Source organism: Scomber scombrus, chromosome 14, assembly GCF_963691925.1.
Source record: "Scomber scombrus chromosome 14, fScoSco1.1, whole genome shotgun sequence".
NCBI classification, from domain to species: domain Eukaryota; kingdom Metazoa; phylum Chordata; class Actinopteri; order Scombriformes; family Scombridae; genus Scomber; species Scomber scombrus.
In genome coordinates, this window is record NC_084983.1 from 14,431,676 (window position 1) to 14,575,362 (window position 143,687).

General features: G+C 40.0%; 10 protein-coding genes across 15 annotated transcripts in view; 5 read left to right on the forward strand and 5 right to left on the reverse strand.

The window, feature by feature from the left end:
- Positions 1–13,194: 13,194 nt before the first annotated feature.
- On the reverse strand, positions 13,195–17,476 carry sod1 (superoxide dismutase 1, soluble). Its single transcript, XM_062433887.1, has 5 exons — positions 17,317–17,476; positions 15,795–15,891; positions 15,567–15,636; positions 13,824–13,941; positions 13,195–13,679 (listed from the first exon to the last, which is right to left on the reverse strand). Exons 1-5 carry the CDS (start codon positions 17,386–17,388, stop codon positions 13,572–13,574), a joined length of 465 nt encoding a protein of 154 aa, XP_062289871.1. The 5' UTR covers positions 17,389–17,476; the 3' UTR covers positions 13,195–13,571.
- Positions 17,477–20,465: 2,989 nt separating this feature from the next.
- scaf4a (SR-related CTD-associated factor 4a) lies at positions 20,466–29,494 on the reverse strand. Its single transcript, XM_062433885.1, has 19 exons — positions 29,340–29,494; positions 28,058–28,141; positions 27,855–27,899; positions 27,602–27,763; positions 27,327–27,453; positions 27,078–27,214; positions 26,781–26,948; positions 26,495–26,580; positions 26,299–26,383; positions 25,867–26,043; positions 25,584–25,657; positions 25,233–25,423; positions 24,933–25,033; positions 24,628–24,741; positions 24,372–24,528; positions 24,091–24,218; positions 23,595–23,748; positions 23,101–23,256; positions 20,466–22,182 (listed from the first exon to the last, which is right to left on the reverse strand). Exons 1-19 carry the CDS (start codon positions 29,367–29,369, stop codon positions 21,056–21,058), a joined length of 3,303 nt encoding a protein of 1,100 aa, XP_062289869.1. The 5' UTR covers positions 29,370–29,494; the 3' UTR covers positions 20,466–21,055.
- A 3,876-nt stretch (positions 29,495–33,370) lies between these two features.
- Positions 33,371–42,549, forward strand: hunk (hormonally up-regulated Neu-associated kinase). Its single transcript, XM_062433751.1, has 9 exons — positions 33,371–33,787; positions 36,582–36,874; positions 37,759–37,814; positions 38,182–38,314; positions 38,406–38,533; positions 39,483–39,609; positions 39,719–39,887; positions 40,129–40,291; positions 41,801–42,549. The coding sequence occupies exons 1-9, from the start codon at positions 33,548–33,550 to the stop codon at positions 42,547–42,549; spliced, it is 2,058 nt and encodes a 685-aa protein (XP_062289735.1). The 5' UTR covers positions 33,371–33,547.
- Positions 42,550–49,246: 6,697 nt separating this feature from the next.
- mis18a (MIS18 kinetochore protein A) lies at positions 49,247–55,135 on the reverse strand. The gene is made up of 5 exons (XM_062433707.1): positions 54,892–55,135; positions 54,585–54,651; positions 53,637–53,759; positions 52,601–52,703; positions 49,247–49,988 (listed from the first exon to the last, which is right to left on the reverse strand). Exons 1-5 carry the CDS (start codon positions 55,133–55,135, stop codon positions 49,908–49,910), a joined length of 618 nt encoding a protein of 205 aa, XP_062289691.1. The 3' UTR covers positions 49,247–49,907.
- Positions 55,136–56,460: 1,325 nt separating this feature from the next.
- On the forward strand, positions 56,461–60,169 carry haus1 (HAUS augmin-like complex, subunit 1). The gene is made up of 9 exons (XM_062433683.1): positions 56,461–56,576; positions 56,663–56,837; positions 57,376–57,511; positions 57,603–57,737; positions 57,909–58,032; positions 58,668–58,733; positions 58,860–58,931; positions 59,386–59,437; positions 60,162–60,169. The coding sequence occupies exons 1-9, from the start codon at positions 56,556–56,558 to the stop codon at positions 60,167–60,169; spliced, it is 789 nt and encodes a 262-aa protein (XP_062289667.1). The 5' UTR covers positions 56,461–56,555.
- Positions 60,170–62,519: 2,350 nt separating this feature from the next.
- Positions 62,520–67,385, forward strand: eva1c (eva-1 homolog C (C. elegans)). The gene is made up of 8 exons (XM_062433028.1): positions 62,520–62,625; positions 63,284–63,477; positions 63,751–63,874; positions 64,023–64,175; positions 65,248–65,391; positions 66,023–66,100; positions 66,192–66,296; positions 66,376–67,385. The coding sequence occupies exons 1-8, from the start codon at positions 62,520–62,522 to the stop codon at positions 66,753–66,755; spliced, it is 1,284 nt and encodes a 427-aa protein (XP_062289012.1). The 3' UTR covers positions 66,756–67,385.
- Positions 67,386–67,912: 527 nt separating this feature from the next.
- On the reverse strand, positions 67,913–70,826 carry cfap298 (cilia and flagella associated protein 298). Of its 4 annotated transcripts, none has more exons than XM_062433032.1 (8): positions 70,736–70,826; positions 70,303–70,486; positions 69,863–70,030; positions 69,278–69,345; positions 69,030–69,188; positions 68,748–68,867; positions 68,551–68,646; positions 67,913–68,467 (listed from the first exon to the last, which is right to left on the reverse strand). In XM_062433032.1, the coding sequence occupies exons 2-8, from the start codon at positions 70,439–70,441 to the stop codon at positions 68,357–68,359; spliced, it is 861 nt and encodes a 286-aa protein (XP_062289016.1). In that variant the 5' UTR covers positions 70,442–70,486; positions 70,736–70,826; the 3' UTR covers positions 67,913–68,356. The 4 variants fall into 4 exon arrangements, with proteins under 4 accessions (XP_062289016.1, XP_062289015.1, XP_062289014.1 ...); XM_062433031.1 differs by having other exon boundaries at positions 68,009–68,467; positions 68,748–68,879; positions 70,303–70,465; positions 70,736–70,794; XM_062433030.1 differs by having other exon boundaries at positions 68,014–68,467; positions 68,748–68,879; positions 70,303–70,476; positions 70,736–70,783.
- A 1,114-nt stretch (positions 70,827–71,940) lies between these two features.
- synj1 (synaptojanin 1) lies at positions 71,941–97,661 on the reverse strand. 2 transcript variants are annotated; one of them, XM_062433163.1, is made up of 31 exons: positions 97,406–97,661; positions 96,300–96,457; positions 95,921–96,007; positions 95,253–95,520; positions 94,802–95,027; positions 94,076–94,159; positions 91,533–91,594; positions 89,495–89,591; positions 88,600–88,775; positions 88,432–88,513; positions 88,146–88,298; positions 86,437–86,602; positions 85,457–85,648; positions 84,900–84,984; positions 84,407–84,547; positions 83,990–84,182; positions 83,754–83,912; positions 83,514–83,670; positions 83,188–83,314; positions 82,766–82,978; positions 82,614–82,692; positions 82,324–82,489; positions 82,004–82,186; positions 81,070–81,198; positions 80,839–80,877; positions 79,477–79,539; positions 78,631–78,669; positions 77,682–77,728; positions 77,395–77,572; positions 76,997–77,295; positions 71,941–75,803 (listed from the first exon to the last, which is right to left on the reverse strand). In XM_062433163.1, the coding sequence occupies exons 2-31, from the start codon at positions 96,421–96,423 to the stop codon at positions 74,775–74,777; spliced, it is 5,043 nt and encodes a 1,680-aa protein (XP_062289147.1). In that variant the 5' UTR covers positions 96,424–96,457; positions 97,406–97,661; the 3' UTR covers positions 71,941–74,774. The 2 variants fall into 2 exon arrangements, with proteins under 2 accessions (XP_062289147.1, XP_062289146.1); XM_062433162.1 differs by lacking the exons at positions 78,631–78,669; positions 79,477–79,539; positions 80,839–80,877.
- Positions 97,662–97,744: 83 nt separating this feature from the next.
- Positions 97,745–104,654, forward strand: si:dkey-5g14.1 (lysosomal proton-coupled steroid conjugate and bile acid symporter SLC46A3). Of its 2 annotated transcripts, none has more exons than XM_062433166.1 (6): positions 97,745–97,859; positions 98,399–98,626; positions 99,382–100,260; positions 101,000–101,083; positions 101,304–101,460; positions 102,859–104,654. In XM_062433166.1, the coding sequence occupies exons 2-6, from the start codon at positions 98,431–98,433 to the stop codon at positions 102,959–102,961; spliced, it is 1,419 nt and encodes a 472-aa protein (XP_062289150.1). In that variant the 5' UTR covers positions 97,745–97,859; positions 98,399–98,430; the 3' UTR covers positions 102,962–104,654. The 2 variants fall into 2 exon arrangements, with proteins under 2 accessions (XP_062289150.1, XP_062289152.1); XM_062433168.1 differs by lacking the exon at positions 97,745–97,859 and adding an exon at positions 97,871–98,100 and having other exon boundaries at positions 98,410–98,626.
- Positions 104,655–132,340: 27,686 nt separating this feature from the next.
- LOC133994001 (protocadherin-16-like) overlaps positions 132,341–143,687 on the forward strand; it is an 82,943-nt gene continuing 71,596 nt past the window's right edge. The window contains exon 1 of the mRNA XM_062433161.1: positions 132,341–132,501. The gene's annotated coding sequence lies outside the window, so the exon portion shown is untranslated. The remainder of the gene's footprint in view (positions 132,502–143,687) is intronic.

Consider the following 143,687-nt stretch of genomic DNA (forward strand, 5'->3'; position numbering starts at 1 on the left):
GCACAAACATGAAGGTTTTTCTGGGAAAGCAATTTTCATTTGAATGATTTGGCACTATCTTGGAGCCCGGTATCCAGTTATTGTAATACATCCACAAGTGTTAAACACCAAGACTGGGCTGCAAAGAAAAGGGAGTCACTTAGGAAACTCTGTTTAACATTGTTTTCCCCCAGGGCAATGGTCGCTTATCACCAGATAAGACAAAGAGCCTCATTGACAAGTTTCCTTATTTTTTCTCTTTAATTTAATCATAAAAGCAAAATTAGAAAACCCTCCATCCGATTCAAGATAACATCTGCACATGTTTCAAGAATTATGTCCTGGACGTTTTTTACTATTTTATATACTGGAGTTTCATAATTAATTCAAGACAAACATACAGAGACACACACAGAGCTTTAATTACACTGTCTTATTGTGAATGTTAGAAGCAGTATGTAGATCCCCCAGCTCTTAAGTCAATGAATGGACTCTATTAAAATCAGCTACACTTATCCCTAACACCTGATTGACTAGCTACTACAATCCATACTAATAAGGCACTCAGCAACACACACCTATGCAAATACATTAGCATCAATGTTCAGCAAATAATGATGAAACAAGGAAGGTGCAGGCTGTCCCTCACACACAAACACTACAGATAGAAATCCCTGGAGACAGTGCACTACTACACCAAACTCATGTTTTTTTAGGTTATGCTGAGATAAACAGAAAGATGAATAAACCAAGAAGCAGCGTCGCAGTCAGCACTATTCCAGGATCAGCTGTGTTCAAGATAAAATGGTGTCCAATGTGGGTTGAGATCAAGATGAAAATAGGGAATAAATCATGAACATGTATGATTAAGGTGTCAGAAATGATATATAGGAGATTAAACCCTTAAACAATCAACTAGCTGAGGTTTTAACTAATTACTGCAGTAAAATACATTGTATCCAAATGCTAATCCCTTAATTACAAGTTGGGAAGAAAAATACATGTTCAAAATTGTTTAGGCCGGATAAACTCAAGTGAACACCCAATAATGGCTGAGACCGAGCCAGAAAAGTCAGTCAAGGCTCACAGCCCAGCTGAGAGGAATAACAGTCTGAGAAGGAGTATATGTTGAAAAATATCATTATTCGGCAGTGTTTGGCAGATATAACCAGAAAATCAGTGTATCAGATGTAAAGACTTATCTGTGCTCCATACATGATGGTAGCCTTCAGATCAGCATTGTATCATACTCACCAGTCATAATCCCCCTCAGTGTAAACAGGGAGCGGCATTAATTAGGGTGCTGCATTCAAAGATGATAATCTGAGATACATGCACATGGAAGAGGTGGGAACAGTGTTTATGTCTCTTTCGTTTTCATGCTCGATTAGCATTTTCATGTCTTCCTCCTAATCTGTTTTACCTTCTGACTCATTTTGTAAATAAATTAATAAAGGATGGCAGCAAAAGAGTATGTGTGAGTGTTTGTCAGTAGAGGACAGAGAAGGATGTTAGAGATAGGTCTGAAGACGAGGAGGAGTGAGAGACAGATACGACTGTAGCAGTGCTCAGACGGCTGCACACACACAAAATAACCCCCTGACCTTGTCACAAACTCATGAGCGCAAAATGCACAGCCCATTTCATTACTTACACAGCCCAGAAACCCACCCTCTCTAGAGACACACACCATTCTGCTCTTTCATTATTAAAGCAAGCCCCAGACACATACAGTCAAACTCTTACTGTACAAAGGCTGCAGCCATCGCACATCAAAAGATTTCACTGCTCCTCAGAGACTATCAGACAAGGATGTAAATGGATTCTGGCATGGCATACCTGAAAAAACAGTTGTTCTTACGCTCTAATATCACACGTAACATCGACAGGCAAACACATTTGTTCATGCGTATAAAGTCAAACACAAACAAACCAGCTCTTGTCTTTGCAGCAAAAATGTAAATTAGGTTAAACAGATAAAAATCATTCCCATTTAAATAAATGCACTTTTGTATAATATTCCTTAAGATTCAAGTTAAACCAACAACTCATTATTTTTTTCCTAATAAAGTTTCCTTTGTTTTAATGCCAAAAGAAGGGCCAATGTTATTTGTATTTTCTAATTTCCTACATTTCAGCTCAATTAATGTCTGTAAATATTTGTTTGGAGTCATGAGGCATGCATCACTGTATTCCTGTGAGTCAAATTCAATTAAAAACAACAACAAAACACACCTTGATTAAATGTAATGCTTTAAATCATTTGTATTATATTGATTTAAATGCTCTATTACCCCGGTACTTCCATCACTTCATACCCACACACATATTTTCTCACACATACTGCTCATTTAAGAAATCTTTCTATGCAAGTTGTTTCCAGGTCAAGCAGCAGAGACAGAATTAGACCTTTTTCTTGTCCGCTTGTCTCATTACATCATTCACTGTCTTTAACACACAGCCATCTCAAACTCACATCATCTACCCCCATTCAGTAGCTCTCGTGGTTCCACATTCAGTATTAAATGATAAGAATGACTGAGATTAAACAAATAAGTCTAACTGATTCATCTTATGTGTGAAGCTACTTTAAAAACTCTCTTGCATTATGTTACATTTCACACAATGTGGGATAATAATGAAATAAATCAATCTTATTTCACACTACAACACCTACTTTGACAAGCAATGGATGAATAAATTCTAGTGCAATAATTTGTTTTCTTTCTTAAGCCTTTAAAAAAAATCAGTTTAAATTATTCAAACTGCTACAAAATAAAAAGCAGGCAATTTCTTCCCCTAAGAATATATAACATGCAGCATCTTGGTATAGAACTCATCAGACGGTGCTCTAACATCACAGCTTTTAACACCACTGCTGCTGCTTCTACTGTTTCAGTTGCGCCAGCAAAAAAGGAAGGGAGGGAGTATAAAACGAGAGATGAGGTTAAGAGGTTGGAGTGTGGGAAAAGGAGGGGAGGAGAGGGAAGAAGGGATTAAAGCATCAGAAGGTATGTGTTCCTCTGAAAGATGACGGGCTGATGGCTGCTCCCAAAGGACTGAATGGAGGAGTAATCCCACCAAGTAGAAGAGTTTAACAGTTACCACCCACTGAGATAGAGATACAGAGACAGATGCAGTTACACACAAAACATTTTCTACCTCAGAGACTTAAGCGGATATATGGCATTGTGACAACAAGTAAATAAAATACAAACAAAAGATACACACACATTCAGACACACGCACAAAAATCCTGGTAATTACAGTAACTAGAACTGCCATGGCGTCATGTTAGCATCCTTGAGCAATATACTAAGTCTCAATTGCTCCTGCTGGTTATGATAGGTGGCTAGGACTAGATCTGCAACAATAAGTCAATTTATTGACTAGTTGATCAGCAGAAAATTAATCTGCAACTGTTTTGATAAACGATTAATTTTTGAGTCGTTTTCGAAAGAAAAAAATGCTAAAAATTCTCTCTTTGCAGTTTTTGAAATAAGAATATTTCAAGTTTCTTTACATTTATTTTTGTTGTAAGCACTTTGAGCTGCATTTATTGTATGGAAGGTGCTATACAAATAAAGTTATTATTATTATTATTATTAGTAGTAGTAGTAGTAGTAGTAGTAGTAGTAGTAGTAGTAGTATTTAAACCTCTGTGACAGTAAAGTGAACAATCTTTGGGATGTGACATGTTAGTTGAGACAAAACAAGATATGTTAGGTTGCATCATGGGCTTTGGGAAACAATGATGGAGATCTTGCAGTATATTCTGACATTTTATAGGCCAAACACCTAATTGATTAATTATGTGTATCACCAAATCAGTATCCTACCAAAGGAGAAATGGCAAGAACGTTTACAGAATACTATGATGTGACAGTGAAGTTGACCTTTGACCTTTTGGATCATCATTGAAAATGTCATCACTTCATCCTATTAGACATAGTATATTTAATTATTGAGTTACAGCCCAAAACATGTTTTGTGAAGTTACAGTGACCTTAACCTTTGACCACCAAATTGCAGTTCAGGCTTGAGTCCAAGTGGTAATTTGTGCCAAATTTGAAGAAATTCCCTCTATGTGTTTCTGAGATACCCCGTTCAAAAGAGTGGGACAGACGGACGGCGGACAACCAGAAAACATAATGCCTCTGGCTACTGCTGTCGCCTGCATGGAGGCATAAAAATTCCCAAATGCGTGCAAACATACATGGCATGGTCAAATCCTTCAGACTGCAGAAGTGGGAGATATTGTGCAGTGGGGTTTCCGGGTGAGGACACCTGACGCCTGCACCCTCCAAATCCGAGGATTTCCGTGTAGATCAGCAAAACCTATGACCGTTCTGCCCTACTATGAAAAGACAGGAAAGAGTTTTTGCTGTCCTCTCATGACAGTGGCAGATTTGGACTGGTGTGACCCCACTCACACATCAGTGCTTTGGTAGGTTTATGCTGTGCTAGCTGGCAACGTCAAACGATTAGAAGCACAAACAGCCAGAAAGAGGCAGACAAACAGGGAGCAGAGAGGGAGAGGATTTGGTGGAGTTGAGTGATGCTTCCAAAATAGCAGAGTGGTCTTAGTTCAGTCACACAAAGCCTAAGGACCACCCATGCTTCATATGGTTTCATTTGAAATTACAGTTTTACTTCTCAGAAATGAAAAGTATCCAGATCTCAAATATGTTGTTATATTTGTGTCAATTCATAAGATTACAAATCTTGAAATAAAACTACTACTATACAATTCTTGTATGCATCTTCTAAGTCATTGGTTGCTTTGTTGATACTATCATAAATATTTAGCTTCAGTTTGTGCTGCCATCATTATTATTTTGTGAGTTAAACGGCCAGTATTGTTTTCATTTGTTAAATTGACTTTTCTATGATGGCTTTGGCATTTAAAGTCAATATGACATTCAATTAGTGGATTAGCAAATTGATTTTCAGTTAGGGGATTTAATTGGAGAAAGCTGGTCATATGTCTCAATTATATACCATCATAAATGAGGATCTTCATGCTTCGATTCTGTACAGGTATACATAGCCCTGGGTCATGTGAGAATAATGGATGCTGACATTTAGGAAGGTGAGCTGAAGCAGAAGAAAGGTGTTCCCCTTTTCATTAAATACAAGGTGTTTGTTCCTCTTTAGATAATGAGTCTAAACGTGGTCAGTCTCCAAAATGAATGACAGACTTCCCTCACGATGACCTCTGCCCTTATTGTTAGGTTCGACCGATTAATAAAGCAAAGATTTGTACCACAACAGAGGCATGAAACCGGCTTCGTGGTCACAGTTAATGAACAGCTATTGATCCTGGTAAAGGGCATCAATATGTAGGAGCAGGTTCAAAGCTGAATACAAACCATGTGAAAGCATCAGTAAACTTAATACTCTCCATAGACTGAAGTTTAACCTTTACCCTAATGTTAGCCTCATTTAATCTTGACCCAGGATTTGCTGAATCTTTAAAGAAGCGAGGACTGGGAAAATCACTACGAAGACATTTGGTTGTAATAAATAGACATGCACATGCTCAATTCATTATCACTCTCACTCTAACCTTCTTTCTGTAATCGCAGGTGTTGTTGTCTCACCTCCTCCGGCAACACCAGTCTAATTAAAACAGGTTAATTGCTGGCCAGGTCTAACAAGACTGCGGGCACCACACGTAATTAATACAATCACTTTAAAGAACGAGTAAAATATATATATATATATATATATATATATATATATTTATATATACATATATAGTAAATCAAAAAGCAGGTTTGGGACGGAACATACAGCATCCATTATGGGTTCTGTTGTCTTAAATATAGTCATGCAATTATAATATGATGGTTTATGCTTGCAAAATGTGATATTACAAGAATATATTTAATTCAACCGCTTCTTCTGTTGTAATCCAAAATGAGCACAACATTTGGCTGGTGCAAGCCAGTTGCCATTAGTTGTCTGTGGATCAGTGTAGTACACAGTAGAGGATAAGTTCACTTTGGTAGTATTTGGTACCATCAGGTTACCTTTCTGGTTCAGAAATAGGAAAGGACATCTGACAATGTGTAGATTACAAGAATATCAATCTGGATTAGTTGATTAATTGATTACTGGACTGACAGAAAATGTATAGCTAAAGTACATTTTCAAACAAAAAATTGCAAACATTTGCTGAATCCAGTTTTCATTTGTGAAGACTTGCTTGATCTCTGTTTTCTATGATAATAAATTGCTTGGACGGTGTCAACATATGTTCTGGGACATTGTGAGGCTTTTTACTTATTTTCTGAGATTAACCGATACTGAAAATAACCATTAGTTGCAGCCTGAGTCTTCTTACTCATAGACCCACTGAACACACTTTACTTTCCAAATTCTTTTCACAAGTGGATGAATAATTAAGCAAAATGTGGGGTGAAGTGTATAATTTCAGGCTGGGAAATTCAAAAGAATGCAAAATATGCGCATATTAGCAGAGTAAAGTTCTCCTTCATCCCGAAGAGAGAGGAGATCAGAGCCCAGACTCTTTCCATTATCTGTAATGGACGGAAAGGAGAATGAAAGAAGAGACGAAGAAAAGAAAAAAAAAATTCATAAAGTAGACTGGATTGAGAGCGAGGACACTGTGAGAGAAGTAATAACATTCCTTCTAGTCTGGCCATGGACAATGTAGAAGTTATATCCTCTGGAAGTAAACTCCAGCGTCAGTGACCCTCTTTCCCTTTCTTCTCTCTGTTCTACCCACCCCCCACCCCCCTCCTAAGTCTTCCCTCTCTTCCTGACAAGAGAGGAGTGTATAGTGATCTTCAGCCTGCTGAGAACCGCAGAACACTTCACAGCTAACCATCACATCTTGCACACACTTACAAGAATCTTAAATGGAAAACTCACAAACATACACACACATGCACCCAAGTGCACCCAATCAGCTGTCAAGACAGAAAATAATCACAATAGGATGAAATCTGCGTGGCATGCCTGTACAGAAAGGTCACCTTGCAGTTAAAACATACGCGCAAACAAATTTGCTGTAGCTCGAGTCGATATCACTTCAGGAAAAGGTAAAGACTGACCTATTTCTGCATGGTTCAATAATGAGAGCCCTGAACAGAGTGTACAGTATCTCTGGTGAGTGTGACACTCCCGTTCCTACACGCTCGCGGCCCTCCCTATACGATTTAATCTGACAACGTGTGGCAAACTGGTTTCCTCTCTTTATCTTGTTTACTACTCCCTTCTTCTATAACTCCCTGTTAAATATTTGCTTTGAAAATATTTGAGTGGGGAATTAATTTACAAGGCAGAATCTAAAGTCTGTCTGCAGGGAAAAATGTACATGAACCGGCTCTAGGGAAAAGAAGAGGTGGGGGAGAAGAAAAAACACAGGGGGGTGATAAGGCATTTATGATCTGATAATTTCTGTAAGCACTTTGCATGTTGTAAACTGTACTATTTGTGATGAAAAACAATGTATGTGTATTGTTTCTCACATAATTACTTTCTTATAGATGTCATACAAAATACCATATTTTTTGTTTATAGTATATATAGTTAGTATGTTTATATGATTTGTTTAGGGTTGCAAGTAGCTATTATTTTCATTATGAATTAATTCGTGGATTTTTTTCCAATTAAAGTTAAGTACATAAATAGTACATTTTGAAATGAAAGATTGATTTTTTTCACATGGGTTATGCTGTCACTTGATTGTGATCAACACATGTGCTATTTCTGTTATCGACCGTAGAGGAATTAGACACAGAAGCATCCCTGGAATGTCACACAAGGTCAGCGTATGGCAAGACAGTCAGTAGCCAAACATCAAATCATCTCTTTCTCCCTGCCATCCTTCATGCAGCAATCTACTAAACAGTGTTATGAATCATAAAGCCATTACACAAAAAAGAATAATAAGCACCTTCATGGGTAAACGTGACAGTTATGGTTCTGCAGGTTTAGTGGGTCACAGGGTTCAAAGGTCAGCCCCCTGGACTGCTGTTTGACCATGGATGAGATAAGGTTTGTAATGTGTTAAATTGTCCTTTGAGTCCCTCTGGAGTCATTTCTACACGTACTACATGTAGTTTAACCTCACCCTACATTCTGTTGAGCCTTGTCTGTTGAGCTTAGAGACTACTGAAGCATTGTCATACAAATAACACAGAATTCAAACACTTAAACCCTTCTCCTTTCCCAACTTTTGGCACAAGCTACATCCATCAGGAGATGGAGAGCGTAACATGATATGTAATCTGCAGTGTAAGAGAAGGCAGAGAAGAAATGAGAAATTAGCTGTCAAATTTAAGTGCAAAGGGGTCTTCAGGGGCTCCACTCTCATGATCATATGACACAGAGCTCAGGGGTCAGAGGTTGGGTCACAGGGGCCTTGTAATTAGTCTGTCTACCAACCAACCATGTCTCATAGGACGGGCACCATTTATGGCATCTCACCCCTGACCTATGGCTCCTAGTCTCTAAAATAACCCTACAATGTCAGTGGTACACAGTGTACCGGAAGGTGGACTTTCACCCAAGAGAATAGAGGGGAGGAAGCACCAATGGCTCAATAGGATCATTCAGGCTAGAGTGCAGAATAGGCTTCTGTGTTCATTTCAAATCATGTGTTTGTGTGAATGCAGATGCTTAACAGTCTGCTGTCTCTCACGAGAGTAACAACTGCACCCTAAATCACACAAAGCTGTGCAATCTTGCTTGACTGAAGCCACTCGCTCAATGGTTGCAATTTAATTCTAAACTTGAACTGACTCCCTATTTGCTTCAATTACTTATGTTAGGAAGCCACGCAGCTTTTCATTTTCCCAGTAATTGATATCGAGGAAAGTGAAAAAATATTCCAGCGCAGAGACCTATATAGATTGAAGACGAGTGGGAATGCAGTGTGTATATAGTGTTCAGCTTTTAAACAAGTTAAAGCTTGTCCATGGTGTTCAGGTGGGGTTCTGGGCTGTACATCTGCAGCTGCAGCCTTGGGGTGAACGATATTAAGCCACCTTCAGAAATGTGATCACGCTGGTTCCTGTCAGAAGTGCAAAGCAAGATATACATATACAAAAAGAAAAAAGTCAACCCTGTGAATGCGAATAATACAGACAAAGTACACCTACGCACATAAGCATATAATTGTAGACAAATATGCACACACATACCAGTAAAGTGCCCTTTCTGCTAGTTATGCAACTTGGTTGAAAAGAAAAACCTCGACCTCTGAGTCATCTTTCTGTGAACACCGGATGGACAGCCTTACCACCTCTGAATGTGACTGTGTACATGTGGGTGTTGGATATAATTTAATAGCAGGATTTTTTCCCCCCATTTCTTTCTAATATGATGAGCAAACATCCACTCATTGTCAGCAACAAAAGGACTGAACCCTGTAAGACTGGTTCACCAGTACTTTTGGGAGGAACATGCACAGCTACTGTGCCAGCAGTAGCCTCACCCTGAGGTGATGGCTATTATTGGAAGACAATACACCTTAGGCCTTTCACCCGAAACTCTGTGCCAGTGAGCAAGTTATGGTCCACACCTTACATAAATGTAGCTTGCCTGTTTTGTGTTGGTTCAATCAAGGTTTTGCCTGAATTTGAAGGTCTTTGCTATGAAGGTGAAGGCTGATGCTCATATTTAATTAAATATGTTTTGTCATCAAATAAATTATTCTCTTTAGATAAGAGGCACAAACTTCAAGTTCACACCTCGACTAATGAATCCGATAATTATCAACATCTCAGCTTGACAGCTTTTACGTGTAGCATGGACCAAATATGCATAAAAATTAAAAAAAAATTTAAAAATGGCACCATATATCTATCCAAGGTAGAAAATGGGGCGGGCTAATTATTTATAAAAAGTCAATATTATATTGACATAGGACCAACAACAAAGCTGGAAATTTTTCTTTCTCATTGTTTTTTATTCTTTTCCATTCAGTGCTTTCATACTATACTTCATACTTTGCTGGACTCTCCTGCTGTCACGGCCTCTCTCCCTCACTGTCAGCAGCATTGGTAGTCTCTATTATTCATCACTTCCACTCCCAGGCTATTTATACCAGCTTTTACAGTCAGTCTGTCTTTCTGCTCCACTGGCTGCATCTGTCTACACTAATACAGCTATTTCAACTCCTCTATGCAGTTTTGATATGCTTGCAAGTTCTTGGCCTGAAACAGCGACACTACAGGTACCCAAGTGTGGTGTGAACGCATACACATATGCATACCAACACATTCTGCTACCAGAAAAGGAGAAATTGCTCTATTGTAGGAGGCTTTACTTTTCTCTGTAAGAGACTGAGGTAAAAGGTTAAAGCCAATTTTTTGTCATAAGTAATGACACAGAAGAAAACTGTAATTACACCTGTAGCTGTTAATTCTAAAATCCTACCAAAGCTTGAGGTTCCCTTATTTTTATTTAGCACTGCCAATGTCAAAGCTGAAATTTACAATCTACTATATTAAGTACAAAGCAGATGACGAGAAACATCCCCTCATATTCCAACGCATTTCTATATGCCTGACTTTTATGATTATTCCACTGCACATCTCCAGAGCTAAACGTTTCACGACACACTCTCAGCAGCTTGCCTCTGGTTTTCTCCGAGAGGTATTAATTAAATTTAATGCCCTCCAATCTCTCACTTCACTGGGAGAAGAGCAAACAGTGCCAAGTCACTTCACATGGAATCGTCCCCAATTCCCATGAAAAGCAAAGAAAGAGTTTAAAGCGTGCAATCTCAGCCGCCATGCGCATCTGTAAACAGGAATGTGTCTGAGTGTGTCCATGTGTGTTACTGTGTGTGTGTGTGTGTGTGTGTGTGTGTGTGTGTGTGTGTGTGTGTGTGTGTGTGTGTGTGTGTTGCCTGGTGCAGGGCACAGCTGTTCAGATTAATATAATGGGGGAAGAGCAGACACCAAGAATCCAATTTCAATGCAAAGTTTCCAATCTCTAACTGTTATTTATATTTTAGTAGTTTGGCTGTCATGGCCAGGCGGCCTGCCTGGGATGTTCATGACATGCATGTAATGTTTTTATGTATGTGCAACTGCAATTAATAATTTAAAGGAAATAATTATATCAATAATTAACTTGTGGACACTCTGTTCCAGCCACTGGTATTCACACTCCACAAGAGAGCATTTTAAAATTTTGATGAGAAGGACAAACTGTGATCCAATCTATCAGTGATGAACTAGTGTTTGTTACAGTTTGAGTTATGGAGAGTGACAATGCCCTCTAGAGGAAGTTGCAGTTTAGTACAGCACACAGATGGGACAAAACTCATCAGAGGATCAAAGGTCTTCATGGTAGGACCTCAAAAATGTTCTGCATCAGTTGCATTTTTACAAATCACCTCTTCAAACTTGCTTGTATTAAATGCTTAGTATCCAACCAGGCACGGTGGTTTCTGAGATATAAGTGAAAATGAGTCTCTTTTAAAAACATACATTTTTTCTTATCTGTAGCCTCCTATCTGGTGGACTGAAGCATCAGGACTGTAACACCATCGCTGACCCACTGTGAATAAGAAAATATGGCATAGTGATAAGAGTGTTAACATTTCTGATGTAAACTAACTACACTAAGCAAAAGCATCATAAAAACTCTAAGATGTCAGCCCATATTGTTTGGTTTGGCATTAACTGTACTACACCTGTCTATTTCATTCTTATGTGCGTCGCTGTCTCTGCCAACATGAGTGCAATATTCCTTTACAGCGTTGGTCAGGTTAACAATGTAGTCAAGGTTGAACAATGTAGACATTTATCTTTGTAAAAGTAATCCTATTACAGTACTAATTACCAGTGGTTTACTTTTTTCTGCTAAAACCCATCTTTTGTAGCTCTACGTGTGGAATTTGAAGGATTAATTAATGAGTTACACAAGCAGATGACAAGCAAGCACTCACCAAACTCCCAATAAATCAGGTAACAGCTATTTTACAAAAAACATTTAAAAAAGAAAATCAAATTGTCGTTTTTTGTTACAATAGTCGTTCCTGAAATGAAAATCAAATGACCAAAAGATACACGGATCAAGAACACAATACTATCTGGTGACTTACCTGAGGATAGTGCGCCATTGTAGTCCACTCATCATCGGTGTCAAAACGAAATCCGGTCTCGGTGCAGTGCCAGTCATTGACCGCGGTTTCTTAAACCATGGCTAGATTAAGCGTGGTGCTTCATTCTGTCACTTCATTTTTTCATGACTTCGACATTTAATTTGCTAAGATCTTCATTTTATTTACTGTTTTTGTTTGGTTCTTTTTATTCCCCAAATGAAATGACTCGTTCTGAAGGAGACCGTCAGATGCAGCAGGACATTTCCTCATGTATTGTCTACGACCTACATTTTCATTAACACTATGCAAATTAACTTTCCTAAAATAATCTAATCTACCTTTTATGATGGCATTAATCACATGACCAATTATGTTTTGATACATAAAGAGTAATCAAATAATGTCTGATATTCTTTTTCCACAAAAAAAGGTTAGTTATCTTGTCCTAAAAATGTCACACATTTCTTCCTAATTAGAGATTCTATAATCTATGAATATGTAAATATATTTAATTTCATAAATTTAACATTTTGGACACAAGATGTCTCCTACTTCACTGTAAAATCCATTCTGTTTGTGCACTGGAGGCTTCAACTTTCCACTTGTGTAAGTTGATGATAGGACAGGAACTGGCTTCCAAACCACTGGTGCTGTCACAAATCCTGCTGGTAGACCAATCACTACATATTGGAATTTCAATGAGCAGAGAAACTTTCCACTTTCAGCAGATAATGTGGAAAACAGAATTTGTGTCAAACTCTGAACATACATCGTTCAGCACAGTGAAGCTCAGACATCCAGCTGTATACACAACTCGAAAAACACATTTGAGTGGAAAGGGGCTTTAAGTACACTGCTCACTACAGGCTTCAAAAGTAGGGGTCAAGTTGGGCCGTGTCCAGTGTGTCAAAAGAGGGAGTCCTAAAATTATTAATGGTGCAGGAGAGGAAAAACTAAATTCGGCAACACAGAAATGTAATTTACATGTCTAATTTTTTAACCTCTCTGGACTTCAGTGATTTAAATGAAACCATCAAGGGGAAATATCTTTGTGACATACGGGTAAGTGATAAAACATTGCAATGCAAATGCCAGACATGATAACTTCAAAACCTGGAAACCAAAAGCTTCAAGTCAATGTTTATTCTAGGTCTTTGAATGTGTCACAACATCCTACACATGTACACTGCAAACTGACAAAATAATTACGCAGCATCCTGATTAACTATAATTTATTGATACTTTGTAAATTGTATACATCAGCTTATTACTTGTGCGTTGCCAATTCTTTGGGACCAAAACTGATCAACAGACATAAAAACCATACATACAATTGTTGTGAGGAACAGACAAGGTAAAGCACAGCTCACCTACTCTCCTGACTAGTTAGTAAATAAAAAGCCACAGAGTATTGAAAAGAACAAACGGTCATGTCAAGTAGCTATGTTGGTCTTCTAAGTGCTCAGGGGGGAAAGTTGCTTCCAGTGCTCTTGCAGTTTGTTTACTGGGTAATGCCAATTACTCCACAGGCCAGACGTCCACCTGCATTGCCAGTCTTTAGACTTTCATCATTGCCTCCTTTTCCCAGATCATCAGCCTTCTCATGGATCTAAAAACACAGGACGGAGGAACAGTCAAATTAGTTCGTTTTAGGTCCTTCCACACGTAAGCCATATTGAAAAGCAAGATGAAAAAAAAGTTAACCTCAAGGCTAAAATCTGGTTTACAACAATGGCGATATATCTTTCCTTACCACCATGGTTCTGCCAATGATGGAGAATTGACCAGCGAGGGTGATGACCTTGTCTGTGATGTCAATTTTCGCAACATTATCTCCTCCTGCAGTCACGTTTCCCAGGTCTCCAACATGCCTGTTTAAATAGGAAGGTTACTTGCATTAACAGGATGAACACTTGACAATCAACTTGTAACTTTGTCATGTAATAATTTGTTACTCAAAAAGCAAGACTGATATTTCAATAAATAAATGATCTACTGTCATTGACACAAATCTGTTCTGGTCAGACCGGCAAAATATGTTATGTACAGGTGTTATTCATCTCGTAAGTGTATAAGAGGTTAAACAGAATATATCTATTCATTCATATTCATAAATATTAGTAAGGAATTTACTGCTCAATATTGAGTAAACTATTAAGTGTCTGTTGTACAGGGAGAAAATTAAAAGATTAAGGACACAGCCCTGTTTCATTGGCACTTCCACATGATCACAGCGATCATTAATGTCATTAGTTTACCTGTGCTTTCCTGCTGTGACAAAAGGTCTATTTGAGTTAATTATCTTCTGTGGCAAGACTTGTTTAACACATACTACAAATTGATAGCCTATGGTTGATATTATTTGTGTATCAATTTATCTTCAGGAAATTTAGTTTCAGTTTCCAGTGAAAATTACAATTTTCATTAAGGGTCACGGTTACCCTTAAAAAGGAAACCATTATTCAGACTGGAGCCTATTTTCCCCTTCTTTTTGTATTCAGGTGACTAATGGAGACTCCAGTCAGAGTCTGAGTGCTGCAATGTAATCCGTCGGGCCAACAGCATCCTTTCATTGTGCGTCCACAAAAAGTGTTTTTTTTTTGCCACCGATAAGCTGAGATTGTTATTTTAAAGTGTCTCGCAACATTATGTAAAGGACCATACAGAGAAATAAAGCATTTTAAAATACTGTTAAAACTTAAAATGAGGAGGAAGACATGCATCTACCACCTCAGGTTTTTCTTTTCTTTACCAACTGCTTTCTCTGAAATGGTGTACTCTGGTGCTGTCTTTGATCCATCACATTACTGAAATGATGGGTGAAGTGAGTGTGACATGGAGGTCTGGTGGCTTAATGGTAAACATGTATATCGCATAAATGTAATGTCACTAGTTTGATTTCAGCCGGGATCATTTATTGCATGTCAAACCCCTTCATCTCTCTCCACATTTCCTATCCGTCTCTCTGCTGTTGGCATGTAATGAAAGAGGAAATTAAAGTGCGATATTAAAGCCATTTTTAACAGAATAGTGAACCCATAAATCTGCACTCAGAGAAAGTTAATCATTGTTCAGACTCATCAAATTATCTGTCAATTCAAAACATTTCAGAAATAACCTCAAACAGATGGTAAACAAAACTATGCAAACCTTGAGGTATTATCAAACCACAGGAAATATGACCAATCTATTCAAAGGCTTCCCCAAACACTGCATTGCAAAATGTTCTTTTGTCCCATCCTGTTATACAAACACTTATATCAATAAAGGTCTCTCCATTTACTTCTGTCAAAGAGTCATGATTTAAATATTTTTAAGTACCCTCAATTCTCATGTCAAGGATGTTCAAATATGTTGCTGAATTTACCCGTCTGTGGATTCAGATGATTGATAACGTTTGCAACAACTACTATAATAAAATTACAAGGCACACATCTGCATCACACTGTAATGCCTCATGGCACTACAGGTGAGCTTTCCTTTAGACTGGACTCACCTATCTGCATCATTAGGACCGGCGTGAGTCTTGTTGTGAGGATTGAAGTGAGGGCCGGCACTGATGCACCCTAAGAAAGAGAATTAAAAAAAAAAAAACTTTATTATGACACATATTCACAGGCTGGTATAGATTAGCCAAAACCTGGCAATGTGGTGACGCTGGTTTCCAATGTCCTATGACTGCATTAACAGAAACCTGCCTAATTAACTATGGTCAAATGCTCACCGTTTGTGTTGTCTCCAAAAGCATGGACATGGAAACCATGCTCACCAGGAGTAAGGCCTTTGATTTCTCCTGTCAACTTCACAGGGGTGGATTCACTCTAGGATAACAGGATAGCATTTTAAACAGGAGAATATAAAAGACACAAAAGAGCTGTCAAAGCAAGATGGACTTGAAGCCAAAGAACACAAAACAAGGATTACTTCATGTCCATTACCCAGGCCATCACTATTATTCTTAATAAAATGTAAAGGAAAACTGAACATCTTGCATTTGATTGATGTAGTCACCAGACTCCAAAAAACAAATAAGAAGGTGAGTTGATAGCTTTGTCTGCCATTCATACTTTGTTTCTCTAACTGGTGCTGTAAAAGGGCGCGTATGCTCAGCCAACCTACCCAGAATAAAAAGGTTAAATAAACAGCAACAATAAAATGTGCCTGTCTTGCTATTTACAATGCGTTTCATGATTTTTTTTTTTAGCCCCAAAATGCAGCACATGTCAGTTAAGACTAGAATAGCACTGCATGTGCAAGCATTTCCTCTCAAAATACAGCCTAATGAACTATGAAATACATAGCCAGGACAAACAATCTGCCCAGTGGTCAAAGGCTGCATTTACAGATTTTCAGTCTGATCATTCAATACCAACATGTGCAATAACCATTTAAATTGCAAGCAGGTGTTTCTGAGTAGTTAGACACTGCAGACTGTCACCCTCTTATCAGGCTTTACCCTTGTCGAGGCCAGATAATCGAGGAAGCAAAAAAAACAACGAGGACCAGGGCAGGCAGTGACTCAGCAAAATGCAATTAGTGGATGAGCTTTTGCTCTGGTTTGACAGGTTTACTTTGCCAATAATCATGCAGCCTTTGTCCTCAAACTTACGTGAAGTTTCACAGGCAGCAAAACAGTTACAAAACAAAAGACTTGGTGTGGTTCCGCAAACTGTATCAGACTGTCAATCTAAAGGTTGTAAACTGGCATTGAAAAAGATGAACTTCATGCAACAGGCGTTTCCAATGCATGCGCTGTCGATCATTAACACATCGCAGGCCTCCAGCGTTCAAAGGTTATGACTTCAATGACAAAACACTGATTTTGACTGCTATATTAACCAGGTAAATACAACACATTCACAGCAGCCGCGCACTTTGAATAACAAGGTTGAATTGGCAGAAACTGACAGCACGCCGACTTTGCGTTAATTGCTGCTTCGCATCGTGCAGGCTAGCGTTAATTTTGCATCGAAAATTGTGCACAATGTTAGATGACCTATGTAGATTTGCGCTGATTCGCTAACTCTGGTCAAGTTCAGCGGCCTGTCGTGCAGATATTTAGCTAGCTCGCTTGGTTTCTCCTCAAAACAGATCTTATCTAACTAATGTTACTGGCTTATGAATGGAGAACTTTGCTAGCCTAGCATACAAGCGCTAGGGGATGCATGCCAAATCCACCCAGAAATGTTCTTTAAGTGCGTCTAGCTAGACGTTCTTTCCGCTGTAAGCATTGCTTTGTGTGTTACCTCCTGTTCGAAATAAACAGTCCCAGTGGTCTCTCCAGCTCCTTTCAGCACGCAGACAGCCTTAAGCACCATGTTTGCAGCAGTTCAGTCCTCAAGAAACCGGGGTTAAGTTTCTGTCGTGCGTTTGTTGGCTCCAGAGACAACCAACCATAGATAAGTGTTCTATGGGCGGGCGTGTGATGTAGGTAGCCAATCAGAGTCAAATACAATCAGATCCGCGGATTTTGATTGGTCGCTTCTCATTATGAAAGTCAGCCCACTCAGCATGACTCGCAAAACTTCAACTACCAGATCTATCAATTACTTTGGAAGAGGAGAAACATTTAACTGATTTGCAAAACAATTGAAATCGCATATATTAAATATTTTACGTTCCATTTAAACTAGAGTCAAGCCCCATGACAAAAATAGAGAACATATCAAATGTTCTAGCATTTTTTATGAGTATATTTTTGCTACAGCATTATGTCAGACTTACCAAATGATTACAAAACGTAATGCTGCTATTTTTAGTGACAGTAATTTACTAAAACAGTAACAGTATGTAACAAACAAGTTAAATTTCTTGGTTGGTTTCTAACATGGCTCATTTGTTTGGTAGCATCAGGGGTGGTCATAGGAAAATCCTGAGATCTCAGTGACTCTTTAAAGGTGGAGATGAAGTCCCTCTTCTCCATAATAGGTCATTTAAAGGTCCCCTCCAGACATGTATTAAATTATTATTATTATTTTTTTTTTTAAACTTCTGCTTGGAACCATATTAGTGACTAAGATGATTTTTTTTAAAGATATTTACCCATGTTGCATATAACTTAGGCCAAGCTGGCGGTCAAGACTGTCAATAGGTTATAAGCAGAGTAACCTGTCACTGTTCTGTGGCCAGTAGACACAAAGAGTGTTGCTGTCAATATGCTGACCAGTACAGCACTGGTACCAAGCAAATAAGAAGCCCAGTAAGTGGTCTTTCATATAAAGATGAACATTTAAAGGGAAAACTTGAACTGTGTGCTCAAAAAGTATCTGTCATATTAGGACTCTTGTTGAGAGCAAGACCTATAACAAATAAAATATCTTACCTGTTTCACTCTTCACAATGGATGTTAAGTACATATTCAACCTGTAAGCATTAGTTGAATTACTCATAAACCACATTAAATATGAGGCCAGTGGAGTTCAAACAGCATTACAGAAAATGAGTACCAGGTAGTTTTGATCCATCTTTCAACATCTTACAGTTGGACACTGATTAAGCATTTAGACATCATTTTAAACAAGCAAAAATGATTTGGTACAAAAATAGTTTATTAAAAACAATTTCCTATGGCTGAAATATTGAAGATTTTACTTCCATGTCTTTTGTATTTTTAACAAATCATAGAAACATCTGTCAACTTTCAAACCATTAGGAGTTAAAAACATTAAAGCAAAGGGCCTCTGTTGTTCCTTCCAAGTCTATTTCTCTCGGATAAACGGATAACAGATTATAAACAACAATTACCATTACACCTCGGAATCGTCAATGATACAAGCATATTTACAGCAGTGTGTCCCAAGCAATACTCTTCATTTCATCACTTTACTTTTGCCCCTTTGAGTTTAAGTTAATCATTCAAGCACCACAAGAGTTGGGCTTGCAGATTCTGGGCTTCTGATGTTAAAAATTTAATATCTGATACAATGTCTTCAGTGAAACAGACACTACCTTTGAAAGATCCTTATCAAGGACAAGAAATAAGATATATGGTTAAATTTTGGATTTGTGGCAAAACTATTTCAAATCAGAGTTTGACTGACGTACACGAGAAACATGAAAAAGGTCCCTAAACACAAATTAGCTCTAATCCAAACGATTCCTGCTTCCTTCCATCCAAAACAGGTAAAAGGTGGAAAGGACCACCATAAACATAACGTTCATAAAGTCTGCCTGCTAAAAGGTGCTCAAAAAGCCAATATGGCACCTGCATTTATGCCCATTTTGTCTGTGGTGTACAAGAGTTTTAAATAAACTTGGATTTTCCAGCCAAAACTACTCTATTTCCTTAACTGAAAAATATCATTAACAGAATTGTATAAGGATGTGAAATTTAGACAGCAGAACACTTTTACTAAGTATACACCTAAAATGTGCATTTTATTTCCACTTCCACCTTAAGGATAAAGGTGCAGATGATTTAACTGTCAAAACATTTAAAAGAACCTGAAATTATTTTTAAACCATACTTTTAACAGCTGGTGCTCATCTGGGAACAAGTCTTCACAAATGCATGTAATCCTTTTTTCTTTTCGCATACCAAGAGATCATTATGTCTAGATCCTTTGAAGGATTTGTGCATTAAAACGATACCTCCTTACATTACATAACCACATTTCTTAACTTTTTTGTTATCTTTCATGCTTAATTTTTGTGCATGTTATGTTGAAATGTCTTGTCTGAAAGGCTTTTGGCTGTTCCGTCAATGTTACGAAATTTGTTGATTCCAACATCTAAATATTAGTCATTTGTTCTGAGCCTCTTCAGTGGTCTGCGTTTGTAATATAGTTCTGTTTTTTGTAGTTTCTGTAACCAAGGTATATGGTTAAACACACACCAATAATTCAAAGTTCTTCATACCAACAAGTTGCTTTAAAGTGACATCTGAATAAGTACAGTATGATAAAAGTAGGTAAAGCATCGTCATTCCCCAAATATTAGAATGATAGGAGTGTTACTTTTTTCCCACAAGGAATTGGGTCTAATTTATGTTATCAGTTTTTAAAAAATTGTATTGTGTGTGTTATCAGTAATGTGTTTGTCAGTCTCAGTACTAGTGAAATACACACATTTTAAAAACTTCAATAAAACCATGTATTGAGTGTTGACTGTTTTAAGGACACTAGCCATTAAAAGCGCACATCAGGTGAGAAGGTGAAAACTAAGGACAGAATACCAAAGAAAGCGCAGCAATTTGTGTGAACAAAGTGCTAGGCCTAATTCTCAGTATTATTTACCCCAACATTAAAGAGCACGTGTTTCCCAGTTTGTATTTAAAAAAACAACCTTTCCCTCTCCCCCAAAACACCTAAAGTCTTTTTGAAAACAGTGCCTTACTGACTGTGATATGGCCAAGAGGAGCCGACATGAAACACAAGATGAGGTGACAACAAAGAAGTCTTATTATCAGAAAGTAGATGTTTTAGAAGATATTCAGTGTTTGACATATTTTGGAAGATTAAAAAATATTTCTTAAATGAACATATTTTGTTGGGGAGTGCTTGGTATTACACAGATGAGGCCATGAATAAAAAAAAATCTGTCATTGAAATAATATGCTTTCTCCATCTGAAAACTAAGTTGAGTAAAAACATAAAAGCTACACTCAAATTAACCTGAGATGGACAGAACTAAGTGAACATGCAAGCACCCAATTCATTCTTATAACTTAGAGGGACTTGACAGTCAATATTTAACTACAGCCATTTTTCCAAACTGATTTTCATGTGGTCACGTGTTTCAAGACACCAGATGCAAAGCCAAATTTGATGATAAGTCATGAAGTCTGAAAACAACCACTTTCATATGGGAGACATTTGTTTTCGAGAAATGTGTTACCACCCAGAAACTGTCAATTACCAACTGATAAGCTGAGAGTGTGACTCGTCGAAATTCTTCTGTCAGGGGTATCACGCTATCAGTCAAAAACACCTTTTATATCTTCCAGCTCTGGTTTACAGCAGTCTCTGGCTAAAGAAGTGAGCCAGTCTATGAGGCTGCTTCCTGTTCAGTTTCAGGGTCACTTTGAGCTGACGTTAAGGGCTCAGAGGGCAGCGGCTCTGCTGCAGCAGTAGTTATTTCAGGGGGCAGAGCTAAAGGTTCTGATTCTTCCTTCTTTTGTGAATCTTCCACGCTTGGTTCTTTACTGGTTTCCGTGGTAACCACAGGAGTCACACGAGGTTGCTCTGTGCCATCAGAGGTCCGAAATCTGTCCATATTTTCCAGTTCTGCCAATCGGTCATCCCTGTCCCACCGCGTGGTTCTCTCTCGCCGTTCCGACCGCCTTGGCCTGTCCCCTTCTTTTCCCTCAGCTCCTTTCCCCCTCTCTCGGCTCCCTCCTTCTGCCCCTCCTCTTTCTCCTCCCTCCCCCCTCCCTCGCTCCCTATCCCCATCGTCACCCCTCCCTCGTTCTCTGTCGCAATCCAGGCTGCTTCGCCTCTCCCTCCAGTCCCGTCTGTCCCTGTCTCTGTCCCGATCCCGATCTCTGTCTCTGTCTCTCTCCCATCCACCTCCCCGGTGATCGCCTCCGTCTTCGTGCCAGCCTCCAAGCCTGTCCCTCCCATCCATTCTATCACTGCCTCCTCCCCTCCCTCCATCACTAAATGGACGTCTTCCACCTCCAAAGCCTCGGTCCCTCTCTCTATCCCTATCCCGTTCCCAGTCTCTGTCTCTCTCTGGCTCTCGGTCCCTGAATCCAGGCCTGTCTCCCCTGAATGGTCTGATATCCATGTCTTCTGGACCTTCAGGGCCTCGTGGAGCCCCTGGTCTGATAAAAGGAGGAGGAGGACCTTGAGGAGGAGGGCCCAGCCCATGTGGAGGGAATGGTGCCCTTATATTGTGGGGAGGGGGAATCCCAAAGCCTCCTTTGGGTGGAGGGGGTTCATGGTGCATCATTTGAGGGTGTGGCCCCCTGGCCATCATCTGTGGGGGCACGGGGGGCATGTTGGGATGCGGGGGTCGTGGCCCGTGGGGTGGAGGAAAACGTTGCATGTGGGGTGGTGGGGGTACTGGAGGACGCTGTAGTGGAATTATTCCAGGCCGTGCACCAAGGAGACCACCAGAAGGGGGTTGGATGTTTCCTGGAGGACCACCTGGAGGTACACCTACCTGGTTACCTTTACAAATACAAAACACAATTTTAATTTTAAAAAACAAAACAAAACTGTTTTAAATTTCTCCTTAACTAATAAAAGGGGCCAATAATATTTTCAAGCTGCTATTTTTATCCAAAAACACCAATATATCAAATTCAATACAAACAGAAAAACCTAACACGTGGGAAGCTGTAAATAAAAGTGTTTTGTTTTGTTTTCACTTGAAACCACCTAATCACAAACCAATAACTAAGAGGCCCGAAACTAGTTAATTTTTTTTAATTACATTTTTTCCCCATCCACCAATCAAGTGACTGTTTAAGAACTCTGCTGTATTAATTTGACAAGCATAACATTAAAGTCAATGCCTCTAATGATTGATTACCTGCATTTTTTTTAAAAGCCATTTTCCAAGTTTTCAAGCAGGAAATGAAACAAAAAGTATGCTGTGGTTGTAATTCAGTGTTTTTAAGCCTTTCACAAAACATTATTGACTAGCTTCACAGCAAAGCATTCAGACCTAGTCCATTAATGCCACTTAGCTGGCTGCATTTATCCAGCACCAGTTACATGTTTAATGTAGCGGCAGTGGACAAGAGGGGAGTTGACTGCTGGAGGTCAAAGATGTCGTATTTAAGTTTATGTTCTGCTTGTTTGATAAACTGCTTGTAAGTTCTCCCTTACTGCCGGATTTTGTTGCACTTACGGCAGCGAGCAGTTGTAGCCCACTCACTCACTGTGAATTCTATATATTCTATATTCACACATGCGCTCAATTGGACGTAACACAGACTTTGTACTGAGGATGTGTTCAAACACACAGCTCCCATGAGAAATGTCAGGGTTGCAGTGCGTATGTGAAAGGGTCTTTAGAAACAACAATGTAAAAACAATATATTAATTTATGAAAAAAAGATCAGGAGAGAAAGACAGACTGACCTATTGGTCCCATCTGGTTATTGAAGAGGTTGGGACCCTCAGGGATCTCGTCATTTTTTCTGTTGCCCAGACCTGCTGGGTCTAAAGGTGGGTCTTCAGCTCCACCTTTGGAAGGAGGTGGGAGACCTAGAGGCATGGCACCAGGAGGAGGGAAACCTGGGAGAAAACGGGTGAAAGAAGTGGGTGGAAGAGGGGTGCTTTAACACATGCTCGGTTTCTGTAGGAGGAAGTCTCAAAAGCCATCAGCTATCTGTCTGACAATGATTTAGCTAAATCCTCGTTAGATGATAGCCAATGGGTTCCAACGCTTTTGCTCTCCACATGGACTGTTTACCTGCATGCAACCAAAGTCTGTTCATCTATGACTGGTCAATACTACACAGACTAGAAAAACAGACTATAAGTAGAAACCAGAATGCTTCAGGAAATTAAATCTACAGATTATGCAATCATATGTTGATATCTGTTTATAGACATTATGTAAGAGGTACTACCTGGAGGCATCTGCATGGGATTGAAGCCAGGTCTGATGAAAGGAGGAGGGGGAACGCCTGGGGGGAAGGAAGGCGGAGGCATGCCTATAGGACCAGGAAAGACAGGAGGCTGGAGAGAACCCACACCAACCATTGGCTGTTGCATTGGAAGAACCTGAGAACATTTTGAGAACAGACTTATTGTAGATGTTAAATGAGAAAGAGATTTATTATACATGCCAGTGACACACATGCGTTAGCCACATCAAAGAACTGCAATATAAATCACATTATTTTATCTGAGCTACGTATCTGTTTTCATGTAGGTAGGGTATGGCCTAAGTGTCACAACAGCTAATATAATTGTATAAGTGGCTTCCACACATACGCTTCTGATTATGTACCAAACAGTTATACACAACTGAGCATTTGCATAGCGCTCCAAAAGAACAGCTGGCAACATTTTTTCAGCGATAGAATAACAGAATTGTGGTAACATATTGCAGTTATAGTTAACCTGTGCAGGAGGAGCAGCTGCAGTAGTCACAGGTAATATTTGAGTCTCCTCCGGCTGCTGTGGCTCTGAACCACCATTGTGTGTTAGTTCTTCTGGGTTCTCAAGAGTCTTCCTCACTCCATTCCACTCTGGAGAAGACAGACAGAGTTAGTAAAAGACACTGTAATACACAATAACGTTATTAATACAGCTTGTTGCTGATGCATCTTTCAATGAAAGCAATTTTCACAATTATAAAACAGAGGCAAAGTATGTAATACTCAGTGATGTAGTATTTTTACCTTGTGATAAGGTGTCTATGTCGAATACTCCTCCTTCTTTCAGCTCCTCCAGCTGGTCCTCTCTTACTTTAGACCAAGGCACATAGGTGACACCCAGCTCCACGTCCCAGTACTGCTTAAACTCAGCCTTTATGCCCTTGTTCAATGCCCAAGCAATCTGGCAAAGAATGATTTTTTTAAAAACAACCCCTGACTTAATTATACAATTTTTGTGTAATAGTGCATTGCAAAGTAGCAATATTTTCTGTTCACTCACTTTGATGGCTTTCTGGTTAACTTTGAAGGATCCTCGACTGAGCTTCTGTAGAGCCCTGAAGGCATCTTGCCGGTGTATCATGACAATATACGCACAGCCACGAGGGGGGATCATCTTAACAATAGAGGAAACAGACAGTTGAGAAAAATATACATATATGGCTTAAACATGTTTTCTACTGTATGTAATTAGTCATTTTCTAATATGAATATAAATATCAAATGTATAATGTGAATAAAAACATAAAATATAAATGACAGGATATGGTCACTCTTGGATCAACTGATCTATACAGGTCCACTTACATTGATGGACTCTATCTGTCCAAATTCCTCCAGTAAACAGGCAACGTCTTGCTGTTGTGTTCTCTTGTCCAGCTGACCCACCCAGAGAGTTGTACTGCAAACTGAAAAAGAGAAATAAATGTTAACATAAAAAAGAATTTAAAATATTTGCAGTACTTCAAAAAGGAAGAAAATGATTTGAAAAACTAAGTGATGTAGACCTGAGACAATCATTTTACGTGCTGTGCACATCTAACAGATCGTTTTAAGTCCATGTCTACCTACCTAAATAAATATGACCATAAATAGATTGTGACTCACTGCTTAGTGTCTCGCTCTTGGGTGGTGGAAGGCCTTTTTGCCGTCGCTCCCTCTCTTTCTCTCTCTCCCTGCGTTCCTGCGAGCGAGAGCGTGGGGAATGATGACGTCGGTCTCTGGAGCGTGAGCGGGATCGCCTGTGCCTGGATCGCCGTGTACGAGAATTAGACCGTGACCTCCTCCGCTTTGGAGATCTGGAGGGGGGGAAATAAGACAGTGCCATTTAGGGTATGTTCACTATGGATGAACGCTCAGCGGCTCATTTGCATATGATAAAAAACATGAAGAATCACAAATTTCAGTGTGGAGAGGGAAACCCAGTTTGATACAAACCATCCAATTTGAGATGCTAACCTGGAGCCTGAGTGTGACCTTCGCCCATGTCTGCCATCCTTGATAGATGAACGGTCCATATCCATTGACATATCCTAATATGGAGAGAACATGGTAATCATTTGTCACAAACTAGTATACCCAAAATGGTCTCATACTACATTTTATGTCACTGGTTATAATTTTAAAGCAAAAATGTCCAAAAATCAGATGTGGACATTTAATTCACCATCCTTATTCATCCTACTAACGGATTAATAGATGCTACTATTTTACATATCCTTTGTACTATTGTTAAGTTTACCTGTTGTTGCTGGGCTGCATTATGGGGAACGTATCCCCCCATGAATCCTGGAGGCCCAGTGGAGCCAGGGAGGGGCTGCCCAGGCAGAGCATGCCCCACAGGAGGCATCATAACTGGGAAGCCTTGTCCAGGCAGTAAACCAAAGGCCTGGATCTGGCCATTAGGAGGGAGAGGAACCTGAGAAAGATAAGTGTAATAAATACTGTGCAGTTTTATTGTACATGTAGTTTTTTTGTGTTATGTAGTATTTATTTTTAAATAAAAAGTCCACATCTAAAAAAGCATAAACTGTATATATACAGTATATGTACTATTATATAATTCTAATGCTGTAACACAAGCTACAATAGTTGAAGCTCAGTTCACAGTTAAAAAAGAAAAATCAAGGAAAAAGATGGCTTGACTTGTCAGGACAGATGAGCTCCTTACTACCTGTTGTAAGAGGTCTTGTGACATGTTCATCATCTGTGGTTTAAAGTGCTCCATGTGCTGTGGGAAGGCTGGAGGCTGCTGCATACTGCAATGATAAAAATACACCCTCAGTTTCACAGCTTTTATTTCTGACTTTAAAAAACACTCATTCACATCTCAAACATGCATTAGACTATGTAATAAATCAAAGGCTTACAAGGCGGGCTGTGACGACATTTCATCCTTCTTTGATTCTTCTCCAACTTCTGGTTCATCATCATAGTCAAAACGGTCAAGCAATTTCTAGGGAAATGGTTAGAAAAACACACCATTTTTGATGATTTCAACATGAGGAGCTTGTGCAACTTAAAATTTCCCCCTTTACTGTAACATACTCCAAGCACCATGCTACAAAACTTAAAAACAATTACTAAACAATGCTTGACCTCTACAGTGATGAGTACATTTAGCTGTTGATCACAAACACAAAAACGCACTGCCACCTTATCAAAGGCTGTCTTCTGCTGGCTGGGCAGGGGAGGCTGCAGGGGGACCATGCCCAGGCCAGCGGTGACGTTTTGGGTGTGCGTATGAATGGCATGGACTGGAGGCTGAGTGTTGATCTCGGGCTTCACTGGCTGCTGCTGAAAGTTCTGGAGCATCTGTTGAAGCTGAAGTACCAAGGGCAGAGAGTGAAATAAAATAGTTACTAGTTAAGGTATAAAAGATGTGCAAGCAATGAAAAGTACAAGCAAAAAGGCTGTGGTTAAAGCTAAGGCCAGTCTGTACTACACACCCACCTGTTGACCCTGTGAGGACTGGAAGAGCTGTGCCACAGCAGCAAAGGCATCAGAGTTTTGCAGCTGAGCAGCAGGTGTCATAGTGGAGCTAACGGTAACTGCAGAAACTGGCTCTTTGGCAGGAGGTGGAGAAGAACCTGAGGGAGGAGATATAGCTTGTATGTATATGCAACATACAGATGTTCCTACAAAATGCCAGCATCACTGATATATCAGTGTGTACAAATGAGCACGCAAAACACAAATTACCTGGCTCGTCTGTGCAGGCTGCAGCAGCACTGCTAGAACCAGCTGCCATGTCCAAGAGGGGCTGAATAACCTCGATCTTAAACACCCCATTCTTCTGCCACAGGTTCAACACCCGCACTATCTTACTCTACAAAGAAAAAAAATGTTAAAAGCAAGAAAATAAGTGAAGACATTTGTCATTAAAACCCAGACTCTGTACTCTTTGGGAGTACAGACTACAGTCTATTATATTCATCACACTGAAATGTTTAACCAGCTCTTTCTGATCTTCTTACCCTGTCCTCTACAGGGCAAAGGCAGAGGTTCTCAAAAGTTCCTGTGATGTTTTTGGTGAACCTTGGGCCAAAGACGTCCTTGTCTGCTCCAAACTGGTGTCTTGACTGCCTGACAATGGAGTCCACTACATACAAGCCTGCTACCTTGTACTCAGGCTTACACTGGAGACAGTTGAAAGAGAAAAAGATTAGCTTTTATTCATGTTTGGTGAGGAGGAACTGGGTGATTTAATTTTGAAAACTTTTGTCTCACCTTTTTGATAAATTTCTCCACAATCTGGACCACATGCTTGTAGAGCTGAGAAGAGGAGAAAGGTGAATAGCAATGTATCATCTACATATAAGCTCAAAAAATACATACTATAAATTTAGAAAAACATAAAATGTCACTCATATCATATGTGACATGATACGAGTAACTTTGTCAAAACAAAGGAATGCTAAACTCATTCTTACTTTCATAGCTTTGATGGCCGATTTGGTGATGGAGATCATCTTTGCCCGAGATATTGGGGGCTTGGAGTCCATCAACGAGAATAACTAGAGCCAGAGCAGATAATAGTACAATGAGACAAAAGACTCATTCAGATTCATTATTTTCACTGCTTCTCCATCATGTGTGATGGCTGTGTTGTTCATTATGCTCTGGTGGAGGCCTGAGGCTGAAAGCTCTGGTATTACAGTGAAATGTGCTGCAACAACAGTGAAATGCACCCCAAGTCCCCTTAAGGTCTAAAGGGACTTGGGGTAAGGATGATACAGAAAGTCAACAAACAGCTGCACAACAGGATGCAGCCTTAATATAGAACAGTGCATTAAATTGAATAAGAAATGAATAAGTAGAGAAGTGCATGCATTTGAGGATATGTAAGTGTCCTGGCTGTGTGGTGGACCTGGTTCCTGGTTTTATTCTGAGATAAGTTTGACAAATAGTAGTTACTGGAGTTAGCTCTTTTATACATTTAAAATGACAAATTTGCCAAATCGAATAGAGACTGAAATCCATAAACTGCATTATCTGTCTTTGCCAGAAACTGCAGAAACTTTGTCAAGAAGTATCTGACACAACTCACATCCCGCGTTTTTCTGGTGCAATAAACAAGCATAATGATCAGTGCTAATTGTAATATGATAATAGATTTGTGTTTGTCATTCGGTGGTTATCAACTAGCCAATAGCCAATATGGGCCCAGACACGGTATAAGTGTTAAGATTCACAGACTGAAAAGGCCATCAGAAGAAACGAAAGGAACCTAAAACATCAACACATAACTTCACCAAGCTGCTGACTAGATTTCTGACAACATCAAGTCTTGAAGCAGGCTGTCTGCAGCATTTAAGCAGGTATGGACTTTCTTCTTTATAACCTTGCAGTGTGGCAATAATATAATACATGTTACTGTTTGCTCGAGGGGTAGCCAGGAGCTTTGTTACCAACAACAACGTTAGTGACCACACTCCCACATGCTAGCGTTATGTAGGTGTAGTCTACCTGAACCTTGTGCATGGAAACACTTTACAGATATCGTTATGTTTGCTCGCTAGCTGACAGAAAGTCCTGTATTTAGTTACAATAACAACACTACGTGTGCCGAAGGTGTACAACACAAGATAAGGTGGACATGTCCAGGCCCAGTGGTCTGTGCTCCTCGGCTAACTTCAATGCAACACAGCTCCATGAGCAGCACCGCTACATTTGGTGTGTGCAGACTTTCATGGAGCCGGTGAAGCAGCTTACCTCGTGGTTAAAGGCGTTGACGGCATCCATGATTGCCCGATGCCCCCGAGCCCCCTTATTCCCCGTTTAAAGTGATGTTTATTCAAGGAAGGGTCGGTACAACATGTCCGCTCCCCGTAGCTAACGGCAGCTAGCCTAGCATCGGTAGCTCTCGGGTCGGCGGGCACGGCAAAGCATGATGGGATTCAGTTTAATTATGTAGTGCCAGGATTTTTCCACTGGGTGGCGCAGTGCTACAGGAGTGGACCGAGTTTGACCAGGGCATGGAACATGTGAGCCAAAAAAAGAGCTATGGGTACCCATTATCTGTCTCCCAAATATTGTTGAGGAATAACTAGTTACATGTAACGGCGTTATGTAATTTAATTACAAAATAAATGTAATCCGTTATAGTTACTGAGAAAAAATGTGTTAAATTACAGTTACTTATGAAAATGTTGATGATTACAAAGGGGGTTACATCTGAAGTCAGACCTTTTAGATTTTGCTCAAGAGGAGGTTTTGTCCTTCTTTAAATATATATATATATATATATATATATATATATATATATATATATATATATATATATATATATATATATATATATATATATATTAACATGTTACTGAATACATGTGTTGCTGTAAATAAACATGACGTGAGATTATTTGGAGCACACATGGGCTTAAGTGGTGTCACAGTACCAATTAAGCCCACACCAGACTTTTGACTTTTTTAATGAAATATCTTTATTTTATATTCCAAAATCTACATGAACTAATAAATACATTTTCAAATGAGAGATAAAGCTTGCTTTATAAGGAATTATCTCCCTTATAAATCATGTCAGTATAAATGAAAAACACCTGAACATAGATTTTGGTGGGCTTAATGGGTACACTTACCCCAATAGTTGAAAACATTTGTTAGAAATTTAGAAAAGTAATAAAATGTAATAAGTTACATCACTTTGATTAAATCACTGAAATTGTTACATTACTTATTACATTTTAAAAATGGTAATTAGTAATCTGTAACCTATTACATTTTGAAAGTAACCTTCCTAATCCTGCTTCCAAATGTCTGCTCACAGCAGACTAGAAATGCCACTTTATATTATGACTTGCCCTTCTCCCAGATACCAACTAGTAACTTATTATATCATCACCCTCTTAAAATAATGACCTACGTCATATTTTTAAGTTGTTTCTTTTTAATTTTACCAGAGGTGGCCAGCATCATGAAGAGCTGATTTAGGCAAAAAACTCATTTTCGTCAGAAAAAATGACTTAGGCCATTGTTGTATGCACAACAAAACAGAAGAAAGCAACATTCAAAGCAGTCAAATTTGGCTCATGTGATCTCTATCTAAAATTAGAGTGTGTGACAACAACAACAACAACAATAATAATAATAATAATAATTATAATCATCATCATCATCACCATTATTTCTAGTGACTTTAGAATTTAGAAGTGCTATGACAAATTACCACAAACCTCTGTGAACTTGAAAACTTTGGGGCCCACAAGGTTTGGGGCCACAGCCCTGCTTTTAGCCATATAGGCTAGAAGCCTGTTATAGATATGTCCCAATTAAAAGAATTTTAATTTTAATTTAAGTATAGAATCTTGACGAATTACGTTTATGGCTGTACTAATATGTCAAATGCCTTACAAGATGTTTTCTGTAGGCCTACCTCCATTTGTTGTTTCTGAAAAACATGTAAACATGCAAATCAGTTTTTTAGTACATTTTTTCTATACCTTCAATTTTTTCACATCTCTATAGTCTGTATGCTACTATTAGATAAGAAAACTGAGACTTCTCCAATTGTATAGCTGAAGCTACATCAAAAAGGCAAGGCACTGGGACCTGACTGTCTCTCAGTTAATATTTATTTAAAATAGTTAATTTGTCATGTTTAAACAAATGAATGAAGATTTATTTTTTTAAATTTGAGAAAGGGCTTTGTATATTAGTCCTCTGTTACACTTAAAACACCCTAGCAAGCTTGACACTATGCGTAAATTAGAAAGTAAATGTAGTCCAACATTGTTCAGCGCCTCAATATTTCCACTATCATAAGGATTCATCAAGACTTTATGGGAATTTTCCATGTTATGAAGTTGACAATTGTTGCTTCAGTCTATCTGTGACTCATTGTTATTAATCAAGTATCAAGGGGTGACGTCACCTAAACAAGGTTAATTACAAATTCAGATCTTGTAATAACAACCACACTGAATGAGCAATCAACTGTCATTTCTTCCTCAGACTTCCAAGTTAACATTTAAGTTAACATTTTTTAAATAATATTTCTGCTCAAATTACTGGATCACTTTTTTGGTTATAACACCAATTTCTCCCTACCTTTTTTTCTTAGAACAACAAACCATGAAACCAGGTTAAACATTGAGTCTATACTTGTTTTTTAGATTGAGCAAAATACAGATAATTAAGTAGTTCAAGTAATTAGATTAAGGAAGTGAAATAGTTATATGAGTTATATGTTTTTTTTAGTTCACCAAATGCAATATAAAACATTAAAAGATACATACATTTCTTATATGAACTTTAAAGTACTTAAAACTGTGTGAAATTGTGCTTTGAGTCTTGATTTCACTAAAGAAATAAATGTCCGATATGGACATAAAGAAAATGAACAGTGGTCATCGGTTCAGGATATCTTGCAGTACAAAATTACTCCAATAGATGGAGGTATACTTGTGCTTTTGGCTCCCTGTCAGGGTGTCTGGTTTAGTGTCTGGGGTAGGTGGTCTAGCAGTGTGTATGTGTGGATACATACTCCTCACTCCATCTAGGAATGCATACAAAGAAAACAAAACATAGCAAACATGTACAGATAAATCTAATATAGTAGTACCACAATATACAGCCTCATAAACACATATTTAACAGAACACATGCGAAAATATAAGCTTCACACTGTAGTATTTATTGCCTCGCTATTTTAATCGATTGCATTAAATTGTCAGGTGTTCGTTATTTTGTGCAACCCTTGCAGGTTCACTGTGTACGAAAACAATATATTTATCATAATTTAATCATATTAGGTCAGTTTAGCCTGAGCTGGAGCCAAATACAAAAAGAAAAATATGTATCAAACTGTTGCCCCTCCCTGCAGGTGTCCTCCTTTGAGTGATGATGAACACCACGTTAATTAGGCCAGTGAACACCTCGGTGTGGAAGGTGGGAAGCGCCCCTTTGTCTGCTGCTGGTGTAGCTGCTGGAGTCTCCAACTTTCTGCTGTTGGCACAACTCCAAGTTCAGCAACACCCAAAATCCTATTGAAACAAACAATGGCAACAGTTCTCCCGTTTGAAAAATGTTGCGCGTTGTAAACTGATTATTTTTCACAGACAATATTTATTATTGCTACTAGAAATGTACATCTCCCTCAGGGAAATTAATGGACTGTTAGGCTGCCTGACGCACAGCGCATGGTGTGACCAGCAATCTGCGCTCATGTCATCAGTCAAATCACATTTGGAAATCATGTTATTAAAGAAAATGGTCAAGTACTTGTACTGACAGTGTTGCTGCCTGTCTCTCTTCCGGCTACAAATGTATTCTTTGTTCACATGCATGTATATTTTGAGCTCACCATGCCAGACGGCAGAGCAGCGGTGTGCTCACATGTGCTCCGCCCGCCTGCGCCGATTGGATTGAAAATCAACCCGACTACCATCACACAGCAAAGGGGCTGTGTTTTTTTTTTTCCACCATCACACTAAGGAACGCCCACACTGATGACCGGGAAAGTCACTTCAAACCTAGAACCACGCTGCCTGCACATAGACCATTCAGAAGACGCTCAGGCATAGAGAAGGGACGCACAGTAAAGCCTACCTCAGACTTGTTTGTTTTTAGACGCGCTCTTAAGTATTAAAACAGGTTGCGTCAGTTAATAATTTTCCATGATTGAGTCCGGCATTTTTCTGTGTCATTTAATCTAAGCTGACACACTAATCAAGCCTTGTCTTGGAAACTGCTGAGTGCGCTCACTGGATGCTTTGGCCGAACAGGTGGCGCAAGCTCCGATCTTCCTAATTTGTTATTAAGGGCGAGACGCAAACAGAGCGAACTTTACGCACTGTACCGGACGTTGTAAGCATTTAATACCTGCCTGTAAGGCGGGCGAGAGAGGCAACCTGCGTGATTTTCTCCCTTGTTAAAAGGAGACATTTGACAAGGGAGCTGTGATGCCAGTTGCTGACAGCGACATGGTAGTGGACAACAGCCATGCGTTATACGAGGGTAAAACCCCAAACAGTGCCGGGAATGACTGCATTCTCCCGGCATCACTGTGCAGTCCTGCGGCAGACATCCTCAAGAACTTTTACCACACCAAACGGGTCGGGAACTATCTGATTGGGAGGAAACTGGGAGAAGGATCGTTCGCCAAAGTTAGAGAGGGTCTCCATGCCATGACAGGGGAGAAGGTAAGCATACTCCGGGGGCCACAAAGTGGAAATGTAACTGCTAAACAACAGAGTTTGCTAAAATTGTGTTTATAATATTTGACTTTGCTTAAATGAAATGCGTCTTGTGGTTCTACCACATGCCTCCCGAGGAAATAGGAACTGATATTGATTTATCATTGATTTCTTGCACTTGTAATTTACTACAGTTGCTATTGATTTATCATTGATTTTTTTGCAATCGTAATTTTTAAATCAAAAGTTAACTTTTGAGAAATAATTACCTCGTTTAGAAAACTTGATAAGTTTGTCCTGACTGTACTATAATAGCCATTTAAAAACAGTCTGTGGCATGCAACAACAAGTCTGATGTGGTTTTAGATTTCATTTCAATGGAGTGTCAGCTGTCAATTGGCACATGCCTGTTTGGAAATGCATTCTTTTCTGCTGTATTTTAACCAAGAAAAAACTATTCACCTATTTATATGCACAGCTTAGCCATTAAGAGTTTTACAATCTGTCAATACAGGTCTTACTGACTAATCAGTGCTTAGCTTCCCCAGAGAAAGTGATCAGCCTTGTTTGCTATGGAAGGCTTTGTTAATGAGCTCATGCTGCACCACCAGCTGTTGAACTCAGCTATATGCTCAGCAGGGCTTGTTTTCTAGCCAGGCATGAGTGAAAATATTTACTTTTAGTGTGTGTGAGAGATCTGTCTGTCTTTTACCAACATGTGCTGGATGACTAGTTGTGTGCTCCATGGCTTTCCTGAACCTCTGCTTTGTCTGCTGGTGGTGGTGATCTCACCGCAGTAGGCGCCTAAGCCTGTGATAGGGAAAGAGGGGGAAATTGCCCGGCCTATGAGAGAGCGGGGCTACTACTTGCATATGAAATCATGTCGTTGATAAATGGGCTCCAGTCTCATTATGATTCTGCCAGCGCAGGGCTTTGATATGGGCTACCATTGGCCACTGGTTGCCTTTGTCTCTCCAGGCTTTTCTGAAGAGCAGCCAGAACATTTGCATATTAGAAAAACAAGTACCTCCCTTTCCCTATGTTTCCCTAGTTGTACACCCATGTCTATTTGTATTTTTGTACAACAGAATGTGTGCTTGTGTGTCACTGAAATTCAAATGTTGCAAATTAAAGATTAGCTCATCTTGTGCCCCCCTCCTCCCCTCCATTCTGTTGCTGTGAGGAAAAAAGAAGGCGCTCTCCGCTCCTATCCACTGCTTTCCTCACACTCTTTGTTGAGGATGATGCAAACACTGGCAATCACACAGCAGCACATCACATGCTCTCCCTCTACTTACTCTCTCTCATTCAGTGGCATACGGGGTCCAACAGGCATTGGGAGGAATTGGAGGGCAGTGGGTTTATTCAAGCAAAAGGGTGGTGTGGGGGGAAAGGGAATAGAGGAGGTATCCCAGATCCTTTTTTAGCATCACTAGAAAGTCAGAGTGGATGTGAAGACACACTGGGCGTGTGTGTTTAATAGCAGGGGTTATGAGAGTAAAGAGAGGTGAGAGATGGTGCTGGCATGGTCAGGGGGCCTGGGAGGTCATATGCATGTGTTTTTGATGTCTGTAACCCACTTTCCCCCCTGTCTTGTCCCACCTCCCCCCCTTTTCTGTCTGAGGGGAGCCTGATAAACAACTGAATCCCCCAGAAGCCCCCTGGCAGGGCGCACCCCTCCCCCTGGCCCCCATCCCCCCCACCACCTCCTCTACTCATATAGCCTACTGTAAATACAGTGCCCCATCCCCCCATATATGCCCTGCACCCACTTCTCTTATCCACACCGCCTGTCGTAAACACAGGCCATCCATTACTGTATTGTGACAGCTCAGCGCACATGTACATACAATTATTAATTAGCAGCAGTAACAAGGTTTTCAGAGGTGAATCAATTATCAGAGATGAAAGGATAAAAGTAAAAAAGAAAGACAAGCTGAAGGACAGAAGAAAGAGAACACACACACACACACTTTGGCCCTCACCATTTCATTAATGGATATGGTGATTAGTTTCATGTCTTTCCATGTCGGACGAGACTCCTTGAGATGATTTGCAGTATATGGTAGCCATGCTCTTGAACTCAGTCTAGACAGTACACAAGGAGACATGGGCATGAAATAGAGTAGATGAGAACGTTATTGAATGTAATTAACTACTAAGGTAAGCAAAGTGGTGTCATTGAGGAAAAGGACACATTCTGGTACTTTTATGAGGACATTCTGCAGGTTACTCCTCTGTGCAATGAAACACAGACAGGAAAAGGATGAGGCATGGGATGAGTAATTATAGAAAAAAACTTAACACGTATGCCCGCCTGCCTGGGAATCTGTTCTCCTCAGTCTGTTGAATCTGCCTCAGAAAATGTTACTTTATCCTTCTTCGGTTTTGGCTTCGCAGTTGTCTCTGCTCGTAATGTGTGTTTAGCTACAACTAAACTCTGAGGCAAATGGGACAATATTAACTGTCCATTTGGCCTAAGCACCCCTAACAGATCGGGTAACATTTGCTTTTCCCCTAGTTTATGATGGTTCAGTAACCCCTCCAACACACATGGTGCACACACACACACCCCCTCCACTGCAGCCTCAGGGCCTTGTAGCGCCTGGGTTGCCTCACATTGGGAGCAGCTGTGAGGGAGAGGTCAGTGTCGAGTTATATACTCTGTAACTGAGACTGAACAGCTCATCACCTGTTACACTACAACTCTCTGAAACCCTCCCTCCAAAACCCAGCGGTGCACCGCCGCTCCATTTTCCATGGATATTAATCACAACATCTCCTGTCTCAATTTCTCCAGGTGGCAGTGAAGGTGATCGACAAGCGCAAGGCCAAGAAGGACTCATATGTGACCAAGAACCTGCGGAGGGAGGGCCACATCCAGCAGATGATCCGCCACCCCAACATCACGCAGCTGCTGGACATCCTTCAGACAGAAAACAGTTACTACCTAGTGATGGAGCTGTGTCCTGGCGGGAACCTCATGAACTGCATCTATGACAAGAAACGCCTGGACGAGAGGGAGACTCAGAAATACATTCGTCAGCTGGTGCTGGCTGTGGAACACCTTCACAGGGCCGGTGTGGTGCATAGGTAAGGGTTGAATTAGTACAATTCCAGTAAACAAATAAAAAGTGAAAGGAAAAATACAGACTCACACACACACACACTGATCTCTGATGTCACAAGCAGAATTTTTATACAGTACCAGTCAAAAGTTTGGACACGTTGCCTGTAAATACATCTGAAAATATTTACAGTTTGCCACCAGTAGCTCAAGCTTTGTGCTGTTTAGGGGTAAAGCTGACTTTAAGATCTCTGAGTCAGACATGATCCTCTTTCTCAAAGTGTGGGTTAAGTCCTTGCTGTGCACGTTACTGTTAATCCACCAATAACCAGATCAGTCTGCTCAATAACTGCTGTGCCATGCTCTCTGAGGTTTCCCAGAGAGGTGCTAAGTATTTAAAAATAAATACGATTTTATTAAAACATATTCTTACATGTTAAGTGCAACAGCTGGCTTTCCAAACACTGTGAAATGTACCAAATATTTGTCATTCCAGTGCATTTCTCAAATATTGCTGCATATACAGTAAAAAAATATTGCATCATACTGCATCTTTAAGTCAAATTTCAAATTTAAATTTCAAAAGCTCTTCCCGGGAATATTACATTCTTTGTCATTCAGAGCCTGGGAACTACATTTCTATTGTGGTGAGATGGCCTATGTAGATAGCTGTATAACAGGATTTGTAAGACTAAGTAGGGATCTGAAGGCACACAATAGACCCCAAAAAATCGGCCGGCGTGACCCACATTGGGAGGGTATGTGAATGTGTTTGGGCCGATGGGGAGGGGTTTGATTACCACTGACCTCTCCTGCTTGTATGATGATGACGGCTTAGATAAGTTATCTGATGTAAACACAGACACTATGCAAGCATTGACATCTCCTTTGTTTTCTCTTTGTCTTGCAGGGATCTGAAGATAGAAAACCTCCTGTTGGATGAGCAGGACAACATAAAGCTCATAGGTAACTCTTAACATATTTGTATCCTCACTCATTGCTTCTCTGTAATCTCACCCAAGTAAAATTTAGGATACAGAAATTCCATAAAATCATTCATGAATACAAACATTCTCACTGCAAAGAACATGATAAGATAAGTTAATAATAAAAAAAGGTCTTTGATGGCAGGATTTTCTCAGCTGGAGTGTTACCCACGCGGTGAGGGGTTAAGAGCAATTAAATATGCCGTTAAAACCCTCACACACTCTCACCAAAGTGCTAATCTGCTTCTGTTTGTGTGTTTAACACTGTGATGACTTAAATAATGCTATGTCAGGAAAGACCGCAATAAACCCAGAAACAACACTCACTCGCTTCTTCTGTCCCTCAGATTTTGGCCTGAGCAACTGTGCTGGCATCTTAGGATACTCAGATCCATTCAGCACCCAGTGGAGTCCAGCCTATGCTGCGCCGGAGCTGCTCTCCAGGAAGAAGTATGGGCCAAAAGTGGATGTCTGGTCCATGTGAGTGTAGTTTCCATCTCAGCAATTACATAAATTGTTGTCAAACATAAAGTGGACCCTGAGCTGAGTTGTGTATATTCTTATCTTCCAGTGGGGTGAACATGTATGCGATGTTGACTGGGACTCTCCCGTTCACTGTGGAGCCCTTCAGTCTCCGAGCCCTGCACCAAAAGATGGTGGACAAGGAGATGAACCCTCTACCTCCCTCACTCTCCACAGGTAAATAACAAATGCACACCTGTTTGTGGATGACAAGCTGTTGCTTTGTGGGAAACAACATATGAATCCATCAACTCCTACACCCTAAAGATAGTGCACTACCACTCCCACTCATATATCAGTGTTATGAGGGTGAAGTCTGAATGAATAGCCGACATGCAAACAAGATAATTGCAGGCTATGAATTCCCGTGTAAGAATGAAAGTATGTTGACAAATATCATAAAAATTCCAGATGTCTCAGTAAATGGAAATGTAGAGATAAGAAGTTGCTCTGTTAGTTATATTCCTTGTGGGTTTAACTGCAGACTTCCTGAAAGGCTTTAGGGAATCAATCACCGCTGTCATTTCTATATAATTAGGAGAAAAATATATTTGCATGGGAATTTCTATCACAAATAAACAGTGGGATCAAATATAGTGCATCAGTATCTGTGTGCGAACCATCATGAAGGAATACTGAAAAACAAACGAGCATGTGAAGACAGGTGTGTAATCGACTTCACTGGAAGTAGTGAAGTGCATACCGCAGAGTAGTGTTGTTCTCTAATATGCAAATTCGGATGGCTTAACCATGTAAGAACCTATTAACAAGTTGATGACATATGAGGATCATCTTATCTGTGTTGTGTAATAATAGGGGATGACTGCCAAGTTAATGGTTAGTGTGTACAGGCACTGTCAACACAGAGGGATTGAAACATACACCCTCGCTCAAGATAGTTATGGTAAACAGTCGTGAGTGGTTTGCCAGGTGTTAGGTAATGAAGAAATGATTCATGTTCAATTCCGTAGAAGTCATCTCAATAGACTGTTTTTTTTTTTTTTTCAACCAACAAAATTAATAGTAGTTGCAGCCATAGTTTCACTATCAGTAAACATTCCTTTCCATGCAGAGACTTGTATGTCAGTGGCAGCTTGAATATGAATATTTATTTGCTCTCCCTTAGCTGCCATCTGCCTTCTGAAGAAGCTTCTTGAGCCTGATCCCAACAAGCGTCCCAATATTCATCAGGTGATGGCCGACTCCTGGCTGCAGCTGGCCAACAAGAACACAGGGGCACCGTACCTCAACAGGTAGACTTACACAAACCCACAAAGTACCTTTTGAATGCTCCGGGTTAGTCTTTTTCGGCAGTATGTTGTTTATTTTTCTTTTAACTCCGCGTTTCCTTTATGTATACAGGATTCACATTGAGGAAATAAACCACACAGTGTTGCTGCATATGACCGAGAAGATGGGCTACAAGCATAGCGAGGTGCTAAGTGCCGTCCTCACCAACCGAGCCTGCCACACTCTGGCTGTCTACTTCCTGCTCAACAAGAAAATGAAAAGGCTTTCTAAAGAGTACAGGGTAAGGAGGTCCAAGTTAACACCTGTCCGAAGTCATTCTTAATTAAGTTAATTAAGTCTGCTTATAAAATATTAAGAAAAGAAATCACCTCTAAAAGACATTTTCTAAAGGCTCATGTTAGTTCATTGTTTATGCCTGTAAGGGTTTATAAGAGTGCAAGAATTCCAATGAAATTTGGTTACACAGCAGGTTTATCAGTGCTAAGGGCTGTTGTAACATGCAATTTACTCTGGGTGTTCAGGAGATGCAGTTCCAGGAGAAAAAGAAGGGAGAAAAGCAGAAGAATGAATACTTTCAGACCCAGTGGAGGAAGCATGTCGACAAGCTCACCATACCGCCCAAGCAGACGCCCGTCTACCTGGCTGTTAGCAAGGGGCCCAGCAAGGAGAAGAAACACAGAACAGGTGAGGATTCATGTGGTGCAGAACAAAAACCTTGGGAAGATTTGCATAAAAAGAAAATAAGATACACTACTTTAAATAAGTATCACTTTATTTATTTTTTTCTGTTGTATTTACCTTTATTCATACAGGGTAGGTTGACTGAGCACGCATGTTCTTGTACTGCAGCGACCTGTCGCACATTTACGTAGTTATCATCCATCCATCCATCCATCCATCCCATCCATCCATCGACCAATTCTTTGTCTGTCAATCCATTCAACCAACCACCTATTCTTCCATCCATCTGAGAGGAACCATCTTGGACAAGTTACCAGTTATCGTAGGGAAAACACACTAACACTTGTTTTTTCCTTTAAAGTTGCTGGTTGACATTAAAATGACTAAGATAGAACAGAGTTAATTTGGAATAAAACTGAATGTAGTCTCACAACACAGCAGTGTTAATTGAGTTCTTAAAAAATAGGCCTGGGATTAATTACAATGAATGACAAGTAGACAGTCTGTCAGATCACATTCCTTGAAGAGCTTACAAGTGACAGACGAGGACCTGAGGGCAAAGCTGAGGCCTAAGCTCCTTTCCCCTCTCCTCATTTGTATACAAGTGGTATAGAGAAAGCCTATAGGCTACTCCATATCCAGCAAGTAAGGACAGGCTGGTCCTCTCAAAGTTACAGGCAGGACAGTGTGTTCCTGTACATTTACATGAGCTTGTTACATATCATAACTGTACACTCACAACATTGTGCGAGAGTTTTTGTGGTTTTTTTGCATTACACAGAATGCGTACGTGTATGGAACTCAGCCAAAAGTGCCAGTTGCGGCTGCAGCTGGAGGAGCAAAAACTATTACAAATGTTGATAACATTTTCCTTTAATTCTATTCTAATTTCCTGGAAATTCTCCATGTAATATGTAGGTTTTAAATTTTTCTGACATTTTTACAAAGAGGGTGGTGCAATTTAGCACAATTTTTAAGAAAAAAATAGAAAAAGTTTTAAGTTGGTTTAAAGTTGATAAATCTTCAGCATGTAGTTTTGTGTGTCACACTGCATATTAGGTTAATTCTTCCAAAATGCAAAATGTTCCTGTATACAACCAAATAACACAACCCTTTCAATGAAATGTCGTTTAATTAACAGTTACACAGAAATGATTAAAAACCTAATACACTAATATATCATTTGACACAAAAAAATTACACATTGAAAAAGTATACAAGAACTGTCAAGACTCTATTAAGAATTTTTGCAAATTCACAATTATGTATGAACCCAGATATGAGTTGGTAATTACCAACTTAACACTTTTTTAGTTTTTTCTTATAATTTGTACCAAATAGTACAATCCTCTTTGTGAAATGTCCTAAAAATGAATTGTTACTTACCTGCAAATTACTAGGAAATTAGTATAAAATTAAAGGATCTGTAAAATAAAGTGTTAAATGTATATTTGACAAACATCAAAATCCAGTATTTCAGAAATGTTAATATGCTTCTCATTTCCTCCTCAGGTCTATTGCGTGCCATAACTGGTGGCCATCGTAACTCACCTCTAGCGCCACCTGGCACTGTTGCCTCTTCCTCGATGGAATATCTTGAGATCCATCCCCTCTTCCCTAACACGCCACAGCAACGGAGGCGCCTGGCCACCCTCCCGCAAGTTAACACGAGCCCGGAACACAACATTCCTGCTCCACCAGCGCCATCGCCGATCGGCATGCATTCCTTCGGCTCCCTCTCCAAAGCCGAGCAAATTGAGGACACCCCCGCTTCACCGTGGTACAAGCTGACCAACGGGACTTTGTCCCCGCCCCGCCACGTCTCTGCTTTCCAACCTGACTCCTCATACTTGAAGAAGGCTACGATCCCCAGTCCTCCTGTCCTCATCGTCAACCCGCAGCCCAAGAAGAGCATTTCCTCAGATTGGTGCGGTTCTTCTGACACCAGTGGCAGCCCCCCCAGCACTGTAGGAAGCCCCCCAGGTAGCTCAGCTTTCAGCCCCCCGAAGTCCGCATTCAGTCCTTTGAACCCCACCTCAGCATTCAGTCCTCCGTCCAACAGCAGCAGCAGTGATCCCGACAGTCCGACACACCGTAGCAAGTTCCCCTCAATGGGGATTGGACAGATTCTGAAGAAGAAGGTTCAGCTGCAGCCATTTTCCTTCCGACCAGAACAGGTCGTTGAAGAAGTGGTGTCCCCACCTCCCTACCCCATGCAGACTCTCCTCTGTGCTTCAGGTGCACTCAAGACCCTCTGCTGAGGGACACAAAACAAAAGAAAATGAAAGAAAGACAGACTGAACTCAAGGCCCCTCTCAACAGTTTATTTAAGTTGGAGAGGTCTTCCAGAGCGGCCTTTTGAACTGTGAACTGTCCCTTTATTGCGACTGAGCCACTTTTCATGACAGACTTGATCATTAAAAAAAGAAGGAAAAGAAAAAAGAGACAAAAGGGGATTTGAGCGAAAGTATAAAATCTCTTGTTAGCGCTCTCATTATATAATCAGAGATGGTGACACAGAGAAGATGAGATTTGAAACGGATCCCTGAGCAATGACTAAACCTCGCTGTGTCCTAGATACAGAGTGGACATGGGACATAATGTAATATGGGCCTTGTCAAGAAGGTGTACACGTACATGCACATGCATACACACTAAACACTGTATTATACACTGAGTTTAAGAGATACTCTCTTATGTAATATCGCTGTAACTGGTTACTAATTGAGCCGCAGACTGATTCACACCAGCTAACAGACCCCAACTCTTACCCTAACCCTTATTATATGTGTAAATGTTTTGTCTCTGTGAAAACTCTCTAAATGACTTCCAGCCAGCTGTCTCTGGTAGCCCCAGTGCGGACTGGTCGAAGAAGCTCACTGCACTATTATTGAAAACCAAAACCTATAGTAACAACAGTGCTTACCATCCTTTACCTCACTGCATTATTCATACATTAATGTATAACAGCAGTCGATTGTGACATGCTTGTGTGGATTTTGCCACAGTGTTGCAGTGTCTGAGTGTTAGTGCCATTAGAAACGACACAATGAAATAGAGGTAGGTACCAAGAGTAGTCATACTCACTTTTTTATAGATTCATATAAACTGTCACTCAACACTGATAATAACTCACAGCTATAACTTTTTATATCCAAGTGTTACATCACCTCTATTACCCACAGGGAAACTCAAAATGTAGAAGTCTTTGTTATGACTTCCTCACAGCAGGATAAGTCTGTTCTTAGCCAGTTTTGGAAAAAAAAGAAAGAAAAGATGAAAAAAACAAACATCAGAAAGCCTTATGAAACTGATCAACCTCGCCAAAGGCTGAGGGCATGAAGGTGGGAAGAACTACTACGATCACGTAACATCCACGAAAATAACTCACTTCCTTTTGTCTTAATGCTGTAGTTTGTGCAATAGTCTTAAATGTTAACTGCAATGAAGAGTATTTGCCAAGAGCTCTCTGAGAGTGATGTGAAAATTGTGCTTGTAAATAACAGTACGACTCCTGTGTTCCTGTCACTTTTGCCCGTACCGTACAAAGGGGAGTCGAAAATGTTGGACGATATCTTCACAACTGACTTGAACTGTTTGACTCGAACGGAAAAGGCTTCTATGAGGCACACAAGGCTTCTCACTGTTAAAATAGAATCTCCTCTTGTCAAAATGAAAAAGTTGCATGCAATGTTTCACGAGCCGAACTGTATTGTCAGCATTTGAAATTAACGTCTTTGTACCTTTTTTCTGGTTGATAACTGAGATTGATACAGACTCGGGGGTCTTTTGTAAGATTTTGTAATGGATGGTTTTGTTTGAGTGTCAAGAGATTTCTATGCTGTATAAAGTATTTTAAATATTTATACTGAATCCATTATGCGTCTGTCTGGTTCTTTAAATGCACCTGGTGACTGTCTGTCTTCAGTCTTGCCTACACATGCCAATATACAACTTTTTATTAGCTGAACATTTTTTAATGAATATCCTTAAATTACTACTACTTTACTATCATTAAGTAAGTAGTTTCACAATTATCAACAGAACTCTTGTTAATTTACATAATAGTGAATTAGTGTAATTTATTTGTAATGCTTAGTTTCTGGAGGACTTAAAGAAGACTGGCCTCTCTGCTGAGGGAGGATCTCTGCTGCACCTCAATGTGACATTTGTCTCGCATGCCATACACATTTCCCAAGGTGCACCTGTGGTGGGTAAAAAAAAAACCAACAGCTGAAGGAACTTACAATGTACATGTATTTCGACCCCTCCCTACACACACACACACACACACACACACACACACACACACACACACACACACACACACACACACACACACACACACACACACACACACACACACTGGACACTAATCTACTCAGCTGTGGCTCCCCCGTCCCCATCATAAACCTCTTTGGGTGACACGGCCCTGACGAGACAAAGAAGGGGGATCACCAGAGCTCCGAGACAAACACACACAAGCACAGGACAACAACACAAACGGGGCTGTCTGATTAAATCGGCGTGGCTAAGCTGATAAAAGCCGAGGGGCAAGAGTGGCTCTAAAATGCATTAAAGCCGGAGCCTTTGTTTACCAAAGACAGGCGGACAGTTAGTCAAAAATCCCCAGGCGGTCCAGTGAGACAAACAGGCCACAGCAATGAATATTATGGCTTAACCACAGCACTGAGCGAAAGGATGGTGTGTACTACAGTGCTTGGACAGGTAATATCTGCACTTAAGTGTACAGTGCTGCTCTGGTGACACTTGTAGTAGGTGTACACACACACACACACACACACACACACACACACACACACACACACACACACACACACACACACACACACACACACACACACACACACACACACACACACACACACACACACACACACACACACACAGACACACACAGCAGACAGACAGACAGACAGACAGACAGACAGACAGACAGACAGACAGACACACACACACACACACACACAAATGTAACTACTAACAAGAGTGGAGCTACTGGAAAGCCGCCTCTTGTAACTAGTGCCTCTATGGACAATGGTGGTGAGGGAAAGTGGTGACGAATACCAAATTAAGACGAAGACTAGTCAATGAATTTATTGCTCAAATTGATCAATAACAAGTTTTACAATTCAGCCATTTATTAAGCAAAAATGCTGAATAATACCTGGTCTTGCTTCTTAAATATAAGGATTTGCTGCTCAATATTGATCTAATTTTTGGATTTGGGATGCTGAATGAAAAAAATAAGTTATTTTAAGATGCTACATTGGAGATTTTTTTTACAACTTTTTCGTTTAAAAAAATAGATTAGGTTATTGTTATTTTTTTTATTAGGTTATTGTTATTGTTTATTGTTAAGGTGTAGGTTATTTAGGCATTTTTTTAATTGATTTGTCATTACTCAAAAGATCATTGGTTAAAGCACTAAACTACCTTTTGGGGGATTCTCAATCTCATGGCAAGTTGTTTATCCATACACAATCTCAGGAAGCATTACTGGAAGAAATCCATATTGATGAGATAAAGCCCCCCCCCCCCAAAAAAAAAAAAAACCCAAAACAAAACAAACATTTTCTTTGACACAGATTATTTCAAAGTTAATCTGTGAGTGATAAACAACCCCCCCCCCCCTCACACACTCTGCCATAAGGGTGGACAATATATTGATTATTAATTTATAATCCTACTGGAGGATGGTGGCTGGGGGTTACCGTGAAACAATCCAAAGCAGTTACAGTCCTAATTCAGATTTCTTAAATATTTGGGACCCTTGAGAAAATTCAACAGTCAGTCTGCTTGTTGTACTCAAGAAGTGATAACCTGTGTGATGGTATCCATTAATATGTATCTGTGTCTGTGTTGTTATCTGACTTTGGTCACAAAAAAGGGTTTTAACACTAATTAATTTACATTTTAATATGAGGCAACACTGACCACTTACTGTACAGCAGGACTTTATTTCTGTCAATCTGTTCAGGCTTAGATCCTTATGACACTAATCCTGTTTTCAGCCCCCTTCTCGTCACATATACGCACACACACACTCACACTCACAACAGGGTGTCAGCAGCAACGGGACAAGCCTTTGTGTCTGAGAAAAACAGACGATTAACCTGCAACACTGTGTAGGACACCTGGGATATGTATGCTGGCCACACACACATCCTGGTTCAACCTCATATAGACCAGTACTGCCTTCCTCAGCAGCTTTCACACACACAGAGCAAACGAGGAGGAGAGAGTGAGAGACAGCCAGACTACCTGGCAGACACAGGCGTACACAAAGACGTGTTTCTAATGAAGTAGGAGGCTTTGCACACTCTGAAGGGATTTGGGTTGTTCCATCAGACGAGTTGCTGACTGGCCGGCTATCCTGTTGCTCACAGACACAGATGAAGGTGATTAATGAAAGGAGAAGGCCGTGGCTTATCAGAGATTTGACGCTTTCATACTAGGGGTACTACCAGTTAAACAAAAACTGGGTTAAATTTCACAAATACTCTTGACACCAAGATCATCTTACACCCACTGATTCTCGAGATTAATTTGGGAACACAGCTGAAGGGTTTTACTAACTGACCTGTCGTCTAGTCTGTGCGACACAAAGACAAAGATGAGACCAGACTTAAGATAATGACTTTAGATTTTGGGCGAGCATATGCCAAGCAACCAGCACTGTAAGGAAAAGTTAAGAGGTCAACCAAATCAATAAGTTCAGTTCAGGGTTCTTTACTTTACTGCATAACATGTTATTGTATTATTAAAATTAAAGTAATGTTTTGTGTTGATTTAGTTTTTGTCATATTTTCAAACAGAAAGAAGAAGAAAACAACAATTGCACCTGATATACTCTATTAAATATGTTTTTTTTAAATAATATTTAAACAAAGACACCATGTAAATAAATGTTAATAAAAATAAATTCAAAAACCCATTATTTGAATTACATGTTACTGAGATTTGCCACGCACAGCTCAGAGAAGTTATACGTGTATGCTTTGGGACCTGTGTTTGCACTGTGCAGTGAGAAATCCAGAGTTAAATTAGGAATTGGTCATAAACCAGCAATGAGCAACTGGTGGGGTGTGGTTCTTTTGTCAAGGGGCAACCAAATATGTCCCTAAGAGACACAAGTACTGATTAAAACTGTCATGATTGAAATGAGATTGCTTCCACCTTTTAACTGACAAAACTGACACAGACAAACCCGAATATTTAGTAACCTTATGCCCAAAAAACCAAAACATCTTCCTCATTGCTCACTCTATTAGAGACAAAATGAAACTGAATTAACTGTAAGTGTCTTAAATCCCCAAAACAGCAACATTTTCCTCCTCACAAAATAATCTTTTTCATTTTGGGGGAAACAAACAAATACATTTTGTAAGTTGGCACACAGGTGGCACTCCTTGAGATATTTTTTCCTCTCTCAAAAACAAGATCAGAAATTCAATCAAAAAGCAGAGCTCAGCCAATAGGATCTCAGTGTCTGTGGCAACAGCAGCATCAGTCCCAGCAGCCATTGGTCAGATGTTTCACACAGGGAAGGATGTAATTGGCTGATAGCGTGTCGAGGCTTCATTGCCTCCATGGCAACATTGCTTCCTTATTGCTTAGGGAAGGTGAAAAGGAGGGAAAGAGGGGAGGCGACTTTCACTCAGACACTACCTCTGCATTATTCATCCTTTGTCCCCGAGTGCTTGTAGAATGTGTGTAGACGTACTGACTGATGTGTGTGCGTGTGTTTTTGTGCCTGCGTTTCTATGTTGGTCTTGGCTTGGTTGGTAATGATTGGTTGAGACTTAAGGGGTGAAACCGGTGCAATAATTGCACTCAGCAGTGCAATGCATCCAGCAACACTGTGTCTATATAACAGCTAAATGAGTTCAGAGGCCACTCACAATGGAGATGACTTCAAGCAAAGCCGCTAGTCTTTAAGCTTTATTGCTCTGAATGGACCAACAAACAAACTGGGAGCGATTATCCAAAATTAGTCTGTTACAGGTCATAACAGCCCATATCTGGACAGGTGACTGCCAGGCTGGCCAGCTTGCATCATCCCTTCTCTGTGCAGGATGCATGCAGGCGGCTCATCCTTATGCGAGGACTGGATAGAGATAACACCACCCACCAGCAACACCACCAGAAACAACAAAAACCATGCGGCTTGTTTGTTGTTGTTTTGACTTTTTTTTTCACCAGCAGTGGAGGGAGGGGAGATTGAGAGGGAGGGGGGATGGGGGGGAATAAGGGGCGAGGGTGGGGTTAGCAGAGAGAAAAACATCACACCGAGATTAGGGTGGAGGGGGTTCATTCAGGACTCCTCCCCTGTGTGTGTGTGTCTAAGCATGAGCGGGGGATAACGTCTGTTGACAGGCGTGCCGACCGACGAGCTGGCTGGCTGTTCCTCCGGCAGTGAGTGTGATGACGAGATGGCAACAGGCACTCAGCATAGCACGTGCTCTCAGTTGCCATCGCAACCTGCCCTTGGATACAGCGTGCTGGTTGGCCGTTTCTAACGGTTGTTGTTCTGTGAGGCTGATGAAACCTCGTGGGTGAGGGAGGGCAACCGGTACAGCATGAAGCCTCTTTCCCGCCTTGGTAGAAAGTGTTGCTAGGCACATTAGAGGTCAGTCAGTAAACAAACACATTTAAACACATAATCAACCCGCCCCCCCGCCCTAACCAAGAGACCGTAAACTTGCTGTTTAACTCTTAAATCCAGACGATACTTCTAATTACAGACAAAGCAGGATGAGCCAGTGATCCCTAACAATCTCAAGAGGAAGTCAGAGAAAAAGAAACATTTAAAAACATTACCTTACGTTTTTTTTTTTTTAAACTCTTTATTACACAAAACTCTAAATACAAACCATACATGTACAACTGAAAGCAAAAATAAACAAAGAAATATAACATACACAGGTTCTTTAGTTTTTTGTCAATATTTTTGTTTTACAGAAAGCTGTTTGATCAATTTTGTTAACTCCTTAATACACAGGAGTCTTACAATAATTTCTAAGTGAATAATTAATAATCCAATAATGTGTTTGACTGTGATGCAATCAATATCAAAGAGTATGTGTCTTTAATTTTAGTTTCAACCAGGCGACTGAAAACATACATCCAGCGATGCTGTTTGGCTTCAAGATTACAAGCTTGAAGAGGAGAACAAAGAAAAAGTGTGTGTGTGGCCTCGAATGGCCCGATCAATACAGCATTGTGCTGAGTGTGCAGCACTGCCTGATGAAAACCTGAACAAATAAACATTCTGCTCACAGCGTACATTCACTCTGCACCGAGACACACAGAGAAGATGGTGCCATGAGCCGCAGGAGGCGAGCTGACAACGTGATTGATTACAAGTGCAGCCAGTCTTTGTTTCACAACTGGTAGTCAGGACAAAGCGGATTGGGAGCTGTGTGTGCACATGTGTAGATGTTTGTGCACAAGGTGAGGCTAGGACAAAACTGAGGGAATGGTGCTGAGATGAAACTTTAAGGAAGAGGCGTTAACGTGAGGAGTGTGGATATTAAATCCTCACATTTAACAACTGGACAAAGCACCCACCCAGACGAGTTGACGTCCATCACTGTCACGCCTCGTCACATCCCTCTTGAAGGCCAGCCTCGATATCCTCCAGCCTCTGTGCCATGGACACGACCAGCATTTTCATCTGGGAGGGTTGTGGTCAAGAAGGGAGACGTTTTGAAAAGGTGCACCGAGGGGGGGGGGGGTTGTACAGCAAGATGAACAGCAAGGGTGGGATGAGAAAAGAATGAATCAAGAATGAGAATGAAAAGGGTGAATATGAAGGAATCAGAGCGGGGAGTGAGAAAATGGACAGGTGGGAAATGAAGGGAGCAGCAGGAAGCAGTGAGGGAGAAAGAGGGGAGGAGAAAAGATAATTGGGAAAGGGGTGCAGCAGGGGAGGATGACGAAACCCAGAGGGGTGGTGGTCAGGGATGGATGGGTATGATGGGGGGAGAGAGAGTGGGAAGGGGGGGGGGGGGGGGGGGAGTGTTGGAGGGGGAGACAGGTCAGTGAGTGTAAAAGATGTAGAACCCAAACAAGTGTCTACAGTCAGACAGACAGAATACATTAACTATGGCGGCAGCGGTGATGGGCACCTTCGTCACTGCTGCGGTGGAACTGAGGACAATGACTACTTATAGAACACCAATGAGACAGTTGTGAGAAACAAGTGGCAATCCCTGAGTCTAACTACTGATAAAAACAACTGTTTGATACTTTACTTTGAGAAATATCAACGTTTTTTTTTTCTACAAATCCCCATTTCTTATTTAACAGAAGAAGCAGGGGTGCCCATAACAATTATTTTCATCTGATCATTTCATAAAAGATCAATAATTTCAGGTGAAATGATTAATTGTCTAAAAAAGTGTCTAAAATGGCAGAAAATAGTGCAAAGTGCCCATCGCAAGTTCCCTCCGCCTAAGGTGACATTAAATTACCCATTTGCAACTAACAATTATTATCATAATCAATTAATCTGTTGATCATTTTCTTGATTATTCAATTGTTTGGACCTCAAATGTCCTCTTTTGTCCTGATATAGAGTCCACAAACTGAAGATTTACAGTTTACTACATATAAGACCGAGGAAACCAGAGACTGTTCACATTTGAGAGCAAGACTCAGAGAATTTGGACTTCTTTTCTTAAAAAATAAATAAAAAATCACCAAAAAATATGAATCAATTATCAAAATAGTTATCGATTAATTGACAACTTGTTGCAGGTCTACATGAATCTGAGCACTTATGTGATACTTGCCTCAAGCACATGACTGATTTGATGCCATTACCTACATGAGTGTTGTGGTTGGAACTTGTCTTACCTCTTCCTAAGAAAGCTGGCACAAGAGTTTTGCCCAGAACTCAAACACAGCGATGATGAAAAGTAATGACAACAGAAGCTGTTTATGCTTACTGACATGTGATGATAGACAGTGATTTGAAACCTGACCCTGTCAAATGCCTTTTTAATCTCTTTCCTATTTATCAGTGGATAACAATGAATGACGGCTATAAAACCACCTAAAATAAATACAATCAGTGTATAGCAGTCAGATTAATCTTCAGCCTACTCACACTGGAACGAAACACAGTCAATGAGGTGGGAGATGTAAATGGTAGCCTACATATTAACATGAGGTAATATGGGGTAAGCTTGTTCATTTACTTATACGGTATCCTTATGCTGCCTTTTCTTTGAGTGACATTGGCTTCACTCTGTGACTTCAGAGGTGAGTCACTTTCAAATGTATTTGTTTATATGGTTCACGGGAAAGGAACAAAAGAAATATGATAATTAGCCTATATGGAAACTATCCATATGAAATAAAGAGAGATGACTTGGTGCTTAGTGTACTGACACGCAAGCATGAATGTTTTGTTATTTCTAATATGCAATGTTTTTTTCCTCTTGACTTTTAAGCAGTATAACTTGTTTAAAATATAGTGACTCATAGTTAATAGTCATAATACAATACATCAGCTGTCACCAGCATGAAATTAAAAAAAACAAACATCACACATACATCATGCTATACTAACAAAGCCACATCATGATCAAAACATGTTTTTCCACTGACAAAGATTCCTCCACATGCTCCCCTTCACATCTTTTGTCCCTGGTACAAGAGCACTGCTGCCCACTATCACCACCTATTGGCCAATCTAGGGATTGATGGATATTTTTTAAACAAAGGATCATTAACTAAGTTTGGTATCACTAGGCTCCTGCAGTGAAAGTAAATACTTCCATAAAATACTCATGTGGCACTTTTTACTATATGGATCTATGAGGCAAGGAATATTGAAAAATTATTAAAAACTATCTTTGGATATTAACACTAAATCCTAAATAAAATACACGTCTTTGTTTTAATCTAAACTAATGGTGTGGACAATAAATCTGTTTGTAGGGGATGACATAGAGAGATGAGGTCATGTCTGATATACGAGTCTGGCCGTTACAGAGGCAAGGGCTTCCGAGAACTAAGGTGATGTCATTAGTACAACCTGCGCATTGATAATCAATGAGAGCTGTACTGAATGAATGTGAAAGCACTGCAAGCTGGACGATGCAACACATGGAACAGTGACTCCTGTCATAACTACGAATGTACGAGTCAGATTTCTATTTTATCATCAATTTTTCACATCAACGATGTTGACATGCAATGTGAGAAAGAAACATGTTATCTCACAGCAAAAAAAGCAACAGAAGAAACAGACAAAGAAAAGCAGTGGCAGTAATTTACCTCTGACAGCTGCTGTTCGACAATGCCTCTGTACTCCAGCGTGACTGGCTGCTCTTTGGGGCCCTCTGCTGCCAACATCTGTCTTGCAGAACCGAGCACATAGCTGAAAAAGAGTTACAGTACAACATGAAATGTGTTAAATATGGAGGTACAGTTGGGGTATGAACTGTAAAACAAATTAAATTCAATACAATACCCCTACCATGAACTACCTTTATTAAGCTTATCACATTCTGTTTTTTGGTACTTAACTGCTGGTTTAAAAGTACTGTTTTCACCATTCAATTACATGTATAATCTTTTTTTTTTCCTGCCAAAGAGTGAAGGGGTTGTAATGTAACTTTAAAAATGAGAACTTCCCCGCCTTCCTCAGTTGTCTAAATCAGCCTGTGGACTGATTTCTATGTAACTGACATGGGTCAGTTTTATTGCAAAAATCCAACAAATGTGACATTTTTGTGTGCCTTGCCTCTCTCCTGCTATCAAGAACAAAACAAGCAGCACCCACCCCAACAGATTGCAAATGTCAGCTTTCTAGCTCTGTTACCCTGGCTGGTGGCTAGCCGCCTAACCATGCCAGATGTGCTGGAGTATCTCAATAGTTGGAGGAAGGAGATCTCTAGAGACTGAAGATGTCTTAAGCAGAGGTATTTATTTAGGTTCAATATTGAAGGGACTTCAGAGTGATCCCTAAATGGGAGGAAAGTATTGGTGAGCCTTATTCTAAACATACACTTCCCTTACCTACCTCAGACCACTCTTCATTCTGAAAGTTGTGAATTTGCCTATGACCCTGAGACAACTGCCATCTACCTTTCCTGCCTTCTGTGGTCTGATAGACACCTTGGTTGCAATGGAATCCACTGACAAAGCAAATAACTTTAGATGTACAAAATTGTTCACAGTGTACAATAAGGTTTGGATCATTAGACTTTCCTCAGAAATAGATCCAAATCAGGTCAAGCACATCATATCAAACAAATGTAAATTGATGCACAAGTCCTTAAACATTCCTACTGATAATCCTTAAACATACCTGTCGATGTCCGCTACATTGAAACAGAATGTAAATCTCTTGTGGTCCATGCTCCTCGGGGTGGATGTGTAAACCATGCCAAGCAAAGATTGGCAGCCTCGACAGATGAGATCCACAATCAGACTAGAAGGAACATTTTTTTTAAAAACACAAAAAAACTGTTACCAATCAAACAGTGGAATGGATTTAATCCAACAAGCACTCATACTTAAATGAATAAAATGGCTGTAGGTTGTTTTGTCAATGCATTCCTACCAACACATACAGTATGAGCATTTTCCTAAACCATCTGCCCCCCCCCCTGTGACTGAGCTATGGTTAAGTTTAGAAAACTAAAACTATTTGGTTAAAGATGTACTATGCATGATTTTCCTTGAAAAAACGATATACAGATTCATAAAAAAGTAATCCCTCTTAATCATCACTTACCAGTAAAAGAAACCAACATAACTGCTGGTTTGAACACTTTTTGTTACAATCTGAAAAAAGTAACAACATTTAGCTTTGACACTGAATATGTAGATGATTATAAGTACTTTACTATATTCATTTTTATGCTACATTATACTTCTACATCACAACATTTTTTAAGGCAGGTATAGTCAATAATTACTTTCCAGATTAATATTTCACATCCATGCTGCTTTTTATTTTGTTGTTTTTGTTTTGTCAAAGATTGTATGCATTTTTAATGCCCCCTCTTAGACAGCTACAACATAAAAAATAATGCTTACATGTTTAAGTTTAATAATACAGTAATATAATGTGTAATATTAGGACTGCAAAAAGAGCAGTCCTGCAGTGTAATGAGTACCTATAATTGGATCACCTGATGTGTATGTTTTGCTCCATTGCATGTCGCTTACCTGCAATGAAGTACTTTTACGCTGTTGCACTTCTAATTGAGTAAGTGAAGGATACACACTTATTCATTTATGGGCTTCTCACCAGAGAGATCTTTTGGTGGGTTCATGCAGGCGAGTGTCCTTTCCAACCAAGACGTTTTCAGTGACCCCTGAGACCAAAAACATCACAATCATGTCTTTAGTGTAAACATTCATTTATAAGTTAACTACCAAATGTCTAAATCCCCAGCTTGTGACTTTTAACTGCACTATTAAACAGACTTCTCCATCTATCTGTGGTTTTCATGCAGTTTAAACTGATACAAAAGTAGACAGCTGTATGTTTGGGTGTTTGTTTTATTTGTCCAGACCAACCAGACCTAACCAGAAAACTGAGCAATCAGACTCACGTTTAAGTCTGATCTGGTTTTCGTCATCTTCACTTCCATCCCAGGACAGTGAATCCCCCACAGGTAACTTGCACTTCCCGCAGATGAAGACCACAAGTCCGTCGTCGGCCGCCCGGCTGTCCTCGTCCTCCTCTGTTTGGCCAAACAACTTTTCCTCGATGGCGGTGGAGTCTGTGCTGTGAAGATCAAATGTGCTATCTATACGTTTATATCGGCGTTTTATTACGTTTTCTTTCGCCGCCATTTCTATTAGTTTCTCCCAAACAAACAAGCAATTTTGAAGGTGTTGAACCTACGCGGGAACCTACGGGTAGCTGAATGAATCCAGACCATGTAAGATATTCACTCTTTCCTACTTCCGCCTTCGCTTCTTAGGTCAGTTCAGTAAGAGACCATTCAAAAGCTTTTTGTTTTACCTCTTCTTTTGTGGCCTAATATAATTTAATACTCACATAAATGACAGTGAATGATTTTTTTTGCATGTAATTTAACATTTTATTTACACACACTAGATTTTAAAGTCCCCCTCCACTCAAACATGTGTTTTTTCCTCCTGTTTCCACCTGAATACAGTATATAGATAATGATATAAAGTCAGTGGTTTGTACAGTTGGATGTTTGTGCTTCACTGTGCAGAATGATTTATGTGCAGAGTTTGACACTAGACGGCTGTTTTCACATTCATCTACTGAAAGTGTGGTGTATTTTTATATATAAATACATATTTGAAGGGGAACTTTAAATGTTTTTATTTGCAAGCTGGTGGCATATATAGACATATTTTTTCAGTACAAAATGTCTGTAAGCCAGAGCATGCAAATTAGACTGCTACATTTTAGTGTACATTGTAATGTTTTTTCTATATATGATATTTACAATGACATTATGTATAATAATGAAATCAACATGCATAATAAAAGAGCCACTCTGTACGACTGGGCTTAATTAATTAATTTGACTTTGATGTTACTCTAACTCTAACTTTTTTATCTTTTTGGTTTTGCTGTTGACATGGTTTTCCCTCCCTACACTTTTTTTTATCCTTCTTTCTTTCTTTCTTTCTTTTTTCCTCACACACCCCAGAGTCATGAATATTGATCTTGTGCTGATGAATAGACATTTTCTCTTCTCTCTCTCTCTGCTGTGTCAAATGAAAATCAAATATTTTAGACACAAAAAAGATAATTATTAATATATTTATTAATCTTGCCGTTACTGTATAAATGTATCCTAAATGTGTCAGACATCCGACCCTAACCGTAACTCCTCACTGATCCAGTTCTCCTCAGCTTTAATAGTAGGCTAAATATCTTGACTTGCTTTGTATCTTGGTGAGTCTTGAACCGGAAAGACTTTCTAAACACAGCAAGCTTTGTTTGTATTTGTTATTTATTCACCACACATCATTTTTCTTGTATTTATTTAATTCAATTCCAATTTTCATCTATTTTTGTTGTATCTAAAAATGTCAATCGTTGTTTTTAGCAGTAGTAGCAAAGACACTTGCTACATTGCTTTCTCATTGGCTGATAACCAGGAAGTAAGTTGAATGATTTGAGGGGCGCGAAACTGAAAAGTCTTGTTGTCTTTTTGTTTGGGCTGCTGGAGCACTTCAACATTCGAGGAGGCTAATTGTTGTGCGTTTTGTTGCCTTTTCAATCGCCATGTGTGAAAAAATCAACAAGGTAAGGTACCTTGTCTTGATAACTTGCAGTGACTGCCGCTGTTGGCTGTGTTTCCATCGTCCACTTTGTCCCGTGTTTTTTCTCAGGTGAACAGCTGGCTCGGGTCAGTGTTTGGGGATCAGGCTGTGCCTCAGTTTGAGGTCAACACCAGGACTGTGGACGTGCTGTACCAGCTGGCACGGTCCAGTGAAGCCCGGTGCAATGACACAGCTCTCCTTATAGAAGACCTCAAACAGAAAGCATCAGAGTACCAGGCTGAGGGTGAGTGACTGGCAGACGGCAAACATGAGATATGATATGATAGGATAGGATGAGGTCTCTATTGATCCCCCCTTGGGAGACATTCAAATTGACACAGTGGTACAGTGTAAACAATCTCTGTGTAAATACATCTGTTATATATATATATATATATATATATATATATATATATATATATATATATATATATATATATATATATATATATATATATATATATATATATATATATATATATTATATATTGTTATTTTCTGTCTCATTGGATGTATTTTGAGCAAAGTTAGCACAGTCCCAGAGCTCTGCAATTAACATGATAAGGATAATGTTATGATTACAAGGTATGGTGGCTAAAATATAGTAATAAAATAAGACCCAAACTGTAATGAACCTTCAATATACTGATTCAGTATCTTTACATGCTTCAATATACTAGATTTTGGTGAAATATGTGTAAAAAGGCACATTTGTGCATTCATTCACACCACAAAGTATTCACAATGTTTTCACAGAACTCAACAATGTCTCCTCCATCTAGGTGCTCATCTCCAGGATGTTCTTCTACAAGGTGTTGGCCTGTCCTGTGCAAGCTTGTCAAAACCTGCTGCTGACTACTTGTCGGCTTTAGTGGATAATGCCATTGTTCTTGGAGTCAGAGACACATCCCTGTGCAGGTAAGCTGTCATTGTTCTGTTGTAGTCTAGTCAGTAATTACCCTGTTTTAAAAAAAAAAAAAAGCAATATGGACTTTTATGTTTCCTGTAGCTTTATGCCAGCAGTAAACAACCTCACAAACGAACTTCTTGAAGCAGAGAAGTCAAACAGAAGACTTGACCGGGATCTCAGGGCCCTCAGAAAGAGGCTGGGTGCCACTCTGGTGCTGCGGAGCAACTTACAAGAGTAAGAAAATGGACACCGGCATGTTGACATTTATTGTTGTATTGATATGTAATGTTACAGTAACAACATGCAATGTGCTGTGCTATCACATACTGTATGTCACAGCTCAAATAAGCCATTTGTTGCCACATAACTGCAGTCCTTCTGTAACCTGTTTTTTATTGTCTTCAGGGCTATCAACAAAACTGTCAAATCTCAGTCGGTGGAAAGTGCTAAAGCGGAGGAGAGGCTGCTCAGCATGGGCTTTGTGACTAGGAAGACTAAAGAGTTCAGCAACACAAGGGAAAGGGCAGAGGTGTGTTGTGGTGTCATACCTCTATCTGTGAAGTGTTTAAGTTGTGCATAAAGATTATACTTTTTTACAGTGTATTGTATATTACATTTATCTGTTCCAAAATTATATGTGCTCTTGTAACAACTTGATTTGCAGCCTGAGGAGGCATAAATTATTAGTGTACTCAGCTGCTAGCAAAAGAAAATCAATCAACACAAACACATCCAAAAAATCAAACAACCAGTGACATAAAAAAACCTCTATTAAGAGTGTGAAACATAGGAAGGATGAAGAGTCCAGAAAAGTATTTATGGGAAGGAATACAAACTTTAGTGTACTTAATATTCAATATGCTTTGTAGATAATCTAATTCATACCTTGTTGGTGTTTCTATGGAAATAAACAAATAACCTATCATGTCACAATTTAGAGACACAGACTGTATTTTGACCTGGCTGAAATGTGAGCATCATGTTACTGCCTCCGGTTTAGACGACAGAGGTGATGTCGTGGACAGGTCCAACAGTTAACGCCCTTCGTATTGTTGTCAGGAGGCACCAGATATTCTAAATATTAGAGCCGCAAAGCAGCTGGCACAACAGAGCTTTGTCATAAACTTTGTTGTCTGTTTAATTCCCCTCTCATACATCCTGCAGGCTCAACTTGTATCCAGGAACATGGACAAGTCCATCACGCACCAGGCTATTGTGCAGCTTTCTCAGGTAATTTCAGCTGCAACACACTCAGGCGTCATGGAGTGAAAACATAACACTTTCAGCTTTCAGGGTTTGAAGTGTGTCATCTTTCTTTCTCTCTCCCTCTCTCCTTCCCTCCCACTCTCTCTTCAGGAGGTTACTGCACTGAAACAGGAAATCATTCCCTTGAAGAAGAAACTTGAGCCTTACATGGACCTAAGCCCAGTATGTTTGTTTTCAGTTTGTCTGTCTTGTAAAAGTGTCAGTGACCACTAACCAACACTGTTTTCACATTATCATCATATTGTATACATATATTAACAAATCTTTCATTGATGGTAGCCTTAGCCTTATTACAGTGATAATGAACACAATTGACAGTTTGAACAGATTTGAACTGTTTGTACAGTAGTGCCTAGCATAAGTGCACCTGGGAAAATCATACTGAGCCTCTTTGCCATTTTATATGCTTACCAAAATTCCTTTGAAACTGATGGGTAATAAACTTAATTACTATCTGTGCTATGCCATTTAATAGATAAGACAGATAGCAATTGGAATTACATACAGCATTTAAGTGAATGTATGTAAATTTGACTTCACTTCAGTCATGTCTATGGAAACAACTTTGCATCGCTGTATTTTACTTAATGTTTTTTTCCCCTCTAAACCACAATAGAGTCCGTCTCTTGCTCAAGTGAAGATAGAGGAGGCTAAAAGAGAACTGGTAAGTATCTTATGGTTTGTTTCAGTGATGTTTGAGAAGTAATTGATTTCTTTTCATTTCAATGCTTTATTCTTTTCTCCATTACAGGCTGCGATCGATTCCCAATTTGAGATGAAAGTGGATTTCAAGTGAAGATGTGTGAAATTTTAGTATTTCCTGGTTTTGATTTGTAAATGTTCAGTTTGAAAAGTAATAAAAGTAACAATTTCCATGTCCTGGTGCTTCTTTGTCATGTGTGGAACTGTGCAGGTGCAGTTTAACAAAATTAGAATATTTTTTTATGAATAACTTTGTAACTATAATGGAAACTGTGGCCTAAACATTATTTTTGCAACAGCTAACCTATCAGCAGAAATTCCTCTAAAGACCCTTTAAACTGTAAGCCAGGTATTAATGTGCAGAATCTAAACCTAGAATGTACTAGTGTTAAAACTGCACTGATCATGTACTTTACCAGATCAGTGCAATTTATCAGAGACCACCGGAGTCTCCTTTTTAATGTGAAAATAAAGGCTTATTATTGGCTTGTAAGTTTTGTGTTTTTCTTTTTTCGTAAAATCTATATGAAGTCCTCCTTTGGAAAAGTAACTGCTGCATGCACAGCAGCAGTGTTAGCAGGTCAAACTTTATGTTAATTTAAGGCAAGCTAGACACATTTCTGAATACAACTTCCTGCTATTAATCTTAATTTGTGTTACTCTTTATCTGTGTCTATATTTGTTTCTCAGTCGCTTAAGACCCAAAAGTAATGATTCTATCTCTCCCTGTTGAATAATTACAACAACACAAAGCAGGTTTTGATTGTTTCAAGTAAATATGGCCACCACCCCTAGAATACATCTTCCATCATCTGCTGACTTCTTGGAAATAATAATATTTTACATGAAACTTTAAATATATTGATTCATGATCAGTTCGAGCCACAGATGATGAGATTACGACTCTCAGATCTTTCTTTACTTGGGTTGAATCTATTTGATTGATCTCCTCCTCTTCCTGTTTGATACAAAACATCGTTAACATTAATCAAATGTTTTGTCTAGGTTCTGGCCGCTGCTATCTAATCTGGAGGTTGTGTTCACAAACACCTTATGAGAGAATTATTCTTTGATCAATTTTGTCTGCCAGACGCATTTGGTTATGCGTCTTCTGTCCAAACACTTTAAAGAGATGGTTTTATTTGAACAGCTTCATTGTCTCGGAAATATTAAAGGAGTGAACTGTAATATGTTTTGGATTATTTTCATGTTTTTGTATTTTTATTCATTTCATATTTTTCATGACAACTTTGGAAGAATCATTCCCTTTTCAACATTTTGAATTTTACAACCCTTTATATTTACATTAATCTTTTAAAGAGGCATTAATAATACTGATATGATGTTATGCATAGATAAAAATTTGCTGACATGAGTTAAAAACCTAACTAAGCTGTGGAGACCAAGAGGTCCTGACTTTTAGTCCCTAGTGTGGGTCAAGCTCTAAAAATGACTGAGTCCTACATTTCCTATGATTTATCAGATACTATCTTCTGGTGGACCCTGTCTGCCTGATTAATTTCCCCACATCTTTCAAATTCCACACCCCATGTGACGCAGTTCTCAAGTCTCAAGCCCAAACAGAGACCCTAATGGCATCATTGTGACATCATCAGGGTTGTTGTCTTAGACTCAGCTCCCTTCAGAGCCACAGAAGAAATCATACGGCTCTTTTCATGAATTGAGTGGTACGCCTCTTGAAGAATAAAGTTCATGCTTCTTAATTCTCCAGTGAGATAATTTTTTTATTGTTATAAGAATCTAAACATTTATACAAACTTATATATTTTAATATTTCAGAACTTTGCCATACGCCATTTTCACAAGTGCATTTTTTTTACTTTCCTGTTTGACTTTATGTTGTCTGAAATGCAGGAAACTTTGAGTTTGACAACAAAATTCCACAGGCTTTGGAGGGATAACAGCACACTGAAGGGGCTTTTGGAGCCACTCCCTGGATACCTAAAGCTAAAGTACAGCGAATGAGACAAACTAGGGGGCCAGTCCAGTTTGTATGCAAAATATCAGCCCTCAGTTCCTCCCCCTGCCAGTTCTACCCCTATGGAGCTGGTCTTGGAGACCCCAATGTCTCTGTCAGTTTGACTGTTGTAGGTCTCACATGTAGATTGACTGGTTACCATGGATGTGGGCTGGGAAGCAATTTACCCAGTAGGCCCCTTTCTTCATTGAAAGGCACCACGGTTAGGACATCAAGAGTTTATGAAAAGAAACAGAATCAAAATATCACTCACTTTTCACTTGATCTTTTTTAGATAGAGAATAAAAATCACTGTCTTGTCATACAGTTGAAGTTAAAATGGGACACACACAAATCCTGAATGAGCAGAGTATTATTTTAAAGGGACATAAAGCAAGATCAGAAAGGGTTATAATTCAGAAAAATTAACAATATTCAAATACGGACATAACAACAATTACATTTCCTTATTGCAACAGTGGGTTTTGGGAAAGAAGGAAGAGAAAAACAGAATAGTAACAGACAGAAAAGAGGCAAAGAAAAGGAGGAAATTGGCAGAATGAAAGCATTTTGCCATAATCCAAAAAGTAAACATGCGCCTCATGAGGGGAGAGAAAAAAAGGTCCTGCCAGCGCGTCACACCATTGAGTGAGTCGCCCCTCTTTCTTTTAAAATAGTTTTATCTGCCACGCCCACACCATAATTTCCCCTCAGCTGTTACTGCAAATCGCTTTCAGTTTCCACATGGATCCATTCACAAATCTACGGTGTTAAACAGTAGGAAAGTCGGATTGGGGTTGTCACTTCGTGTCGGACTAATCACCTCCTCTGTCAGTTTGGAACAACTTGTTGCGCAGCTGCTATTTCTAACCTCCTCTGTGGTCCATTACTGCAGTGGGACAGTGTGCTTCATCGGCTGTCTGTGCTGGGATATTTTCTGTGTAGGCAGACAGATGGAGAAAAAACTGCTTTCCCCCAAATCGTTTCACCTGTCTATATGACATTTCTGTGAAGTCTCGTTGAATTTTGGAGTCTATTTAATATGATATCAGAGGCAGGGGATGCGAGTCATGAGCTGGACGCGTCCTTGCCACGGAGTGGACTGGAGCCACAGCCTCTTTTACCTGACTTTACTGCTGTGGACCAGACGCATGAATGGACTGGCTGATTTCTCAAGTAAGATGATGACTGGTGGTGGTGGTGGTGATGATGATAATGATGATCATGGTAATAGTTAAAGATCACTTTTCTCCCAAGAAAGTGTTGCTGTTCTTTAAGTTTTCTATGGGACTGCACTGTTTTGAGTGGTGCAGTAATAGCTACAGTAGGAGGAGTGAAAATGTGTATTTGCAATGTAAATAGTGAAATAGATAAGGTTTTTTTTCTTGTTAATACATGTCCAGGTTTACTAATCCCAGATATTTCTCCTAAATCTGAGATTTGTTTGTTACCCTGCCTGAGATGTAGTGATGTATTAGTATTTTTGTCATACTAGTTATTGTTTAGTCATATACAATTCATAGCACCAATCTCTTATCAGATGAGTTAGACCAACCATTCTCAGCATTGTGTATGAAGAGGAAGGCTGCTTTATCTAGACCCTGCAATTTTAGGTTATATTAATGACCTCAGAGTCTTGCAAAGTTCTTTTTGTGCAAGACAAATAACCTAAACATCTCAAGATAAAGCATTTTGAATCAGAAGTAACTTAATCACATTACAAAACATGCAACAAAGGTGGGTCATATGTTTAATGCCAGTTGGCAGAATTTGCCAGCTGCAGTTTTTTTTCTTGTGGACATTACAGACTAACTGATGCCTTTTCGTTAAGCAGACTACCTGGTCAGAATCATCACCAGTCATTCGGCTCACGCGTGTGATGGACAGCCTCTGCGACTCCATTGTCCACGTCACTCCACCATCTCCATCCAGTCTGCCTTCTACGGGAGCAGTGAGGCGAGGCTGTGCAGAGCAGACCCTACACTCAGAGCCCAAAACCACAGCTGTTCAGCTTTTACTGCTCTACAGGTGCATTTTATGCAAGGGATATACAATATAGCACTGCTCACTCTCACTAGGTCAGTTTTGTATAGGTGGGTGTTAGCTGTTTTAGCTGCCATATGTGTTTTAGTTTTAGTGAACACATCAGGTTTCGATAAGCTGGCTGTTGATGGTCTAATGGTCATTTACATGTGTGAAGGCACACCCCACTGTCTGCCATTTGTCAGTGCATCACTCTTTTTGCATCTGATTTGTCTGAAGTGTATGTGTAATGCTGCATCAAATCCTGTTTACTGACAGAAGCTGCTGTCAGAGTGCCAGAGCCACAGAGATTGTCAGCTGCCTGTCAATCCCCTGCTATTTGGGAAGGACCCCTGTCCTGGAACTACCAAATACCTTCATGTGGACTACAAGTGTAAACCAAGTGAGTTCAGCAGCTTTTATCTCACTCTCCCCACCTGTTAATTGTCATGTCGCACCCCACTCTGCTCACCCCTTGCCCCCATCCTAACCCACCGTCATCATCCCCTCCACCTCTTTATCCTTTCTGGGGGTTTTTTCCCCACACTCAGCTGAACACAAAAGACATGTGGCATGTGAGGGAGAGACCATGGTCCTGCACTGTAAGCCCCCCAGGGTGCTGAACATCTATGCAGCTGTCTATGGGAGAGGTCTGAGCCAGACTGACACCTGCCCCTCACACCTGACAAGACCACCCCCATTTGGTGAGTCGACAAGATATTCATTATTCTCTCTGGTGGTAACTAACAGATGATTCGTTTTACAAGGAGAACAATGAACCCAGGAATATACTGTCTTAAGAAATGACTCTGAAAATGTGTTTTATTTTACCACACACAGAGAAAGAGGAAATTAAGTTTTAGCATTCCCAACAAACAGTTAACACCTGTATACAGGGGCAACATATGTTATGACATATTTCCTCTTGGCATTTTACATTATTTGTCATTCAGTCATATTATGCAGGGAATTTGCTGGATTTCTTTGTGGCATGTAACAGAAAGCAAGTGCTTCCCAGATCTAAACAGTTAGAAGAAATGGTAGATGATGACAAGGGTAAAATGTATATATTACCTTTTAAAACACAGTGTTAAAATGATGCACTAAAGAATAGCTCCCTGAAAAACTCCCACAATGGAACAAAATAATGTATTCTCCAAGAAGTATACACTACTAATGTGTGTGATATATAGGGGGTAGTGCATGAGTGAGAGAGGTAATGATTTCTGACAAAGCACAGAACAGGAAGCAGAAGGATTTCTTCGATATGTGGTTTTAATGAAGAGACACAAAACAAGCATAAACTGTACAGTGGACCTTTTTGGCAACACACAGTTTGCCAAATGCACAGATGTAAGTAATTATACCAATAATGTCTGCATTCCTTTTGGGGGAGCCCAGCTATTGTTAATGGTATTGACTACACCTGTGAATACAAAAGGTGTGAGGTAATTTTTTACAAAATGATAATAATTCATTCTTAACATTAACTTATCTGGATGTTGAATGCTTTCAAATAAACTATTTGAAGATAATGACATTAAACTAACATACATGCACTGAGTTAAGTATTTGCCTTCCTTGAGAAAAAGAAACTTCACGTCTGCTTAAAAAGGTGATTTCCTTGTAATTAAACTACAAACTCTTGCAGAACAGTGAATCAGTGGTTCAGCTATTGCAGCAGAGGTACATATTTGAACCTTGTCCCAAAGTTGACAAAAACGCACAATAAATGACTCTTATTACTCTTGAGTTTTTCTTTTCTGCTTCCCACAGAGTGTCTGAACCATGAGGCTGTCCAGTTGGTGTCCAAGGCCTGCTATAGCAAACAGACTTGTGCTGTTGCCGTCAGCAACAAGACCTTTAGGGATCCCTGCTTTCCAGGAACCAGGAAGTACCTCAGTGTGGTCTATTCTTGTGGTAGGAGTCTTTTTTTCTCCTTTCCTCATACACAATACAAGCCTAGTAATAGATTCGAGAGAACTTTCAAAATAGGACCAGACTTAAATGACATTATGTATAGGTCACATATGTTTTTGTTTCTGCCTTATTCATTATGTGACAGTTCCTTATGTGCGCTTTTGTAATTTCCTACTGTGATTCTTATCTGCTGATCTCAGCCGTCAGCTGTTCTTATCACATCACATTCAACAGCAGAGTAGCTCAGAATAATAGACTGAGTTCTGATATTGTGGGTTCGGGCTGACATCCTGATAAACTTCCTGCGACTGGCACAAATGCCAGTGAGGTCATCCAGCAAACTTTGTTCATGTGTCATAATTTGGAGTTGTGACTTCAGTTCGGTGCTGATAGAATTCTTCTGACTGGCTCTGTTGGCTCCATCTAGCACAAAACAATGTGTTTTAACATTGTAGGCCAGTAATCAACACAATCGGACAGAAAGTATTCATAATCTGGGAGTGTAAGTTGGTGGTTGGACCCAGGAGGACTGGATGTGAGAAATGGCGTGCTGATGAATGGTCAAATGTAGACTCACTAAGTTTGTCAGTCCACTACAATAAAGACTGTGTCATCTGTTTTTATGTAATAGTGCCAAGGACTTTACTAAAGGAGGCAGACCCCAGCATATTCAGCTCCACCTCATCTCCTATTGTGAGCACAGAAAAAGGTAACAGCATCATACCATTTGCAGCAATTGCAGCCTTCTTTTCTTTTTTTTAAGCCTTTTTGCTGCATCACAATTCTGATTTTCACCACAGGCTCTCCTGCAGATCTGGAGGAACCTGTTTCCAAAGAGGCAAGAAGGCCAGAGAACTCAGGAGCCATGATGAGCAACTCTCTCCTGACCTATGCCTACATTAAAGGTAAACATCATTCACACGCATGCACTCATGACATTTAATCCGCATGTTATAACATCTCTTACCTTCATTGCTCATACAGAGCATCCAGAAATGGCAGCGCTGTTGTTCACCTCCAGCGTGTGTGTCGGTCTTCTGCTCACACTGCTGGCCGTATCAGTTCGAGTGACCTGCAAAGGGCATCGGCTTAGAGATCAGAGACTCGCACCCAGGTCCCACAGTCAGACTGCCAACTGCCAAGAGAATGAGGACGATGAGGAAGAGGAAGATGATGATGATGATGATGAAGAAGAGGGAACAGAAAGCTCTTTAATCTCAGCCACAGAAAGGAAGGCAATATATGGCTGGGAGGAGGTGACTTATGTGAGTGAGGCAGCGGAACGGGCAGAGAGGATTGAGCGCAGAGAGATGATCATACAAGAGATTTGGATGAATGCCTATCTGAATGGCAGCTCATGTTAACTGAATGCTACTCAGCACCTTCAGGATCTTTTCAAGATTTTCTCCAGAAGCTCAAAGCCTTTGATTACTGACACTCTAAGAAACTTTTTTTACACTGTAAGGCAGTTTGTTGCAGTATGTTTTTTTTTGCCATTTTGTGGGAGCATTGCTTATGAAGACTGTATAATTTAGGTGGAACTGCAGTAATGGTAATTTTTAAAGGGTCCGCAGGGTTTTATGCTGTAAAAGCATAGTCACAGATTAGTTTTGCAGTCACAAATTCATAAATGATGTGATTGCTAAAGTGTTGTATTTATTCACAGTCACCACCAGATGAAGCTAGGATTTCAGGTTGAAGCACTGTTTACAGAAGTCATTAAACTCCCACGTTTATTCAAGAATATTACTATATTGATTCATTATTAAAGGGTCTCAGCAGCTGATAAAGTACCATAAACCCAAGAACATGTCAGGGAATGTCTGTCTGTTCCTCTCATCTCTGAACTCCAATGGGGTTAAAAATGTGTTTTACATCATGAACAAATTTGTGGTTTATGTGTTAAGTGTTATCTTTCTTAGCAGTGGTAAAAATGTTTTGGTGTCCATTTGAAAACATATTCAGTCTACAATGATTTGATTTATTATGACAGACAAAAATAGAAACATTACAGTGTTTTCCCTACAGTATAGCTACATTAGTGTCAGCTGTTCATACCAGAGACCTAAGGCATGTATTCATTTTCACCTGCCAAAACGGATTACTCTCTCTAAGGAACCATCCGAGGTAAATGTACAATAGTTGAAATTATCCTTTAAAACTACACATTACATCCAGGGTGTAGTGTGTGTGTTGTGCTTCTTAAAACCTACCACACCTCTCTGAATCACTTTATCAGCTCCATCAGTAGTTCCAAACGGTTTAAGCCTCCGGTGAACGAAACGTTCTGAACTCGACAGCTTCCTCATCCCTGCTGGGTCAAGAGTTGGAACGGCATTTACTGTGTGTGAACTTCCTGTCTCAGAGCAGTAGCGACTTTCAGAGGTGTGTGTCACTGACAGGAGACAAAGAGAGGAAAGGTGTAGCATCCTTGTCCCTGCACTTGTTAAACTACTGAATGTTCATTAACACTTCATTAATACAAACTTTATGAACACTGTGTATACAAGTTATAGTGGAAGTTATTCTATTATATTCTTAACACACAAATGGAAACTTAGATTAACGTTTATTTTGTTTTCACAGCTTCAATTTAAAAAATGTAACTTATAACAGGGTGATACAATCAGGTGTACAGGATCAGATTCAATATCAAATAAATCAGGTTTATAATATCTGCGTCAGCGTGATGTCATTACCCGTTTTTTCATACAAGGTGTCCAACACATTCTTTACATTTCAGTAAACTGCTCGTTTTTATTGCCAGAAACTCAGCATTTACACAACACCATCTTTCTGTGCATGAATTGTTGTTTGAACACATTTGCTGTGCATAATATTCTCTGGAAGACACAGACAGACGTCAAGATCTTCATAAGGCATCTTAGTCGGTTGCATACACATCGTAGTAGAGGAACAAGGAAGAGCAGCGGTTCCAAGGTGGCAATCAGAGTGGCAGTCGTCTTTATCTCGGTCCCCATTTTATGTTTGTGAGGCCTTGAAACTGTCTTTTGAGGGCCTGTCTGTCAGACCAGTCTGAGTCGTGATAGCTATCATCATCTGCGTCCTGCAGTTTCTGAAAATGTTACAAGGGGACGATTAAAACGGCACTTCTGGGAAAAATGGGACATGATTACTATTTGCAGGACTTGTTCTAACCTTGAGCTGCTCCTGTCTTCTGTGGTAATGCATCATCATGTTTTTCTGCTGCTCATCAGTGAGCAGAGGCTCTCTCGCTGGTGCCCCCTGCCCTTTCTGAAGGGAACAGCAACAAATGGAGTTATTATCCAGTTATTACCACCAAAACCTCACAGAAATACATTGCCTGACATATACCACAACATTCTCACTCTTACCTTTTGGATTTTAATCACAAGTTTGGTCTTTTCATTTTTGCCTATGTAGTCCTGCAGTTTTTTCCCTCTCTGCATCTCTTTGCCAGCCCACCATAGCTGGCACTCGCCCTCCGTGATCACCTGCAGTGACGCCTTAAGGTAAGAAGACAGATGGAGAAGGCAGATGCAGAGGAATGGGGGGAGAAGGGTGAAGAAATAAATGATCAAGAATAAATAGGATATAAATGAACTGTCAGTGACTGCCAGTAAATGTTAACTACTGAGACAGGTCCAACTGTTAACCTGTGTTCCTGAAAGGTCTTCCCGGTCCTCAAACTCCATCCTGATAGGGTCATGAGGAGGCAGGTCCATGGGATACACAATCATGACCGCACCCCTTAGCAGATCTAGAGCTTCTTTTACCATCTCCATGGTAAGGCACACATTAGCTGGAACTTGTTTCTGAAATATAAAGAGAAAGACAGACTGAATCAAACATTTTGACCCTTGGTGACCAAGATTTATGATTTAATGTCAACTCTCATACTCACTTTAGAGATAAGTGCCTTTGCCTCCTCCATTGTTCTCATTAATACCTCCTTCATTTTATCATTTGGAGCTGGAAGATGGTAAAGAGATTGATGTCTTTATTGTCAGTGAAATATGTTTTTACAACACACTTTCATGCAAATAATAATAAATGCTTTACTGTAATGTATAGTAAACTTAGTACATTTTAGTTGTGGGCTCTTGGTTGGGACAAAATAAGACACTTGAGGAAACAGGAATCATTTTTCCCTGTTTTCTAACATTTTAATATATTTAAAAATTCCAATACTGGAAATAACCTTTAGTTGCAGCTCTAAATACTTCCAATGTTTGATATTTTCAATAATTGCACAATTTCTGAGGGCCAAGAGGGATTCAGTATCAGATGTACAGTAAAGGAGAGATAACTCTCCACACATTCAAAGCTTCAACCATTTGCAAAGGGAAACACATGAACATGTACAGTTTAACATCTGGACCATCAAACCTGACACCAGACAAGCAGTGCAAAGGACAATCTGATCGGAATGTCAAGTGTCAGGGTCTGCATTTGGAATACATTTCTTGTTTAAAATTCACAGTCTCACCTTGTCCATTCCTCCTACCGATCTCATCCTTCCTCAGTACCGGTCCTCCGCTGGGCACACAATTATCTTCCCATTCATCTCTCAGGTTCAGCTCCACAATCTGCTCCCCTGTCAGCCCCTGCATGTTGGGTGGCAGAGTAATGCCGTGGTCTGCTAGCTCTGGGATCTCTGAGGGTACATTAATGATTGACACAAGTTTGTGAATATGTTCAAGCTCAGGGAACCTGTACCTGTACATCTCAGAGGTAAAATAATGAGAGTTACTAGTTGAACTCAGCAACACAAAATGCACTTATATCAGTAGTGATAATTTAGGAGTGAGGAGTTACTTTGTCTATTCTTCATTTGATTATAACTCAACTTTTTTTGTGTGCCATAAATCGTTGCCATGTTCAAGTTTAAATAGTTGTGGGTGCAGAAAGCATTGAGATCAGTTTCACCTGAACATATTCTGTCCACTTTGAGCCTCCCGTTGTAAATAGCAGTAATTTGCTTGATGGCCGTCTCCAGAGGCGCGTCCACTGTGGTGTTGAAAAGAAACTGGCTCTCATCTCCGCGCTTCAAATGCAGCAGCACCATCTCGCAGAGTTAGCTCCTGTCCGCCTGTTTACCTCCTAAAATACACTTTCAGAGATTTAAGTAGTCAAAATGCGGATCTGTTGTTGAATAAAACCTACAACAAGTGTCTGTGAGAGCAAGTTTCCAGGGTCTTTTGGGGCAACAGACGGTGTAACCATAGTAACAGTAACCAACAGTAACCGTGGACGATTCCAGAAAACATTGAAGTTAGCTTTTAGCTTTGAGCTGATTATGTGTGTTTAGGTTTACTGCTTCATATCTGTTTGTGGCTGAAGGAGTAACCTTAATACATACCCGTGTGGTTCAAAGACAAACACAAGATGTTCCCCCCGCTGTTCAGACTGGGCTCACACGTTGTTTACAATTACAACAGTAGCTGCTGTCAATGCGTCTACAGACACTTCTTCTTTCAGTCTTTTTACACGCAGGCACGGGGGTCCAACTCACATTGCTGCCCTCTTATGGTGAATACCGGGAATGCCGTGTTTTGTATAATTGGCTGATCGAGTAAATTAAAGCGAAATATTTAATTCCTTGTCAGCTAATTCAATTACAAAATAACAGACAAAAATATGTAATTACATTTCAGTTACTTAGGGAAATGTTGATGATTACAAAGGGGGTTACATCTGAAATCCGAGATTTTGCCCAGGAGGAGCGTTTTTTTCTCATTTTTTAAATATTTAACATGTTGAATACATATATTGCTGTTTTTAACTCTTTGCAATCATTGTTTAAAAAAACATTTTTGTAAATAAACATGACGTGGACTTATTTGGAGCACACATGGGCTTAAATGGTGTCACAGTACCAATTAAGCCCATGCCAGACTTTTGACTTTTTTCATAAAATATCTTTATTTTATATTCCAAAATCTACATGGACTAATGAATATATTTTCAAATGAGAGATAAATCTTACTTTATAAGAAATGATCTCCCTTATAAATCATGTCAGTATCAATGAAAAACACCTGAACTTTTTTTGGTGGGCTTAATGGGTACACTTATCCAAACAGTTGCAAACTATTGTTACTCTGATTAAGTAATTTAAATAGTTACATTACTTATTACATTTTCACAAAATAGGGTAACTAGTAATCTGTAACCGTTTACATTTCCAAAGTAACCTTTACAACCCTGATAATCCACTAACATTTACAGACATATAATACAACAAATATAAATAAAACACTGATACAGATGAGCTCAGTGGTTAAGATGGTTTTCATTTAGTTTTGTTGCAAACAACCCCAGCACCACCACATAAACAAATAGGAGCCTTTAGAAGCTATCTGTTCATTTGGAAATAATAACCAGGACCTTATTGGCTAAATTAAAATGCACATAGACTATGCACATAATTTTGACATGTAGGTACCTCGATTAACAAACAGACTTAAGTTAAGTAGATGATTTATTTAAAAGCAAGTTTGTGTAAAAAAATGTTTGGTGTGTAATTCAATGGCAGCCTGCATTCAGGGACGACAGACTTCAACATTCAGGTCAACTTACATTTATTTTTGCATACATACAACATAAACTGCTTCGTACATAAATGTGCAATCAGCTGTGCACTTAAAATATGGAACGTTGGATATTAACATGAATTGCCGCTTCATGTTTTCTCTTTAATACATACAGAATATGTTCAACGACACAGACTCTTATTTACTATGGATTATAGTCATTAAAAAGGGACACCAACCTCACAAAAGGAGCCACTTTGTTTCCTAAAAAAATTCTCATCTTGAACATGACATGACACAAAGCGCTGGCTAGTCACCTACTGGTAATGCAGATACAGCATCTAATGCACACATCTGGATAACACGATAAATGCATTTTAGAGATGACCACATGTAAGTAAAGGCAAACCTGATACACTTGCTTACATAGCTACTGCTTTCAGTGCAGTGAATGAAGATTATTTTTACTATTTTACACAGTGTTCAAACATAGCGCAGAAGCGTTATTTAGCTGGTACTTTCATGTGTCTGATGTTATATTCTCAGTAAACCATCCACAATGCTTGACATTTCATGCTGTTACATAGTTTCTGAAGGCTGAGGGGAAACAACATCTGATTAGCAAGGACCGTATTTGCAAAACTATTGCTTACCATGAGTGTCAACATCGATGCTGACCTTAAAAAAAACAACTAGATAGCAGTGAAAGAGTGAAGTAGGTAGTACAGGAAAAAATACTGACATCACATCTGACATCACCACACACACACACACCTCATGAATGGTTACAAAATCAGCGAGGCTCTGTAACAATTACTCTCAACTGGAGCAAACAGCTATGGAAGTTAGATATCACAGGTGGGTCTGTAAATGCTGATGTTTGACACCCAATACATGACAATTCAATCTGTGGGTGACGCAACAAATCGCACCGCTCCGTCTGGCATGTGGCCCACAGTGCGCCTGAGAGAGACACAACAAAAAGTCAGCTGGAAACGGTTATCTGGTGATGCATTTGGGGCCGAGCAGTACGGACGGTTTGTTCTATTTTTAGCAAAAGTGGTGAATAATCTTCCATTAGTGTTGCAAAATTCTCCCTCAGGTTGTGGTGGGTGCTTTGTGGGGGGGAAAAAAAGGATTTTGTCTTGTATTGTTAACATTTGTGATACCACTCCACAGCTTTAGGTGGGCTGGAGAGCAGAGACGCACAGCTACAGCCATGTGGGGGTGAATACAGTGGCTGTTAGTTCAAAACCTGTAAACAAATACTCTGTGTGTATGTAAAAGAGAAGACTACCTCAGGGAAAAGCTCGGGTAATTATCGCTCAATGGTATTCCACTGCCAACACACTCACATCCAAACACAAATACCTTGAAATACAACAACAGACAATTTATGCACCTCAAACACGACACATTACTTCTCACCACAGTATCAACGATAGATTATTTAGAGTAAAGTCCTCAGAAATTAAAAAGCATGACTTTTGCGATCAACAAAAGTTTAAGTAAAAAAAAAAAAGTGCCCTTTTATTATTATGCATGTCATGTGCTGGCTGACATGTCCACAGACCTAAATCACATCATCTTCATACTTGGAGAGTAACAGAAGTATACACACGCACACGCACGCACACACCACATTCTCTGAATTTACAATAGAATGGTTTGATGCTTTGGATAAATCAAGAAGGATCAAAACACTACAGAGGTGGAAAGACCGAAAAATATCCCTCTCATCTATTCAATCCGCAGGCTCTCAATTTACTCACCCTGCTATGATCAAAAATACAACCTACAGAGCACATACAGCATTTCAGTGCATATCAGTTACATTGTGCAAACCACTGATACGGTCATCACAAACACACATACGCACATTTAGCAAGTAGTTTCCATATTGAAAACATACATTTATACATAATTGCTATGTATAAGTTTTGATATAAAGCTACAAAATGTATTCAGCTAAGCGCAACAGCCAGTAGACAAGGAATGAGGACTGAGTAAAGAGAGAAAAAACTGTCTTACTATTACGTGGATGAGATGATATTATAGAGCATCAGTGCTGCGGCAGTAAACACATTGCCTGACTGAGACACTGACTCGTTGCTACTGTTGTTGTTGTTCACTCTGTGGCATCAGCAACGAGGCAATGACAAAACCCAGTGCAACATAAAGTACATTCATGATAAAAGCAAGCGCACATTTACTTTTAAATTTGCACCCCTCAGACACAAAAGAACAGAAACAAAGCTTGCTGGACACAACAGCAAATTTGGGGGCAAATGTAAAATCCACAGTGCATAGCCTTCTACTACATATAAACTGATAGATTACCCTCTACTCTGAGAATCCCGCTCTGATGTACAGATCAGTCAAAATGATGGATATGAACCGCAGTGTGTCAGTGAATGTAGCAGATGCGAAGGAAACACTGATTTTGGTGAAACCTTGCAGACGAATGCAGAGAGCTGCATGGCCGTACAGACGTGTTTTGATATTGCACAAGTGGTTACACACATGATTTGTGCGAATAGATATACTTTATATAACTATATACTGTAGACACAGGCACATGTTTGCTGCCATAAATAAAAATAAACATCAGAACGATTCATATTAAAATAAATGTTAATATCAGGGAACAAGCAAACATCGCCGTCGTAAAGTTAGAACACACTTTTAGGCTCATCCACTTCTCATGTTACTTCTCGAGATATAAATCCTTTTCCGGCTTTTCAGAAGGGGATTGGTCTATACTTCTTAAATACTGTCTCTTTTGTACATACGCACACACACATATACACATTTATCATAGATCTATACATATCTGGATAAACCCTTTACATATTGAAGGTGATTCTATCTTTCTGTTGACTCCCTGGGGAAGAAGCAGCCATCACTGGGTCCTTCTGGGAGCTTTGGGTTACTGGTTGCAGTTCTAGTCGGAATGGGAGGAGGGAGGGTTGGGAATACTGAAGGGGCTGAGGATAACCAGTCCGGCTCTGAGTCAAACCCAGAGCGGGAAGGCTGAGTCTGAGTTTGGGACACTAGGGAACTGGAGGAAAAGATGGGGGCTTGCAGTGTTTTGGTCGGAGGTGGAAAATCTGATGCGTCATCGAAAGTGACCCACTGCTTGGTTGGTTTCCCTCCTGTAGGAGGCGGCTGACGACGAGGCGCGAGGGCAGGCGGGATGGAAGAGGGCAGTGCCAGAGGCAAGGTGGGGACAGGGGCTTGGTCAGGGATGAGGGGCAGGAGAGGAGCAGGTGCAGGATTAAGAGTGGATGATGGTCCAAACAGGGACATGGTCCTTGGGAGCTGGGCTGTGGGTGCAGCTGCAGGGGCTGATGTTGGAGCGTGGGTGGGGATGAGTGGCTGAGTGAGAGCAGACACGGTCCCCTGAAGGTTAGGTTTCAGTGCCGGACCCTGGATGCTGAAGTCCGGTGTGACAGAGCGGCGCTGTTGATGCTGCTGCTGCACCACCGGGCCAGTGAAGGGGTTGGTGCTGCTGGGTCGGGCAGGAAGCGGGTCAATCGGGAAGGGGCTGGGTGAGGCACGCAGTGTCTCCTGTGAACGACTTCGAGACGGGACCGGAGGAGGCGGGAGCAGGCAGGAGGCGAATGGGGACGGAGTGGAGAGCGAGGAGGAGGACGAGGTCGAATCGAGTCCCTGCAGGTCTGAGCGAACGGAAGTCTGCAGGGAGAAGGATGAAGGGAGAGTGTTGGAGGAAGACGGAAGAACGGAGGGGGGAGTCCGGAGAGAGGACCCTCTGGTCAGGGACTGGGTGGTGTGCCAGGGAGATGATGTAGAGTAAAGGAAGTCGGATGTAAGGGTGTCGAAGGGGTCGGGCTTCCATTGTGCTTCTCCTTGTATACCATTCAGTCCATTCGTCTAAAGGAGAAAAAAAACAAAGAAAATGTCTTCAGTGGTTGCAACAAATGCTGCATCACTGGAGTGTTTCAGTAACTAATGGACCACAAGTTGTTGTTTTTTTAATCACGATGTCTGTTTTGTTTTGTTTTTTAGCTCAGAACTTACTTTAAAGATACCCTGTGGAGATCTCTAGTGTATATGCTGCATTATTGCATTATTATGCTGTTTATTGTCACCACCTTCGGGTTTTAGGGCTTGCATGCACTACATGCTTGCAGGAATGTGTATTGAGTCAACCATATGCACCCTGCTGATACCAAAAAAACAGAGGGTGTGGGTGAGGGGGCTTATCATGTTCAATAATGCCACTAGTAGTTGAAAACTCCACAGGGTAGCTTTAATCTGTCCGGTTTAAGAGATTTACAAATATGTATTGTGTTGAATTTAATACACTGATAACTGATGCACGTATCACAGTCCACATACAATCACTAACTGTAATAAAAATGAAAGAAATAATACCAATTAAACAAAATGTCAACTCAAATTATGAGGTCATTTCATATGAGCTCAATCTCAGCACCTGAGACACAGTGAGCAGATATGAAAGGACGAGTGAGGGGAAAATGGTTAACAATTAACGTCATATTTTTTTCCATGTCATTTATGGTTTGAAATGCTGACTGGCAAACAGAATTGATAACAAATAATGCCTCATTCTGTGAGCCTAACACAAAACAATGCATGGACTTGCAGTGGACTAAAAACAACCAGGTTGAAATAACTAAGGAGAGATGTAAAAGGAAGGAAAATCAAAGTATGAAATGAGAGAGGACGAGGAGGTTGTTACTGGGTGTAATGTGTGAGGGGTTCTAACAGTAGAGGACAGTTGGGCTATGGAGGATGAGACAAAAAAGTTGTTTGATATTAAGTACCTGTCACCCTGAGGGCTTCTCCAGCTTGTGAGAGAAAGACAAATTTATCAGAGACAGAAGCAGGAAGAATGAAACAAGCAACTAAGACAGAGGAGCAGAAAGAGGCTCTTTTCCAGTTGTCCTGTATTTTCCATTTAACTTTTTGTGTAATGAACAGAATTTGAGCAAGAACGTACAGAACATGACTTAACTGCTGTACATGTGAATAGAAAAATCTCAATAGATGTTCAGTTGCTGAAATGCCGATAATTCAATAAGAAGGAAGTTGACACAAACCTGAGTGGCTGGGGCTGCTGTCTCAGACTTGGCAGCATCAGGTGGCAAAGCATGAGAGGAGCGGGAACGTGGTGGGGGTTTGGGAGAGGCTAGACCCTGTGGAGGCCCAGCGGGGGCCGCAGCAGCAGTGGAGGCAGGAGGAGCTTGCTGTGGGTAGATTGGAGCTGGAAGTGTGGGTTGCATTGGTGCAGGGAGTTGGGACTGAACAGAAGGGGCAGCTTGTTGGGGCTGCGTGGGTGGCTGCATGGGTGATGGAACCTGTGGTCTCACTGCAGCGGGTGGCCCTGAGGGTGGAGGACCTGAGGGAGAAAACAGAGCACAAGGCTTAAATTCACTGCCCAATATTAATAAAATTATAGGGTCTATAATCCGGTATTACTGAAAACACATTTCCTCACCAAGAGGCAGGTCAGTTGGTTTGGTCACAGGTCGTGGTGCTCCTGGGTGGGTATCTGGAATGGGTCGAGGGGCCCCAGGATGCACCTCTTGGATGGGTCTGGGTGCTCCAGGGTGAGATGGAGGAAGTTGACGAGACTGAGGAGGAATACTGATCACCCCAGCTCTAGGAGGGATGTTCTGGAAGGTGAAGAGGGAACAGAAAATAATGAGAAATTAACAAGCTGGGTAAATAATAAGTTAAAAAAGGAGTTTTTAAACTTGCTCTTTTACTGAATTGTAAACTCACTGGTCTGGGAACACCTCCAGCTCCAGGAGCTCCTGCCTGACCTCGACCTGAAACACACACAAACCAGCTACAGTACATCTGGTAACAAAATGTTTTGTACAATTCTGAATTTATCACATAGGATGTGCCCTTTAAGAAGAGATGAAGCAGGGGTGTTCAGGAGGAAGGGAGGTCAAAGGGATGAAAAAAAATATACCTTTCACTGTGTTTAAAAACACCCAGGTACAATGCAAACGCATCCCAACCCTTAACAGAATGACTTCCTTATGGCTGACTTCATTATTAATGATGACTCAGTCATTCCAGAGCTGCAGGAATTGTGGAAGAGAGACAGGCCTTGTTCTGGTTGCCAACTGCTTACCACATTGCTCACACGCACCCGCACCCGCACCCCCCCCCCCCCCCCCCCCCCCCCCACACACACACACACACCTCTTCTTTCACTATTCTGTTTGCCAAACCTCTCTGTTCTCACGCGACTTAGATATCAGCTTCTGTCTAATACTTCACTGTGCAGTCACAAGTCACCAAAGGTGTAAACAAACACACACACACACACACACACACACACACACACACACACACACACACACACACACACACACACACACACACACACACACACACACACACACACACACACACACACACACACACACACGACAAGACAAGACAAGACAAGACAAGATCGATGTTCACCATACAAATGAGTCAGGTGACGAAAGGCCAAGTCATAAACCAAACCCTATCCTTCATCCTGGGACAGGCTTATTTTGTGTCACTAACACATAACACAGGATTATAGAAGACAGAGAGGGATAATCTCACCCCATATCACTCCCTGAAAGTACAAGGAGACTACACAAAAAGATGGGCTTTTATGCCACAACTAGAAACCTACATAACTCAGTAAAATAATTTGTGTTCATTGGCACACTGTGGCACTCACCTGCAGCGTCTGGACGAGGAAGAGCAGGGCTTTTTGGTCCTTTGCAGCACAAAGGAAACCAAAATACAGTACTGTTATACACGACATGCAATACCGTTCACAAGAGGCAGGTGCTCCCAATGACAACACATTACAAGAAGCACTAGGAGTAGCGTGTGGTGGCAATAATACAGCAGAGCTGTGAAGCCTTAGATGCTTTGATGCTGTGTACCTGCCTGAGGAGGATGTCTCTACTAATCGTAGTGGATTACTGAAGCTCAGCTGACCTTAAGATCAATTTAAGTCTTGACCAAAGGGATTTTACATTTAACACACATTATCTCCCCCTGATGCAACAAGAGTATAATAATAAAATGACTACTTTTTAGTCATAATGAGTCAGCACTGTGAGTGTGTGAAGTATCTTTGTTCTCATTTTGATTATCATGAGAATGAATGATTAAACTATCCTTTTTGTGATAAGCACACTGTCGTGAACAAATTGTGATATTTCAGACTCAATTGCAAACGTTTACAATAAAAAATATATAATTAAAGAAAATGTCTACCTTTTTGTTTTTTTTATTAAGCCCACTGGACACAAAGAAATGATGATGCACTCCACTTAAAAACACCATCTTAAATAGGGAAAATTCAACTTTTGGACTTTTCTATTCCCTGCTTATTTTGCATCTACAACAGGCTACCAAACACACCTCTCACACAAACACATTACACTAAGATAACCCACAACGATGCAGACTTTGTCAACAACAGTGAACCATCAATGTAAAAACAAAAACATCTGTGACATTGATGACAGGGTTTAAGTCTACGGGGATCAGATGACATTTAAAGAGAAACCACCTGGCCAGTACACTCCTTCACTGCCTCTCCTATCAAGCAGTGGGCTGGGACACACACCACAGTCTTCAAGTCAAAGAGGGAAAACAGTATTTTCAAAAATCAAGAACAGCAAGGGACATAACAAAACCATACCAGACAAAAAATGTCCAATCAGCTACTCACATGTCATTGAATAAATTCAAATAAGGAAAACTATGTCTAGTCTAGGTGAGTTAAAAAGACTTCTTACAGGACTCATAGAAATACTACAGAGGAGGGACAGTCGTGTGTATTACTGTAAGCCCAACTGACATTTTCTCAACAAGAACTTTATCCACTATAATTGCAAATTATGGGGAGTGATTTAGATGATGACAACAAAAAATCATTATTTTGAATCTGATGAAGTGATTGCACACCAACTCATAGCTCCCAATCCTCACCATATTCATCAACTTCATGTATTCTGAGATTGATGTTTGTAGACAGTTTTTGGCAACGTGGAACACTTTAACGAGTAGAAAAAGTATATTATAATCATCTGCAAAGTTTGTTCAATGCACAGTAACGAGGCCAAATCAAAAGCCTGCTGGGTTTGCTGGACCTCAATGAGAAATATAAAATGATATGTTGTGTGCTGGGTGTATGATGCTAAATCAAAGAGACAAGCAAAGAGAATGCCTGAAATACTCCAGTGAACTACCTGTCAAATGTCAAGTGCAAAGTCAGGTTTAACATGTTTAACACCTTTAAAACTGTTGTGCTTTACTAGGTAATTGATGTTTACTGTTTTGTGCTTTACAAGACATACCAACATTCACCTGTTTTCTCGCACGCACGCACATACACTCACATCCATACTCAGATGGCAGAGGCTGATGCCAACCCGCTCATCAGGAGCCATGTAGCACTTTTACAAGGTTTCGAATGCTCACTCACCCATTCACACACACTCACACACCCATTTTGGGGTTCAGTATCTTGCCCAAGGACTGGAGGACAACCTGCTCTATCTCCTGAGCCACATGTTTAAAAAAAAAAAAAAGATCATACATGATCTTACTTACCATTTATACTTCATACAGCCTTTGTAGCTCTGCACTCCCTACCCACCCACAAAGGCTGCTAAATCTAAAATTATGATCTGGCTATGTGTTTTCATTTTAGATCATAGTGGTTCCAACACTGATGATTTATGAACATTTCATTGGTTTAAAGCACACTGACTGGGCTGAAACAAGCACTGGATTGCCATACGCAAAAAACAGCAACAGTGCAACATGCCTCTCTGTGTGTAGTGTCAGATGGTAAATAGCAGCTACTATTTTAAATGCTTCAGGATTGTAAGCATGTAAGCACACAGTTCCACAGCAATTACTTTACCTCCAGAGTCCTTTCTAACTGGCAGGGGGCTCATGCCTCCTTCAGGAATGAGGTGAAGCAGTGGGATAAAGGTGGAAATGTTAACATCTGACTTAAGTATCTCATACCATGAAGAAACATGAAATATTCATGTTTCCAGTGCATGGCTTCATTTAGGTGAAATTTCTGTGATACAAATGTCAGAAAATGAGGCTTTAAGTATGTTCAAAAAGGTTAAGGAGAACGCTTTACCTGAAGGTGGTGGTGGACGTTGAGGGGGTGCTGGTCTGGCTGGGGGCGCGTTGGGACGAGGGGGAGGTGGGCGTTTGGGCTCCAGGGCTAGAGATGTAGGTGCACCAGGCTGGAAGTCAAAAGGAGGCCCTGGAGGACAGAAATTAAACAGGTGCAAATTCATAAAGGGAGTCATTTGACTGAGGAAATGCACTTCTGTACTTTTTTCCAGAAAGTGTGTGATTACACTGAGGACTTGCAGATATGAATCTTTGTATAGTTTAGCCAATGATTTATAGCATTTTATAATTTTAATCACAGAGGAGCTCACAAGGAGAGGAGAACTGGTTCTTTTCTTTCTCAAATCACACTGGTCAAATATAAATCAAACTCTGTGGCCCACTTCTGAGAATCAAACAGACAAACATCTCTTATCACTGCATCATCCTATGACTACACTGTGATTCCTAGACTCTATCACAGCTGTTGTTGTGCACTCCTATCATTCAGTGTTGACCAGAGAAACATAAACCTATTGCATTGTTTTAAAAGAAAACTAGTAGTTTAATGGTGACATTCACTCGTTTCATTTCAGGTCAGTGTGAAAGGTTGTATCAGTGGCTTGTACAGCTGTAACCAGGTGTTTTTTGATCATAAAAACATGAAAATGTTTGTAAAAGGCCACACACATGAAAATATTAAACTGGGAAAGGGGCACAAGATAACCTCTTAAAGATACACTACAAGCCTTCTAATACTAAACACAGACATCATCTCACATCATATTTTACCTGGAGTTTCGCTCCTGCATGGTGATGTACTTAAATCTGTTTCCATGCATTACAAACAGAACAAAATTACAGTTTATATCCCGGCAGGCAAAGACTGAAGCTAGGGCAAATGATTGGACTGTAGTTTATACAACCTGCATCCAGTATGTCATGTGTGTATTTACCTTGTGACGGTCGGGAGGGTTGGGCCGAGCGGCTGGGCCTGCTGGGGGCTGTGGGTTCTCCGTGTGTAGGGGAGGGACAAGGGCTACTGCGGGGAGAGGGAAGAGGGGAGGATCCAGGGCCGGAGCCTGCTCCAGGCTGCAGGTGCTGAGGAAGGATCTCCTCCACCTCCTCATCCACATCACCTAATACAGACAAGAGGGCAGGAATACATCACTTTGAAACTGGAAATCCCAACAGACTTCCATGTATTGGAATTAGAACTCATAGTATCCACATTTTTGAGGATTAAGATTGGGATTTATTGGCCATCCATCCTCACCTTCCATATCATAATCATCGTCGCCCATGTCTGTGTCCTCTGCAAGCAGGGTGGAGCTGGCCGAGGTGGGAATGCTTCCACAGATCCTATCCACACTCATCTCCTCCTCCAGACTCTTAATCCAGCCGGGACTCTTTAGACGGATGTCAATCACCTTACCAAGGACCTACAACGTAACCAAGAGACAGAGCGAAGAGAGGAGTGGGGAAATGTTTCATTATATTAAGATTTATGTGAACATTTTAATACTGTAGCTGAGAAGTAATTTATACAAATAAGTGATGACTTACAGTGGAAGCGCTGAGAGACAGAGCAGCCAGAGCAGAGTAACCCTCCAGAAAGGTCACCCACATCTTCTCCTCAACAAACCTGAATAAACAAGCACATTGTAGTTCCAGTGTAACGTCTGAAGGTCAAGCATTACTGTCTGTGTTCGGCTCACCTGATGAGGATGACTTCGCCAAAATGAGAAAACTTGTCCAGCAGCTCATCGATGAGTGCATCGTCAAAATAGTCGTCGGGACCGGAGGAGCACAGCGACACCAGGATAGTACCATCCGGAGGCCCCTGTAGGGCGATGACATCTTTGTAGACCTGGTGCCGAGCCTCCGGGTCGACCTCCAGGATGTCCACGTCCATTACTGCCACCACAGGCCTGGAGACAGACAGGAGAGAATGGTGAGTGGAGACCTTAATGGCGGTGATGTTTGATTAAAGGGAAACACCCAACGTAACAGATGTATTGTCTATGTGATCAGTCAGTTTCACTTGACAAATTTTGGGTCCAATCATTAGATGTGAGAGGGTGTGGTTCAATTTAAATATTCATTCATTCTACATTTACAGATATATCTTTTTAGTTACCTGTGGTCTGAGGTCTTGAGCTCAGCCCTGCCGTAGTACTTCAGAGTCCCAGGGCTCCAGGGGTTGTCTGGATCATCCTCACTCTCCCCAGATGTAGAAGCTGCTCCGACTACATTCATCTCCTCAGCTGCAAAACATGAACAAAAGCAAATATGTACAGAGGCACTCAAACAGATTAAGTGTTAAGTGTGTGTATAGTTTTTTTTATTCAATCATATAAAAGTGTAGGATGAAAAAAGACAAGCAGGACAGCTGGAAGCCTGAAACACATTTCATCAGCTATTGTCTTCAGTCAAGAGGTCTGAGATTTAGATTGTTAATCTCACCTGTTTGCTCAAAATTCCACTTTCTTCTCTTCCACAGTATGCGGTCAGTCCAGGCTGGTGTGCGGCACTTCTCGCTGGTGTCGTAATCCTCTGAGAAGAGGTCATACTTATAGGTCGGAGCAAAATCCAACTTCCCCTCGATAAATCCACGGAATACCTATTGATGACATTTTTCTTTTAAAACCCAGACTTAATGTTTTGGTACACTGACAGGTTAATTACTACTGCTGTAGGTCATACCAAACCAGCATTCTTCTGATCGAACAACTGGTCCCCAGCTGTCAAGGCGTCCCAGTTCTGTTGTTTGATTAGCTCTTTTACTTCCTCATTAGGCAGGCTGATTCGATAGTTGAAGTCTCCACACCAGAACACGTAATCATGTGAGTACAGCAGACGACCCTGGGGGACAAAACAGATGCCGTTATGCTTACGTCATGGAAAAATCCGTTTTGATTTGTTAATGTCACTGTTATTACCATAGGGAAGGTGAGTCTGCGTGTGATCTCGTTGTAGTCGTCGTTCCTCTCCTTGACCTGTGATTGGCCGGCAGCGAAGTGAGAGCAGACGAAGCAGATGCTGGTGGTGTGGAACAGCAGGCGGATGGCCACACCTCCTTTATTGCCTGTAGCTCCGCCCATTCCAGTTTTTACTGTATCTACAGCAACATCCCTAGAAAACATAGTGAATAATAGGAGTTACCACAATTTCACTGATACAAAAAATAAATAAATTTAAAACTATTAAATGTGTATTGTTAACACACTATGGAATAGATAAAGTAAGCCTACATATACTTCTGGGTAAGGCCACTGTGATGTGCAGTGATCCCCTGTATACCTGTGATTTACAGTATAATGATACAAGTGTCTAATGAGAATGTAAACAGTTCATACCTGATGAAGGGTGCGTGCTGTGGACGGATGAAAACGAACAGACAAACCCCCACCAGCTGCTCTGAAGCAAGTAGCACATACTTGTGGTCCCGCGAGAGGTTTTTTTGTAGCTCAGCTGCCCACAGTTTTTGGTTAGTGGTGCTGAGAGAACAAAAAAAAGAAAATGCAGAAAAAAATAAAGTGAGTCAGACTGAATTTTAGTCACGTTAAAGAAATCCTCTTTATTCTACAATAATAACGTCTAATCTGGGTGAGTCATGTTAGCCTTTTCTGATCAGGCCAAAGAAGTCCAGCTCCTGTTCTTTACAAATCTTATCTCAACAGAAAATTCATGGTCACCTTTGAAACCAACTCTTGTTTTGCAGTTGGAGTACAGATAGTTAATACCATATATACTACGTATGCCATATGTGAAATTCCTTTGGTATTGAATTAACTCTTGTGGTTGACAAAGACAGGTTTGTTATCTCAGGCTGCAATCTTGCACACATACCTGGCGCTGACAATGTTTCCAGCGTTCAATTCAACCATTTCTTCAAAGCCAATGGCGAAGATATCTATGGGGTTGGCTTTGCTGTCTGTAGTGAAGAGAAACATTACACAAAGTTCAAATGAAGTGTCTGATTGAAAATGAATACAAATTTTACATTGTATAATTTTGTGAGTGGTAAAGTGATTTAATTAAAAAAATAACCAGGTTTTGTTTTGGCTAATAAATTATAGGTTAGGATACTATGCTAAGAACTATTACTCCTAACCTATTTGAAAAAATTATGACAGTAAAAGCCAGTTATAAAATACCTGAATGTGCTATGTAAATTATTGCTTGAGTATCTACCTCCCTGGATTTAAGCCAAACAGTCCTTGAGACGTAGTTATGAAAAGAGACATGTTTATAAGTGTTTATATCCTTTTCCTGTCTATATATTCCCAGATTCAAACTACCAAATTTAAACAAATGAAAAGTTTAATCTACTAAATAACAGCAGCCCTCTGCAGCATCATTTCTAAAGATGACATTTACCACAAGATAAATAAACACAAACACACCTTGGAACTCAGGATGCCCCGCCTTCTTTGGAGCATCCAATAGCCAATCGTTGAGTGTCTGGTTGCGGAAGGCGATGCTGCGAAACTGTTTACCCCCGTTGACGTTCCAGGTGCCGACACACACCCGGATCTGTTTGGGTCGCGTGTATTTATGGAAGTTCTGACACATTCCCAGCAATACTCTAGGGGAGGCTGTGGAGGGAAGGGGATTAGGATTAGATTATTGTTTATATGTGTGTGTGTTTGTGGGAGGGGCAGCATTTACGGAAACCAAATGGGGAGGAATCGAATAAAAACCAACAAAAGCAATGAAGGGAACGTCTAAACACAACAGCGGAAGATCACAACAATGTTCCAAAGGATGGGGCATGGGAGGAAGGATGTAAATCAGAACTCTTGCTGAAATACAGATAAAATTAAAATAATCAACCTTGGCAATGGTTGATTTCTGTCCGCTCAGATTTCATTGCAAAATTCATTCAACATCTTCTTTCTTTCTTATTGCAAAAGCCAGATGATATGCAGCAGACAGAGGCTTAAACCACTGCCAACATTGAATTATCAAAAAGGAATGAACAAGGATGAATAGCAAACACATATGGTAGGACAACTATATGACAGCGGTTTGAAAAGATCCATCCACTGGGGGCAGTTTTTCAGTTACTATACCTGATTGTAAGACGGGCTCAGTGACTAACATTGTGAGCAAGAGCAGTGGGGAGAGAAGGGAGAGAAGGGCGGGTTAACCAATGTTTTTAAGAGATAATGCTAGTAGAGCAGTTCTTCATGATAAATATAACTGGGACAGAGAAGCTGACACATGGAGATTACACCTCACACTTTAGGCGGAGTAGAGTAGGCTAACAGGTAGCAGGTCAGAATTAGTTGACGTATTCATTGGCACAACATATAAGTAATAAGCTGCATTTGTCACAGTATTTATAAACATACATCATATTGCCCATGTTGTAAGTAATTACCGTAAAGACTGGAAGTAGTGAGCAAGGCCCGAGCTTTGTCTGCCAGATCACTGTTGAGTGTGGAGCCCAGCCTCAGGATGTCAATGGCCTCTTGCTTCGAACTGTCGAAGAAGTTGTTCTGGATGGTCCTTGTCACAGAACGAGCTCCATCTTTTAACTTCCCCGCCTAAAAAAAATATATATGCACACAAAATTAAAGAGAAAATCAACTTAATTATTACCTATATACTGAGAGTGAGAGGCATCTTTACTTTTCACTCCACCCATGTAAGAGAGAAAGAGAAAAGGATAAACACTTCAGAGAAATCCTAATAATGTACTTTTTTTTTTTTTACTGACTGTGTGGAATCAAAGCTGATTTTGGTGCTATGTGATTTGGTTTGATTCATAAACATATGGTGATATTTTTGGTTTGATTCTTCTCACGTCATCAAATCAAGACAGCGGATTCAGATTTCTGCAACATTTCGTATAAGGGCGTGTTGTTGTAGAAAATAAAATATTCACTCAACAAATTGGCAATGAATTTTTTTTTTTTTTTGGTACTCCAGTTTGTTTTCCATTAAGCAAGATTTCTGTACACCAGTAGAGAGATCTCCTTGGAGCTTTCAAGAGTTCTCAGGTTGAGACAGTATATATCACCCGAATTCCTCAGGAGAAATAAAATCACGTTTTATTCAAAAAGGAGGTCCCTCCTGCCCCATCCTGCATCATCAACATCATCATCATTTGACCCACAGACACTGAAATCAGTAATACACCAGAAATAGACCCACAACTCAAAAATGACATCGACTGGCTTCTTAACTTACCACACAGGTACAGAGGTCCAGAGGATAGCAGAGAGAGATAGCACACAAGAGTTAAGAAACTGAAGCACACAGTTATACACACAGAGTCAACTCAGTCAAATGTTCATGCAGAACTCTAATGCATAATGCATAACTAGCCATCATTTTTTTGTGCCATTTATGGTTTAATACCAACACCAACTATTACACAATGGTGGTGTTTGTACAATTTCTGTTTCCCCTTTGATGACTTGTTCATCTAATAGGCTGCAGTGAGTAAACTTGATCTGAGATGAACTGGTCACAAGTGAAATGACAGTACATAGTGAGTGTCAATAGTAGAGAGCCTCTGTGAACCTCTCTCAAGATGTTCCAATGAAAATAATAAGAATACAATGTCTTATTCAAGGGGGAAATACTTAAAAAATATTAAATTATTTTTCTTTTTCTAGAAATCTTGACTTAGCTAAAACTTTATTTTCTTTTTAGTTGTAATAGTATTTATCACTTTCAAATGTTTATTAAGACTGTCTATTTCAGAGGTTAATTAAATGTCCACATTATATAAAAATAATTTAATATTTAAGTAATAAATCAGCATATCACAAATATAACCCAAAATACTAAAATATGAATACGTTTGCTGACTTTGCTTCAATTAAATGTTTATCAGTCACTTTTTCACAAGTTCAGCTAGTAGCAACACTAACAAGAACATTGTTATAACAGGCAGAGATATACCATACCTCCTAAATAACCTTCGAAGCAGTGTTCTGGTGCTGAAATTCAAAAAATCTGACCAAATCATAGAAGTTCTGCATTAAATGCAGCTCTGATAAGCTGTTGTGCATCCAATTGTGTATCTATTGTTAAACTATAAATTACTGTGAGGTTTTGTGTCTGGTCAGTTTTTTGTACCTTTGCCTTCCCGTCCAGGGCGCCGGTGCCGGCGTAGATCTTACTGACGGAGTCTCCGTTGACAGACCACATGGTCCTAAAAACCTCCTGGAATCTGGCCACCAGCTGCGGTTTCTCTGTCAGACCCATTTCCTCCAGCTGCTTTGGCAGCATCTAAGGAAAGGAGGAGGAGGAGGAAGAGGAGGAGGAGGAGGGGGTTAGACTAAAAACATCACCAGTGAAGATAACAGACTTTAATAGGACAAGAGAAAATGCTTCAGTGTACTGCACACTGTCCAACTCCTACCTCAAGGGCAAAGAAAGCCTGGACACTGTTGGTCCTGTCCAAACAGTCCAGGCAGTTGGTTCTGATGGTCCCGCCCTGAGTCCTAAAAAGACATTAAAATGTTAAGAGGCAGTAACAAAAATGACTTTTAATAGTCCTTATTTCTACATGTTTGTATTTATTTCTCACCTTGCAATGCCTGTCTCTCCTGAGTAGTAGAAGAACCCGCAATCTTCTAAGAATTTGCTGACGTGGGGTTTAAGGATACTGTGGAGTTTGTCTGCTTTCCCCCCCTTCACATTTTGATGGTAGTCGAAGTTAACCATTTTCACTGCTGCTGCATGCTCAGATGCCTTCAAGTGACTCTGAAAGTGAGGGAGAGAGGAAGAGGACTTACTTCCCTGAAACTGAAATTAAATACGAAGATGTTGGGCATACAAGGTGCGTGACTGCACCTATGAAGCATCATTAGTTTAATTAATGCGAAAAACTATGACTCAAATTTTAAGGAGATCTTTATTAAAACAAATACAATAAAAGAACTAAAACTCACTTTTGGATGAATACATAATGTTGAATGTTTTGCAAATTATAAATTGAACAAAATGGAAACAAAGAGCTCAATTTGTCACCTGAAAGAATTTCCAGCTGTGGCTAACCAGGAAATGTCTTCTTAAATATTATTCAACACAATACAGTTAAGTTGATTGACAGTAAGTTTCTTCTGTGGTTCTGTGACAGCTACAAGACCACTGAAGATGATGAGGTCTGATGTGACCTGACAAGTGGTCAAGTTACAGTAGTTGGGGTATGCAAATGCAGAGAGTGAGTATGAAAAAAGATAGTGTTTTCGATAGCGTTCAGTCCCACACTGGAAAATACTGTAGGACAAAGGTGTGCTCTGTCTCTCCAGAGAAAACATCCTCATTGCTGTCTGTGTGTGGGTTTGCACACAGAATAAATGGAGCAGCTGTGTTGACATAGACTTGCAGGTCTTTTTTTTACTGTCTGGTTAGAAGCATCAGATAAATAATGAGGATCCTTACATGTCAGTGTTAGAAGGGCAGAGAACTGTTCCTCTCACCTGAAAGGCTTTGCTGAGCATGTGTTCCCCTTCCTTACTCCCAAGCAGGTTGATGATCACTTGTTTGCCGTACAAACTCCGCAGAGCAGCGAAGTGTCTGGAAAACACATCCACATTCACATAAAGCATTGCATATGTCTAAAAGGACATCACAGACTAGTAGTGCAACAGCATTTATTATATCATATAGAAGTCTTCCACAGGACTATTAGACTACGTCTATTAGACATGCGTCATGTTTTTTTCTAACTCTCACTATGCGTGTGTGTGGTAAAGAAATGCAAATCATTTGGGATGTAAAACTGAAAAAAGTGGCATTCAACTGTGGATTAATCCTTCACCTTTTAAATTCAAATATGTGAATGTGAAATATTTGTGTGTAATGGATTCAAAAGCTGTACATGTCCTACAGCTTATTTCTATTTCAGTGAATCTTTCTTCAGCTGTTACACTTGCACCTAAATAGCTATGGGAATACTTTAAGTAAACAATGAGGATTGATACTTGGTACAATTGGTTTACTTTACTGCAGATATGGATGGAAAGGCAGCATCGCTCAGTGGAGAGAAAACCAGACCAGATCTGTACTCAGCTACTGTTACTGTGTTTATAAAATGGTGGTCTTGTTGGTCTTGTGCTATCTGAGGAATTTAAACAGACATGATCGGTTGCTACTGCAGAAAACTGACCAAATATTACAAAGTGAGTCATACATCCTGATATCTGAACAGATACAGAGAAAGAGTAGTAGCATTGCCAACTACTTAGTGTGAAAAAATGACGAATGTATCAAGTCTGTTGTGCTTGTCTTGACATGTTCAAGATACTAATAAACAAAGGGAAACTTTACATGAATACTGAGCTCAGCGCAATCGAGTCCATCTTCTAAAGTACAGGGTGTACAAAAATGTAAAAACCACTGGTGGTCTTTATAGCCCTCCTGTAACATGCTGCCTTGAACTGAGGGAGCAGCACAGCATCTCTAACATCGATATAGTGGCTACAAAACGTTGATAAGGCTTGAGCCAGACATGTTACTATCAAGGTGTGGCACAGTGATTAGGGTGATCATCTTTCCTCCAGCAGGTCTGGGTTTAGGCCTCAGTGACCATCCATCTGGATTAAGTGTCCCTGAGCTAAACACAGTATCACTACCACCTGAAGGGTTCCACTTTGTTGCTGACTTTGCATCTGTAATGTGCCACTTATTTGGATGAAATCTTCACAGCCTTAATGTTTATGTAATTTGTTTATATACATATAAATCATTTTTTGGTATCACACTGATAGCACAGTGAGCACTTAATTTACACTCGTACTTGCAAACACTGTAAAAAAAAAAAAAAAAAAGAAACTGTAAAAAAAATAAAAACTCTAGGCAAACATTGAGATCAGTTAGATCAGTTAGATCAGTTAGTAGATAAAATTAGGATCATGATAACACTTTCAGAGGCACGTCTTCATCAACGGCCAAATGTTCTCCATACTTTACTGCCAGTTACATGAGTCATAAAAGACCTTATTCATAAATGCAGCATTATTTCCAACTTTAGAGTAGAATTTGGAAGAATAAAACAACACACAATTGGTATGTAATAGCCATAAATGAAAGCCATCAATTTCAATACTTTCTATTATTTAATTAATTGCAAAACTTTAACACACACAGAAAAACTTACTTAGGAAATGTTTTCAATATTAAAAGTAATGAGCAAAAAGTCAAGGATTGACTGTAGATGCAAAAAGACTGTCAGCAATAAATATAATATACATGATTATTGAGGTCGACAGGTAATTCAGGGTTACTAATGTGTCCTTTCTGTTCCTTACAACAGACCTGCCTCTGAGGACACACTTCAATTAACATCTTCTCCTTCAAGACTCTGGAAAGCTTCTCTCCATTTTGGTTCAGACAGTAACTACAGGAAACATACTATTATGGACTCTCCTCTGAGGAGTGGTAATCTCTTGGGAGGCCAGATAAAGCAGCTGGAATCTGCTACACACACACGCACACAAAAAATAACATTTTAATTACCTTTCAAACGCTGGCGCATTCGCCTCAAATCCCCTTGAGAGTTTGACACGATGAGAGCCAACCTGCAGGGCAGACACAACCAGAAACGACAAAAGAGACACGAGTCACAGTGTCCTTCTTTGAAAAAAGATTATAAACACACACATGCTGCAGATGGCCAGACAACCTGGTGGTGAAAAATGGATTTAGGATAGAATATTGGACACTTGAACGGTGAGACCTTTGCAATGGCGAAAAAAGATGGCATAGGATAAGGGCAACACAGGGGCAGCTTGGGAAGATCATACACTACAGAGACAGAGACTGAGCAGCAGAGAAGTCTTCTTATCTATCTCTACAAAACCTTTGTTGTTACATTGATAAAATCTTTCTTTCTTTTCCTCAATGTCTTACTACTTCTGCTCGACTCTTTCAATTTGAGAGCACTATATACGGGCTGAATCACCAAAAACGCACAAGATAAGTACAGACCACTCATGACCACACCTTGGCAGGCTTTAGAGGGACACTAACTCAGTGAAACCTACTCACTCTGCTGCACTGCAGGTCTCTACTTGTCCCATACTTATTTCTGCCTGTGGACACAAATGTTTCCTATGTTCATTTATCTCATTTTGCTTTTCAAATCTATTCTCTTCAGATCTCTAATGGCCTTTCATCAGCTAAAAAACAATACCGTCACCCTCCCTTCTGCCCCGTGCTGTACTGGCCATTCATTTTCGGGACAGGCCCGTGTTTGGCAGGACTAGACATTTTGCTCCATGCTGCTGCCATTTTGTCCTCTCTCTACTGTTGAGCAGATCTGTGCTATGCATATTTAATAACTTCCTGACAGGGCATTTGACAGGACTCAGGTTACATCTGCACACCTTATAACCAAAACCTTCTCACATTTTACTCCAACTGAACAGGTAACAGAAAACGGAGCATCTAGAGTTTCATTGCTCAAAAGATACTCCAATGTCAATTGAATTTACTACTACAAGCATTTTATGTCCACAATGTATTTCATGCCACTTAATAGTTACTATTGTTATTTCACTTCTAGTCGCATGATTTCCTCAACTATTTGATTTGAATGTAACTGCGTGCCAAATATTCTTTTTTAAATAAACAAAGCAAAGCTAAAGGTTTTCTAGTGCTTGTTAAAGGTTGAAGTCTATCTGTGGATATCCTTATGACACCTGAGATGTGACCTATTTTGTAGTAATGACTAATAGCTCATTCCCATAAAACACTCATAAAACGCCCATAAAAATCGATTGTCTTGGAGCAAAACAACAACTGACTGTCTGCTAATCTAAAAAGGGGGCAGTGCTTCAAGATACTTTTTTTAATGGTACTGCACTATCATTATAATTTACATCTATTTCTAATCAACCCCATGACTACACTGACTTGTCTTCTTCTAGACAAAACTGAAAACTATACATCCTGCTCACAGAATGAGATAGATAGTATGGAGAGGAGAAAGTAAGCCTACACAGCCACCATTGGTGGAGGGGACTAGGAGCTAAAACACTTTAAAAGCAGGAGGACTAAAGTTCTGTCTGAAAACAACCCCAAGCCCACTACATTGTGTTTTAACTAAACTGTAGATCTTGTAGACTGAATAGGTGGCTAATATGGTCTTGGCTTCCCTTAGACCTCTAACACATTTAATAGCTCAGTCTTCCACATTATCAATTGACACCTATTCAGTTGCCTGGAGAACATCAGCAGACAAACTGAAAGGGAAGTGGTTGAGGGATGTTTTCAGACCAGGCTCTCACCTGACCAAAGATGTCTGGGAGCTGAGGAAAACAGAAAAATGCCCTTTACCAACCACTACATCTATCATTAACCTTCCCCACATCTGATCTTATCCACCAGTCTGTGCAATGTCAGGACAAGGGCAGATAAATCCCAATGACATTGTTTATAATAAGTTGATGTGGTGATCCTTGACCCTGCTTTAGATCTTCAGGATCATACTTCATGGACAGGTAGTGTACCCGGGTAGGGACCTGGACTATTTATGTTGGGAGAACCTTTGTTTTCACCCCTGGCCTTAAGCATTGCACAGAGAAACCTGCAGAACAAAAGCACTCGCACCAGGAGAACACCACCCACCCCACACAAAAAAAGAAGATTATACCAGATGGGGGTTCTCATCCAATCCATTAGGGTGCCGCCTCTCATTCAGGTTCAACAAAACACCCTTAATGGACTTTTTCTGAACACAGCATGAACAACATGTGTTAAAACTAGGATGAATGTATCTTGTGTAAGTGCAAGGAGATGTTTAATTCCCCTTACACTGTCTGAACAGACACAAATACCAAATACAAATATATTTTAGTGAAAGTGTTTCTTGTTTTGCTCCATGTAGGCTTCCTCTGACACTCTGCAATCGATAGAGACTCAGTGAGCCTCATCTACAGCTGCAGAATTTGCAAAATGGTCAGGACTTGTACACAAACATGAAGGCCATTTTACGATTTTCATATAATCACATTCACAATTCAAGGCTGGCTATATGGAATAGATCTAGTTTCCATTACCTGGATTCCTGGCTGTTCCCAGAAAAGAGGAATTGACCCACGGATCTGTATGAAGGATGATACTCTGTCATCCAGGAAAATAACCTGTTTAAAAAAAAGAGGAAAGTTAATTTACAGTGTGACAAAATACTTCCTATAAAAACATTGATATTAATCAAAGCTAGCAACACAAACAACCAAAAACAATAGGAGAAGAAAAAGAACAAAAGTGCAAAGTAGTTAACTCTTTCTAAACAAATAAAACCACAGGGAACCAACAGAAAAAATTACTTCCTGTTAAATAAATATTGGGCTACAAAAAACATCAGCGTGTGTATGATCTCTTTGTCTGGACAGAAGGGAAATGGAAAGGAGAAATCATAACAACAGACAGTGAGTTATGTGTAGAAGGTCTACATTTTTCTTTGTAATGTGCGTATATAGTGACAGCACAAAATGTTGAAGCAATACTGTTTCACTGCAAGGCTGCACCAGGTTTGATCCTGAATAGTCAATAGATAACCAGTGTTTAAATAGACTGTATTAACCAGAAAGTGTTTGTCACTGCCCCCTGCTCTGTGTCCTGTTTGCCTAGCTCTGACTGGTACCTGATGACACCACAGCCATGCAGACCATGCACATTAACTGATGCTACTACTGCATCGGACTGGTTTAATGTCAGCTTTAATCATGGCACCTCTCAAACGAGAAGAGAGATTCAATAAAAGTATCATAGATCTGAGTTACCTGTTCAGTCTCCACAAAGTTGGCCACCTGTCCATCATCATTTGTTCCCCGGACGTTGAATCGTGTGCCAGCTCGCTCAGAGCTGAGGCGGGAAAAGGTGCAGGCCTTGGCCTGTTTGTGTCCTGCATAAATGGTCCTGATCTCCACACCTCCACACATCAGCCTCAATAGCCAGTCATCACAGTTCACACCATAGTGTTTCAGGTGCAGGTGAAGAGATTGGTTCCTGTTGATTCATAAAAATACAGACAAAACTGTAAACACACAAACAACTCCAGTGTGAACTGTACATTTTCACATCTTAGAATTTTCACACATCCAGAATAAAAAAAAACAATTTCACAACAAATGTGAGACTGCAGATATCAACTACTTCAGAGATTTTCACAGTCAAATGTCTGTCTACTAGTCTCCATATAAACCTGAAACAGCTATCATTTCATGCTCCTACCAAAAGAAGCGGTTATCTGTAGTGTCTTCTAAGATCCTGCGATGTGCGTTGAGGCTCAGATCCATGCTGATTCCAGTGGCAGACCACGCGAAGTAGAAGTGTCCCGAGTTCAGGACCTTTCGCACCTCAGAAATCCGGTCTTCATCTCCCGGATCATTCTTTAGTGATATAAAATCTGTCTGTGTGACCCTGAAAACCTCAGAGTCCTGCACCTTCCCCACAGAGCTGCATCCTGTCACAACTACAAGACTGTGGAGCATGGAATCACCTGCAGAGGAAAAAGTGGTGTATTGTGAAAAAGAAAGACATGTGAGAATGAATTCAATATATTCATGGTGGATTGTAAGGAAAAAAGATGGAAGAAAGCAGTATGTTAATAGATGCATTCAGATGAGATGCAAAGCAACAGACTGGAAAACAGGCTAATTAAAATTAGGTCCTAGTCCTTTATAGAAAACCACCAGGGCCATCTCTAAGACTGAGCTTTAATCTTTTACACAGGTTTTCCTTGTTGTGATAACAAGAGCCTTCAAGGTCAAGTAGAGGACAGAAGAAAGCAGCTTACAAGTAAGCAGCAACAAACCAGGGCAACTTCAGTCACACATGAACCTGGAGGTCAGAACCAGGACTGGACCTAGCAAATTTCTGCAACAACATCTGTAGCTTACCCAGGTTTAGGCGGAGGACGCCCAGGATTCCATAGGCATCAACGATCTTGCTGTATGTGTTTTTGATGGCCTCTTTCTCTGCTGCCGCTAGAACACAAACAAAAGCAACACCAACATGAGAAAAATATCAGTCATGGTTTCCCCCAAACCCTAAGTTGAATGCAGCCTGTGTTTTAATCACAGCATAGAATCACTTCCATCCCTTTACAGGGAATAATATATATCTTGTAGCATCCATATTTGTGGTGAGAGTATACAAAGTATTTAAACGATATCTTATAACAATGTTACAAATTTAATTTGACACTTTTTTATCCAAAGCAACTTACACATGAGAGTTAACACTCTCATCACAGTGCAATTAAATATGATGCCTTACACAGGACTGCGACAGCCCCCGACTCGAACATGAGGCATTCATCCTTGGTCCTTGTCTCCACTATGACACTGTAGGGGGGTGGGTCCAACTTGTGGTAAATGCGATAACCTTTGCTGAAAGCCATTGTTCATCCAAGATACAGTCACCTATGTTATGATCTGGAAACAAACAACAATGAATGACAGCAGATTAGACAAGAGACTTTCCCATCCAGACACATCTGTAATTTGACAGCTACTGCAGAGTAAAATGCTCTGCTGGTATGGATTATTATGGAGAAGTGAGCTATAATCAAATCATATAACGGTTGCTTTTGGGATGTTTTGCATAGCTAACGATGTGACTGAACAAAAACATCAAGACGTTACACAAACAAGATATGAATAATTGTTCTCCACTCTGCCGATGGCACAGTGTAATTTTGGATGTGGGGATTTCTACAGAATGTATTGCTGATTCAGGACATCAGTGATATTATTAGGCAATAACGTTGCAGAGATTGACGAGAAAACTTTCATTGCGAAATCGTAAACCTGACTTTCTAGCAATTAGGACACAGGCTCACAGATATGACAAGCTAATTGTAATTTAAACTGATTAACGCAGATATCTGGAGATTATGCGGCAGCAGCAGCAGCACTGTGAACGATAACGTTAGGCCGGGGACTGAAACATCATCCATCCTGACACGGATAGTCACGACTTTGCAAAGCAACTGCAGCAGGAAAAAAGGGCTAACGCTAACGTCAACCCAACCAGTTAGCTTCAACGCTAGATATTATATGATGAGCCAACACCTTGGAGAACGACAGACATAAAATGACTAAGTTTAAAACAGCTCGTTCTCTTTCACCTAACGCTAGCTTGCAACGTTAGCTAGCTAGATTAATCACTGGGATAGCTTTGCATCGCTAGCTTACGATATTTTGGTGGCGATGCTACCTGCACGTCCGGGATGTTAAACTGTCATCTACTAAGACAAACATTTGAACAAGTTGGTGATACTTGATATATAAACAAGTAAGTGAATTTGAAATTCCAGCTTCGTCTGACAATTGGGAGGTTGATTTAAATCAAAGGAAGAAGGGCTAGAGTTTGCGCCTTACCGTCTACCCCCGCCGGGTTGTTACTCCGCTGTCACAACAAAATCTTTCCCGTTGTAGGTGACAGAATGGTACAGTCCGACGCAAGGCACGTCACGTCACCGTAGTGAAAAGGTAGACGTCTATGGTTTTAATATCGACATTTCGCAAATTTCACAAACAAATGTTTCACATGTATAATTCAAATACCCGTTAATGTACAATTAAGATTTTGCGAAATGATAAAAACGCGGAAAGTCACAAAATGTTCTCGTCTAGCTTTACTCATGATTGACAGTTCCTCCAATCGAATAAGCGCAGAGTTGGAGGCTTGCTGTCCAATCGTATGCGTCGTAGGGCGGGACATAAGCGTTTCGTAATGACATTTTGCACGACTTCACCCGTATCGTAAACAGTTGCCAATATTTTTGGGGTCCTACTGATTGAGTTGAACATGATCCAAGTGGCAATCTGAGCGGTAGGTGATATACTGCATGCTGTTGCCAACATCCGAGATGAAAATAAGTTAAAAGCTAAAGATGTCATCTTCCGCGTGATATAAATAGTAACCTGACTCAGCTCATTCTTGCAGCTTTCTGTATTCACAGGGACAACCCGTACAATGCAGGGTTATCATGTTATTGTTTTTACGTTTCAAACTGTCAAATAATGTTGGATCGATAATACATGCGCTAATTGTCCTTGGCGATTAACAGAAAGTAAAAAACAACCAAGCAGACAGTATCTATACCTCCACGTATACCCTGTCTTTGTTGTGATCATTTTTGTGCTACTTAATGAGAAATACACTGTGTGGATTTTATAGTAGCAACGTGTGGTCTGAAAGTGTTGGAGGTTCAAAAAATCAAATTATCTAGTTGGATTAGTAATTATGTTTTTTAAATTTTAAATTCACTTCCTTAATCATACACAACCATGTGCTTCAGATCTAGTTTATGTTTTGTGTTTCTGTTCCTATCGAAGTGTATTTTACGTGATGTATTCTCTTTTTAAAAGATCATTTTCAGGGAATTTCGCAGCCACTCAAAATGAAGGGTCTTTTCCTTGTGGAGCCTGTGGTTGCCCTGTACGCTTTCTCCAGTTTTCTCATATATCCTCTGGTGCAGCAGTATGTGTACCGAAGGCTCTGGCAGGACTTGACCAACACCACCTATCCCATCTCTGACAACACCTCCAGATGTGCAGAAAACAACAGCAGCAACCATTCAAGCTACCATGAGGCAAGTAATAAAATACTGGATGTATGGAAGAACACGTACTAAATTAACTTAAGGTGGAAGAGTGAGTGTCCTTACCTATCTTTTCACATGACCATGTGTAACATTTTCAGTATAGTGAGAGGGAGCAAGAAATACTAGTTTGTGTGTATGAAAATAAATGTGTTACTGTAGAAAGAAAGCAGGTCAATAATCAATAGTGCTCTATGTATTTGTTTAGTTTTTCCACATCTACATTTTACATATAAGCAATTATCCATGTCTATGTTCAACATTTAGTTTAATGACAAAGCAGATATCCCCACAACCCCTTGGTTGCAACACAACTCAGCAAAAAAGAAAAAAAGAAAAAAAAATGACATGGGACTAAAGTTTACACCTTCATATTGGCAACTTCTGTACAAACAACTGCAGTTAAACAGACAGAGGAACAAACACCGATTTGAGATTTTGCAAACATGTCATGTGAGGTTTTAAAAAGGGGAAAAACCTCTCACCAGGTGCAGCAGTTGTAATTTTTGCACAAAAACTTTTTTTTCTTCCTTATCAGTGTTTATTTTCTTTTTGGTCTGAACTGTATTCATTAATAAGCACTAGAAGAAACTTTTAGCGGTGGAATATTTTTGCTGAAACCCTTCAGTACAGTATGCCTTTCTGTATTGCAGACTTAATTTTTAAGTTTAATTTTTAAGTCCAGTCTATGCTTTTAAAGATCACCACATCATTCTAAGACATTCTTTTCCTTTCTGTGTTTCCAGGAAGTGCAGAAGCAGGCATCTCTCTTCTCCCTTTACACAGAGCTCTTCTCCACAATCCCCTCTTTGGTTGTCACTCTCATGCTGGTGGCCTACAGTGACCGGGGAGGACGCAAGATCGCCATCATCATGCCTTTGTTTGGCACGCTGATCTACACTCTGGCCTTCCTGGCAGTGTCCTACTTTGAGCTAAACATTTACTTGCTCATTGGTTCCTCGCTTCTTAGTTCTCTGTTTGGGGGCTTGGGCACATTTCTGGGGGGCTGTTTCGCCTACATAGCAGATTTGTGCAAGGACGACCGCCAGAAGACGCTGCGCATGGCTGGACTAGATATGATGATTGGCTTGTTGTCTGGGGTGGCTTCAATAGCAACAGGCTACTTCCTGAGAGCTGCAGGCTTTAATTGGCCTTTCCTAACCTCTGCATTGTGTCAGTGTGTGATCATACTATATGCAATTTTCATCCTAGAAGAGACTGTGAATAAGGTTCCTACTGATGCCATTATTCTAGATGGGACCCCCCAGCGCTCAGCCACAAAACAGATGTTGTATGGGGTCTACCAGATGTTTACAGGGGCCAGCCGCAGGTGTAAAACTGTTTTGTTACTCCTGATACTCATCTTCACCAGCTTCTCCTTCGCTTATGTAGGTGGGATCTCCTTGATGACACTATATGAACTCAATGAGCCGCTTTGCTGGACTGAGATTTTGATTGGCTACGGCTCAGCACTGTCCACCACTGTGTTCCTGATTAGTTTTGTAGGAGTGTCAGTGTTCACGTACTGTGGCGTGCCACAGCTGCTCATTATCCTGATGGGGATCCTGTCTGTCATATGTGGCATGCTCCTGGTGGCGTTCGCAAAGACCACTTTAATAATGTTTTTAGGTAAGAAAGAAAGTCCACTACAGCTTAAGTTCTGTGCTGCTTCCATCAATAATGTTTTGAAACTCCTGGTCAATGAGAAAAAAATCACACAAGCCTTGTATATTAATGGTTTACAAGGTCAAGTATGTGTTTAAGCTGAATTAAAATCTGTGCTTGGTTTCATGTATGCTTGTTTTCAGAGAAGCACGGTAATGTTAAATAGTTTGATGAGGACAATGAAGAATTAATTAGTTTCACCTGTGTGTCAGAAACAGGACTTTAGGTTGTGAAATTATGCACAGGACTTGTGGCATTACAGCCTTGTTTAATAATAACACTCTTGATAGGCCTCAGTGTTGCTAACCATCATATATGTAAAAAAAAAAAAAAAAAAAAAAAAAAAGGTTATGTTGTTAGTCATATCTCTGTTTATGTGGCCATTTCCAATATATTACATATGTGCTTTGCTTAAAATAAATTAATGTAAAATAACATTTTAGCAGCATAAAAATATATAAACGGCACAATGAATAATATAAAATTGAAAATTACATAAACATAGTTGCAGGAGTTACTCTTTGACAGAACCTACCTTTCCTACCACCTTTATATGGTTGTCTTGTGTATTTTACTAGATAATTGCACAGTAAACTGATAAGATGATGTAATTGTGATACACCATAACTGCCCTGTTTTATTTTAATTATCATGTGATTATGCTGTATAATATATTGTGTGTTCTTTTATTTGTTCATTGCAGTAAGAGTGCCAATGCTCCTGTCTATCATGCCTTTTCCTGTTCTGCGCTCCATGATGTCAAAGATCATCTCAAAGTCTGAACAAGGTGAGGGGGTTTAGCACTTTGGGAGCCATAGAACTGTGTCTCTGTGTTTTCAGAGTCCATTGAAGAACTGCTTATTCCAGCAACTTCATGACGCACAACAGAACACTCCAAGTTTCTGTTTATTTGAGCAAAGAGGAATCTTGAAATAAAACAGTATACATATAGCCCACATTGTTTCTTAAACATTGTTTTCTTCTCTTCTTGGGTGTGTGTTTTGCAGGTGCCCTGTTTGCCGGTCTTTCCTTCCTGGAAAGTCTAACTAGCAACGTATCAGGGGCCATCTTCAACAGTGTTTATGCTTCTACAGTATCATGGTTCCCAGGCTTCATCTTCCTGTTGTCTGCAGGACTCTGTGCAATCCCTTTGTCTCTCTTGGGGTAAGTTCAAGTTCGTGTTGAACACAATAGGACCATACCAGTGCTTTTCTGTGTTTTTAATATTTCAATATTCAAGTAGTTTACATAATTGTTGCCCAGTTTCTTGGTTTGCATTGATTCCAGTGTATCATAAAAATCAACTTGTGGCAGCTTGAAATTTGCTTGGGATAGGTCATCCGTCACAGCATGCCGATTGTTTTTGTCCAAGTTATGTTATAAAATGTTTTTCATCATCCTGATTGGTGGTGCACTTAATTACCATCCAACATTCAAGAAATAATCATGCTGAAAGACACTGAGCCAACGAACTGTGTTATCTATTTCCAAAACATAGAAGTACCAAATCATCGAGGAACTGCTGTTTGTCTTGATGCTCTGTCATCACAGGTTGACACCAAACTTACGTGTAAAGAGGACTTTTTCCCCCCAGGTTCAATTTCTGTATATAGCATGGAGAATATCACATCAATATGGTGTTTAGAAGTATACAGCTTATTCTACCCCAAAATTATGTGATCAGTCTATAATAAAAACAAAACTGCTTAGGCAGTGCTTATTTGTGGATTTGTTTCAGCTGCAGAACATCTGTTTTCCTAAACTGGAAAGGAGAAATGCTTTTTTTGATTTGTTTAGTTGCTCAGAAAACAAGAGTACTCAGTTCCTCATTTCTGTATCCATCACATTCAGCACCCCCCAACTAAACCAATACACATAGTAATACAAAACTCTGACATGTATATTGTGTTTTTTCCAGTGTATTTTGACTAATGCACAACGGCATCAAAACTTTGTGATACACAAATGGAGGAAAGGCTATAAAAAGATACCTGTCTGTGTTACACTGTGTTCTTATATTTGCTTTATTACACTGACTTGACAAATTAGTAATGCTGAGTCAGTCTGGGAGGTGCAGCCTGAAACATAAAACTCCTTGAGTGAATCCTCTTCAGTCACATGCACTGCGTCTTCTGTTACACAGTTCATAGTGACTGAATAACAAAGCAACTGGTTCAGTAATCACAGTCCAACTGCTAAGGTTAGCATACTCTGTGTAAAAGAGCTCAGTGGGTTTGAGTGGGTCATGTGTTGTCAAGACTGTCTACTGGTACAAATGGGTTAATTTTGAAGCTCCCCAAATAACACATGGATTAAAAGTACTCTTAGAAATCATGTTCATTAAGTTGGAACATGTATGTTGCAGCCATTTTAAAGATGACTATCCCACTTAAAAAGTACTTTAAAAACTCTATGAGTACCTTGTACATTTTATGTGCTAAGTACGTGTTTGTGTGTGCGTATCTGCAACCTAGTGAAGATGTGTATGAGGAAGCTATGGTGAAACTCTTGTGAGTTCAGTTTTCTTTATGCATCTCTTACCTCTTTTTTTCAATGTTTTAGCGTGGTGAGTCTGATTGGAGTGGATGTTGCCAAAGAGGACAAAGTACCAGCTGAGCAGGATCCTGTTGAAGATGAGAATGACAACAGCTCTCTTCTTAGATGAGCCACATGAGCTGCCAAACCCTCACCAGCACTTTATTCATTTTCTCTTTAGTCTTTTTTCAACAAAAAAAAAATTCCGAAAGTACCTCAATCCTTTTTTCAGGCTGACAAAGTTCAGAAGACAGGTTACAGATACATCTCTTTATTGCTGTTGATGATGTGTGCACTATTTAACGGGAATATTGTAATAATAATAATAATAATAATAAAACTTTGAGGAGTAGTAGACAAACAGGTTCTGGATAAGTGACGTTTGTTTTATAAGGACATTGTTGGATTAGATGCATGTCAGGAATGTAGCATAAATACGGCCTAAAGCAGTGCATCAAATCTAACAAATCTTCAATTAAGAGTGGTGTGTGAGCACTCAAAACTGCCTGACTGTGACATTACTTTACATATTCACAAGCATTTAATGTCCATTTCATACAGTTTTACCATGAAACATGACGGCAGGTTGAAAAATATTTGCAATTAGTTTTAACAATCAGTTTATATATTTTATACTTTTTTGCTTATCTCATATGTTCCTCCTTTTAGTGCCATATAAGTTTATGTCTTTACAAGTAGCGCAAGTGGCACTTGTACATCACATTTATTTTATTTAGATTCATTTCATTCACTAAAACCCACATAATGCTTAAACATAAAACTATCATAGGTCTTCATTTACAACTCAAACTGTGATCTAAGGGACTATAAGGAATGGAAAGAGCTAAACAATAATTATCACAGGGACAGGTACAAAAAGCAAACAATAAATATTTCGAGTAAGTATCAGTTACTTATTTAAAAGAATATTCATAAGAATAATGATATTTATTTAATGTTTGAACCCACCCGACCTGTTTAAGACATATGAAAATACTCTGCTTTGAAAAATAATTGTATTTCTTATTAAGGGGGAAAAAAAACAATTTCCTCATCAGAAATTCCTAAATCACATTTATTTCTTCTCCCTCATTGAAAAATCTAGAAGCTATCTATATGTCCAGTATATGCAAATATGTTTTATCTCAGAGTCATCTTATACAATAGAGACAATCCTACATTGCTCTTTAAGATATGTAACTATAAACCATTTGGCAATAATTTGTGCTTTTTTTCTCAGGTTGTCCGTACGGAGTTTTGAGTGTTTAGGGCTACATATTTTAATGTGTCCATGGGAGAGAATATATTTACTGATTAGATATTTCTTGTAGTTTAGGATCTAATCTGTTAAAGTAAACCTATCTCTGTTCTTGACCACTAGGTGTCCCTCTTGGTCCAGGCTTACAGGCAGTACATGCCGCACACCTAACTAAGACTCACAGTATATACCGTTTATCACTAGTTAAGGACATGGTAATAATGATAAGATGTGAATATATATCTTGTTTTATCCTTTATGTTGTATTATATGTTATGAAGTATTTAAATACTGAAACATGCTTCTCCATAGCTGTAAAACATTCCTGTTCATGCTGTAGATTATCAACAGAGAAGCTCTACTAGTCTGCTCTGTAGATTCTTGCTCACAACCTAGCAAAGGGACTACTGACATCTCTAAATTCAACCATAACAAGCTTTATTATGTTGTCATTGTGTTGTTGTGTTTGTCACAAGAAAAAGTGTGATATAGAGTAGTGAGTGCCTTATCTTTCTACCAGAAATTGTGTGACAAATTCTTGTTTATTAAAGTGAATCTGAAGAGAGTCTGGCCTCATTCTCACTAATTCTGCTCACAACTCTTTTCTCTAGTTTTCAACTCGACACTGTTACTCATTCATGTCAAACCTCCAAGTTTTTTTATTTTCCTGTACTGAATTTTCCAAAGTTCCCACCTCCTGTCTTTGTCCTCAACATAAAAGTCGTTGTGCGTACACACATGCATGTGAACCTATTTTCTTAAGACTCGCCCCATCTCTGAGAGAAAAATGGGATTTGAGTGTGTAAACATGCAGAAGGTGTGTGTCTTATGGATGATGAATGGATATCAGAAATGCTGGCAGGTATCCAATCAGATTGTGCGGCTGCTTAGTTACTGAACCATTGGGTAGTGTAGACACAGAGAAGCGTGAAACCGAATGTCTGCCACCACAAAAGATGAATGAGATGGCGGGAGATGTAATATAATACCCTCACGTGAATCTGCACACATAAAATCAGATTAGACCTACACATGATGCATCACAGGGCATGGTTCAAATTGGGTATGTTTGTTGTTGGGTTGCCTTGTCTACACACTGATTCTATCAGATGAAGTAAACTGTGATTGTGACTTTTACACAGGAGGGGAAGCTTACGTTAGTCCCAAGCTGTGGAAAGTGTAAAAAGGCAAGGCAAACACAACTTGGATATGCTTGTTTAAGATGAGGACCAAGCTGGTTCAGTGTGAAACCATAAAGAAAACTTTCTTGTTCTTGAGAAAAATAAATCTTGTTTTTTTTTTTAACATTGTTAAAGTAGAAAACATGCTAAGTGAAAGTGTTGAGTGTGAGTTTCCTTACCCCACCACCCTTTTTTTTTTGTATTTCCAAATGTCACGGCAGTTTGAATTGGCTTCAGGCACGTAAATCCAAAAGATCATAATGTGCAGTTATTTGATTTCCATCTTCAAGTCTTGAGAACCGTGACTGCAGCTTGATTGTAAGGTAATGTTGACACTGAGTTTGAATTAAGCTCAGCACTGGAGGTTACACGAGGGCTCATCCTGTGGCAGGACTCACTTGGCACCAAATGTGAGGTTTCTGGTTAAATTAGAGATGGAGGTGTGGTAAGCTGTGACGATAGTTTGCAAGGGAGGAGATGGTTTTCCCAAGGTTAAGGAGCTGAGGGGGAGATGGTCGTAGTGGTGGCTTGTGTGTGTCTGGCATGCATAGGGTCGTTGAGGATGAAAGGGAAATTGGAGAGACTACGGTTGAGCATGGAGGCAGAAGATCGAGGGTCTTTGGTTTCTGGTTTCGAAAGTAGCTGATTCAGCAGTGTGATCATCTGCACCACACCACATCACATCACCAATAGAACCATCTCTGATGTTGATCCAGTGAGTTGCTAACAGACCTCTCTTTATCTCAACCTTCTGCTCCCTGGGAGGAGATAATTCACTATAATATGAAAACCCGGTTGAAGTGGTTTGTGTGACTGCAGCTAAGAGGAAAATAGAGGGGCTTCCCAGTCTGGAGTGACTTGATAATCTGAGGATGACTTGATTGCATCAGTATCCACAGTATATTTATATTCATTATCAGTTTTCATGCAGTAAATAGATGCAATTGTACAGGAAATGACTATACAAGTGACAGTTACTGTGAATGTGCTTTGATCTTTATATGCAAGCAGATAATTTCCTTGTAACTCTTTTTGGGTGTTAATTTAACTATTATTTATATTAATGAACAATCTGCAGATTATTTTCTCATTGAATAATTTTGTACATAAAATGTTAAAAATGATAAAGCTATAATTTTTCAGAGTCGGATGTGACTTTACATGTTTTGTTTTATTCAACCAACAGTTGAGTACCCAAATATATTCAGTTTAATATAAGCAAAAGCATCACATCTTTATGTTTGAGAAGCTGAATGTTTGCCAATTTTGCTTAAAATTTTCATTGAATTGATTAATCCATTAATCAATTAATCATTGTAACTCTAAACTCTTTGTTTGCTGACCACAAAAACTGCTTTGTCTGAGCAGATTGCTCCATTTCAGTTGCATTTACACTTTCAACAGTCTACCTTGACAGCAGTTTGACAGCATCATCGACACACTCCGTGCACTTTCCCAGGCAGGTTATGAACTTGATGATCATGCCAGCTTCTCTGTGCTCTTAATAAGGATAGACTGTACTATTGTGCACTCGTCTTTTTTTCTGTGTGTTTGTGTGCACATCCTCTGTTTGATGCCACAACTGGCAGTAGAAGCCAGGATATGTCTGTTCCACTATTGTCATCTGAACCACTTGCTGGAAGAACATTAATCTTTTCATTTCTCTTTCACCCTTTTTTTTTTTTTACTACTACAAAGGTCACCATGCTGTGTTGGTTTTCTTCTGCTGGCACGCCTGCCATGCACTGTGAATGATATGTTTATGTGTTGGTTAAGTGATTTTTTTTCTGATGCTCTGCTCATCCAGTGCTATCTGTGTGTATGTTGTAGGTTATGTGTATAACTGGATGTTTGTCAGAAGTCAAGGAGCTCTGCACCTGACCTGTAATTACTGCCATTTCCTGCTGTGCTGTTTTGATTATAATCACTTGTCAGATGTTGCTGTAGAACAATCTTCATATGATTTTTTGGATTTTCAACTTTCCCCCAATTCCTATTGCATGGATATCCCTCTTTTTTATTTATCTGTTCATTAAACATTTCCATACCTGTTTCTGCCCCATCTGGATCCCATGCTCTCATGTGTTTACCCACTCCTTCCAACGATGTCTTAACTGCCAATAATGTCTATTCCCTGTATTCCCCTGCTGATCCTACTACCTCCTTCCTTCACATCCTCCTTCTTTTCTCTCCACCACTTCACTTGAAAGAATTGACCGACTCTTTAAGATCTGTTTCAAATTTAGATCTGCAACTGCCATTATTGGCACACGCCTTGACCACAGACCCCTCTGCCCTTCTTGTCCTTTGCTATCCCCAACTGTTGTAACAAAACCATGCTCCAGACCCTAGAAGTGGTTTCATCCCCCACACTGCGTATCTACTGCATGTGTCTCCTACTCCTTCCTCACACACTAATGCCACACAGACACAGCCTCATCCAGTTTCCTGTATCTTCATTCAACTGCTTCATTCAACTGCTTCATTGTCTGAAGTCGGTCACACTACACAGCAACACAGCACCACATTCACAATGGTGCAGTGGTACTTGCACTCACATGCACACACACAAAAACAGAAGTTAGACTTGTAAAATGGATTTTGGATTATTTAAGTTCAGCTCACCCTGAAATCAATATCTTATCTTCAATTCTAGTTTTCTCTTTTTACTATTAGAAAATGTACAAAGCATTCAGGAAGTTATTTAGTCAAATACAAATGATAAATATCTAAAATCTTAAGATTTTGGTTCTTTGAATGTTAGTTTGTGATTTCTTGCACTTAAACATAATTATTTACTGCTTTAGTTGTTTTAAATAGCTAAAACTACACCTCAATGGATTTGATAAGAGATTTGAAAGAATTCAGATTTAATAAATGGATTAGTACAATATTAAGAATTGATGAAGTACTATCAAACCCAGCAGTTGGTGATTGATAAGGTTATTGTGTTGCCCATTTGATTGCCAGGGATAAATACAACCACACTAAAGTGCTACTGGTAGATCTTAGTTATGATATAAAAAAACCCCCATCAAACTATTACCATGGCCAAAATGATCACACACTTCTGTCTCTGTAATTTTAGATTAGTAAAATAACATGACTATGCGTCTATTTTTAAAGCTTGATTCATCGCAATAAGAGGAACTCCCTCTCATGATCATAGGCAACCTTTTCTATGAAAATGGTGAGTTATATTGATTATCATCCCACCCCTACTTAGGAGGGCTGAGCTGAAGGTTGGTGCCATCCCACTGAGACCACAATGATTGCAATTTGGTGTGTAACACCAATGAATGTTGTCCTTGCAGAATGTTCCTGTCTTTAGCCACGTTGTCTACTAGTGAGTCAGGGCCTTAAAGAACAGCATCCCCCCCAATCTCTCTGGAACAGTGGCAAAGGAAAGGTCACTGTGACAATCAATACACTGCTCTCCCTTTGACTGGTTCTGCTTCAGTGCGTCAGACTAATCAGCCTGCTGCCCGGATTGGAGGAGACGTCAGGATCTGAAAACTAGAGAAGGGCTTGATTAACAGTAAAGGACTACAGTGAACATTACTGATCCTTCTGACACATTTATTTTCATCATTATTCTCGTCATTGCAATCTTCATCATCTTCATAATGACCAGCCCAGAGTCATCTGTCTTTTGGTCTCCAATCTCTTTTCTCTGGTCTCATTTTCCTTTTGAAGGTTTTACTGTCTCTTTGGGTAAATTAAGAGTGCCATGTGTCTTAAGTGGGTTCACACTAATTGCATTTGGTTGGGGCGTGCTCTTAAACACACACAGACACAAGCACACAAAGTGACCCAGAAAGGTATCTTTGGTCAAATCAGAAGCTCTTTGGTTTTACTCTACCATTACAGGAACCACAGAGCCAGCAAACCTTCTGTTTAGCCACAGTGGCAAACAGTAAGCCAGCACACTGTGGAGTGATGTGAGTGCACACAGTCACATCTGTATTTATCAGATTTTCTGTGACCCAACCCATGCCTCTGTTCTTTGCAGTGAGATCACTTTTTTACATCCTGCAGTTTGCTACATCTGGTTTTCACTGTTCTATTATTAGGCTTTTTCATTTCAGTTTGCATTAGCATGGTTTCTGCAGCCCTCACAAGTGTCAGGTTTCTGATTATGGCCATGGAGTGGAAAGGTTCGAAATCAGTGTAAGCAGCACAGGATGTATGAGACTGTTATCTTCCAGATATTCAGAAATTCAACAACCCAGCTCATTATGACATGACATATATATTTAGTCTCTGAAAACATATTGAATGAAAACACAAAGGGCTTTAATTAACACATTGGTACTGTGCTGTATTCAAATAGTTTTTTTTATAATTATTTGTTGGGCATTTTTATGCCTTTATCAGATAACAATAGCAGAGAGATGACAAGAATTGAAGGAAAGAAATGTAATAAAGGTCCCCAACAAGGCACATTAAGGTTTGTGGTCAGAACATTAACCCTTAAGTCATGGGAGCATCCCTTAACCTTTTGTCTTTTTGTCTTCACAGCAGCTTAAATTAAGGCTAATATATATTCTACAGTCTTCTGCAGCTGTCCCAAGTGTTAAGAGAAGCTAGCTGGACTGTTTGTTGTAACCGCCATCGACCTCAGTTTTGTGTCAAACGTTCCACAACCAACAATCTCTGGCAAGAAAGCCCCTCTGTCACTGACCCTTTAAATATTATTGTTTTGCTTTCATTTGTCTGTATTAGCGAATCCCTCGATGTTCAACATTGGAGTCAAATGATACATCTGGACCATGCTTTAATGAAAGCAGTTATTTGAGACGGACTGTATTTTGTCTATCAGCCTACTGCCATGAACCCAAACATGAGAAAGGAAGTCTCCATATTTGGTACAGTAGTAGAGGATAGTAGATGGGTGTGGATGAAAGGGATACAGGGGTATAATGGTGAATTTATTGTCCAAGGAGGTCACTCCCTCTCTCTCCCGGCTTCTTTTCCAAAAACAAGACATTTTTTTGGAGGGAAAACTTACAGCCTGACTGAGACCATGTCCTTGAGCCTTTCTTTGTTCTAACTGTCATCTCTAGTAGGGAAGGACTCTGACAGAACCCTCCTGGAGTGTGTAAAGCCTTGTAGCAGAAGCTTTCCTAACAGCAGGGAAAGTAAAGGACACAGATAGTATCCCAGGGGGATGTTTTGCCCTTATCGTCTTTTCAGAGGTCTCTTCTTCCAGCTGTTAAGACTGATTTGTGTCTACTGGAACACAGCTAACATCTGTCCTGTGTCAACCATGTGAATGATGTCAGCAGTATCATAAACACATATATATGCATCACACATATGTATATGTATATGAACATATGCATGTAGATGAGAAGACAAGTTTACATGTACATGACTGGGTATTCAGACTTTTATCCTTCAGTTAAAGCTGCATTTTGTTGAAATGTCTGTAAAAAATTGTATGAATCCGTAAATGATTATTTAAAATGCCACAACTTTACTTACATTAAGAAATTGCTGATTTTTCTGTCTGACAATGTAAGCTAAGTTATTATTGTTGGCAATGTGTATGAATATACAGTATATAGTACAATTGCCAGGTCTTCCCCACAATTTAACCCTAACCAAAAGCCAAGAATCTCAAATTTCTAATAATTTCAAATTATTTTGATGGTTTTACTTGCTTAAACAAAGCTGTAACCTCAACCCTAACCTTAAATAAAGTTGTTCGAGTTGCCTAATCAAAATCTGCCGCAAAGTTATTTTACTTGCTGTAGCATAATCAGCAGCTGACCCCTTATAATCTTTCACACACCATTATCAGAATTGGCCTGAATTCTCATATCCCACATGAATGTTCATCAGATCATGTTGGACACTCGGTGGACAGAGATGATGCTTTTTTTTTTAAGTAGTATTTTTTAAAGTAACAATGTAATTGACCAGTCTGAAAAAAGTCTGTAGATAAACCATAGTTTGCCCAGAAAAGCACATTTTCATCATGTTGATAATCTAATATGTATAATGTGAGACTTGGCAAACGGCAGAATTTTGAATATTTGTATTAAACAATGATTGTCAAAAATCCAAAATTGCATTTTTCAGAGATAGAAAACAAACAGGGAAATGGTCTGCTTGGAAGTAAATTTCATCATGATTGGGAAGGCCACACCCCCTGTGAAAGGTAAAGATAAGCAAAATGTGCCACCCTTCAAACCAATGATATCCACGTCTTTCTAATTGTGAGTCCTTTAAGAGGGTGAAGTTCTAGTTTTGCCAATCCATCACTGTGGGAAGGATGACAGAAAAACATGAATAGTTGTGGTTCTGCCAGATGAATTACAAAAGCCTTTTTTAAAAATAGTATTTAAAATTTGTTTGGTAGTGCTTGATTTTTAAGCACACATCCACCCACTCAGTTGCAATTACTCTTCTGGCACTGTAGATGTAACGTTAGACTAAAAATAACTGAAACATTGTTCATCTTTTTTGCAGCAATAACAATTCGCCATAATGTTGGCCATTTCTTCCTCTGAAATGTCCACAGTTGCCAGTTCATTCAGGCTGTGATAGTGCTCCAGCTTGATGTATATATAGTGTGCAGATGATTCCAAGCTAAACAGATGACAGCTGGCATTTCACTGAGAGGAAACCACTGGTCAAATACCGATCTATGTCAGTCTTCCAACTCCAGTATGGTCAGACAACAATTTCAAGAATACCCTGAGAGACCACAGACACTCTCTCGACACACACACAAAACACAAACACACATGCGGCCTGACACACATATAAGCATATAAGCATGTGAGCTCACATGCAAACACATTTACACTTGTTCTCGTTGCCTTTAATGTTGTATTTTGAAGACAATATATTTCTTTTCTTTCCCTACATAAGAAAAAATATGAGTTGTGGGTGCTTTTGACTTCCCTGCACCTGGAAAAGTCCAAACTCTGCCAAGATGTTTCCTGGATTTCAGATGTAACATGCTAACTGCTACACCAGGGGGTGAAACCAGATGCTTAAGGAGGACAATTTCATCCTTTTCTTCCACCGCTCTCACTGATAAAATGGAAATGACCTCGCTGGATAAAGCCAAGAGACCTTAGTCATAAACTAAACTTTAAAAAAAATGTAATTCATGAGATCTAACCTTTTTTGGACTTTATGTGAAAAATAATTTTTGGGGAGTTTTGCACCAATTACAGTGAAATACTTTGCCTGAAAAGAAGCTGGCTACTTGTCAGTTTTAGACTTTGCATGTGTTGCCACTTTAAAAAGTGAACTTATGTGACCCAAATTATCTGGCGGTGGACTCCGTCATCTTACCAGTACCAGATGCAGTTTTTGTGATACAGCTTGCATGCTTCGGACTGTGATGTTTAGCATTGATGCAGAGAGGGGTGGTTAACCTTCATTTGACCTTATTGATTATCCCTTCATCACCCTGTCCTACTTATATCTGCTGTTTAGTGTTGCTGTGGTAAAACAGGAGGCAGGGAGTGGTTTTAAAATGCATACAGAATATTTTAGAAAAGAAAGACTCAAGAAAAAAAGACTTCCCCTCTATCACATTCCATGTGAACACTGACCAGAGCTTTTAATCATTATATCTCTTGATCGTGCCAAACTGTGCTTAAGGGAAGGGAAGGTCAGCTTAGCCATGATAGAAAAGAAAAGCATTTTATGCCAGTGGTTTTTCCATTCCCTCCACTGCACAATGGTTACACTTTCCCAAAATCAGCATTCCCAATCTGCACAAAAAACAACAACAAAAAAATCTTTGGAGCCAAGTACCTTCTGGTCTCCAAGCCAGAGCTACAGAGGAACCACTATGCTATTGTTCTCTGAGATTTATGGACCATATGTCATCGACAGCCCTGCTGAAATATTTTGTTTCGCTTACTGACCATGCCGGGGTGACCTCTCACTGGGCTCAACAAGCCTCGACTAATTAATGCTAAATTCGCTGCAGAAATGCAGTGTCTTCAGCAAATATTCAACCAAGTTTTAGGAAGATACTCTTTTTTACTTTAATACTAAAAACTGTTTCAATCAATAACACACAAAAAAAAAATTAAACATCATTTATAAATACAGAATATGCACTTTCAACAAAACTGAATTTCTACACATTTACAGTATTAGTCATATTAGAGGAATGCGAAGTTAAAAAGGGGTTTCATTATACAATGGAAATTAAACATTGTATGTCAAAAACAAGAACAATAGCCTAATTTAAATAATCGCTGTAAATTGAGGGTAGGCCTATTATGCAGTTCTGTTATGGAAGGTTAATTTTGCAGGTAACCTAAGTTATGAGCCCATTTAAACAGGGTGCACTCAAACTTACTTGGGCAACAATTAGCTTAGCCATTGTATCTTTGTGTGCTAACTCTTTCCTCTGGCTTAAAAACACACATATGATAACCAGTTAATTATAGTTAAGTTAAAGGGTAAAATAATATACATTACCAGACAGAAAACCGTACAGGTTCAAAGTCAAATGTCACAGTAATGTCCATGCTGTATTGATTTTACAGTAACATTCAGAGTGCAGTATTACAGTGTGAAGTAGCTTATAGAAGTTAAATGTTGTAAAGTGATGATAGTGTAATTTATTGAGAAATATTACAGTTAAATCTTGTCAAGTCCTGGAAATAGTTTACAGTGCTGTTAAGTAGACCTAGTTTGATTATATTAATACATTAGTGAATTGCTCAACTTAGCTTTATTCATTTGATTAGTTAATGATTGAATGTATTTTAAGGGTAAACCTTTACTCAAATTACTGCAAAAATCTGTAAATTCACAGGCATATCATTGTTTCATGGAAAAAAGGGAAACGTCTGTAAAGTAATACAGGGCATTTCCTGTAAAATTACCATTTTTACAGTGTATTTTACAGTCTTTACCTTAATTTTTCACTGTGCATCAACTCCTGCTGTGTGTATACGGATCATTGTGCATGTGTGTGTTTATACATGAGCTTTCATGAGTGGACATGACCTTTGAAATACTCCATTGAGTACGTTTAGCAGGCAGCATGAGTTTTAAACAGTAGTTGAGCTTTGATAAGGTCTGCTACTGCTAAGACAAAAGCCAGTGCCAAGTGGCCAACCAGCTCATGCACTGCACTGCAGCTCATGCACAGCCCCGAGCACACATCCTAGACACAGATTTTGTAAATTTCAGCCTGTGCATAGAGCTCTTTAAAAAGCTAACACTTTCTTGTATGCAGTTTAATGGAAAGCAGGCCACATGCCCCACAAACATATATGAAAATGTTCAGTTGGCTAAAGTCTCCTGAGGTCAGCAGTGTTGGTATAGGATGTCCTGTTGATGTCACTCTCAGGATGGGGTTTGTGTTAAGAGAAGGAAAACACAGCTGGAGCTGTGAAGTGTGTCGCTTTGATCCTGATGTGTTTGTTGGAAACTCCTGGCAACACAAAAGTTACAGTTCACAAATGTCTCTTCAGTGTCAGGCATTAAACATTATACACGGTCGCCCATAAAGTTGGAATAATTTTGTTTTCAGACACATACCTCTTTTTATTTTCTATTTATACACATCAGTAATCACCTTTGACCAGGTGCAATGAGATTGATCAATACAATTTTGAGAATATATACACTTTATCTATCAAGAATAAATCACATTGTCACAATCATTTCATGAGAAGAAGTAAAAAATACTTTATTCCAACTTTATGGGCGACCGTGTAGTTAAATGCAAAATTGGAACTTTGTATCAGTGACACACAAATTAGAAAACAGCGTCATTACAGTTAATGCAATCAAAGATGCATTAACTGTAATGCAATCAGAGAACACTTCTCTCAGCTGTGTAGGCTGCCCCGATAATATTTGTGAAGTAAAATGAATGAAAACCAAAGCATAACCACAGCCTGAAAAATATCATCAGTGAGAATGAGAATAAGATCCATTGACAAAGAAACCTTGACTGCTTTGACAAGCCTGTTGGTTTCTCCAATATTGTCATATTTAGTCCAATATATTGGAGCCTATAGAGAACAGAAAACCAAAACCTTGTGCTTTCTCTGATCATATGTATTTAATTGTGTTGTAAATATCTGTGAAGATATGTATAGGAATCATTGTTAATAAAAACATCATGCTATTTCCATATGGTATCTGGATCAGGATGAGCCTGTACAGGACAAAAGGAGCCTGCCTTTTTTTTATCCTCGATATACCGAAGTGTTATAACACTAAACACATTTAGAAGAATGCTTTTACAGTAACATAGACTTCACTGTGTCCAAACAACAGGCTGAGTCTGAGCAAGATGAACATAAATGTATTCTCTGGAGGATTTGTCTGTGTGTGCTCTGACAGTTCTGGGACTGGGATGTTGAAACTTGACACTTCCCTTTTAGATGTCATTCCAGTATGTCGGACCAAATCACTTGAAAAAGCCGCCTCAAAGGTGACACTTAAAACACTTTTAAACATTAATATTTCATCATTGACATAATTCTCTCTCTCTCTTGTTTTTAGTCATTTTTGTGAACAAAATGGGGCCAATAGTCAAGATGATTTTCAGCTTCTTTTCCACAGCAGTGGCCATTCACTGTAAGTGTTTCTTAAAATTATGACCACATTTTCCATAAACTGCTTCCTTTTGCAAGAGCATCTTTATTTCTTCTGGTTGACAGTTTTTGTGTTTGCTTTACTGACAAAGGTAAACACTTTGGATATACAAGGAGCTTTTACTGAGCATTCTTTAAAGTCTTCCCAGCTGCTGAAGAAACAATTTCTCTGTTTGTGTTGTAGAAGTTGAGTTCCTTTCTTGACCTGAATCTCAAGACAGTTCAGGAGGTTTAGTGAATTCTGACCAAGGAGGCTGGTATCAGCTGCCCATGCGTCGCCATATTACTGTCTGTTTACAGTAATATAAAAGCATTTATAAATAGATATCATCATGATTTGTTGATGTTGTTTTGCACCACTTGGGTGACAAAGCTCTTCTTTTAAATTTGAAATTACTCATGACTTCTTCTTTACTGCTGCTTCAGAGAAGCTGAGAAAAAGCAAAGTGATGAAAAATAAGTTTTGGGAGAGGGTAAGCGGGGTCACAGGAGTTAGGTAACGTAGGAAGAGAGGGTGGGTCTGTTTTTACAGAGGCCAGACAGCTGAAGAGGACAAGAATTTGAAGATGATACTGTCACAAAAATGAAAACCACCTGTAAGTTAAAATTATTGAAGCAACTGAATCTTCTTCTCTTTAGCCTGGGAGTAATCACAGGTTATATTTGCTGTGCAGAATCAGCTCCAAATTAGACTCTCTCACACATAACAGTCAGATTTGCAACAGAAATGAGAAACTGTACCCAAATATAACTGCCACACATTAACATTCAAACGCACACAAAATGCAGGCACGCAGGGGCGTAAAGACAGTGTGGGGGTCTAGTTGTGTTGACGCCTGTGGGGTGGGGAGCCCATGGGGGGAGTGGGCCCTCTAGCAGTGGGTTGGGGTGGAGAACAGACCCTTGCAAATGATTCAGATTGCTACATTACGCCTGTGCTCAAACAATAACCCATGTTAAATCAAAAACTGTGCAATTTGCTATTAATGCACTCTCCATCATTATACATACATTATATTAGATTTACTGGGCTAAGTTGGGTAAATTACGTACACATACACACACACACACACACACACACACACACACACACACACACACACACACACACACACACACACACACACACACACACACACAAATCAGACCACAGTCACTTTTGGGGACATCACATAGACATACATTAATTTCAAAGAGACTTACCCTAACCAAAACTAGAACCACTGACCCAAAAATCAGCTTTTTCCCAATGGGGGACATGACTTTTGTCCCCCATTGCAGTCCCCAATTGTCCCCCAACTGGTCCTTAGCCTGAAATGTGTCCCCAAAAGTAGCCTGTGACAGAACTCAGACACATACACATACACATACACATACACATAGAGAGTCTGATTGACGGTCCAATTATTGCATGATTAGGAAAGAAACCTTGAACAAATTACTTCATTACTGTACTCGAAATACTGTACAACTGTGATACAACATAAGAGGTCATGTGTGCAATAGAGGATTGCATGTTTTGATTGTTAGATCTTTTGACTTTACATTCCCAGCAACGAGCAACGGTTAAACTGACTGCAGAAACAGTCTATCAGTGTTAAAAAAAAGCCTTTATGTTAGATACATATTTACAGTAGGTTACAGGCTTGCCTGCTTATGTGTGTTTTTTACCTACATACCTTCCCAATAACTACTATAGTTGGCTGATTAATAGACTTGTTGATTTGATCGACAGGCTGTTAACATTACCACATGTCAGAGCGCTACCCATGGTTCTGATAGGTTTCTCTTTGACCTCTCTACTTTCCTTCCAACACAACAGCCTAAGTGGCTCATTCGACTATAAAATCCAACGCCCAATGCTGCATGTGTGTGTGTGTGTGTGTGTGTGTGTATGTGTGTGTGTGTGTGTGTGTGTGTATGTGTGTGCTTCATAACTACTAACCAGCATGCACAAGGGCCCATCATAAGAGCATGCACTGGGTTCTGTTGTAACCTTACGCCACTGCGCACAGGCAGACCTGCACACCCAGGCAAGAAAAAAAAACCCAGTGTACAATTTCCATTACGGTGTTCAGCACTCACTGTTTTCTTGCCTCTTATCAAGTATAATTTGAAGCCTTCTTGCTCTCCAATCTGCCTTTGTGGTTACAATTACAATTTGCAGTTATAATCACCCACAGAGAACCACCACATCAGGGCGGCAGACATTTAGCAATAGCCAGCGTTGAACAATGCTGGCTTATTCAGCAGTGCGACAGATGGACAGAATAAAAGAAAGAGCGAACAAGAGGAGCCACAAGCCATATCAGGGGTCTCGTAAAAATCACAGCCCCCTGCCATCTTTATTGGGCCGCCATCATCACGGTGGCTGAATAAAAGCATGGATGCCTGATAAATCTTCACAGGGAATCTGTAGTATTTGGGGAAGTGTTTCATATGATTCAACCTCATGGACATAATGCACTGTGAAATATTACTACAATTTTCTATTAGTATGAACAAGAGTGCCTGTGTTCAGTGTTGAGAGTTTTTTTTATGGTCACTGAACACCTGGAGCACACGGCGAAGGTGCTTGAACAGTCATCAAAGCGGTTTCAGTGTATGCCAATAAGAGTAGATCTAATGGTGCACACATGGGAGGGCCTGTTAGGCTTCCTCTCACACCTTCAACCCCACATGGCACCCACATTTCCCTTCATACACACTCATGCACACGAAAAGAGAGCTTGAATAGCACAATAAGCTCATAACTATCAAAGCCCTCTGTTTTTCGAGCTCTTTCCTGTCTTTGTTGTCGGACCCACCCCAGCCAGCGCTCTCAGATGTGCAGGAAATTAAGCATTTGGAGCACAGGTGAGTGTGTGTGTAGCCACTCAGCTTCAGAGGTGATTAGAGGCCAACCTGGTCTCTGGAAAATGTGATAAAACTAATAGTAACACTCTGCAATCACCTAAGGCAATAATAGCATATAGTCAAAATCATGAACATGAACTCCACAACCTAGCTGAGGGAATTGTGAGAAGGAGGAAAGCTAATTCTAAGTTTATTTTTCAGTGAATGCTGATTTCAAGAGAACCACTTTTTATTCCAAAATAAAATGAACAATAATTAAGGGTTTGATTTGACAAAAAGATCCGGTTTCTTTTGTGCATTAGATATTTTTGTGGATGCTGATCAGTTACAAAAACATTTGAAATGACTTCATGAGTGAACTGTTTGTATTGACTCTTTCACAGCTGACCCAGCTGCTGCTGAGATGATTAATTAGGTGGGGACGTTACTCCTTCTGTAATTTATGCCACTATCATTTATAGAGTCAAAACAGATTCTTTCTGTTTGGCATGATTTACATGGCATCTGCATACAGGCTTTCTGAGTTTACCAATACTCTGGATCCCATGTCTTATAAATGAGCTTTGACGTGCCTTTATATGAAGTCTGGAGCAAAGTAGCATACTTAATATATCCATCATGTGGTAGAATTTCACCACAATTTAAAAAAACATTCCACACAAAAGTAGAAAAAGATCTGTGTCATATTCAATAGTTATTGTTGAAAAATAATGCTGACGTTGTGAGAAGGACAATAGTCTTTTTTGTTGTGGTGGATAGGAAGCACACGGGAGATGTGGCACTGTCAATGAATGAATGTTGGGGCTTCCAGTTCAAATCATTGTTTGTGTGTGTAAATATGCTTTCATGGTTATTTTCTTTTATTATTTGGCGTGCATGTACAGTTATTACGATGCCAGTCTCTCAGCAGTATGCCATTTGATGGGAGTCTCATTCAATAAATATCACGTGTTTAGGACTGGAGGGATTTAGACAGAGTTTTCATACTTTTTTTCATTAAAGGAGCTAATTGTTGATTTAAGCTGTCTTTCATGACAGTCACGACCGCAAACTGTGTAATGAATTCAACTATGGGAAGACCTGGGACAAGTCTGTGGGTCTCCAAAACATATGTGTGTGCTTGAAGGAGTATAAACATTTATGGCTATGTCAGCTTGTCATTACACCCAACTGATTAATAGTCATTGAGGAAGCAGTCATGAGTTAGACATCCACAAATGGAGGTGATTAAGTGTGAGGGTGAAATAAAAAAAAATGCACAGCTTTGTCCCAGTATAAAACCTCGTTGTTCTCCTCCTTGCATGCTTTTAAATAAACATATCCACTCACAAACGTACTCACTTGGATTCACACACACACTCTTCCAGCTGCTGCCGCTTCTAGACCATCACGTCTAATCTTAATCTAACTCTGTTTATTATTCCTCACAAGCAACTTCCACCCTCTCCATGGAAACACTCACTAGCCCTGGCAATTTGCTGTCTAATCCATAGTCAGATTGCACTAAAATAGTCCTGTGTATGGTGATTACAGAGCTCAGAAATCAGTGGTCACTGTGATGTGGACAGCCGGTGGGTATCCTAAGCGGTACAGCAGATTTTCTGGTCGCGGTTACACGCACACACACACACACACACACCACCTTGCCTTCCATTTAGGGCTATCTATGTGCACGGAAAATGATGGGAAACACAGTGACCGCTCTGTCCCTGTGTAAGCCCTGCTCACAACTGCCTCAATGGCACGGGTATGATGGTGAACATGGTGCATGGTGTGTTTGAGCGTGTGAAAGCTGCAGTAGTTAAATAATAACAGCCTAATGCATGGAAAATTTGGGAATAAAACAGTGGTTGCCTGAAAGAGAGACGAGCAAACCCCCCTTTGCCACAACCTCAATATTCCCAAATCCCCTGCACCCCCCACCCGACACACTTCACCAACATGAAACAGACTGCCTCTGCAAGGCGCAGCGATATTTCAGAAGAAAGCATTAGGCCGTGCCTCTGAGGCAAACCCAGGAAGAAAAGAAACAATTAGGTAAAGAAAAGAGGGGAGCGACAGAGAGGGAAAAGATGCTGAGAGCAAAGCAAAATAAAAAAGGAGAAAGGTGCCAGCTGAGACCACGTGGCTTGTATAACAAATGTCAGCCCCCTCAAGCATCCAAGTTTACAGATCTCACTGACTTTGACTGACTTTGAAAACCAGAGTGCAGGCAAAATGAAGTCATGATGATGTCAACCTTGTACTCGGAGGTGCCTGTCAGCTTACTGTCTGCCTGATAGGCGCCATTTCTGCAATACTGGGAAGAGGGAAACTGAAGACTGCCTCATTAAGTTTCATGGAAGGGACTAAGAAATGGATGGATTTCTCCCAAAACACTTAAAATAAACACATGTGGTAGTTTTCTCACAAAGTAAGCATTAGAGTGGATTACACACACAAAAAGTAGGACAATTCTACAGAGCCTGAGAGGATTGAATTTTGCCAAATTAACACTTTATTAACTTTGTGTTGCCAACATAAGAGCTGGAAGCTTCATCCTATTGTGTTCAGTAGTCACTGTGAAATGCTATGCTCAACCCTCCACTTATCATACAAAGAGTGTAAGCATGCACTGTGGTGATATGAAGAGATACTGTACACACAGACGTGGAACTTAAATCTGTCTTTTTATCTTACAACAAAAACTTGATCAAAGGGTTTCCCTACCAAGATGTCAGAGTGATATTTTCAAGCAATATTTCACATTTGCTGAACCATCTAACCACATATATTATATTCCAAGCTCATATGGAAGTAGGTATGCTGGAAAGAAATTTGAAAAATTAGCTGCCAGTGTCGGCTTCTTTGGACATTCATAGTTGTCTCATTTGTTTGCTGTCATTTAAAATAAATATTGTAAAAATAATTACTGTAAATATGAAAAATACAGCAGTGCTTTTTTTTCAATTGATGGTAAAGAAATCATTTTAAACATTTGCAAATGTCGATCCCACAAGTTCTAAAGCTACCTTGTGTTGCGGCCTGACAATTCATGAACTTGTGGATCTATGCACACTCAAAAACAAATGTTCAATGAAAGTGAAATGCATCTGTAAATTGGAGAAAAACCTCCCTCGTGGTAGGTAATCACTGGTAGCTCATACAGTACTCTTTGTAAAGCCAAAGGCCCTCTTCCAAAAAACACCTCACCGTGCTGTCGGCTCCAAGTGGTGTACCTGGACCTTGAATCGTGCAAAAGCAGTGTTTATGATTTCCTCACAAAGTCAAAATGGTTTACAGAGAGTATTTAACAAATGTCATACGTGCATCCAAAGTTTCTCTCCGTCTGTTTTGAATCAAAGCCATAGAGGCTGTACAGTTGGTGGAAAATGCTCTCAACTTGGCTGGGACCTGCAGCGCTCTTTTTGTCTGTGTGAAATGAAGCATAATTGAATAAATATGTCATGTAGAAAGGGTGTTTAGATGGCAGACAAGGCGCTGTAAATATTTGGGTCTTACCGACTGTCAAACTGCCAGGGGAGGAGAGAGTTAACCTCCGAGGACAAAGTCATGGGTCAAAACACAACACGAGTGTGGTGCAGATTGGTGTGTGTCGTGATATCATAATGTAATCAATATCATCTTTCATTGGAAGCTGCCATGTTTTTGTTAACTATGCTAGATGTAAATGCATCAATTAATATTTGATTCTAAGCTATATCTATCTAGGTTGTATACTGTGCATATTTAGAAGCGCTTCCCTTTACTTTCTTTTATTTCTTTCACAATGGCAGATATAAAATAAAGGGACAAGAACAGTTATCTTCAAATTACATTTAGTTGGTTATTTCTAAAGATTCGATTTGTTATTTTGGGTTTATTTGATAGTTGAATGTGCAGAGAGAGACTGGAAATGGGAAGAGAGATGGTTATGACACGCAACAAAGGTACAAAAGTTTCCATTTTGTGGTATACATCTTGACAAGAAGGCTATACACTTATTAAGTTTGTTTTGGGATGAAGCACAACTGTCATTACTAACTCTTGAATTTGAAGGGAAAAAAAACCCCCACTCCATCAGCAGTGACTCCTGTCTGTCTCCAGCTCTTATCAGTGTGGAGTCTAGACTTAACCTTGTTTACCATGTTTACTATGTACACAGGACTGTCTAAATGTGCTCACAAAATTATGTTTGTCTCTGTGTGCATGCGCCTTTCACAAAGCATTAAGTTGAGGGAGACTGTGGATGATGCAGACTACACGGTCTAGGTCACATGTTGAGGGACATGTACAGGTCACATCTCAACAGAGATGTACTTGATGGAGTGGGATGTGTGTGTGTGTGTGTGTAACGGTCGACATGCCTTGAACGAGCCAAAGTAGATCTAATAGGGATACTGTGAAGTGCTGAGGGGGTTTCAGAAAAGTAAATCAATCTTGACTGGTTATCTGAACTGTTGGAACGGCTAGTTGCGGTTTTTATTTTGTCATTTTCTTCTGTCTCTTCGTGCAAATGGCTGCAGCACTTGAGAAAGCAGATAGTCCTTTCTGTAAAAGCAGTCCAAAAAAGATAAAATATCATGATTTTGAACTGGCACTCAGTGATCCATTCTCATGAAAATGTACAATACACATAATAGACAACCTGAACTGCTCTGGTTTGTGCTGTAACCTCAACTTAACATCACTGTTGCACTCAATCTTTCTCCAAGTTTTGTATACTTTTGTCACTTTGCCAAACTGGCCCAAATATCCTTATGAACAACTATAAGCTTTGTTGGAGCCTTTCCATCCCCTGGCCCTAATCCCTCTAAAAGCTCAGACAGCCATCTATAATGTAAACATATTGTGACTTGTACTGTGTATGGCATTGGTTGGGAAACCAGCATTACCTTATCTTGATTATTGTCCCTTTTCAGCGAGCAATTAATTGGAAAAGAAATTCTAAACTCTTCTGAAAAAACAACAACAATCAAACAAAGTTGGTAGCAGTGGGAGAAGACTGGACTGGACATAAATCACATTCTAGGAAGGACGAAGAAAATTCTCCGGGCTCCTGCCCTGGCTCCAGTCACAGACAGCTGTGAGAGTTACAGAGCAGATTTTGGAGTTTTTCTTGACCATTTTCCAGACTCAAAGTGGCCTTAAGTTCCTGTTCTCTGATTCCAAGAAGATAGGCAACGTTTTGAGAACACTGTATCATAAAACCTTGCATATAATCTATCAACTCCTTCTGACTTATGGTAAACTTATATGCTCTACTTTATTGAAAAAAATAACAGATTGTTCTTAAGGGATAGTTTTGTGCTCTGTACAGTATTTTAAAGCCAGATTCTGTTCAGAAGCATTTAAAGACCCATTTGGATAAGCAACACAAACTGCATGAATTTAAATAAGCTGTGCTAATGCATTTTCTTAATGTTTGGGGAGTTGAAATGTTAGTTTTATTTCAGTGGTTTGGAAAATGTTCTAAATTTGTGCTAAAAAGCTGCATTTGAGTCGGGTCAGCATTACCTTAAACATACAAAGTTCACCATTTATTCTCTGCAAAGTATAATCATGCTTGAATTTCAGCATGTTGGGCCAAAGTAATAACATTTGTATGATTGATGGTGATTAATAGATATAGTAATAATAATAATGACGAGGTAAATAAAAGCCATTCAATCATAGTTCTGCTCTATGACCCACTATGACGAACAAACTGTCCAAATGTGAGTAGAAGGCAGGTCACAATGGTTTTGTGAGAAGGTGTGACGAGGCACTGAACAATATGGTATCCGTCGCAGGATGTGCTTCTGTTCCGCTGGAGTCAAAAGTTAAAGCCTTGTTATCTTCATGGGACAACACTTCTGTACAACAATAAACAGGAAGCAGTTGATCCAGAAGGGTAACGTGAGGGCTGACTTATCTCCCCCAACGCACTTGACCTTCTCATCTTCCTCTTCCTCTGAAGTCAGTGACCACACACTTTACAGGCCAAGCCAAGGTTTGAACGTCCCATAACACACGCACCACACACGTATAGACATAAACAAAAGACTTACTGTTGTCACATAAAGCTGCAAATTTTATTTGAGGGGGTCTGGGATAATAGGGTAACGGAAGGGAGTGTGTGTGTCATGTTTGTTTTGGAGGTTTAAGTCTAGTTCAGAACATTAACCTTTGGTGTGCAAAGAAAGATCCAATCAGATAAAATGCATTATGTAATTTCATTTCTTTTTGTCAGCCCCAACACACACACACACACACACACACACACACACACACACACACACACACACACACACACACACACACACACACACACAGGTTAGAGGTTAGGTCACGGTCACTTTTGGGGACACTGCAAAGACTTACACTCATTTACTGGAGACTTACCCTAATCACCACCACTTCATGCCTAACCCTAACTTTACCCTAACCTTAACCACTGACCTTAAAATCAGCTTTTTTCCAAATTGTAGACGTGGCTTTTGTCCCCAATTTGAAGAGCCGTCCCCAATTAACTGGTCTGAAGTCTGAAATTTGTCCCCAAAAGTAGCCTATGACAGATCACACACACACAGAGACTCGCAATCAATCTGTCATTCACTTTAAATATGGAATCATAGTGATCTGTGTGGCACATTAACAGCACAGTGTCGTAACAGTACAACACATCTGGTTCACAACACCCACTAAATCTCTCCCCCTTCTTTGCTGCTTTATGTGTGTGGTGAGTGAGTGAGCGTGGTGTGTAGAGGTGCGACTCGCACTTTCCCACGATGCTGTGCATCAGCAGGCCAGAAGCAGGGAAGGAAGCAGAGTGGATGGAATGCTGAATACCAAACACACACACATACACATACACATACACATACACATACGCATACGCAAACACACACATACGCACACACACACACACACACAGGTGCACACACACACATGCACACATTCAGGAAACTCCTGTGCCCATAGTGCAGAAGCTGGCCAGTAGATGGGCTTATACAGGAAGTTCTCAGCTTTGGCTACTTCCTGTTTGCTAGACGCTTGTATTAGAAGCACATTGTAAGGGGGAGAAGCCTTTCAGCAGCTATTCAGTAAGTGTAATAAACCAGTATGAGAGTATTGCAAACTGGTATTCTATAGTTGCTATAGCTGATAGCATTCTGCACAAATTTTTAGTAACTCTGACATTTCAGCTTTCCCACCAATTTTTGTCTATGGAATATTCCCTGCTGAAAAAATTGTTGGCTATTACCAAATGACACTGCCCAGTTGACACAGCTATTATACACAGATTTTTACATTTTCACTTTTAGAAAAGAGGAGAATTTTATGGAAAAGAGTAACCTTAGTTTATTTTTACCAATCTGTTAAGCCTGTGTTTCGTAGTAGCCAAGATTTTATAGCATGCAAGTCAGCCAGCAGCTAAACAGTTTCCTCACAGCCTAAACAATCTCAGTTCTTAAAACGAGGCCGACCTGATTTAGTGTTTCTGCCTGCTTAGCACATTTGCTTTTGAACAATAAAACATTCTGATAGCGGTAGGGAGGGAAGTGTAATGGAGAGATAAATTAGTGAGGAGGAGAAGAGTGTGACAAGAGTACAGAGGAGGAGGATGTAGTCTGCAGGTATTGTGTTGATAGGATATTCAAGTCCTGCTAAGAAAGTGAGCAAGAAGTGATGAGAAGAGAGGAAGTGGGGGTCATTGCAAAAGGAGTTTTCAGCAAAGGGATGCAAGGTGCTAGTTGCCAAAACACCTTTTGGTTCATAGATCATTGACTATAATATTTAAACCAGATTCCAAATGAAATGAAATGATTGCCTTGGATCACATCCCTTTGACAAAATTATCATCATGGCAATCCTGTAGTCAACTAGCAGGATTACTGTACTTTACAGAAGTATGATGATGCCTTGTTTCAAATGAGATACAAAAAAGCAGTATAAACCAGGATAACACCTGGTAAGTTATATTCATAAGTGAGATAAGAGAGAAGTGAGTGCAATGATCTTCCCACCAAAGTGAGAGAACCTCAGATGGATTTTGAGGTCGAAGGCATAAATTTCTTCCATCTCACAAAGCCTGGAAGCTCGTCAGAGGAACTGTTTAATCTCCTGTTCTGATATCAGCCTCTGTGTAAAGATAGACAGAGTGTAAGGGGCATTACAGCTTGAGGTATAAAACCTACAGCTGCTTTCCTGTTTTCTGTCCTGCCCTAAAGATCACAAGTAATGACCCTCACTCTTAGATGCATAGAATAAGTTTCTCAGCAACAGTTTAGCTAATGCTGGGAGGCCTTGTTCAAGTGAAGCTTGCCAAGTGGAAGTAGGCCAACTGCTGAAGTTATAACTGTTCAGTCAGAGAAAAACAAGTTTTAACATTTCTTTCAACTCTAAGCACATTACGGTGATGACGTAATTCAAGATAAGGCTGAAATGTGAGTCTCAGAATGAATGGAAATCTTAGCTGAGTGAAAAGAGGATTTAGTGATGGATTTTGGAAAGTACTCTATATAGCAGGTATTCTCGGGGTGAGTGGCTGCCACGATGATATCTCAACTTTAAACATTTTATTTCAGACATAATTTCCATTTGGATGTGGAACATTATGTGTGAGTTCATTCTGCAAATCTCCAGGGAAGCACTGTCGCTCAAAGCTCCTAATAACAATGCCCCTTTTTCCTGCTCTGTCATCCCTTGTTCTATTTATCCTCAAGTTATATCCCCAGAATAGTAGGGGGGGAAAAAAAGCTGCACACGTCCACAAAACCCATATAAACAATGCACATGTAAAAGCACCACAAACGCTAAAAAAGCTGCCAGTGCGGAGGAAACCACACATAACCAACAGGAAATGTGGTGCCAACACCCAACAAATGGAAGTACAGATTTTTTTTTCTTCTGTTGGCAATCAACTCTCCAATAGATTTACATTCAATACATTTTATCTCTATATGCTTAACTCTTGGTCCCCTTTTAGTGACATCTGCATAAATGCACAATGTAGAAGCTTTGAAAGAACAGCCAAAGTCATTGGGCTGGCGTGTGGTTGCATGCTAGGCAGATTGGCCTCAGAGTAAAGGAGGCTATAGTAATCTCCCTAAGAATACCCTGCAGGCACAGATGAGGAAATATACAACTGTATTTGCTGCAAGCACCAAAGGAAGGCACTTGAGAAAGAATAAAAGAAAGACAAAAGCTAGTGAAGGTGACACCATTTCAATGTAACTTTTGTCCAAGATTTCAACAAAGTGACATTCTCTCCAAAGTCATTTCTCAAATGAAAATAAAACTTCAACATTCCTGAATCTACCTTAAAAATATTTTATAACGTACTTTTCTTTTCCCACAAGAGTCCCTCTTGAATGAAATCCTCATCAAAGGCAGGCAGTGCTATTTTGATATTTGGCCATGAGGGAGGAAGGTTTGATTGAGCCACCACTCTTTCCTCTGTTGGCTCTGAGTCACTTTGCTGTAGAGCTGTGACCTCATCCCATCCTGCCGCACAGGAAAGGTGGATCAGATGGCTGGGGCTGACACCTGAATTGACTCAGGGTCATATAGTGTGTGGTTTAGAGAGAAAGAGTCAGAGAATAAGTGACAAAAAATAAAACAGTTAATGCATGCGCAATAGTGAAGATGTGAAATTGTGTTTCAGGAAAGGGACTGAATCCAGAGAGATGAAGTGATAAATACTGAATGAAATAAGACATGATGGAAATAGAGACATTAAGCTCTTTCTGGACAGAGCTGCCAGGATATACGGAACTAGGATATTGTGTTACTTGCCAGCCGAGGAACTATTTCATATTTTCCAGAAGATTTTGCTCGGAGGAAGAATACTTGTTATGTTTCAGTTTTCTTTCAAGTGATGAAATCTAAAAATTAGTTTCAGTCCAATGCACATGCAAACATGCCAATTTGGTTAATTTACTGCTTTGATTCACATCAGAGGCATCACAGTCCTGTGGTCAATCGAGTGTGTGTGTGTTTGTATAGGAGAGAGAGGAAAGCCCAGCCAATAAGTCCAACCATACAGCCAACATAGACAGGCCCCTCCATTAGCATCAAACGATGCATTTCCAAATGACCTCACAGCTACTAGTTTTAAGCTGTACACCACCATGTCACACTTATTTTGTGTTGTGTTCATGAAGTCCACAACATTCAAAATCAGTATAGAATAGTAGATGATTAAAAAGCCAGATTAAGTCATTTCTAAGGGGTTTCTGAGAATTTACAGCTCTTCGTCTGCTGGTTTAATCAGTTCCGCTATGAATGTTTGGAGCTGGAATAAATATGATAAAGACTTTATCTAAGGGTTGACATATGATAAATTTTGGAGGTTTGTGAGAGGTTTGAAATGTGGACTGGGGTTATCATGGTCAGGCTGTGGATTTTGAGGTTAGAGGGAGGAACTGACAAACAGGATCGACATAGGAGCCAAATAAATCCTGTGACCGTTGTCCATGTTCATAATGTAGTATATGTACGTTGTGTTTATATATGTGTTTGTGCTTGACGTTAGAGGCAAAGTGAGAATTTACTTTTATGAATGTGTGCGGCAGTGATATAAATCTTGCACTCCATCTCCTCCATCGTGGGGAGCCCCACTAAAAGTGTCGCTCCTCAGCCATCTGCTCCTGATTAAAGCTGTGTAATTGCAACTCTGTGGCAAGTGTTCACACAACAAGAATCGATGCAGTCGCACACAGAAACACAGGCAAATACTTTTGCATGAATACACACACACACACACACACACACACACACACACACACAGACAGACACACACACACACGCACGCACGCACACACGCACACACACACACACACAGACAAATGCAGACTCTCTTAGGACAAGGACAGAGAGGAAATGTGAGATGTGAATTCCTAAAGGGACTCTTGGGGCGAGTTTTCACCAGAAAGAATTTTATTTATTTGTTTGTTTATCTATCATTCATCCATTTTATTGCTGGTTACTGCTGAGACAAGATATTCTTTTAATTTCCAAGCCATTTTCAATTACATTGATATCAGTGTTTTGAAAAAGCACCCTTTAAACTGTCAGGTCTTGCCTCTAAACAGCCTTTTTCACATGCAGCAAATATTTCAAAGGCATATACGGTAATCATAATTCACATCCAACAGCAGCAAGGCATCACCTCATCCTTTTCTATCTCTGCTATAAATTGCATCTTTCATGTTAACTCTGTGGTATGTTTTCTGAGAAATTACAAGCGTATCTGGGGCCCAGGTTCAGTCAGGAGGCGAGAACCAAAGGGTGAAAAAAGTTGGATGGATATTGGATAAAATGGCAATCTTATCTAACAGATGTCATCATCCTGAGAGTTATGTTACACTTACGCTATGATAAAATAAAGACCAGCATCATGATAAATATGATGCTGAATGTTGGTTAGAATTATGTTGTTGGCTCTTGCTTAAAGAGGGAAACATTTGTACAAATATTTTACAATTCAGAGAATGTAGTCAATTTAAATTACTGGGTTTTCAGAAAAGAATGTCTTTATGGCTTTAAATAGCTCAGAGGATGAAAATGTACTAACAGTAGACTTTTTTTAAAGTGGAAAAAGTGAAAAATTCAATGCCAAACAAATTCAAGTCAGATTACTATTCTCTGCTGTGACTGTCACTGTGAATGTCTCCACTGTTGCTAAATTTATGATGCTTATATAAGAGACCAAGAATGTGTTGTACTCTGTAATTAAAGGAATTGCCATTGTAGGAAAGTAGGCTAGTATACAGACTACACAAAAAATCTACTCAATTACACTAAGAGAATAAATATTATTAGTTCCTGTAAGTTGGCACGTTTAGTTTTAGGAGAACAGCATGTCTAACAGCCCTTCAAACTGATCTTTATCTTACTGGTTCAGTTCCAGAGGTTGCACATGACTGAGGGTTCAATCCTCAATTGCGTACTTTCACAATTATGGTAAACAGTTTGTTTTTTGTTAATGGTGTGTGATGTTAAATGGGTCTCTGTAGAGTTAAATCATGGTGTATGGTCATCAGGTCACAGTCAATGTGGTAAATGTACACACTTACCACTAAAAGTGTAAATGTACCATTTCTCCCCGCTGACTGCTACATACACACTCAAAGGGCACACAGACTCCCAAAGCAAGAGGGGATGAATTGATTGCTGTCCAATGGCTCCATCACCCTCCACTCCTCCTTAACACACCCCTCCCCATGTTCACACCTCTCACATTCACACCACCTCTCCCTCCTCTCCTCCCACTCGCTCTGATTCAGTGATGCAGGTGGAGGCATGACCTAAAATCTGGGGTGATGAACGACTCCCATCTTGCTGATGCTAGCAGTCCACAGGGTGTGGGTGTGTCTGCGTATGAACCTCAGCACAGCCTCCTCTGCTCCTATTCCTCTCTCAGGTCCTGAGCATTTACATCCTGGTATCTAAAAACCTTACTGAAATGTGACACCTTTAATGAAATGCACAGTTAATCATAGGCTTTCACTAATATCTCACATTTTTAATTGGCCTGTATTTGCCTATTTAACATGTCACAGTATTAAATCCTCCTTCAGGTAAATAAAATGATAGGACTACGTTGTAAGATGTGCAGTTGACAAACCTTTTGCATAAACATACATAATTATGGCTATTTACATACACATACAGTACAATCATGCAACATTAAGCCATGTGCTTTATTTATGGTACCAATTACACTAACTAAGGCTTCAAATTTGCATAAAAATCAGACACAACATATTTTCATTTACAGTGATATAAGCCACACACCCATTAAAAAAATCCTATTCTTGCCATTCTTTAGTAAATATAAAATCTTGAAAGCAAAATACAAAATTCCTTCAATGTTTGTAGGGATTCTGTGATAGTAGCATGGTGTCCCTCTAAATCAGCATCAATTATATCATAATTCTAAGTCTTCCCGTATTAAGAAAATAAAAATGTTTAATGCTTTAAGTGAGTCATTTTCAAACATGATGTGCCATGTTGAGCTAAACTGCTCTTTGATGGTGCATGGTGCGCTCCTTTGTCTCACTGACTACTTCCACTGAACGGAGCTTGGGGGCACCAAAGTCTGCTCTCCAATCTCCTCTCTCCGCTCTCTCCCTACTGTATTCCTCTATTTCGTCCCCCCTTTTATGTAGCTACCCGAATAAATTAGCAGCCCAAGTCAGATGAAGGGAGGAGGAGGAGGAGGAGGAGGAGGAGGGTATAGCAAAGAGTAAGGGGGGCTGGGCCTAGTGGCGGAGGAGTCGGCTTTCAGTCGGTGACGTGCACGGTGCCCCGAAGCGGCTCTGTCTGCGCGCACATACATACACACACACTGTGTCTGAGTGACTGGATGCTGAGAAAGAGAGGGAGAGAGAGAGAGAGAGAGTGAGGGGAGAGAAACGTTTACGATTAACGATAGACCGGGTTGAGCACTGCAGGGCTACAAACGGCTCCTTTCTGCAGCATAAACCGTAGCCAGCTGATCCAAACGCGCTCACCTGACGAGACATCGGAGACGCACGAATATTCTTCACTGGAGGAGTAACCCAAGCTACCGGTCCAGTGGATTAGACTATCTGTGGAATTGGCTCAGCTGTCATTTTGTGGATATTATGTAAAAACAAAAAAACCCAGTCCAGCTGGCCAGCACGGCTCCATTCAAGATTTTGTCCCGGTGGATTGTCTGTATTTTGGGGGGGGCGAATTGGAAACCCGTTTGCATAGGCCTACGAATCAGGTTTTGGAGGGGATATCCAGAGCGCACATCCAGAGCTGCGGAGTGAGTCAGATGAATGTAAGTGACAGTTCCTTTATTCTCATCCTCTGTGTGTTCACACTCATTGATAAATGTGATCAGTAAGGGAAAAAGGTGCGGAAAAAAGCTCTCGTTGGGTGGACGCTTCTGGGGCTCCGTATAGAGGGGTGCACCCAGCATCTGCACCTTGCATGCATGAGCTGGTAGCTCAGTCTGGCTACTGTGATGTGGGGAAGATCAGAGACGCACTACAATAGTAGAACAAGATCAGTGGATCATGGTGGTGCAGCATATTGATTATTGATCACCATTCACAGCCAAGCCAGTTAAATGGCCAGGATTGGAAAAGAAATGAGTGAAGACCCCTTTTTTTTTTTTTTTTTTTTTTTTAAATATATGCTACACATGAAAGGGATCCATATGAAGGATTTAGTCTAAAAGGCCAGAATTAGAGCTTTTTATGTGCTATGGGACTATTTAATAACGGTAAATCAGGGGTTTCTTCTCCAGGGCTGCCAACTTAGAGCTAATACACTTTGTGTTGGAGGGAGGACAGAACCACTTAATGCGAAACACCATGAAGTGCACAAAGTGGGCCAGCATACTTTGGAATATTTCTTGAAGAGACCAGTATTAGTGTGACAGTGCAGAGCTGTAGAAAGACTAAAAGATGTGGCTGGTGGGGAGAGCAGACAGTGCTGTGGTATACCTTTGAGCAAGGCACTTAGATCATAAGCAGGGCCTGCTTTACTGATGGTGGTGTAGGTTTCCTCTTTTCTGTATGATTATTACAGAACTAAAAGATCGCAGAGGGACTGTCCAAATAGAATATAGAGACAGTGTTATACCTTAAACATACTGATCATTTACTTTGCAGCAAATAGATTTTGACATAATTATATTTTCTTTTGAACATGAGGTGTATTTATAGCAGCCATTTTTGTCTATATACATGGCCAAAAGCTAAATATGGGAACCCAGGGGCATGTATAAGCACCTAACCACAACAGTTATTCTAGTCATATCTGGTGGCCACTGGCATCCACAGCTCCTGGTTTTCTGCTGTAAGGAGGGATACAGATCTTTGCATTTTTACACTATCCACTGACATGGTCCTGTGTGCTCCAGCTCAGCAGTATACTGGCCTCAGCTTCAGCCTCTGGTCTGCCTACAAGCAGTAAGGGTTTGGTTTCTTGCAGAGTGATCGGGCGTGCAGCAAGACATATTCTAACAGGAACCATATGGATACCTTTTGGTGCGGCTATGACCAAGTCGAGCCTATGTTTGCACAAACAATTTAGGATTAGTTGCATCAGCTGCTTAGAGAAACAGGACGACTGTAACAAACCCAGGATACTTTTCTCAGTTAAGAAATTCCTAGGGAGTCTTGGATTAATTCATGAAGTCATTGTTAAAAGTTTCAGAGGATAGAATAAGTGGCATTCCAGTTCTGAATGGAGGCTAAAACTTACTGTTTTTAAGTGCCAACTTTTCCCCCTAACCTCCCTGTGAAAGATGCTTTATTCATCTTTTAATTATCAAGGTCTGTGATTCAGAATGTTACTGTTTCCGTTACTACTTACAAGTGTGTCAGGGCAAACAGGTCTATTCATCCAGTTCAGTGTCAAGTTTTTTTGTGGAGCTTATCAACAAAGTATACAGTCTGCTGTTTATTTTATTTATTTATTTTATTTGTAAAGGACCATATACAGTGTTAAACATCAATGTCACCATTGGATTTGCTGTGCCGGAGTTAGCTTATAGCTAATTTTGATCTGCAGTCCCTGTGGCACGTTGCAATTGAAACCTAAAACAGCACAATAACAAACAAGCAAAAAAAAACACAGGACACATAATACAAAGTTTCACACAATAGCACGACACACATACCCACAATGTTAACTAGAAAATGACATACTTGTCAAATTGAAAGCAAGACTAATTGCATTCATGAGAAGACCACGAGATAAAATGTAGAGTCAGAGATTACAGACCTGAGTAGCTTATAGAAGACTTTTAAATCTGGTTTTAAAGTACAGATTGAGCTGCAGCTCTCATGTTGTCAGGTAGGGTGTTCCACTGAGTTGTGGCTTTCACAGAGAATGCTGAATGACTGAATGCAGTTCAACCAAATAGTACAGTACAATATCTTATAGAGGATATTCTTGAGGATTTTATGCAGTTCACTAAATGAAAACACACAAAATCACATAATTCAGGAGTAGCCAAACCATTTTAAATTTTATAAACAAGGTGCAAATTTGAATATTATCTAAAATTCTCAAAGCTCAGTAAATTGTATTTCAGTGTCCTACAGTGATGATGATGAACTGGCTTTTCATCCTGAGTTTTTGTGTGTATAAGGACTCTAGTGTTTTTATGGCTGTTTCTCCTGCCTGCCCCCTACATGTAATGCAATAGGACATATGGGAAAGGATCATAGCATGCATAAATATCATTTCATGTGGTTGTGTGCAGCTGAAAGTGTAGAGGATACTGACTCTGCCATGGTCAGGGGCTTATTTTTCCTGTGCTCAAAATACAACCACTTCATAGACATCGGAATCTGCTGAAAGGCATTAAAATATAATTTTAGGGGCAGGTGACTGGATGGCACCCATCATCCTCCAACCCCCATCCCCTTTATTGTGTATCAGATTATTTTGGGTGCCTGTTGGAGGCATCATGACTTGGCCTTTGCTTGTTGAATTTTGAAATCTTACATGTGAAGCAGGGTCCAGTCTGGCATGCAGTCAAATATTCCTAAATCCACACTTTAAACTTCCATCAATTTTGCAGTTTTCAAGATGAAATATAATTCAACCACAGTTTTTACGGAACTTTTGTTTTTATTTAATGGAATCACTTTCGGGAAAGTACAACTTGAGGCTTTTATTTCTTTGCAAATTTTGAGCAATCTTGAGAGTTTACTTTAAATGCTGGAGATACACAGAGTAATCATTCGCCACCCACATTGTCATTGTAATCCTGCTTGTACTGTGTGCACCGCTTTCCTCTTTGTGGGTTTCATAAAACCCACATCGGAAGAAAAAAAATCACTGTAACTGCTTTCTCACCGAATTAAGTGTTAAAGATATAAAATACATAGATACTGAATGTAAAATATTGCATAGAAAACTAAAGAGAGTGAACGCTTTTGTGTAGTATCTGCTTCAGCTTATCAACCCAAATCATAGAGTGCTGCTAACAGACAAAGAGAGTGACGAGAAAAAAACCCCAAAACAAAACAGAGCATCCTCCCACCCAAATGTTGCAACTCAAACAAAAGTCTGTCTAATTGTATCCCAGATCTGTTTCTTCCTGGGTTTTGTTTTTGGGCTTGGGAAGTCAGTGAGTACAAATGACTCAGAGACTCCTTCTCCCTCTTTCTGCTTCTCTCTTTCTCTCTCTCACACACACAAGGATGCACATAACATACACTCCTGCACAAACCTAACCATACATCACTCATTTATGTACCTAACTGTACCCCAGCCCAAAACCAAACCCTTACTCTTACACCAAATCCTATAAATGCTAAATTAGCTCCTTAAAAACAGGAGGGACAACATAAGAATTTGTCCTCACAAGTGTAGAAATACACACACACACACACACACACACACACACACACACACACACACACACACACACACACACACACACACACACACACACACACACACACACACACACACACACACACACTGACCATAGTGTTGAATGGGAAGCAGATGACAGCCAGCAAAAAAATTGAGGTAATATAAATAAGATTGTTTTCCTCTTCCCTGGCTCCACAAGTAGCTAGTGGAAATATTTAGTCCCCATCTTTCACTCACTGCACACTGACGATGCCTGGGGTCTGTGTTGGTGTTTTTATTTACCCGCCTTAGACATAACATAAACCAAAAGACTCAATATTTAGATGATATCATGTAATTTCAGTTGATCAGGCAGCATGTGAATCGTGGCCAGTGTTAAGCTGCAGTAATATGTGAGGGAGTAGCTTTGATTTCCTGGAAAGTCGCCTCTTTTTGCATCATCCATCCACAGGAAGGCAGTTATTAATAGCTTTAGTAGTAGAGTCAGAAAAAGAGATTCCCATTGATAAGGGATCCCCCTTTTTCTTATTGCTCCACATTTCATTAACTTTAACCCCCTGGGGGCCTCTTGGTTGCCATGGCAGCTATCACTAAGTCTGCCATCTTGCTGTGATTATAATCGTAAAATTCAATTACACCATTGTACAATTTGAGTTTTGTTTGTGTTTGCTTACATGTAGGGAACGTGGTATCACAGTGGAATTAAAATGCAACTGCACTGCACTGGTTTAAATCTATGTAGCAGAGCTTTCAGTATATTGGGGCACTGGTGGAAATGTTTGAAATGTAATGGAAATTTCATCATTTTATTTTAGCTGGCCACCCAAAGAAAATGAATTCCCAGTTTCTAGGCAGTTACTACAACATTAACTCCTCATTCTTCTTGCTACAATTTGGAAGACATGAGGTACAGGTTCTACTTAACTTTGCAGGTTGAAGCACTGGAGGTGGAACTTTTTTGAAAATCTTAGAAAAATCATATTGTTGTCAAACACAGTTGTATCTTAAATAAAGTCTAACACCGTAAATCAAATCCTGATACATAATCTGCCACAGTCATTCCTCTTCTCTACACTGAGTTTTATTGAGGTCAGCCGTCTTCTATGCTCTTGAGTAAAAAGGTGCCAGCATTGTACTTTCAACAGCTCAGACTGAATCAGATTTTCTGAGAGTATACTGTTTTCTCCCCCCACCCTCGAGGAAATACAGACCCCACCTTCCTCCATGCAGTACGAAGACCCATCTATCTGCTGCTCTGGAGAAGATATTAATGTATGACTGAGTCAGGCAATCAAAGGAAATGACTGGACTCTCCTGTCAGACATGGAATGATTGACTAGCTGGAGCTTTAAGACGGCGCAATTCCAGTTTTGTTTGTTCTGAGGCCCAGTTCTGAAACAACCGCCTTCAACGTTATTCATGGTCTTTGTCCAGAAAGTAGGGCTCAAACAGGTCAGCTGAATTATTAAATATATTTCCGCTGCAGGACAGTAGGTCCACAAAGCTTTAGGAAGAATGATTTTGGACTAGCTCAGTTGCCCTTTAAGAATACCAAGTTTCAAATGTCACAACTTGCTACAGTGCAATTTTCAAATTTGACAACAAACGTTGATCCAAACTGGCCAGTGTAGGCAGGCCAGCTTTTAGCTGGCTCGTGTTTAGGATCTGGAATAATGACTGCTGGGAATTGGTTGTTATATTCCTGGAGGAAACTACAGATGGAAGTCCTCTAAAGCCTGGTGTTGTCTCGAGTTTCCCCGTCTTGCACTTCGCTGCCGTGGGTTGGACCTGTGACACTGGCTCCCGAGTGCCAAAGTTTTGTTATTGCAGAAGATGGATGGAAGAAGTGTCTCCGTTTCTGTGCATGAACATGGGTATGCAAGCAAGTATGTGGCCTTAAGATATACATGTGTGGTTAATAGAGACATTTCAGTGGAGCTACAACTAATGATTAATATCTTAAATTCCTTTTTTTTTTTTTTTAATTAAATGATTAATCGTTCAGCCAATAAAATGCCAAAAACTCTTAAAAAATGCTCCTTGTAATTTCCAAGATCCTTGTTTGGTGTGACCGACTGTCCAAAACTATAAAACACAGCAAATCTTCAAATTTGACACACAAGGAACAGCAGGTGTTTGACATTTCTGCTTGAGGGGATGACTGGTGCGAGCATCTGTAGAATATATACACACGTGTCTGAATGAGGTGATGTATTAATTTCATCAGTAAAATGAAGAGATAAATGTGGGAATGGCTTTGAGCAAAGATGAATGAAAGGTAGTAACTGCTGCCCATCTGGGAGCTTGATGGATGAGAAGTGTCTAACCTGTGAGGCAAGCTGACTGAGTGGAGAGAGGAAGAGAGGGCCTGTCTGTGTAGTGTCTCATGTGTTTTTAATGAAGTAAGTGAGATGATCTGAGCTTCTGGTAACTTCAAACACTCACTGAGCTGAGAGCTGCATGTAGGGCATCGCTGCTCAGGTGGTGCAACGTGTTATGCAAGTTAAGGGATTCAGAGACTGGATATGTGTGGGTGGTGTGGCAGTGGAGGGAAGTTGCCTAGAAATGTCCTTTTTTGTTCCTTGATATCTTTGATATCTTGTAAATTGAAAGGAGTAAGCTTTAGTATCAGGCTTTAATATCAAAGATGTAAGTCTGTGCTGTTTGCAATTGCTATTACTGTCAGAGAATCAAGGCACCACTGATCAATTCATACTCATCCGTCACATATCTGGCTTTTTTATCAAGATTACTCGTTTCATCATTATTAACTGATCAGCCCTGACGGCTGTTTAACACTGTGGAGCAAATTAAAACAAAGACAGACACACTTAATTCCCAGGCTTACCACAAGAAATATAACAGCGTAACATGATACAAAGGCATTCCCTTGCTGAACAGCTGTCGTCACGCCACTGACCAGGGAATAGATTTAGATTTTAATAACTAATAAGCCAAAGCACTTCTTCATACTGTGAGTGAGAGATGAGTAATCACAGATTTTTATACTTTACCAGATCTATCAGCCTGAGGAGAATAATCCAAATCCCAGTCTGTCCTAGTGAAATAATAGCCTTATTGCTTCTCTTAGGAAGATACTGTACTGACCCTTTTGCTGGAAAAGTCATCAGCAAAACTTTATCACTTTGATTAATATTTATGTGTTTTCTGAAACAATAACATGACCCAGTACGACCCTGTACCTTGTTGGCGCTAAGGCCACGTTGCTAATTATTTCATTGGGTGGAATGCACAAAGCGATTTAAAATGTGTGCCCGCCCGTGTGTGTGTGTGTGTGTGTGTGTGTGTGTGTGTGTGTGTGTGTGTGTTTAAGTTACAAGATAGATCTTTGGTTTCCCTTCTCCTGCCTGTGTTTTGGCTATCAGCTGAGTGTTTTGTCTTTGAACTTTTCCTCTGTTAGATCCTTAATGAATGCTGTGATTCTTCTGATATAGATGCAGAGTTTGAGTGTGTTGTGTAGTCATCACACTGTGGGGAAAAATGTCTGTTTATATTGTCACTTGTGGGGACTCACTTCCCATATACAAAAATAAAAATCAGTCCCCACGAAGTTTAACATTGCTTTAAAAGTTTTTCGGTTGAGAATTATGACTCGGTTAAGGCTAGGGTAAAGGTTGGGGTTAGGCATTTGAGGTTACGATAGCCCTCCTGGGTATAATTTAAGTCAATACACTGTTTTGCAAGTGTGGGTTGGTGTCAGTGCTACATAATCAACCACAGAAATCAAACAAGTGATTTGGTAAATATTGCAATTGAAATCTTAATTGCAGTATAATCAACTCTAGGGTGGAATGTGATTATTGCATTTAGTAGGCATACACCACAGGACACACTCACACATTCACATTGTCTAATAATACCACTATTAACAAAGTTCTGAAAAAACTAGCCAAATAGATAAGCATATCCATGTGTGTGTGTGCGATGCATACTGCACGTTGCAGCACAATGTGAAGCCAAATGGAGCCATTAAGTGCCTGTTTGTACATTTTAGTGCCTCCCACATTCAACACTGATAAGCATATTTCCTGATGTTTAATTGTTTCCAGTGTTCTGCTTTCCACTACAGATGATTGAAATGGTGTTATATCACAGATTGATCTCAAAAAGTTATAAGGGTATTTATCCCAGTTTCACTAGCGAGGTAATAATGTTTGACAGAGAGTCATGGACATGGTTCAGCTCGTCAACTTGCCCGTGTGGGATATTAAACATGCTCTGATGGGGAGGGGTGGTGAGTGATTGTAGATGGCAGCAGCACCCTTACCTTCAGGGCCATCTCCCCACACCATCTTTTTTTGTTTTTTGGCTCAGTTGCTCTTCTACCTTTTGTTTTGTTTCTTCATCTCGCTCTTTCTTGCCCTTGTGTGCTTTGAATTTCTCAAACTATCTCTCTTAACTATCTGGCTTTCTTTTAAATACACAAAGGTGCACACACACATAGCAAACACACAAAACGCACAGCACATTCACTTTGCAGCATGACCTTTCAGGTTAAGAGGTGAGTGAATCACCTCTTGCTGTCTTTCCACTTGCTCTGCCACTTCACTGATAGTTCAAAGGGTATGTTATTTATGTGTGTGCATGTGGGTCTGTATACGTGTGTGTGTGTGTGTGTGTGTGTGTGTGTGTGTGTGTGTGTGTGTGTGTGTGTCAGCGCTCACTCAGCCTAAGTTTTACTTATTTGTCTTACTGCGTCTGTCACAATCAAAGTCTTTTGGGTGAAATTCAGGATCTAACTTTTCATCTTCATCCCTAGTTCCACTTCATCTCTCATTGTATCATTCTTTTTCTCTTTCTGTCTTGTCAGGCAGTAGAATCTAGGACAGTCACAGAGGGACCTGGTAGCAGTTTGTAAGTGTGTGCGTTACTGTATTCCAGCTTGCCAGCCTCTGTTTGAGTACATAAACAAATCTTGAGTCATCACACCAACTTTGAATTGTCATGCTGCTGCTGCTGCTGCTGCAACAACAACAGAGATATTCAGCATTTGTTTTTCTCCCAGCTAATATCCCCATGGAGTTGAGAAAGAATGTTAGAGGAGAGAAGAAAAGTGAAAGAGCAACATACATATCTTTAAGTTCTGCTTCAGCAGTGTGGTGTATTGAGACTAATTTGAGACTGTGTAATAGTGCCACAGAACAGTTTCCTCAAATAAAGTACATAGGTTTATAACTTAAACACCTGCAAGTTAGATTATTTTCCCTTTTTCTGTTTATGATTTCTTGCATACTAAGAGATTAGATGCAAAATGCTAAAAATAACTATTTTATTAAATAATAAATCGCACTGAACCACAGATGAGGACACAATGCACAACCAGTTTGTCTTTTATGGCGGAAAGTAAAACAAAACTTTTAAAAAAACAAGTCAGAACTTATACCTAATTTTCATCGCACCATTTCACATCCAAATGATAGTATGGAGCCAAACTGAAAAATGTATCTCACTCTCCAAATACCTTTTGGATTGGAGCAAAAATTCCGTGATCATAGAATTCGGCGAGTGTCTCTACTCTACTCTACAGATTAGAACAAAAGCCGCAAACAAAGTGCTGACTTGATCCTCAATCTCTGAGTTGCAGTTCTGGCACAGACGCTTGCTCTTACTGTGAACTGACTAGTCTTTGCGATGACGTGCCCCCCCCCCCCCCCCTCCTCACCATGTGCAGCCTCACTGATGTCACTGACATCGACATTTATGTAGGAAATAAGTAATAAAATAAAACTCCAGAGCGACATTTCATGGACAGGATTAAAAACAAGGGCCTTCTCAGAGTTGAGGTAAACTGGGAAAAATGTTACAGCTTGGTCCCTATCTACAGTTCAGTGCCAGAGTTTGTAAGCACTGATATTAAACAAGAAAAAATTAAGATAGAATTCAAAAGATGTAAGTAATGATTAGATCTGAAAAACAATGTTATAAAAGACACATGATAGTAAATAAGCTGGATGAAATTTGAACCTCAGATCAGTTTTACCAACTTCTCTTTCACCTTCCCTTTTTTTTAATTTTTTTTTTTACAATTTTTTTTTTGCTGGATTAGTTGTCAGGCTGTATCGGATCAACCCAACTGAGCAACAGGGAAGAGTAGCCAAGGAACTGGCTCTCATTTCATCATAACTTATTCAAACATAGATTCAACCAGTCTTGTAGGTTCAGTTTCACAGGTTGTGAGAGCTTTTACGGCTGTAGTCTTCCCTCGGGTGAGGTAACCCAGTTGTGTGACACAGTCATGAACTCTCTCAGTGTGTAGTAGTATTAATATTGATTGTGCTTTAGTACAGCATGTGCATGTATATTTCAGTGTAACTTGCCAGACTGGGGTCATTTGGCTGTCTGAGAGGCCAGTGCTGTGATACTTTAGAATCACTGGATTGGGGTCGATTCCTTTTTAATTGAGTAGCTTATGGAAATAAATTGAGACTGATATCCTCTTTCAGTATGGACTTTTACATAGGTGAAAAACATCCAAAGGGGATCTGTGGAAATCTATATATGTGCATAGATGGCGACTCAAATATACACACACATATTCTCACATGTGCTAGTGACAGCTGGGGTTGGAAATGGGACGTCTATGTTCAGAGATCCGAGGAAAGGGAACATAAAGGGAGACAGGGGTCATAGTTGTCGTCCCCCTAAACACACACACAACCCAAACGACATGAAAACTGAGATGCAAAGCATTCCTCCATCCTCTATCCCCCCACCACGCCAGACTCTGAGCTCTCCCTCTCTCTTCTCACAAGGCTTTTTTTCCACCGCAGACTACTGCAGCCAGTTTCACCACAACCTGGCCTAACCTTTCATTCTTAGTCATTTAAAGATTTGGTGTTGCTCCAGCCACCCTATAATTCTACACTTGCTGAGAACTGTCGCCTCAAAACTTCAACAATGCAGTATCTTAACACCACATAGTTGATGACATTGCATGAAAACTATTGTAAGATGTGAAGACCCCCATAAAGATGACTTTCTGGTGTTTTGAGTATGCAACATCAACGTTGTATCTAGTATTTCTCTTCATTCCATTTGTTCTTTCCCCTGTCTGACCTTACTGTCAATCACAGAGACTAGCCAATGTTTGCTCTGGGTGACACAGTAGCAGTTGCAGTTGATGGAAGTGTCTTCCAGACCTCTTATCCAAAGAGAATGCAACCTGCATGTCCCTGTGCTGTTCAATCAAAGCAGAGATTGAGCTAGAGTCAGTATGGAGTGGCCATTTTTTGCTTGGAACTTTGTGACTTTGAGTCCTGTTTAGCTTGGCCACGGGTAGCGATGGCGTGCCCAACTAAATCTGCAAAATCCATTAGAGGGGACGGAAGGAGGGATGGAGGAGGGGCAGACATAGGAGGGATAGGGAGATATAGAGGCCTGTTTGGAATTGGCACTGCATGAGGAAAAGCTATTCCTCACAACTGAGATAAACATACTCACACACATCCTCATACACATACTGTACTGCTTCAAACAGTCATATCCTATAGAACACTGGTTTTCTATTATATGGTAACAGCACTTAAGAGTGGAGGCCCATGTTTTTGAGGCTTTGAGGCTTGTGCAGAGCAAAGGCAGATTATGGGGGTGCAATGCCAGATA

Coding starts and splice junctions, on each gene's coding strand:
- sod1 (XM_062433887.1), bottom strand. CDS start 17,388: ATGGTGCTTAAGGCTGTCTGCGTGCTGAAAGGAGCTGGAGAGACCACT. Junction 13,942..15,566: donor GGTCCTAATGATGCAGATAG/GTGAGTCCAGTC, acceptor CTATTTAAACAG/GCATGTTGGAGACCTGGGAA. Junction 13,680..13,823: donor TCATTGGCAGAACCATGGTG/GTAAGGAAAGAT, acceptor CTGTGTTTTTAG/ATCCATGAGAAGGCTGATGA.
- scaf4a (XM_062433885.1), bottom strand. CDS start 29,369: ATGGATGCCGTCAACGCCTTTAACCACGAG. Junction 26,949..27,077: donor AGTCCTCACAGGGTCAACAG/GTGGGTGTGTAG, acceptor TTGGTACTTCAG/CTTCAACAGATGCTCCAGAA. Junction 23,749..24,090: donor CAGCTGCTCCTCCTGCACAG/GTTAACTATAAC, acceptor AAATGTTCTCAG/GTTCTTCCAATGCAACAGCC.
- hunk (XM_062433751.1), top strand. CDS start 33,548: ATGCCAGTTGCTGACAGCGACATGGTAGTGGACAACAGCCATGCGTTA. Junction 33,788..36,581: donor ATGCCATGACAGGGGAGAAG/GTAAGCATACTC, acceptor CAATTTCTCCAG/GTGGCAGTGAAGGTGATCGA. Junction 39,610..39,718: donor GGGGCACCGTACCTCAACAG/GTAGACTTACAC, acceptor TTATGTATACAG/GATTCACATTGAGGAAATAA.
- mis18a (XM_062433707.1), bottom strand. CDS start 55,135: ATGGCGGCGAAAGAAAACGTAATAAAACGCCGATATAAACGTATAGAT. Junction 54,652..54,891: donor AAACCAGATCAGACTTAAAC/GTGAGTCTGATT, acceptor TTTTGGTCTCAG/GGGTCACTGAAAACGTCTTG. Junction 49,989..52,600: donor TCGAACAGCAGCTGTCAGAG/GTAAATTACTGC, acceptor CAACCCTCCCAG/ATGAAAATGCTGGTCGTGTC.
- haus1 (XM_062433683.1), top strand. CDS start 56,556: ATGTGTGAAAAAATCAACAAG. Junction 56,577..56,662: donor TGTGTGAAAAAATCAACAAG/GTAAGGTACCTT, acceptor GTTTTTTCTCAG/GTGAACAGCTGGCTCGGGTC. Junction 58,033..58,667: donor ACACAAGGGAAAGGGCAGAG/GTGTGTTGTGGT, acceptor TACATCCTGCAG/GCTCAACTTGTATCCAGGAA.
- eva1c (XM_062433028.1), top strand. CDS start 62,520: ATGAGCTGGACGCGTCCTTGCCACGGAGTGGACTGGAGCCACAGCCTC. Junction 65,392..66,022: donor CAGTGTGGTCTATTCTTGTG/GTAGGAGTCTTT, acceptor TTTATGTAATAG/TGCCAAGGACTTTACTAAAG. Junction 66,297..66,375: donor GACCTATGCCTACATTAAAG/GTAAACATCATT, acceptor TTGCTCATACAG/AGCATCCAGAAATGGCAGCG.
- cfap298 (XM_062433031.1), bottom strand. CDS start 70,441: ATGGTGCTGCTGCATTTGAAGCGCGGAGATGAGAGCCAGTTTCTTTTC. Junction 68,647..68,747: donor TTGTGATTAAAATCCAAAAG/GTAAGAGTGAGA, acceptor TGTTCCCTTCAG/AAAGGGCAGGGGGCACCAGC. Junction 68,468..68,550: donor GAAGACAGGAGCAGCTCAAG/GTTAGAACAAGT, acceptor TAACATTTTCAG/AAACTGCAGGACGCAGATGA.
- synj1 (XM_062433163.1), bottom strand. CDS start 96,423: ATGGCTTTCAGCAAAGGTTATCGCATTTACCACAAGTTGGACCCACCC. Junction 96,008..96,299: donor GGGGGCTGTCGCAGTCCTGT/GTAAGGCATCAT, acceptor TTTGTGTTCTAG/CGGCAGCAGAGAAAGAGGCC. Junction 83,315..83,513: donor GTGGAATTTTGAGCAAACAG/GTGAGATTAACA, acceptor CATGTTTTGCAG/CTGAGGAGATGAATGTAGTC.
- si:dkey-5g14.1 (XM_062433166.1), top strand. CDS start 98,431: ATGAAGGGTCTTTTCCTTGTGGAGCCTGTGGTTGCCCTGTACGCTTTC. Junction 100,261..100,999: donor CACTTTAATAATGTTTTTAG/GTAAGAAAGAAA, acceptor TGTTCATTGCAG/TAAGAGTGCCAATGCTCCTG. Junction 101,461..102,858: donor ATCCCTTTGTCTCTCTTGGG/GTAAGTTCAAGT, acceptor TCAATGTTTTAG/CGTGGTGAGTCTGATTGGAG.